At 31.4% G+C, this 144,179-nt stretch overlaps 2 protein-coding genes across 2 annotated transcripts; both read left to right on the top strand.

Moving 5' to 3' along the window:
* Positions 1-6,229: 6,229 nt before the first annotated feature.
* On the top strand, positions 6,230-18,886 carry LOC143067980 (transcription initiation factor IIA subunit 1-like). The gene is made up of 9 exons (XM_076241681.1): positions 6,230-6,381; positions 7,625-7,726; positions 8,586-8,724; positions 9,219-9,268; positions 11,015-11,114; positions 13,092-13,231; positions 16,120-16,260; positions 17,851-17,940; positions 18,345-18,886. Exons 1-9 carry the CDS (start codon positions 6,361-6,363, stop codon positions 18,450-18,452), a joined length of 891 nt encoding a protein of 296 aa, XP_076097796.1. The 5' UTR covers positions 6,230-6,360; the 3' UTR covers positions 18,453-18,886.
* Positions 18,887-49,619: 30,733 nt separating this feature from the next.
* On the top strand, positions 49,620-125,095 carry LOC143067979 (follicle-stimulating hormone receptor-like). The gene is made up of 9 exons (XM_076241679.1): positions 49,620-49,978; positions 102,706-102,777; positions 105,051-105,137; positions 114,297-114,371; positions 115,119-115,208; positions 116,076-116,144; positions 117,865-117,933; positions 120,208-120,282; positions 122,544-125,095. Exons 1-9 carry the CDS (start codon positions 49,803-49,805, stop codon positions 124,852-124,854), a joined length of 3,024 nt encoding a protein of 1,007 aa, XP_076097794.1. The 5' UTR covers positions 49,620-49,802; the 3' UTR covers positions 124,855-125,095.
* Positions 125,096-144,179: the final 19,084 nt, after the last annotated feature.

The raw sequence follows: 144,179 nt of genomic DNA, 5'->3' as shown, positions 1-144,179 counted from the left end.
CTGATTGGACTCATTGAAATATCATTGAAATATCATTCAATTGGTGGTCTGACACCTTATAGTATTATTTTATTCGTCTTTATGTCTTTTTTTTTTGTGCTAAAAGCTTTGTCTATATGCCTTTTTGTGTTTCTTTGTTACATATGACGTGGTTCTGTACACATAAATCCCGTCATTGTTTTATTGTGTTCGTTTTTTTTTTGTATTCTAGTCTTTCGTTATTGGTAATGTGCTTTGGCTATATGCCTTTTGTGTTTCTGTGCTACATATATCAAGGCTCTGTACTTATACATCCCGTTATTGTGTAATGGTAAATTTGTGTATTCTTGTCTTTCATTTTTACTAATGTGCTTTGGCTATATGACTCTTTGTGTTTCTTTGCTTCCCATTTTTTAAAATTTTTTATAATGATTAAGATTAGAACACAATGTTGACTGCTGTACCCGTTTTCACCATTTGAACCTATTATGTCTGTTTGTTTTGTTCACATATCATTGATAATATAATGGAATTGTATGAAACTGTCATACAAGTAAGAGGTTAAGCTAGCTATAAAACCAGTTTTATTCTACCATTTCCAACATAAGAAAATGTCTGTACCAAAGCAGGAATATGACAGTTGTCATCCATTCGTTTGACGGCGCTATAAATAAAAGATCATGATCTTGTGTCCCTTGTAACCTTTATATATATGTGAAGGAAAGACTCATATTGAATGCTGCGTCAAACTACATTTTTCTAAACTGGTGCCCTTTAAATCTTAAAGTACGCGTTTCCTAAATCTCAAAGTAAGCGTTTCCTAAATCTTAAAGTAAGCATTACACATTGATTTTCAGAAAAACGGGGAATACACCTGATAAAATTATTTGTTGTCTTACATTTTGTATGAAAATGATATATATATATATATATATATATATATATATATATATATATACGTTCTAAATTGGAGGGAGTAATTGGTGGTCTGACACCTTATAGTATTATTTTATTCGTCTTTATGTCTTCTTTTTTTTGCTAAAAGCTTTGTCTATATGCCTTTTTGTGTTTCTTTGTTACATATGACGTGGTTCTGTACACATAAATCCCGTCATTGTTTTATTGTGTTCGGTTTTTTTTTTTTGTATTCTAGTCTTTCGTTATTGGTAATGTGCTTTGGCTATGTGCCTTTTGTGTTTCTGTGCTACAAATATCAAGGCTCTGTACTTATACATCCCGTTATTGTGTAATGGTAAATTTGTGTATTCTTGTCTTTCATTTTTACTAATGTGCTTTGGCTATATGACTTTTTGTGTTTCTTTGCTTCCCATTTTTTAAAATTTTTTATAATGATTAAGATTAGAACACAATGTTGACTGCTGTACCCGTTTTCACCATTTGAACCTATTATGTCTGTTTGTTTTGTTCACATATCATTGATAATATAATGGAATTGTATGAAACTGTCATACAAGTAAGAGGTTAAGCTAGCTATAAAACCAGTTTTATTCTACCATTTCCAACATAAGAAAATGTCTGTACCAAAGCAGGAATATGACAGTTGTCATCCATTCGTTTGATGTGTTTAAGCTTATGATTTTTCTATGTGATTACAGACTTTCCGTTTTGAATTTTCCTCGGAGTTCGGTATTTTTGTTGTTTTACTTTTTAATGGTTATGAACATAAGGCAATTTAGAATAAGTCAGATTTTAATCACAAATGTTTTGGGATCTGGTTTAGGCAACATCTAATCAATCGTGGAGATGACATCCAAAGACTACCGACGGTCCTCTAATCCGATATAAACATAAATATATAAATGTATATATATAGCGACTACGTGCACTTGAGTTTTCCTAGGTCTATGATTTTTCCGAATCAATTCAGTCAACCAGACGGTTCATTCTTGTTTCACTTTCAATCAAGACATTATTTTCCTTTACTTGTTGAATACGCATAGTACATGCGTAACCCATTTTCAGTTAAGGTTAATGAAGTACGGATTCACATGAGGTCGAATAAATCATTTGCAAGTCAATATTACATCAGCGAGTTTCTTTTGACAAATTAATGCCAAATGTACTTCTTATAACGAAATGTTATTTTAAAATTCCGCGTTCATTAATAGTTGAAACATAACTATAATCGTATGTTAAGTTTTGGTCTAAATCCTAGGTAAATCATAACAGGAAAAAATTAAAAAGGTTTTGAATTGCTTGTTTAAAGAGCGGTCGTCTTATTCAAATCATATATTGGTCTTATATAGATGTTACTGGCATATTTTACTCGAAACTGTCAAACAATATAGTAAAATTGTTAAGCATAACCAAGATATATAACATGAAATTCAGATAAAAGGGTTCGCGTAAAACGACTTTAGTGACATAGAACTCTGTTTCATGTAGTCATATGCAGTCCATATTCTGATGATATTGCCGATGAAACATAGATTCTGGTCCATTAAAAATGATACGGGGAAAAGGGGTAACGACAAAAGTTTCACCATTATAACACTTCACTTAATACCGCAGTCCCACTAGGACATGATCGCACTACGATCTATGAAAAAAATGCAAATTTTGATGATCATAGTACAATCGTGTATATCGCAGTTAGGTCGTATCACGGTCGTGGTGAGGTCTTCAAGATCGTGATGAGCGTGGCCAAAATGTTCAAAACAATTGCGGTGTGGTCGTGGCAAAATCAGGTCGTAGTAGAAGCGTAGTGAGAGCGCACTAAGGTCGTAGTAAGATCGCAAAGATCGCTGTACCATCTTAGCGAGAGCGTAGCGAAAGCGTGATTCTAATCGGAGAGACTGCACTACGATTTCACAGCGACGTTATTACGACCTCACTACGGCCATCACGTTTTCACCTCGACCAAACTACGCTTCCACGACTACGATAATACCACGTTAACACCACGCTGTTCAAGACCATAGTACGATTCTAGCACGCTCTTGCCGTCCTCATCACGCTCTTACGATCTGATTACGTTCATATCACGACCATCATTCTCATTGTCATTTTCACATAAAATATATTATATATCTCCAGCTTTTGTGTGCCTGTATGCGGTAGTTCTTGTCCATTTTCTCTAACGACCCAACCATGCATGCTTCTCGTTTATATAGATTAGACCGTTGATTTCCCCCTTTTGAATGGTTTTACACTAGCTATTTGGGTGCCCTTTATAGCTTGATGTTCATTGTGAGCCAAGGCTCCGTGTTGGAGGTCGTATCTTGGCCGATAATGGTTTACTAATATAAATTGTTACTTGGATGGAGAGTTGTCTCATTGGCACTCATACCACATCTTCCTATATCTATGACACACCTGTGTCATTTCTGCTATCGTTCACTAAAATATCGTCATTTGAGCCTTATGGACCAGCAAAAGGTTGTAATTTAGGTTGGATTGTTCAGTCCGAAATCTCTGCTTGATCAGGATTCGTTACTATCAGAGCTCCCTCTGCCTCTAGATCTACATCAACCCCGACCACTACGCCGACGTGTTGTAGAAGATTTTGGTGGCATGACTATCTTGTTTCTGAAAAATCTATGTTTTAATCAAAAATAGAAGGAATGGAATTGTATTGATATGGAACACGATGTTGACGTTATTTCTGATAACCTAGTAAGATCGTGGTTAGAACGTACTATAATCGCAGTAAAAGCGTGGTAAGAACGGGTTGCTATCGGATAACTCGTGGTATGGTCGTAGTGAGAACGTGATGAGCGTGGAAAAATCTTGATAAGCGTAGTGAGGTCGCAGAATAAGCGCTGTGAGAACGTGGTATAATCGTAGCGGGATCGTTGTAGAAGCGTAATGAGGACGTAGCAGCATCGTGAAAGCAGCGAAAATTTACATTTTCATGCCGCTCATACCGCGACCTCACCACGATCTGAATTTATTTTAGATCGCGGTGAGCGCACTTGCGATCGTTGTCTAGTGGGACTGGGGCTTAACATAACATGTCAGTGTTATGGTATTTTGATTGAAAACTTAGATATCGATGTGACTGTGTACAAAGCCGAATAACTCCTTTTTAACTAACATCATGGACACGATGTGCTTTTTTTTATATATATAAATAATATTTTTTTTTCCTTATATCAGTGACTTCTTAGTAAAGAAAGTCCCTGCTTATATTCAACAAAATTTATTCAAACCAAAATAAAATAAAATGGCAAGTATTGCAAACTAAATTTTCATTTTTTTGTTATTTTATTTTGAGGATAAAATGTTTTGTTCAAATTATGCAGGATTTGCTATTATGCCATGTTATGTGTGCGAATCGTTGTTATAGAAAGTGGAGTACACATATTTCTTTAAAAGTATTCGGAACATTATTATATAAATGTGTTCAATCAAACAAAGAAATGATTTGAAAATGTTGACTATCGAATATTTTTGTATTCACGTTTAACAACTGACCGACTTGTTTTTTGTACTAATACAATGTATCCTCATATCTCACAGATGGACGACTTCAAAAATGAATTGGGATTATTTCAACTTTGTAATTGTCAACTACCCCTTCCTCAGCAGTTGTATACCTTCTTCTCCATCGGATGGCAATTTTCATATCTTAGTTTAAACGTTACTCTCTTTATTTTTTTACACAATACAGACTAAGCTGAGCTCTTTACAAAAAACTCTGCTCCAACAGAGTTACAAGAATGAACGATTAAAACCAAAACTACATTAAAGTTTACACTCACTATCAATATTTGGTTGACAGATACAATGTGTCAGAGTCTCAACTCAACAGTGACATGTTTTCGCGGCCTTTGTTGTTTTATATCTTGTCAGCGGCAGTAGAGTCCTCTTATCTTCTGAAATAACCAATTGTGACATTTTGACTTAGTGAATACGCATACATGCATGGCGGTGACGACTAAAAGGCAGGAAAGGCTTGTCCTGTCGGCACACCAGACACGCTCATCAAGTTTTGAGGTTATTCAATTTAACCCCCCCCCCCCCCGTCTTTGTTTGTTACATTGACGATTATTTGAAAAGCAAAATAAATTACTATAAGAAATTTTCAATTTTTGTGATGATGTTTTAAGAAAAATGGTATAATGGCAAATAAGATAATAATTCAACTCTCACAAGTCGAAATGAAGCGGATTTAAGACGAATTAAGGTAATATCATATAACGTGAAATCAATATTTATATGTCTTATTACTGAAATTGTTCAGTTTCGAAGATGACGATCCGAAATAGATAGTTCTTAAATAAAAAAAAAATGAATTTCAGTCTTATTTGTATATTTAAATCATGATTTTAAACCAATTATAAATTTTGCTAGATATAACCTATTGTCACCTACTTTTTTCAATTAAATAACATTTTCACTTTTAAAAAAAAACAACTAAAATTGAAACTTTTCTATTGATGCATTAAGAAATGAGTCAGAAAGCAGGGTTTCAATTCCCTGGGGTAAAGCTGATCTAGCCAAAGTACATTTCTTTGGGTGTTATTTCTTGGTCCTTTAATTTTTGGACATATCTGATCTTTTATACACAGCTACTTTTGCATAGGTACTATTTCTGTACTAAAAATATGTAGTATTGGAAATTTACTTTTAAAATTTAGTACTATTTCTTTATTTTAAAATTATTGTAATATTAAGGTACTTGTATTTGACAGTACTGGATTTGTACTAAATATTTTGGTACAGAAATAATACAATATTCCATGTTTGAAAATCATAATTTTAAGAGATTTGAAATAGAGAAACTTTCAAAATGCTGAAAATGTAACGGTAGTAACCAAACATCTGTAGTACCTAAATTTCAAGTACAAATTAAGTACTGTAAAAAACAGGTACCTAAATATTACAATAATTTTAAAGTAACAAAATAGTACTGAATATTAAAAGTAAATTTCCAGTACTAGACTTTTAGTACAGAAATAGTACCTATGAAAAAGTAGCTGTGTATCCTTGACCGTAGTATACTATCCAAACAATCGGGTTGCTTCTGAATTTAATCACAGATATATAAACAGACAAACAGGCATTAGGCCTATGTAACACTTATAAATAAATATATATATAAAAATGCTAGACGACATATCGATTTCAAATGGGACAGTAATTTTGTGCATTTCGATATTTTAATTTAACATATGCAATCTTTTCTTGTAATCATTTCGTATTTCCCGCGTCAAGTTATCCTCGAAATATATCGCGAGACAATCAATCAGCTGGCAGGTGCTTGTGACGTCAACAGTAGCAGCGCCCTCTAGACATACGGGATTTAATACCAGCTATATAAGCGCAGCAGTGGCAGTCGACTTCGGCTTTCTTACAGCCCACAAGTCAGAGGAATATATGACTCGTTTTCCTCGGACATAAACAAACCATTAAATAATGGCTACACCTAACCAGGTGGTGAGTTTTCAAAAGAAAATTATTGTTGTGTTGAAATATATGTTGTCTAAAATGTCAATATCGTTCATAAAAAAATCGTAAATCGAAAACAATGGAATCCATCTTGATTTGTAAACTGATACAATCAACCACCGAACAACAGGTAGACCTGAATGAAAATTTGAATGTACTTGTGGAAAACCACAAAGCATCCAACATTATAATTGCAATATCAGAAATACATCTAAAATGCTCATTACAAGTTGTATTTCATGTATTGTACACAATATTTTGCATCTTTTAACCCCCCCTTTTTCATGTTAGTTTAATAGAAGTGTCATACATGGATATAAATGAATATTAAAACAATTGTATATATGTCATAAATGTGTTTGTCAAAACTTTGTGTTTGCCTTTATATTTAGTGAGCTTGGTCTGCTTTATTTAGTCATTACGTAAAAAATGCTTTTTTTTTACAATATGAAATCTGAGGGTAGTAATGCCCTTTATCATTGGTTAAATTTCTACCTTGATTTGTTAAAAAAAATCCTTATCATGACTTGCAGAGTTCTCAAATAATTATCTTTTTTAGGAAAAAATTAACGTGATTCATTAAACAATTTTAAATATTGTCTAGATCTGAAAGAAGAACATTTTATGGCAATAATTTTTGCGTTATTCTAACGTCATATGGCAAAAATTTTAGCTGTTACTCGTCCATTATGAGCCTCATATCTTGGTGTTCATTTCCTAATCTGGTAATACTTTAGTTTCTTTAATGTCCTGTATCAATATTTGGTTTTCATATTTCTTCGAGTAAACAGGTATTTGATAAAAATGACTAAGTAGATATATTATGCTGCCCTGTGAATTCTGTATGAGGCAGCTGCAATTGACTCTTATCTTAGTTGACTATTATTGTCAGTTTTCCAAAGGTTGGGGGTTCTCTCTGGGCGCTTCTGCTTCCTCCACCAATAAAAACTGACTGGAACAAAAAAGCATAGTAGTGTTAAAGGTGGAGCTAAACACAAATCAATAAATCTCTATAAACTAAAAGTGATATTTACATCATACATACAGGGGGTTTATACTTAATCGTAAAAATCATTTTATGTGATTGCCATATGTAAGTTGTAACTGTAGATGTTTTGTTAAAGAAAAGCAGAAATTGTGCTATAAATTTGTACTAGAAACAATACCAATCAAAACAATGTTGAAAAAGTTGAAATGATAGATGTTAAATGTTGATGTTTTCTAATTGTAGCCGAGATTATACAAGTCAGTTGTTGACGATGTGATAGCTAATGTTAGAGAAGCCTTTCTAGATGAAGGAGTTGATGAGCAAGTCCTACAAGAACTGAAACAGGTGACATTATTAGTCATAATAGAACTTAATTATCATTAAAAAAAAAATTATGAAAGCAAAACTTTTAAGAGTTGTCTAAACTCACAGTAGAGGTTTTCATGTAATAATTTTGAGTTAAAGTTGAATGTATTATACATTGTGTAAATACTAAGAAAAGAATAGTTCCAGTATATCAAGGAAAATGACTTAATAATTTGTAACTTTCCTCGGTGACATACATTTACATGTTAGTTCACCATGTTGACCAATTGAAAACAATGATCCATTAACAGGAACCAGTTTTATTTGGGTTGTTTTAACATTTTTTAAAAACATGTGTTGGCTTACACTGAAAATTATATCCCACAATTGATTATTATTTATACATGTATATAACCCAAATAATTGTTTTCCAAAGGACAATACAAGCTGGAATTTTGGAAATGGGTAAAAGACAGATTTTGTTACTGAAAAATCACTTAAATTCATCTCAAACTACTGTGAGCAGATTCCAAAGATACATATATGCATACACTCATTAATCAAAAATTTATTTTAGAGTTTCAAAGCATGCAGTTTACAACAAAAATAGATACTATACTTTACAAATTGGGGAAATTTTATAAAAGTTGTTCTGTTAGCTCCATCATACACCTTATCGCTATTTGTCCTCCATTACTGGATATCACACAGGTTCCCGTAAAATTTTGACGTCATAAAACAAACTATCTGATGCCACAATGGAAAAGTGATTGTTGTTGACGTCAAGTTCAAGCGGCCGGGTCAGCTGGGATTAGTGATAAGGTGTATTATGTACAGTAAGACGGTAATGTGTATCAGTATATTTTTCCATTAAATGATGTGTTATGCTTTATTTCAGTCTTGGGAAAATAAACTTCAACAGTCAAAAGCATTAGATCCAGTATTAGAAACACAAGAAACAGGAATACAACTACCCACCACTATACAGTATACATCACAGGTTATGCATCAACAACAAGCCCCACCACGAACACAAGGTTAGTAGATATATATGTATGGTTCAAATACAAATCAAATTTGAGTATACATTGCTGGTGTTGCTGTCATAAAGTGATAGTGAGGACCTTAACATGGAGAAAAATGCTCACCTCACTACATCAACACTGAAGTTGAAAAGTTATCTATATATAAACTGGGAAACTGCAGTAACATGCAAAAGTCTTATATATTTTAGTTTTGTCTACCACAATGCGTCAATGAATTACTTATTTAGAATGTGATTTGACACATTGTGCACAATTGATCCCATCAGTGATTTCGAGGACTTCAAATTGTTCTGGTACTAAAATGTGCTGTAATGTACAACTTATGGTGAATCTTGACTCATATAACATGTTCTTAATGGACTTACATTTAACTGAATAAATTGCTGAAAAGAAAAAATCTAGGGATGTGAAAGATCAATTCAATGTTTATGTATGAGAACAATACTTATCATGTAAAATAATATATGTACTTTGTTTTTGTACAGCCCAAATACCTGTTCCTGTACATATAGCCACACATCAAGGAGGTGAAATAGTGAGTGTTATCATACATGTTTAACTGCATACGTTCAACATTTTTTATTAGAGATACCTTCTCCTACTTTTTAAAAAAATAAATCTTTGATTCAAATTCTAATGTAACTTGAAAACTTATTGATTTAAAAGTGTTTTCATAAGAAATGTTAGAGGTCTCTAAACAGACTGGAAATTGATTTTAAGATTTTTATTCTATATATATCGAGTTAAGATACTGAAACTAAATTTTGTATTAGGATAAATGACCGCGGATATGAAACATGTGAAAACAACAGCTATCAACAGCACAAATAAACCATAAAAAAACATCTAGTTGTCAACTAGTTGTCAACATATGGTCTTAAAGAATAGATTAGTTTTTATGTAAAGACTAGTAGTTTTTATATAAAGACCAGTGATTTTGCTAGCGCTCGTCACTTTCATATTTTACGACAGGGTTTTTTCATTGACGAAAGTATTTCAAATCAATTTCGTCACTTTAATTTTGAAAGTGTAAAAAAAATTTCGCAATAAAAACTATAAATCTACCTGTCTTCATGTTTTTGACAAGTTTATGACCTCCAGGTAATTAACATTTTCAACAGGTGTTACAAGTTGTGATTACAACTATTCCGCTTATCGCCATCGGATGGGTCACTAATCCATTAATTATTAATAAACCCCATAATTGAATGACCATCATAATTATTTCCCCAGGAAAATCAGTCTGTTGGCATTTCAACAACCAGGAGTATAGTTTCGTCATTTAATCAAAAATGTAACAACCCGGACAGTTCCGCATTTGAATTTCAATATTTCTCAAAGGATCATGTTTGTCGTAGATTCCTCATTCGAAGGCATTTTCGTCATATTTGATTTAAATTTTTATCAAAAACTTTAGGCAATTTCCATTTAAAATAAAGAACTTTAATGTGTTTATTCAAAACTTTCACGAGTTAAACAGGTGCTTCCTGTATTGTGTTCTACACATGCGTGAAAGTATTCTTTTGACTCTTTATAGACATTTAAAAATGTAAAATACGAAATCATTTAATATCAATTAAACGAGAGAGACAAATATATATCTCTTACTAAAGGAATTTAAATCGAATAATGATTATTTTTTTATGAATCGGGACTCGTATTGAATTTATTATCCACTTGTCACTTCCCGTTTTCATTTCATCTTAAAACCGAAAGTAGAAAACGTGATCTATTGTTGATTTGTTTACAACCTCCTTTCAGTCATTAATATTTCCAAAAAGGATTTTACACAATTCCAACTTGATAGAAATGATTTCCAAATATCGATTTAGATCTTTTATAAGGATACTGATTATGCAGTGAAATAATCTTTGCAAGTTAATTTCTGCGGTGATTACTTGTTTAAAAAAAAATAGAATCCAACTTTTGTTGATCAGGAATGACCCCTGGAACAAACTGAAGAGAAATTGTGAACTAAATTTCTGGATTCCATGTCAGTATCTTTTATAATAATGGCCAATACAGTCAAATCATACAATAACTGCCAATCATGCTGGTGCCTCAATCCCTTAAAATCTGATAAAGTCAAAAGATGAAGCTAGTAATATACATCATTGGTCCCTTGCTTTTACACAAAATAAAGTGGATTTTAATAGCGCGCAAAAGTGACTAAAGACCTCAAAACCCTGTAAAGACTAGTAGTTTTTATGTAAAGACTAGAAAAGTTAATGAATTGATATCAAATATGTTTACTACAACCTAAAAATGTATGTATTTATAGAGCCAACCAGCAGCAGTAGCAGCAATGGCATTACCACAGGGTGTGTTCCAACAACAACTACAGGCCCTAGCAGCCCAAGGGTATACATTATTACCCACCAGTAAGTTTGGTAACAATACAAATCATAAGCACTGCTTCATTCATATATCAATATTATCTTTTATGCCTCCACTGTAGGCAACAGGGGGCATAAAGTGTTATTCTTGACGGTCCGTCTACCCTATTTTCATTTCCGCATCCTTTATCTTAAGCTTGCCTCGTGCATATTTTATGAAACTAATACACAATGCTAAGATCTTCAACTGCAGACATAGATTGAAATTTGGGTTGGGAGTCATTTACCATTCTTGAGCGATGCCCCTTTTTAACTTGGAAAATTGTAAAGCTTGAGTAGGGTCATTTGTGTCCTCAGAAACATTCTTCTTTTATTTTAAGAAAGTTAAAACTGTACTCAGGACTGTTCATGACTCATATGCATACCTGCCAACTTTTGAAAGTGCCCATTGGGTGTTTAGTGCGCAACAACAATTTCAAAGGTTACAATTCTTTACGACATATTTTTTAGTCAAGAAACAGTGATATATTTATATGATGAGCTTACAAGCCTTTTTCTTAAGTTTATTTGCATGATTCTAGTTATTAAAACAGTAGAAAAGATGAAGATGTAGCTATAAGACTAGGATTTATTTTCATGTGCAAGGACAAGAAGGATATTAAATGATTGTTAACTTTTCCAATTTAAAATTATGCACAAAGAAGGACCTTTATCAGGTTGGGAATAACACCTAGGGGTAACCCCTCAATGTAAGGACATTAAAACCCACTTTTAAAGTACAAATGATCACATATTATTTAAAGAAACTTTTCCCAAAGGACTATACATCTATTTGGTTTTACATGTATATGATCAAAACATGTTCAAGAATTTTGAAATGTTCCAGGACTTATGTGTTATTATTATTGAAAATAATTGGACCCTTCATTTAGAAAAGTTGGTCCAAATATAATGACTTTTCCCATTTTGGTGTTAAAAATCTAAATTTTTCTATTTTCTTATTTACACTAGTAAAATTGGCCATTGTCTTAGGGACAGTCCCTCATTAAAGGGATACTCCTAATGTCGGGGGTTGTTCCAAACCGGTTTGTTTGGTCCTTGTGAAAAAAAAAGAATCGTACATTGTACTTTATTTCAAATGATTTGGTAAGTTAATTGAATTCATAAGTAACATATTATTTATTATCTCTATGTTAGTACTGCATCATTAAATTTTATTAATTAGCCATGCATTTATTCTTATTCTGTGTAAGAACCTCCTTGTAGATGAAAATTCACCTGCCATGTTCATTGTTTTACAATTTTGACAACACAGAGTAATACAACACAAGTTCAAAATCTAGCATGTTAGAATAATCTTGAGAGAAAACTTTTTTGAATGGTTCATTAATTTGATCATGAGAAACACAAATTGAATTGGCTGAACACGATTGTCTGCCCTTGGACACAGTTCAAAATCGGGAACAATCATATTTTTTGTGTAGATTTTTACAAAATCGTGTTTAAGAGGTGACAAAGAGTTAAAATCGTGTAGTACATGCCTAAATCGTGAATGTTGGCAGGTATGCATATGTTGTTTTGTTGTTTTCTTTTTTTTTTTTGGGGGGGGGGGGGGGGTGTCTGAAGGAACACAGTTTGATCAAAGAGAGTTAAAAGAAGACCTCCTTCAATATTGTGTATTTTCACTTTATGTAATGTATCAGAAATTACTGACAAATTGAAACTTCTTTAGATTTTGTAGGATTACTAGATTTTAAGCTATTACCCATGCATATGCTTTCATTACATGATATTAGGATTGATAAAAATGAGACGCCTTGAGGTAAAAGGTTTGTTCTCCCTTGGTAAAACGATCTTAAGAAAATAGTATTATACATGTTATACACTGTAAGACTTCAGTAAAGTTCTAATGTTGGTTTGCCTAGGTATGAAAAAATCATGATCACCAAATTTCAAAATTATACAACTGAAAAGTAGGATGCAATCATAATATTATAATATATAATAATCTTTTGCTTTAAGGTAATGGCCAGTTTATTATACAAGCAGCAATGCCTCAACAACAGCAAGCAGCTCAGGCCCAGATTGTAACAACTATACCACAGCAAGCTACTCTAGTCCAGCAGAATAGACAAGTCCCAACTGTTGTACAAAATAATCAGGTAATTTATCCAACAGTGGTTTAATACTGTTGCCTTTATTAACTCAGATTAGGAATACTAAGTGTATCAGGTGTTTTTGTTAAATAAGATGGCTTTTCAAATGTGAAAATTTCAACCTAAGAAAGAAGCTGATGTAAGATCCAGAAAACATATATATGTTATAAATATTTGGCTACACTGCAATCTAGCCTTTTTATACGACCGCAAAATTTGAAAAATTTTTCGTCGTATATTGCTATCACGTTGGCGTCGTCGTCGTCGTCGTCATCCGAATACTTTTAGTTTTCGCACTCTAACTTTAGTAAAAGTGAATAGAAATCAATGAAATTTTAACACAAGGTTTATGACCACAAAAGGAAGGTTGGGATTGATTTTGGGAGTTTTGGTTCCAACATTTTAGGAATTAGGGGCCAAAAAGGGCCCAAATAAGCATTTTCTTGGTTTTCGCACTATAACTTTAGTTTAAGTGAATAGAAATCTATAAAATTTTGATACAAGGTTTATGACCACAAAAGGAAGGTTGGGATTGATTTTGGGAGTTTTGGTTCCAACAGTTTAGGAATTAAGGGCCAAAAAAGGGCCCAAATAAGCATTATTCTTGGTTTTCGCACAATAACTTTAGTATAAGTAAATAGAAATCAATGAAATTTTAACACAAGGTTTATGACCACAAAAGGAAGGTTGGGATTGATTTTTGGAGTTGAGGTCACAACAGTTTATGAATTAGGGGCCAAAAAGGGGCCCAAATAAGCATTATTTTTGTTTTTTGCACCATAACTTTAGTATGAGTAAATAGAAATCTATGAAATTTAAACACAAGGTTTATGACCATAAAAGGAAGGTTGGGTTTGATTTTGGGAGTTTTGGTCCTAACAGTTTAGGATTAAGGGGCCCAAAGGGTCAAAAATTGAACTTTGTGTAATTTCATCAAAAATTGAATAATTGGGGTTCTTTGATATGCCGAATCTAACTATGTATGTAGATTCTTAATTTTTGGTCCCGTTTTCAAATTGGTCTACATTAAGGTCCAAAGGGTCCAAAATTAAACTTAGTTTGATTTTAACAAAAATTGAATCCTTGGGGTTCTTTGATATGCTGAATTTAAAAATGTACTTAGATTTTTAATTTTTGGCCTAGTTTTCAAGTTGGTCCAAATGGGGGTCCAAAATTAAACTTTGTTTGATTTCATCAAAAATTGAATAAATGGGTTCTTTGATATGCCAAATCTAACTGTGTATGTAGATTCTTAATTTTTGGTCCAGATTTCAAATTGGTCTACATTAAGGTCCAAAGGGTCCAAAATTAAACTAAGTTTGATTTTAACAAAAATTAAATTCTTGGGCTTATTTGATATGCTTTATCTAAATATGTACTTTGATTTTTGATTATGGGCCCAGTTTTCAAGTTGGTCAAAATCAGGATTCCATATCAAGTATTGTGCGATAGCAAGAAATTTTCAATTTGCACAGTATTGCACAATAGCAAGAAATATCTAATTGCACAATATTGTGCAATAGCAATTAATTTTCAATTGGAGTTATCTTTCTTTGTATAGAATAGTAGTTTATAATATATGTTGGAAATTTGCCAGACATGACTATGATGTCATTTTCTATTTTTATTTGCCAATAACTTTATGTAAATAACTTCATTGGAAATTTGCCAATATAAAATGTTGCTGATGAAGCTTTTTTTCCTTATCTTATCTAAAATGTTTTTAGATAATGTATGTTGGACATTTGCCAGACATGACTATGATGTCATTTTCTATTTTTATTTGCCAATAACTTTATGTAAATAACTTCAATTTGCCAATATAAAATGTTGCTGATGAAGTTTTTTTTTATTGTTTTATACAATAAACAATGTATTTTCACTTTTACTACCAACCAATCTTTACCATTCAGTGATAACAAGCACTTTATTTTACATTTTAATATTTTATGATGTATTTAAAAGAGTAGTTATTGTTGCAAACTCCATTAGAAATTTGAATTGATATCAGTTTTGGAAAAAGGGAAACGGGGATGTGAAAAAAAGGGGGGGGTTTAAATTTTTCTCATTTCAGATTTCATAAATAAAAAGAAAATTTCTTCAAACATTTTTTTGAGAGGATTAATATTCAACAGCATAGTGAATTGCTCAAAGGCAAAAAAAAACTTCTAAGTTCATTAGACCACATTCATTCTGTGTCAGAAACCTATGCTGTGTCAACTATTTAATTTTAGATTTAAAAAGTTTGAAGAAATCTTTAATTGATTTGTGAAATCTTGACATTTGTTTTGTGTAAAAAAAAACCATGTAATGTCAAAAATTTGATCACAATCCAAATTCAGAGCTGTATCACGCTTGAATGTTTTGTCCATACTTGCCCCAACTGTTCAGGGTTCGACCTCTGCGGTCGTATAAAGCTGCGCCCTGCGGAGCACCTGGTTCCTTAAGCAATTGCATTACACAATAAAATTTATCATTCATGATGACACCAGGTCCCACAATAAAGTGCATAGGTAAATTAAATAAAAACTTGATAAAAATCGTGTTTTCATGATCCTAGCTAAAAATTATAATTATAAGTATTGAATGCTTCTTTTTGTAACTTCATAGACCATGTACACATGTATAAAATGAAGCGCGGAACAAAATTTACTTCGGTCAATGCTTTTACCCCCCAATGTCCTCAAAAGAAATGTTTACCCTTTTAAATTAACTTTCTTAACACAAGCAATCGCTTTTAATTCTGAAATGCAATATCAACATTATGTACAGCGTTGCAACTGCTCTTAGTATATATATATATATATATATATATATATATCACAAATTTTATCATGATGTTGTTTTCAAAGTGAAAGAAGCATGTCATATTAGAATTAAGATTTTGTTTTTAGAATACCCAAGGAGTACTACAGTTTGATGGTGCTGATGATTCTAGTTCAGAAGACGATGATGATGACGACAATGATGATGACGATGATGATGAAAATGACGAGAACAAAGATGGCGAAGATGAATTCCAGGGAGAAGAAGAGGTTCAGTGTTGATTTTTTTCTTTTAAAGAGTTTTAAATCAGTTTAATGCTAGTTGCTTTTAATAATATTTGGTAGTGTTATAGTTTAAAAGCTTGCATAATGTAAACTTCTACTGGTGAGTTCAATTTGAATTTTACCTAGAGCTTTAAAGACAATGGAATAGGTATTGAAATCAATATGGCTCAGGTGAAACAGTTAACATCAGATGGCTTTACCTAAAATTACCTGAATAGTTCTGCCTGATCAATTTTGGCTTTGGAAAAATGTCTTCATGAAACTTATATAATTGCAAGATAATCGGATAAACTTGACCATGTTGAGTAAATATGCAGAAAAAGCAATTTCACCATATTTAGGTAAAAAAAAATCAACTGATCATGAATGAAAAAAGATATGTTTCAACGCTTGTTTTCTCAGTTATACTTTATTGATGTAAATACTCTTGATTCTCTAATATTTGTTGGATACAAATTTTCATGGGTAAATGGGAACCAAAAATGTTCCTTGAAATTGCAAATTTTCTAAAGGAATGTATGCAGACTTTGCCCAAACCACAAAATTAAAAATCCACAAACATGCAGGTTTTCCTTAAACCAGGAAAACTGGTACCAATGAAAATAAATGAATCCACAGAACAAGGTAGATGATCAATGTAGGAGAAATACTGTGAAAGTACTTTAAATTGTGGGTATTAATTTTCGTGGTTTGAGCAATATTTACATGTTCATGGGTTTTTAAATTCATGTATTTTAGTTTTCTAGAAAACAAATAGAAAACATTTAAGACATTAGAATCGAAGGTTACAAATTGTCTGGATTGAAGGAAACTGCTAAATAAACATTAACCTGTGTAAATCATAGTGATCACACTAATTAACCTAAATAGAGTAATCAACAGATTAAAGACCATTAAAGGTGTTAATTAGGATATAAACATGTCACCTGAAGAAAATAGTTACATAAACAAATCCTATAAACATATCTTGAATGGTAAAATAATTCTTATAAAAAGCAACCCCAGCATGAAAATAAAATTTCATTATTATTATTTCCCATAAGTAAGAGATTTATGAGGTCATAAAATGAACAGTTTATCATAGCATATCAATACCGCAAATCTGACTATCATCAATCACAAATATTTTTTATAAGATCAAAAATTGTACAGTTTAGGTTTTTAAAGATTAAATGAATATAATCCTGCTGCAGTTTTAGTTCATGGTGCGTTTGCCCTTTGACTTCTATTATAGTATTCACAGATTTTGCAATATTCAATCAGTAGTCAAACCTACATGGGCATCTTTCCATGTCTTGATTAGGACAACGGTTGTTTTATTTCGTTCAACACTTAAATTCGTGGATAAAGTCATCCACGAAAACCACAAAAATTGGTTCCCCACGAATAAAAGTACTTTAACAGTAGCCTTTTATGCTGATGTAATGTACATCAAACATCAATCATTATTTACAATAACATTTATGTTGTTTTTACAGTGAATGAGTATTACTTGTACTTAGTCTGTTATAAAAATGTACTTTCTGTTCTCAGCAATATGTTTTGTTTTAATCTTTTTGATAAATTGTTTTATAGGAGCCTTTAAACTCAGAAGACGATGTTAGTGATGAAGACCCCACAGATTTGTTTGACACAGATAATGTTGTTGTATGTCAGTATGATAAGGTGAGAAATAGATTTGTTCATACATATTTTTTCAATGGGTCAGATCTGATTTATTGAGAGTTAAATCTAAATGTAGAACCCCAAATTGATCATGTGGGACAATGCTAAACCTAAGGTTGAGTATCCTAAACCAAATTAATATATATCGGACTATAAATTTCAATACTTGGAATGGAATTGACGAGTAACATGCAACTGTGTTACTGTAACATAGACATTTTTATACTCTATATATGATCCTAAAAATTCTTTCCCTATAATGTTTGACTATAGTAAGCATGGTCACAGAAGCATATAATGCCATTTGGTCTGAGAAGTTAAAACTGTATGTAAATTTTGTCTAAAACGGAAAATAATTTTGTCTTGAAACTCTGAAACCTAATGTGAAATATTTTACTTTGCAGATTAACAGAAATAAAAATAAATGGAAATTTTATTTAAAAGACGGTATCATGAATCTCAACGGTAGAGACTTTGTTTTCCAGAAAGCTAATGGAGATGCAGAGTGGTAAATGTGTTGTCTATTTTAAACCTTCCAAGGGTATGATGGTGCAATGTATCTTGAGTTGTGGACAAATATTTTAAGCTAGTTTTAATAGTTGTATGATGAACTCCACCTATTGTTGATGAATATTTGACAGTGCTACTGTTATATTACTTTCATTTGATGTTATGATGTGTTTGTATTTTCTAACTGTTTTGCCAAAATCCCTTATAAATACACCAAATATTGGACATGGTCAAAACTTATTATTTTGTCGTATCTTGAAAAAGGTTACCAGATGCAATTATGCTGTAAGCATTCAATTGTAAAAGTTGGTAAAAAGGGTTTGCATTTATTGTTAATTTTTGTAGAAAGAAGAACTGACCATTCCATGTATATTTTGCTTGTGATACCACAGCTTCTGTGAAGGGTACAGAAATGGTCCTCCATAACTTTTTTTTTTTAAATAAATCACTTTTGAATTTTATAATCTCTCTTTTGCAATTGGGAAGAAATCTGTTACTTTTTTACCTTTTGTACATTTAGACGTAGCATGTTGTGTATACTAAAATTCATAAAAGTTTCTTTACTTTGGGACCAGAAAGGCCAGTAAATTGTTATTTGCTTTATCTGTATAACTTTTTATACGACCGCAAATTTTGAAAAAATTTTCGTCGTATATTGCTATCACGTTGGCGTCGGCGTCGGCGTCGTCGGCTTCGTCGTCGTCGTCGTCGTCGTCGTCCGGCGTCCGAATACTTTTAGTTTTCGCACTCTAACTTTAGTAAAAGTGAATGGAAATCTATGAAATTTTAACACAAGGTTTATGACCACAAAAGGAAGGTTGGTATTGATTTTGGGAGTTTTGGTCCCAACATTTTAGGAATTAGGGGCCAAAAAGGGCCCAAATAAGCATTTTCTTGGTTTTCGCACTATAACTTTAGTTTAAGTTAATAGAAATCTATGAAATTTTGACACAAGGTTTATGACCACAAAAGAACGGTTGGGATTGATTTTGGGAGTTTTGGTCTCAACAGTTTAGGAATTAGGGGCCAAAAAAGGGCCCAAATAAGCATTATTCTTGGTTTTCGCACAATAACATTAGTTTAAGTAAATAGAAATCAATGAAATTTAAACACAATGTTAATGACTACAAAAGGAAGGTTGGTATTGATTTTGGGAGTTTAGGTCCCAACAGTTTAGGAATTAGGGGCCAAAAAGGGACCCAAATAAGCATTTTTCTTGGTTTTCGCACCATAACGTTAGTATAAGTAAATAGAAATCTATGAAATTTAAACACAAGGTTTATGACCATAAAAGAAAGGTTGGGTTTGATTTTGGGAGTTTTGGTCCCAACATAATAAGGGGCCCAAAGGGTCCAAAATTAAACTTTTGTTTGATTTCATCAAAATTGAATAATTGGGGTTCTTTGATATGCTGAATCTAACTGTCATGACTGTGTATGTAGATTCTTCATTTTTGGTCCTGTTTTCAAATTGATCTACACTAAAGTCCAAAGGGTCCAAAATTAAACTTAGTCTGATTTTAACAAAAATTGAAATCTTGAAGTTCTTTGATATGCTGAATCCAAAAATGTACTTAGATTTTTTATTATGGGCCCAGTTTTCAAGTTGGTCCAAATCAGGATCTAAAATTATTATATTAAGTATTGTGCAATAGCAAGTCTTTTCAATTGCACAGTATTGCGCAATGGCAAGAAATATCTAATTGCACAATATTGTGAAATATCAAATTTTTTTTTAATTAGAGTTATCTTTCTTTGTCCAGAATAGTAAGCAAGAAATATCTAATTGCAAAATATTGTGCAATAGCAAGATTTTTTTTTAATTGGAGTTATCTTTCTTTGTCCAGAATCAACTTAAATCTTTGTTATATACAATATACAATGTATATTCACTTTTTACTACCAACTGATAAATTAAAATAATCTTTACCATTCAGTGATAACAAGCAGTTTTTTTACATCTTAATATTTTATGATGTATTTAAATGAGTAGTTATTGTTGCAAACTCCATTAGAAATTTTAATTGAGATTAGTTTTGGAGTAAGGGAAAGGGGGATGTGATTAAAAAAATTGGGTTCAATTTTTCTCATTTGAAATTTCATAAATAAAAAAGAAAATTTCTTCAAACATTTTTTTGAGAGGATTAATATTCAACAGCATAGTGAATTGCTCTAAGAGAAACAAAAATTTTAAGTTCATTAGAACACATTCATTCTGTGTCAGAAACCTATGCTGTGTCAACTATTTAATCACAATCCAAATTTAGAGCTGAATCCAGCTTGAATGTTGTGTCCATACTTGCCCTAACCGTTCAGCGTTCAACCTCTGCGGTCGTATAAAGCTACGCCCTGCGGAGCATCTGGTTGTAATTGAAATGATTAACTAATTGTCATCATTGTACAATTTTAAAATGTAGCTTGATTTGTGATGCATTTTTTGGTTAAAAAAAAACATGCAACAAACATCATAGTATTATCACACCCATCTGTAAATGAGACATCTGTAATTCAATGCTATATATTTAATGCCTATAATAGATATTCTATTAAGGGTTCAACACATTGCAGATCTAGGTTAATGGATGTGTTTAAAGTGACCTTGCACAGAACTTTGAAACATTAACTAAGCTTACAAAAGTGAAGGTAGTATATTTTTTTTTAACTATGCAAATATATATAGCTGAAGAACACAGAAGACCTGCATCATTCAAATAGGATAGTCTTTATTATTATCTAAAATAAGTCTCTGTCCTTCTAAAAACACAAACTTATTTATATTAACAGGTACTGTCACAATTTTCTATCCCTACTAACGCTGAAAATTAGTTCGAATTTTTTTTACACAAGTTCCAATACCAGTGTTATTGAATATAAAAGGTTAAACTTGTTTGCCAAAGACATAGAAGAAAAGCTTGAATATATGAATGTAAAATTCAAAGTTTGAAACTGCCATAAACAAACAAAGAGAAAAATAGTCTTTTTGATTGGGTTTTTTCGTGGTTTGGTGGTAGCAATCAATCAAGAAATTTATTGAAATTGTCAGCAAATACTGATACATTTGCAGGTTATTTTCTCTATATAGTGACGTATGAGCTAAAGATAAATTCATGTATTGTATTTTTGTAATTGCAAATTGATACTTTTCATAACAGAAAACTTTTTAATACAATTGTTATATTTCTTGTTTGCTGATTACTTATGATAATATGAATGTTATTGACAATATATTCAATTACCGATATCAGTGTAGGAATGTTACAATGTCTTAATGAATGATACTGAATGTATAATAGCATATTTTGGAAAAGGTTGTACAAGAGTTAGAATTTTACTGTTCATAATTGTAAATCGTAAATTTCTTTGTGAAATATACACTTTATTTTCACTATCAAAATCATAAAAATTGCAGAAAAACTGGACTATTTGCTGTTTGTTTTTTTGTTTATTTTAAAGATCTTGCATTTAACTTTCATTTTTGTTAAATGTGTAATATAAATCATTGTAAATTTGTTTTTTTGTGTGTATAGTTAATGATCAACGATTGAGTACTGTAAAACTGTCATATCAATTGAGATTAAATCGTGTACACTTTATCATGTCCAAATTATATAATTATTTTTTAAGTATGAGATACTTTATCAACTTGAAAGGGGTGTATAATGTTATTCTCTAATCCATATGAGTATATGTCTTTTGGTCTTATCATTCCATTATAAAATAGTTTTCCAGCTAGAACATTGATATTTTGCAGAAAATCATACATGTGCATAGAAAGCACAATGTAAGATTTTTCTTCAATTGTTAAACCTAAATCCATGTTTGTAAACTTTGAAATATTTAGGACATGGTTTGTAAGGTAGGTGGGCCTGTAATAGTTTACCACTGTCTAACTCCCTGTAACATAAATCTAATGTAAACCAACTAATTTTCGCAAGTGCTTTTGCGAGTAGAAAAATATCATGAATATGTAAAACTTGGATATTTCCTTACTTAACTTTACATCCAGTAAATTTGAGAACTGTATAATTAAAGCGCTGTGATATATGCTTGAAAGAGCTAAATGGGGGAAAAAGTAGGATTACAGTATTCAATTTTTCTCCATTGCAAATAAAAGGGTCGTCATAAAAAGTATCAAGGTTCCTATAAATAAAGTGAATGGTTGATTTAAAAAAAAAATATGATCTACAAAGTTTGAGAAGACAGATTTTTATGGGAAGGGGCATGAACTATGTATTAAGAATACCCTTTTAAGTAAGACTTAAATTTATCTGTATTACAAAACAGTAGGCATACTTTCCATATTTTAGTTCATGGCTGAGTGGGGAAAAGAATTTTGTTTTACTTATACATTATTTACAGATAGATTTGATGTATCCTAGCATTAAAGACATGTATAAATAATATCAACGGGTTTCCTGTTTCTTAAAGGCTAAAAGAGGCATAATCAAAAGCAAGAAATGCAAAGTTTTGTTTTTACTTGTCCACTTATTCTCCTGACTACATCTCCAACAGTTTTGTTAATTTTGTACTGTAATACCAAATCAGGACTTTAGGTCTCAATATTTGCTAAGAATTTAATTACCTGTAGCTATTGAATTTATACCCATTAAAATTAAGAATTGAAATGCAGCAACATTTTTTATTTGTCAGTATAAAAATTCCCTCTAAAATGTCAGTTTTATACTAAATGTTTTGTTTGGATGGTGTCTTATATCCCATCATTGTGAATAAAATTATCTAATTAAAGTTTGATTTATATAAGTTGAAAGACAATTTCTTAGTTCTAACTGAAAAAGTTATTTTCTTAACCTGGCAAAATTTTACTGTTTCATATGTTTCTATTTCTACTTTTTATACGACCGCAAAAATGGAAAATTTTTTGGTCGTATATTGGTATGACGTTGGTGTCGTAGTCCTCCGAAGACATTTGGTTTTTCGCACTTTTACTTTAGTATAAGTAAATAGAAATCTATGAAATTTAAACACAAGGTTTATGACCATAAAAGGAAGGTTGGGATTGATTTTGTGAGTTTTGGTCCCAACAGTTTAGGAATTAGTGGCCAAAAGGGTCCAAAATTAAACTTTGTTTGATTTCATCAAAAACTGAATTATTGGGGTTCCTTGATATGCCAAATCTAACTGTGTATTTAGATTCTTAATTTTTGGTCCTGTTTTCAAATTGGTTTACATTAAAGTCCAAAGGGTCCAAAATTAAACTTAGTTTGATTTTAACAAATAATTGAATTCTTGGGGTTCTTTGATATGCTGAATCAAAACATGTACTTAGATTTTTGATTATAGGCCATGTTTTCAAGTTGGTCCAAATCGGGGTCCAAAATTTAACTTTGTTTGATTTCAACAAAAATTGAATATATGGGGTTCTTCAATATGCTGAATCTAACCATGCATTTAGATTTTTAATATTTGGGCCCGGTTATCAAATTGGTCCACATTGATGTCTAAAGGGTCTAAATTGAACATTATTTGATTTCATCAAAAATTGAATTCTTTGGGTTCTATGATATGCTGAATCTAACCATGTATTTAGATTTTGGATATTGGACCATAACAGGTAAATGTCCAATTTAAAATTTTTAAGTTTAAGTGCTTAGACCACATTCATTGTGTCAGAAACCTATGTTGTGTCAACTATTTAATCACAATTCAAATTCAGAGCTGTATCAAGCTTAAATGTTGTGTCCATACTTGCCCCAACTGTTGAGTGTGCGACCTCTACAGTCAAATAAAGCTGCTCCCTGCGGAGCATCTGGTTATTACTTCTGTGGAATGGTTTAGTTGTAAATGTTTAAAATGAATATGAGATATGTTGAATATTCTCATGCATTCTTTCTGCTTTGAAAGAGAGGTCCATAATGTAGAGTGCTTTTTGTCAATTTTCAAAAAAGTCAAAAAATGTCTTTTACTAATTTTAATTTTGTTAAGAAACATTTTTATATGTTTGTTTGATAAACAAATTATAGATAAAGATGTGGTTAACATATTCATGATAACATGTCTTTTCTCATATTTTTTTTATAAAAAAGAAACAGAAAAAAAATTATAAAATTTGATCTTCAGTGTTTTAAAGGTTAATGGTATTTTAGTCTTTTTTTTTTTCCCACTTTTTTCTTCTTTTTTTTTTTTTTTAACTCAGACTCATTTGCTACTATTTAGAATAAATAAATATCTGGAAATACTTTGAATATTTCCTTGAACATGACTAAGTTTTAAATTGTTGGCATTATGTTTGTAATGATAATGATTTTCCTCAAGTAATTTGAATTTATTTATTGATATATTTTTTCAAAGAAAATTGCATTGTTGTAATTTTTCAAGAAAATAAATAAAAATACTGATTGTGTTGCGTATTTGTTTACATGTTGCCATGGAACCCATGTTCATAATCTTTTTGTTATCTTTCTTTCTATAGTTTGTTGAACTGGAATAAGTAAGGTGGTCTTTAAATGAATTCTCATGTAAAACTGACAAATTTAAAACAAATCTTTGATGAGTTTTGTAATCACTAAACATTATTTTCTGGTAATATTTATAAATTGTTTATAGACAAATCAAAATTGTGACAAAAAAGATGGTTTTGAATTGTTAACCTTCCTTCAAAAGACTATCATAGTTGGTATTGGCACTCATACCACATCTTCTTATACATGTATCTGTTTCATACTTTGTTGGCTATACTATTCTTAAAAGCATAATAGTATCTCCAATTACATTCACATTATTTACAAATGATTTAAAAATGAAACTGCAAGAAAAAGACTTTTAATTGCTGTAAGTAATCATGTTCCCATTTGTGAAATACATTTTATATTACAACTGTTATCCTCAACCAGCAGCTGCTGTTATAAAAGGAAGTACATGTATAACCTTGTTTTATACAGTTTTGTGGATTTAATATATAAAGTTTTATTTTTGTAGGCAGGAATAATTTAAGATGGAATTTCTAACTAACAATCTGCAGAACTTTGAAGAACTAAAATGTTTGTTCTAATATGAATATGAAGACTTCTTGCACCTAATCCACTATCTGCTATGGTTTGTCATACTTTTGTATGTGCAGAATATATGTTCATCTTTCAGTAAATTAATCAGATTTTGACCATGTTTTATCCATTAACATTTCTATTTCATTTTATTTCACTCTGAACACATTTGATGGTATCTTACTCCAGTACTCGCCGCGATATAGCCTATTTGTGCTAATGCAGCGTAAAGCAACCAACAATCAATCAATAAATCTTATACCAGTTATAACATTGCTAAATGAGATTCAAACTCATCTATGTAGAGTGACATGATCAAATGTGCTGATAAATGAAGATTGTACATCAATCATTCAAATATATTCCCAAAGAAAAGATTAAAACCTACTACTGATACAATGAAGTTTAATTATCAAATGGAAAATAAAAACCAGATGCATTTAGATAATCATAGCTCGAATAGTATACGCCTCATACAAGTGGGAGGTTTAGCTAGAGGTAAAACCAGGTTCAATCCACCATTTTGTGTATCAGAAAATGCCTTTATCAAGTCAGAATATGACAGTTGTCCATTCGTTTGATGTCTTTGAGCTTTCAATTTTTATACGACCGCAAAAATTGAAAATTTTTTGGTCGTATATTGGTATGATGTTGGCGTCGTCGTCTGCGTCGTCGTCGTCGTCCGAATACTTTTAGTTTTCGCACTCCAACTTTAGTAAAAGTGAATAGAAATCTATGAAATTTTAACACAAGGTTTATGATCACAAAAGGAAGGTTGGGATTGATTTTTGGAGTTTTGGTCCCAATATTTTAGGAATTAGGGGCCAAAAAAAGGGCCCAAATAAGCATTATTCTTGGTTTTCGCACAATAACTTTAGTATAAGTAAATAGAAATCAATGAAATATAAACACAAGGTTTATGACCACAAAAGGAAGGTTGGGATTGATTTTGGGAGTTGAGGTCCCAACAGTTTAGGAATAAGGGGCCCAAAGGGTCCAAAATTGAACTTTGTTTGATTTCATCAAAAATTAAATAATTGGGGTTCTTTGATATGCCGAATCTAACTGTGTATGTAGATTCTTAAGTTTTGGTCCCGTTTTCAAATTGGTCTACATTAAGGTCCAAAGGGTCCAAAATTAAACTTAGTTTGATTTTAACAAAAATTGAATCCTTGGGGTTCTTTGATATGCTGAATATAAAAATGTACTTAGATTTTTGATTATTGGTCCAGTTTTCAAGTTGGTCCGAATCGGGGTCCAAAATTAAACTTTGTTTGATTTCATCAAAAATTGAATAATTGGGGTTCTTTGATATTCCAAATCTAACTGTGTATGTAGATTCTTAATTTTTGGTCCCGTTTTCAAATTGGTCTACATTAAAGTCCAAAGGGTCCAAAATTAAACTAAGTTTGATTTTAACAAAAAATGAATTCTTGGGCTTTTTTGATATGCTGAATCTACACATGTACTTAGATTTTTGATTATGGACCCAGTTTTCAAGTTGGTTCAAATCAGGATCCAAAATTATTATATTAAGTATTGTGCAATAGCAAGAAATTTTCAGTTGCACAGTATTCAGCAATAGCAAGAAATCTTCAATTGCACAGTATTGTGCAATAGGAAAAAAATTTCAATTGCACAGTATTGCGCAATAGCAAGAAATCTTCAATTGCACAGTATTGAGCAATAGCAAATATTTTCAATTGCACAGTATTGCGCAATAGCAAGAAATATCGAATTGCACAATATTGTGCAATAGCAAGAAATTTTCAATTGGAGTTATCTTTCTTTGTTCAGAATAGTAGTTGAATCAACTTAAATCATTGTTTTATACAATATACAATGTATATTCACTTTTACTACCAACCAATCTTTACCATTCAGTGATAACAAGCACTTTATTTTACATTTTAATATTTTATGATGTATTAAAGAGTAGTTATTGTTGCAAACTCCATTAGAAATTTGAATTGATATCAGTTTTGGAAAAAGGGAAAGGGGGATGTGAAAAAAAATGGGGGGGGGTGTTAAATTTTTCTCATTTCAGATTTCATAAATAAAAAGAAAATTTCTTCAAACATTTTTTTGAGAGGATTAATATTCAACAGCATAGTGAATTACTCAAAGGGAAAAAAATTTTTTTAAGTTCATTAGACCACATTCATTCTGTGTCAGAAACCTATGCTGTGTCAACTATTTAATTTTAGATTTAAATAAGTTTGAAGAAGAAATCTTTAATTGATTTGTAAAATCTTGACATTTGTTTTGTGTAAAAAAACCATATAATGTCAAAAATTTGATCACAATCCAAATTCAGAGCTGTATCACGCTTGAATGTTTTGTCCATACTTGCCCCAAATGTTCAGGGTTCGACCTCTGCGGTCGTATAAAGCTGCGCCCTGCGGAGCACCTGGTTCTATTTGGTTAGGGACTTTCCGTAAAGAGTTTCCTCAGAGTTCTAGTTTGTTATGCGTAGAGGACTTTGTGAGACATAATGCATTACTAAGTGACAGGACAACATCAATATGTCAGGAAGGGAAATGAAAGAACCTTGCAATATTTTTTTATTTTTATGAAGTTTCTGTATGAAATCTGTTTTACTAAACAAGTCTGCAAATACGAGCGCCATATACGCATCCATAGGAATACCACCTATTGCACTGACAATCTATTATTGGTCCTCAGTGCTCTTCAACTGCGTACTTTATTTGAATTTTTACTCTTTTTTATTGGAGCGTCACTGATGATTCTTTTGTAGACAACACGTGCGTCTGGTGCAAATATAAAATTTCAATCCTGGTATCTATGATGAGTTTATTTATAACCACTGCGTTGATGCCTCTGCTGGTGGAGTTTTTAATTTCCCGAGGGTATCCTCAGCCCAGTAGTCAGCACTTCTGCGTTGACTTGAGTTATTGATGTGTTCATAATGGTAAATTAACTGTTTACCAAACTTTGAAATATTGAATTATTCTGAGGCTTTTCTACCTCAGGAATAGTTTACCTTAGCTGTATTTGGCAAAACTTAAAAAATATTTGGTCCTCAGTGCTCTTTAACTTCGTACTTTTTTGGCCTTTTTATCCTTACTTATTCAAGCATCACTGATGAATCTTTTGAAGACGACACGTGTGTCTGGCGCAAATATAAAATGTCAATCCTGGTATTTGTGATGAGTTTATTTACAACCACTGGGTCGATGCCTCTGCTGGTGGAGTTTTAATTTCCCGAGGGTATCACCAGCCCAGTAGTTAGCACTTCTGTGTTGACTTGAGTTATCATTGATATGTTCATAATTGTAAATTAACTGTTTACACAAATTTGCATTTTTGAAAAATCCTTAGGCTTTTTTTATCTCAGGAATAGTTCACCTAAACTGTATTTTGGGAATTTTTGGTCCTGAGTGCTCTTCAACTTCATACTTTATTTGGCCTTTTTAAACTGTTTTATTTGAGCGTCACTGGTGAGTTTATTTTGTAGAGGAAACGCAAATATGTAACAATTCAATCCTGGTATCTATGATGAGTTTGTTTATCTTAAGTATGTTGTCAATAAAAAGTCCAATAATTTGACGAACTTAGTGTCCGAATATGTAGAAAAAGTTAATTTTAACGGTGTAGTTCATTACTCCATTGAACATGGGTAATTTTAATGTAAAACTAAGAAATTCTTAAGTGTTGATATGTCTGCTTATTGTAAAGATGTTGACAAGATCGTTTAGAATTATTAGAATCCACAATTAATTGACACAACAAGTTGCATCACAATACTTCTGATGGCCTTCTTTAAATGTAGAAAGAAAAGTGGTAAGAACTTGAATTAATGTTCAGTATTCAGATTTGGTATGATCAAGGAATCAACAATTGTTTTCAGAACAGGCTTTTTGTGGAAATAATGCTGCTTTTGATAGCATCCACAACCTAAATATGAATTTTACTTTAAAAAAAAGCCATGTTTTCATAATCTTTAGAAGTAGTGGTAAAATTAAAATTTGCATGTGATAAGCAATGCAATTGTTATGAAACTTTGGTATGGAATATGGAACAGCGCCAAACATCCGACCTGTTTGTGTTATTTTTTTTATATATATATTTTAACACAATTGGTTAAACATTCATGCATATACGCCATTTAGAACATCTATTATTCTAAAATATATATTTTTAAACTATATAATACGTTTATATACTGTAAGTCTACATAGATATTCTTTATAGCTCGGAACCATGCTGATAACTATACAATTTTGTTTAGACATTTCTAGTATCTCCTTCAACATTTAGATAAAAATGAAAAAATAAATGAACAGCTGGCATAGTACGGAACAACCGAACTGACTGAAACATTATTTCTGATGACGTTAAACTAAGGATAAAAGTTATATGGAATAATACCATTTGTAACGCATAACAACAATGATTATGTCTATTTATATAAAATTAATCTTTTCTGATGTATACCATAATGTCTGCTTTGCTTCTCCTGTGTATTGATAAAAAATCATTCTCGTGTCAGTTTTTTATAGTCTAAACAACCGTTCTAACATGAAATTGAAAGTTTCCTCGCCTTATTCAGATGGACATCCCTCTTCATATAACTAGTCAAAATAAATAAATAATTCAAACAAGAATGTGTCCATAGTACACGGATGCACCACTCGCACTATCATTTTCTATGTTCAGTGGACCGTGAAATTGGGGTCAAAACTTTAATTTGGAATTAAAATTAGAATGATCATATCATAGGAAACATGTGTACTAAGTTTCAAGTTGATGTAACTTTAACTTCATCAAAAACTACCTTGACCAAAAACTTTAACCTGAAGCGAACGGACGGACGGAGGCACAGACCAGAAAACATAATGCCCCTCTACTATCGTAGGTCGGGCATAAAAATACTATGTAAATTTTGGCGCGTCGGGAGGTCTTGTATGAATTAACCTTAATCAAGAACTCTTAAATTCCAAACTTTGAAAGGCTTAAATGTATAAGTACTCATTCAGGAGTAATATGAAACAGACAGATCTTATAATTCCCCTCAGGTAAATTATCACGAGGGGCTCAAACATTATTACAGAAAATAAAAGTATAGATTTGCGGGCTTTCTGCAGAATGATATCGTTAAATGTCATTCTTGTGGGCCTTTTTGGGGAGTATTAAAGATAAGCAAAAACGAGCTGAAAAGTTTCACCTTGCGTTGGAAGGCAAACTATATGTAGCTCATACTGCTTTACGCGTCTGCTGGATCATTGCTTATATTTGTTAGAATCATGGTGATCAGATTAAATTATCTTCTTTGGTACGCCAATCAAATACGAACCCCTCACCACGCAATGATAATCGGATATTGTCCGTACAGGTTTGTTGGTGTAACAATTATTTGCTCCTCTTTTCCGTTTAAAGCTGATTTTTTATGTATAGATTATATAGGTAAGGAAATAATTTGTTCCTTTATGGTCACTATCTCCTTGTATGTACAGTATTTGACCTTTACACAGTGGTTTATTATGAACAATATTTTGTGAAATAATTTGTCTCATGGCTTTATGGCTTTATCAACAAGATCAACATTTGTTATTCACTGATAAAAGTTCTGATTGAGAAATTGTTATTTCTATTAATTGCTAATAAGAGGTCTCTAGTGAAATTAAATTGCAAATCGACTTTGCATCTAATTATGATAAAACTCTGTTAAGGAAGACATGTTCAAAAAAGTTCCCAATAATTGACAAGTCGGACATTCCTCTTTAATTATCTATTATTTCACAATTCATTTTTTTCTTATATACAGCACTTAAGATTATTTTTTTCGTCAGACAATAATTATATCATATATAGGTGAATCAGGTTTTGGAACAATAACAATCTCCAGCATGACAAGCATAGGGTCCATATTCTCCACATGCTTTTTCATTATTCAGATAGGTTAGGAAAATTCCAGGCTTCATAAACATGATAATGCGTACACAATGTCTGCAGGTTGAAATGCTCTTATTTTAGATGGACATGTCACATATGTCTTTCGATAATTTGACAGGAATTTTATATCAAGGTTTGGATCTTCATTAGGTATGGATAAAAGTTTTGAATAGTTTGCCCCTGACTTCCTTTATTATGACATGTAATTTCATTGTCTTCGTGATGGTATTTGTATTTTTACGAATAACCCGATAGAAATTCTTTGCTTGATTTTCTATATAGTTGTACTCTGGAATTAATTATTTTTTAAACTGTCTTTTATTACAATCTCTGATTTCTGAAGTTATTCCACATACATCCAATGACTTGTTTTTGTTTAGTTTTTACTAACTTATCTGGTTTCATTCCATTGTTATTACTGTAGTTTATTTTTTCAAGAATCAACTGAACGTTGAAATTACTTTACCATCTAACTTTTAACCTTTTTATTACAAACTTCTTATCGCTCTGAAACGAAATTTAATTCAAGGTTTGTACTTGCGCGTATTTTCTTCAATAATAACAATACTCTGCAGTCTTTGCAGGATACAACTCTATCTGCTGAAATAAAAGAGGGACGAAAGATACCAAAGGGACAGTCAAACTCATAAAATATACGATAACTGAGAAACTTTAAGCGCTTTATTGATAATTCGTGTCAACAAATTGCGTTGCTGACTCATTAAACATTTTTTTCATATATCTAATATGTATATGATGATTAGCAACTTTACCTGACCATATAGGAAAATAGGTATTTAGTCGGATCTTAACACGTACTTGTGATTTGGTTAAACCGGTTTTGTTCAAAATATACGAAGAAATGTCGAAATGTTCAGTACTTAATTAAATCCGTATTTCGGTAGGATGGTGTAAGTATACGATTTTTATTGCGTCTTACACTTTGAGAAGCGAATAATCTTCAACTACTTTATTCAAATATTGTGTAAAAACGTTAATTTTGAGCTATGAAAGTCAAGTGGCTCGAGTATTTTTCTGAGGAAGTTTTAAAAAATTGCAAAGAAATATTTTTACATTGGGTTAGCTTTCATTAGTCTTAACTATCTATAGATTAACAACTTTTGGTTATATTTATAATTTAGAATCATCATTGAAGGTGGGGGACGATTTCGCAGATAATTAATTATATTGATGTGCCATTTGTATGCAAGAGTGACATTTCGTTGTATTATGTGCCAATTCAAAAAAGTTATGCGAGTATTCTCTCCCCTTAACAGGTTCATTATTTTATAATTAAGTTTAGGTTTCTGATATAATTTTGAATAATTACAAAATGTAACAATTCAATATATTTCAGTTTTTGTTATTGGTGTATCAAAACATTGATGTACGAATATAATTTCATAAATTTGAAACGTTTAAAATAATTACATACCAATATAAAGAACCGTTCATCATTTTTGAAAAAGTCTATGAACGAAAATCGAATTATTTATCTTCCCTTGGTGACAGATTGATTGGGAAATGAACCAGCATAATATAATGGTAATCACAGAGAGGGACCAGCAAGCAATTTTTAATTTTAGCTTAATCAACGTTAAAACAATTTTCCACTATAAACGAATGTTACTTTATACAAATATAAGGACTTTGTTAGCTAAATCTACAAATTTTATTAGATATTATGATTTTTTATTGCAATAGATCAATATGCTACACTTTTTGTCGCGTATCAACATCAACTGCTAACCTTCATTAAATCCTCATTACTGAACCGATTTTAAAAACTAAGGTACCATTACAATCGTAACAGCTAGCAGAACACAGAAAATATACTAAACATTGAGGTAGGAGGGTAAAAATTGCACCTTAAGGTAGCACTCCACAGCTAGGTGTGTAGTTTCGCATTTTGGTCCCTACCATACGTTGGTCCGGCAATTATTGTAATGTTTTTTATCTAACTTTTTGTCGCACGAACTTTGTGATTAGATTTTATAATAAAATGAGGCGAAAGACACCTATATTTTATTTGATCATTAGGAAGATTAATGTCAACAGCCTCTAAAAAGGTATCACTCAAAGGCATTGAAATTCTAGTTTGATCCAAATTTTGGGGGGATATGTGACATGTTCACCCCCCTTTTTGCAATATTTTAAATATATTTGCAATAAATAAATGCAGAAGATTGCCATGGATACACATGAAAGGAATTATTTTTCACCCTTTTAACTTTTGAAAATCAAATCTATGGAAGATATATATATACTGATTACATACATATGCACATGTACAACACAAACAGTTAGGTTAATGTATTAGAAATCCAGGAATAGGAGATTATAAAATATTTCTTGGCTCATTTTTTATTTTATTTTCTAACTGTGGAGTGCTACCTCGAATTTTACCATGCGAAAGATACAAATCAAATTAGAAGCGGATTGACAACGGTATTATTTGGACAAATTCGCTTGGAAACGGTTGAATATCGACGCTTCCTGAACAATATCTGGTTTTTGTCGTGATTAAATGTTTTTTTTTTTACAAATTTTGATTAAAAGTTTGAATTTACACCAACGATTCACAGGATCTTGATCAGAATTTTGACAAATGTTAATCGGGAATGGTCCTGTCAAGGACGTAGTAAAAATCGTGAATGTGTGACCCTAGCTAAAAATATTAACCCGTAACATTTTTTGTTTTATCTTTCATTACGAACTTCCATTAGCTTACAGTTATTGAAGCCTTGGTCGAATAAAAGGGAAATTAACACAATGACATTAACAAATTAATCTTTTTCATTTTCACTTTTAAAGGAAAGGAAGCTTTTAATAAAGCTTATACTCATCTAAATTCTGGTCAACATTATTCTTTTAAATCAAGCTGTCTGTTTATACTTTTGATTGTTTAAGACATAATTATAGCTTGATCTTTAGTAGCATGTTATACGGTATTGGTGTTCATCAATGTCGAAGGCCTTATAGTGACCTGTAGTTTTTATATACTTTTCCTTTGATATTTTGTTTCGTATTGTTTACAATGAGTATAAATGTGTTCTATGATAGTATATGAATCTACACTTCCATCTGGTATGTTAAATAATGAATTGATTATTAATCAATCATTCAGTAAATACTTACTTCTTATGTGCTCACAGACATGTTTAGTCCCCATCTAAGCTGCAGTCACAAAAATACCTTTTATACAACTCCGACAATAAAATGAACATGAGGCTTTAGAGCATACAATTTACATTATCAAGTGACAAAGTTCTGGTACAAAATTTAGATTGAGTATAATTTTCAAACTCTCCAGAAAATTGTTGATACTGCGGTGATCAACAGTTATACACCAATAATTTAGATACCGTAAGAGAAGTAAATGTATACACCCAAGTGACCAACAGGTTGAGTATAAACACTCATGTTATTTACAAAAGTAGTAAAAGGTAACACGATAAGTTTAGATAAATATATAATTTTATAGGTATGCATATGAGACTCAAAGCCTATCTACAAATGTAGCTATTGTAATATTGTGTAAAGCCAAAATTCCGATACTATGTTCTGACACAACACCAACTTTGTTATGCAGTGTTTTGAAGACTATTGTATGTCTTTTCGTCGTTTTTGGATTTTTGCCATGGTTGAGTCAGCCTTTCTTCGGCTTATGAGTTTTGATTTTCCATTTTTCCAGTTGTTTTTTTTTAATTTTAGACAAAGGGTTTCGTTCAGATATATACATACTTGCTTTGACAGATTTACGACAAAGGAATATATATATATATCTTCATTGTAGCTTTGAAGAGGAGGGAATCTGTTATTCTGTAATAAATGAAAATGAATAATTCATTATTACGATTAATCAGGTGAAAGTACAATTTTCCTGTACGTCCAATGTAAAACTGACAATATGACCAATATCCTCTAAATAACCTAAGGAAAGGATTAAACTACAGGTCACTGTTCGTTCTTCAACCAAGGACAACCCCAATACTGTACAGTAAGCTTTCAAGGGACAAGCGGTACGAACATTTAAAACAATTCAAAATAGAAACTGACAGACTGATACTTATTTTTTTTTAAACACTAGCAAACGACAACTGTTGGACTGGAGCTAGGGACATGCATATGACTGATGTAACAGGGTTTATATAATTTGTTTTGTAGGCGCATAACCGCCCACGATACTGGAACTTTTATAGATCCTCATCTAGATACGATATTGTTAATAACTTTGCTCATCGTCTCACATTATAGAATTTACCCATGTGCTACAATACAATATTACATCAAACTGTGAAAGTTGAAAAGGGCTTTAGACAATGTCTTCCCAGACTCAAATTACATCAAACGGATGAAGTGAAAGGCGTTATAAGCAGCCTAAGAAAAGAAAGACCTTGTACAATGCCAAAAACATAATTACCGGTATAAGACAGCATCAAACGTGTTAAGTGCTGGAAAGGCAATACATGTTATTTATATACCTATTGTACATAAAATGATTTTTTTTTTCAATGATTAAAAATAAGTTAACATGGGTATTGTTTTATTTCCACCATGTAAATTTTATTGAATTTTAACTTTTATTAGTTATGGAAAATATTTTTCCTGCCAAAGATTGGTTGACGATTCGCTCGTGGAACATATGATTCATAGCACCAATAAAAATTGGCCACCATAATACAGCCAGTAGTAATGGAAATTACGTAAAATACCAACATGCAATCACTGAATTAAAGGATGCTTTGTTGCAAAGTTCAAAATTCAGTATGCAGTATAGAAATATCATTTGGTACGTAAAAATGAACATTTTTCAATGCTGCATCTTCTCTTTTTGTAAGATCGTTTTCATTGAAGAAAAAGTCAAAGGTATATTGAAACATTTATCTTAAAATGTCTCCTTAATAAAAATAAAGAATGAATGTTTTGAACCAGGAAAAACAAGCTTTCATTAAGAATAAGCTTAAGTTGCAAATCAAATGTCAAGATTTATTGTCGACATTGTACATAAATCTCTTTAAATATCAAATAATCATGCTGTTAAAGTTTTATGATGGGAAGGATTGTGTTCAGTTTTATATAGTGACTATTATACTCAATTTATTAGATACCTAGACATTCTAATTCAAAATAGCATTTTTACAAAAATATAGGACATATAAGTATAAAAATACATTTTTAAATACAGGATAAGTCATTACTCGGATTGTGACATTTCCCAAATTGTGACATTTATAGGTATGGATTTGCAGGGTGGAGATGCACGAGTAGCAATGGACGTTTACCCTGTCGGTGAATTCGGTATCGGCCTTTTTGGAGTTCATGCTATTCCATCTGCATTTTTTGCTACCTGGATAAAATCTGCTTATTTTATTTATGACGTTTGAACATCTGTATGTTACTGTTGCCTAAACTCAAAATCCTACTTAGTGAAATACAACATAAAAAAAAAGAAAAATAAGAAAGCACGATTCTATGAAAACGCTGGACATTTTGATCGACAACGTATTTGTGAAAGTTGGTAGATTGATATTTCAACAGACTGTTGTTGGTGTTTAAATAGGTACTAATTGTTCACCCCTACTAGCCCACTAGCTTAATCGCAAATGTAAGGCGGATTTCGTCAGAACATTTTTTGTGAGATCTGCAAAATTCTATTATTTTACTTTAAAATCATTGATGATATATAGTCATTGATGACTTTCGAATTCAAAATCGTGCTCTTTCCTGTAAATTTCTTTTTCACAATGCTTATATTATAACTTTATGGTAAGAAAATATTGTTCAATGACATTGTTTACACCGATTGCTCCCAAGTCCAATTAATGTGACTCATTCATAAAAACAACTCAAGATTGGTGTGTTGCATTGGTTGTTTTGCATTCATATATTCTAGTGAGCTTGAGAAAGAGAATGTGGTCGAAAATAGAAGGTCTTCTTTACTTCTTGATAATTTCTTCCATTTTAACGCAAATGACCGACTACAAAAGAAATCCTATGAAAAATCGAAAAATTCTATTCTTCAATTGCCACTTCTCCTTCTTCCCAAACTCTCAACAGTAACAAATCCTTTGCATATTGTATAGCATGCACATACTTTTTCAATAAACACGTTTCGCTAGGGAACGTTTATACTTCACGGCTTAACTAGCAGCGACGATCGCATTTCTGTTAACACAGAGTTACAAGGTAAAAATAATGAAACCAACCTTACATAATTTTTACTATCATCATCCCGAATTTGTTCACCAATACGATTTCCTTCGAGATCAAAATTGTAGATAAATGAAAAGTCGTCTGAATTAACCGATTTTGTTGTATTCCCGATTGTATTATTTCGACTAAATGGCAATTAGCATCGCAGGTGATGATGTATCCATATATAAGGATAATAATCCAAATCGTAACACCACAATATGGCTTTTAATCATTAACGAATGACTGGCTGTATTTTTTCATTTTTTTTCTATTTGGGTATATTTCTTACCCGTGTGTATAAATAAAAATTCTGAGAAAAACAATACAGATGTCAATTCTGCTTTTAAAAGTAAATTTTTTTATCTTACATCTTATCTTATTTTATTGAAGTAGTTATTTCTGATTTGCTGCAAAAAAAAAGTGGCTGATAAACCAAACGCTACCAATACATGTATCACAAATTAAGATTTTATGGTTTTCATTGGAGAAGTAAAATACTTATAGTGTCACTATAACCCAAATGGTTTTAATCAACAATTTTCTACATAAAAACAATCAGGAATTTGACAGTTGTAGTACATTTGTTTGATGTGTTTGAGCCTTTGATTTTGTAGTTTGATTAGATACTTTCCGTTTTGAATTTCCTTCGGAGTTCGGTATTTCTGTCATTTTACTGAAGGGTGTATTTAAGATGATTTTAAGGCTGTCATTACAGATGTGAAAACTGTGATAAAAAAAAATACAAGGATTGAAATTTTGTATTTACAAAAGACTCATCAATGACGCTCGAATCGAGAAATTTAAAGAGCATTGAGGACCAAAAATTCCTAAAAGTTTCACCAAATACAACATATTTCTGAGGTAGAAAAGAATTAGCAGATCAAAATTTCAAAGTGTATATAAACAGTTAATTTATAATTATCACCATACCAATGATATTTCAGAATACAGTTGTTCACAAATTCCTTTTATGAGTATAAAGAAATTAAAACAAATTGAAGAGAGTCCATCCAATCTATCTAATATTTATGACAAAATTAAAGATTATAAGGCTGTGATAAATCTGGTTATTGACACCTCAATTTTTTTTTCTTTCTGAAAACACTGTAGTAAACTTTTTACTATTTGAAGAAAATAAAGGCATACTTATTAAGGAATCAAGTTTTCATTAACCGACATATAAACGAATGAACGCATGATTATAAAGCTGCTAACTTAGATGTACAATATGAATTATACTATAAACTATTTTCCCCATAACGCATTGAATTGATTTATTTATGACGAAATTAGAAGGATGGTCGTTTGGGATATCAATGCTGTCAATAGCACAGATTGACTTGCCGAAATTGTTGATTTGAATGCTGCCCCTGTATTGCGGAAAAACATCCATGCAATTGACACTATAGAAGTATTAGGCAGGGGTATATTAGCATGCACCAGCATGTTCGGTATGTAGTTCTGGAGATAAAGCAAGAACTTATTTGTCTAGAGTTTCTAGGACAATAGATAAAAAGAAGAAGCAGACAGTTCTAACGAAAGGAAGAAAAAATTCAATTTTGTAATGAGGCCATGCGGACATCTACGATAAGACATTCTCAAATATGGAGGTGGATAAAAGAATGTGTGATTCCTGCTCCAATTTTACACCTGTGAAGCAACATGCAAGTACGGTTTGGTAGCTGGGTGTAAATTGAGAGAGACAATGGACAGACGGATACAACGAACGGAACGCCCCTTGAACTTAGAAAACATTAACAGATTTAACTGTCTGCTTTCTTCCTACATCTTTTGCAGTCATGTTTCTGTAATAAGTGTATCCGAAACATGCAATAAGTATCAGAGTCAAATGCAAATAAAAAAATGTGAATGCACCACTTTTTTGAAAATGATTGATTATAATTAATATTTGCCATCAGAAGGGAAACATATCCATGTGTTTATAATAAAAATGTAAAAGTTAAATGTAAGGATTTTAAAATAGGAAACCTGTAAAAATTGCCATATATGTTTAGAATGCATATTCCAATATTGGTCCTCCTCTTCGTAGGAATATTCATTGGTTGGAAATAATTAATTGGTCAAAATGGGAATTGAGTCATGTGCTGCGTTTATGTAGGCAACCAGTGTATAGACTCAATTATGTCCTTCTTTACTACTTTATTTGTGTTTATCAAAGTTGGTAAATAAATGAATGAATGGTTAACATCTATTTAAAGAATGTCTTACGATGTTTAACCTCATCTTAACTGTCAACATAAAGACGACTTCTCATTAACCGCACATTACTGCTGACAAAAGGATGATTAGATTCCTGTCACTAATCACGTGTTTATGATCATTATGGGGTACCAAGGGATTTCATATATCCTTTAAAGTATAAAAACTGCAAAAGGTCTACAGACTTATTTCATATATAGCATCATATGAAAATCATATAGATATAAATGATTAAACGCCTTCCGTATTAAACATTTCCTAAGCTTCTTTAAAATTCGTACGAGTAAAGATTTACACTTGGTGAATATCTTAAAACACAGTACATATTATTTTTCCACTTTCTATACCATGTAGAAATTTTCATTTACTTGGAAAGTGTGTAACAAATATTTTTTTCAAAATAAGGATGAACAGATTTCGTCTCGTAAGCAACAAAATATTCAAAACGCAAGAGGTCAATCACGTCAAAATTTAGTTATAAAAAATTATTTGCAAATTAAAAGAATACAATAAACAAAATATAAAATTTGCTCTTACATGACTTGAGTAAAAGAGATTCAGTTAATAAAAACAGATGTAACAATTGACGAGTGAACAGGGCAACAACTCATGATGTTTTGTAAAATTTCTTGATATTCCTTGTCTCTTATCACACTACTTATGATTATATAATGATTGAATCAGTATAAGCGCAACAAAATAAAAGCTAATTGTTGGTGGCAGGTTTCTATTTTGTTTTTATGCACTTTTCATTACGTGATAATGATTGTTTAAAGAGAGGCAAACATAACAAAGATATATTCAACTCAGCTGTGGAAAACAAACTGATAACGCCTTAGCTAAAAAAAACCAATAAAATAACAATGATAGACTCACAACGGTATACAAAACACAACATATAAAGACAAAGCAACACGAATACCACCGGGGTTAATCTTTGGTAATCTAGAAGGGTATGCATTTCTTGTTCCTCAAAACATTGTAACTCTTTTGTATTCTATATTTATTTCCTTATCTGAAATATGCATTTTGCGGTATTATGTACAAATTTTAAGTAACTCTAAAACTTTTTCTTTGGCAAATAAACATACCTGACTATTATTATTTTCTTGCATTCTTCAGATTTTTAAAACACATTAAGAAGAAAAAATAAAGATATTTAGCTGTATTTGGCAAAACTTTTAGGAATTTTGGTCCTCAATGCTCTTCAACTTCGTACTTTATTTGGCCTTTTTAACTTTTTTGAATTCGAGCGTCACTAATGAGTCTTTTGTAGACGAAACGTGCGTCTGGCGTATATACTAAATTTAGTCCTGGTATCTATGATGAGTTTATTTCAAACATTGCCACCTATTTCTACGAATGTAACGGGGATCACATGAACTTCAAATGGAGCTAAACTTGTTGCGTCGACATATTATGCATTCATCAAGCAACATAAGAATTTCAAACAATAATTCACCCCGCTTCTTCAGGAGATTATAAGTAATGCTTTTGTGTTCCCTGCTTCGAAATGCGGGTAAATATTTTGATGTTTTTATTTCACTTTTTGTAACTTGCAGAAAGCACAAATCAATACAATAGAATACCACATTGTGTACAGTTCTTCAGAGATATTCATTAGATTTTAAATGCACTTCGTATTAATTGCACACTTAATTAATCCATATGATTCATATCACGTTAAGAGTAATTAATCAAATTTCCAATTCCTCCAACAATCTTCATAAAGATAATGAAATAGAAACAGACATGTCGATAGTGATGTTTTGTATTTCAATGAACGAATCCATGTATTACAGCTAAATTCTTAAGTCATGGATCTTGTTACAACAAATTACTAAAATCCTTTACTGATACAAAATTTGGTTTGGAGGTTTGGAAGAGCCTGTTTAAAACTTTTTCTAAAGGAGGATAGCAAATCCTAATTTTTACAGTGATGTTGTTTATCGACCCCGTAAACTAAGAAACGATATGTGTAAACTTATCGATCTTTTGAATATAAGTGATCTAATATGTAATCAATTAAACATGACTTGAACTTGCAGTTATTTCGAGTACTTTCAGATCTGTACTTTGTGTTTTCGATGATTTTGCTAGTTGTTGTTATGTTTATATTGTATTGTTTTAAGGAATTCTATTATTGTATTGGTTGTCTTCTTGAAAAAAATGTCAACCTCATCAAATTATGTTAGTCCAGTCCTTAGTCAGGAGCCTACAATTCAGTGTTTTGGTGCATTAATCAGGCTATTAGTTTTCATCGTTGAAATTGTTTCATTCACTTTTCCGGGTGGGGGGGTCATGCTTTTAATGCTTTCAATGCGATATGTGTGTTTCACATTGTCGAAGGCTGTACATTGAGCTATCGTTGCTAGCTTATACGTTATTCGATTCTTGTTGAGAGTTTCCTCATTGGCAATCATTCATACCGCATCCTCTTATCTATATATGCGCAATATCATCATTACGTTGGTGTCTCTTAATGCCAAAACTTTGATTTAATGCATCATCCCACATAAAACGTTTTCTATGATTTTGAAATATTGCTTCTTAAAACTGCCAATAAATGTTTCGTCATAACAGAACATCAGGTGTTTTCAGTTTCATATATTTTTTATTCCGCATTTAATTGATCAGCATGAGAATTTGAAAGGGCAAAATTGTAAATGTAAAAGATACAACAGATAACGGTTAGAAAATTGCAATGGCTACTAGTATTAAGAGTTTGATATAACCAACATTCGTTTAAGAACTGAAAAAAGAAAAAAAAACATATATCCAAATTCATCATACGCTTAATAAACTGTACAAATTAAATCTAAGATAACTTAACATTACAATGCTTTCATCATCTCACAAAAAGAGAACTACCATTCGTTTTTTGTTTGTTTGTCTGTTTTTTGTTTTGCTTATTATTTTATAATTTTAAATACAAAACCAGATTTTTGAATGAAAATTTTGATTTCATTAACTACGCTGAATAATGTTGCTATTGACCTTCCCATTTTTAAAAAGTTATATGTAAAAAATTCTTTGAAATCTTTTCAATATACCTAATTATGGATGGGGAAATTCGACCCTTATCGGGCAAATGAGGCGACACATATGTGAAATTTCACTGCGGTACATTCAATGTAATATTTTGATCTTAATTTCCGACTTTTCGATCTATAAGTAAACTTCTGTTGTCAAAATAAGCTTTGAACCATAGCATATTATCACCAGATCAGAGGAGATGTTCTATATTTGATATTAGGTCCAAAAACATTTGACCTTGCGAGAAAATATTCTGATTATTACTGGTTCTGATTATTTAAGACTTCACATAATTTATGCCTTCATGACTCTTAAATGTATGACACGGGTTATGTTCTTCTCATATATGTTATGATGGTATGATACTAAACCCCTAACGGGAAGGTTTGTGCCTGATGTTCATATGATGAAATCATAATCTTTCAGTCAGTTTAATTGAAGTCTGGAGCTGGCGTGTCAGTTAACTGCTAGCAGTCTGTTGTTATTTATGTATTATTGTCATTTTGCTTATTTTCTTTGGTTACATCTTCTGACATCAGACTCGGACTTCTCTTGGACTAAATTTTAATGTGCGTATTGTTATGCGTTTACTTTTCTACATTGGCTAGAGGTATAGGGGGAGGGTTGAGATCTCACAAACATGTTTAACCCCGCCGCATTTTTGCGCCTGTCCAAAGTCAGGAGCCTCTGGTCTTTGTTAGTCTTGTATTATTTTAATTTTAGTTTCTTGTGTACAATTTGGAAATTAGTATGGCGTTCATTATCACTGCACTAGTATATATTTGTTTAGGGGCCAGCTGAAGGACGCCTCCGGGTGCGGGAATTTCTCGCTACATTGAAGACCTGTTGGTGACCTTCTGCTGTTGTTTTTTTCTATGGTCGGGTTGTTGTTTCTTTGGCACATTCCCCATTTCCATTCTCAATTTTATCAAGTATATTTCACATAGCAATTTGACATTCTAACGTTTGATACGATAAAACATTTAAAATAAAAAACATTGCTATCATTAAATTTTCTTATGTTAGTGCATTGCCAAAACAATACGCTGAAATTGCAAACTTTATGTCAATTCGATTAAAAAGGTCGTGCATATACTTTATTGTAAATAGTTATCAAAGGTACCAGGATTATAATTTAGTACGCCAGACGCGTGTTTCGTCTACATAAGACTCATCAGTGACGCTCATATCAAAATATTTATTAAGCCATACTAGTACAAAGTTGAAGAGCATTGAGGATGAAAAATTCCAAAAAGTTGTGCCAAATACGGCTAAGGTAATCTATACCTGGGATAAGAAAATCCTTAGCTTTTCGAAAAATTGAAAGTTTTGTAATTAGGAAATTTATAAAAATGACCACATTATTGATATTCATGTCAGCACCGAAGTGTTGACTACTGGGCTGGTGATAACCCCGGGGACAAAACGTCCATCAGCAGTGGCATTGACACTCACTCCAGAGTAGTTGAGATCTTTTCATAGCTTTTTCAATGTTCCTGTTTTTGATAGGAAGTAGCTCTTTCGTTCCATTTGAAATACCAACCTCTGCGTGTCTGCAAATGGTCTGTAAGGATCAAGGCTGAGATCAATTTTGGTTTAGACCTTAAGGCTTAAAGTATTTACCAAATCACCATCGTCTTGTAACAAAATGTGATCTTTGTTTAAATCGGGTAAATCCTCATCAGTACAAAACAGGCATCGTAATTTGTTTTTATAAAGTTCATAAACGAATGTATTTTGTAAAGATTATCTTAGATACAAGTTATCGCATGTAAGAATACCCAGTTGCATTAGAGTATAAACAGTAGACAAAACTGTAATCTTATTTTGAAAAATATTTTATCGCTATCGTCAAGATTAACGCTTTTGGAAATATGAATAATGTTTTATTTATTCAGCTATTCAATAATTTTAACGCAAAATTCCAGTAACAAGTGGATGACATCATGTTGTATAGGTATCGTTCGCTAGTTAGAAAAACTCATAAAAGATATGTGACTTTGGTATTCAAGACACTTGGGATACAAAATGAAAAATCAATGAAAAAATATGCTACCAAAAATATTCCAAATATGATTATTTGTATGGATTGGAAAAAAAGCTAAATATTTAAATTTGTTCTAAAACCAACATATCTACAACACCTACCTACGCCTACCTAGACTATATGTCGTAAAAGTGAATCACAGAATAAGAAACCTGCAAGGCACAACTATCATTAAGACGACGTCTTACTTAATCAAGAAATTTAAAGATGATGAATTGTTTGGAAAAAACGGTAAATATATAAGTTAAAAAAAAAATAAGAAAAATACCGATCCCTGAGGAAAATTCTAAACGGGAATTCCCTAATCAAATGGGAAAATCAAAAGCAAAAACTCAAATACATCAACCGAATGGATAACAACTGTCATATTTTTGACTTGGAACAGGCTCCCCCCCCCCCAGATCAAACCAGGTTTTATAGCTAGCTACACCTCTTAATTGTATGAAAATCGTGAACATTTCTACTTAATCATACATCGCTGGTTTTCAAATCTTCGGATTCGATCATTCCTGGTAAAGGTAAATCCAGATAAGTTCCTCAAACGACACTTATGTGTAATTTTTATGTACGTGTAATTCTAAAGAGGCATTACTAATTAACAATAAATAGTTATGCAGATACAGAAAAAAAAGATAATACACCAATTCCTTGAAAGAAAAAAAGATATACAAACAACTACATAGAACAAAGAACAACGTATGATCCACAAAGCCTGACTTGAACAGACACATAATGGGATGTGTTAAAAAAAAACTATTTATGTGCGCACACACCACGAATTACTCACAGGTTCAAAATTGTGGAAACTTATCGGACGTTTTGATAATTATACTATACTAAGCACAACATTAACTTATAAATTTATCCATAAAAGTAAATTCTTTTCGCCGTTACCTTTCTGTTAAAGAACATTTGCCTGAAACAGTATTGCAAATTCAATGTTTTTTGTAACTATATGGTCGGGTAAAATGCCCCAATATGAAAAATGCCGATTACATTGATATGAAGCTGAGGTTATTTAAATTAAAGTACAGATTGAGACTTTGTGAAAATGACAATTGTGTGAAATAAATTCTATGACAAATGGCACTACCACTAACACGATAATTACTTAATATATATTGCTATAAATCAATATAGGAATGCCGATTCATGTTCGCGATACAACTATGCATAGAAATAGGAAATAATTGATGCGAACTCTCTGAATAGTTGCAAATGTTTCTTTTTGTTATTTTTTAGTTGTCATCTTCAAGAATGCTAGAGAATGATAAGCGTTACTTCTATTGTTCATTTGAAGCTTGTTCAGATTTCTCCTTTTTACTTATAAACCAAAAATCACTCGACACCAGCTGTATTTCTTATATTACATTTAGGCTTTGAATTAGTTTTTTGATTGCATAAATATCGTAGCCAAATATTCCGTATTGTTTATTGTTCGATTTGATTTTAATTCTTGTCAAAAATTCTAAGACACCTGGCAAAATTATTCAATTTTTAAATTTCAGTATTCAATTTTGATTTTAGGAAATAATTATCTATTTTAAAGTAAACAGCTGTTTGGCAGCGTTCAAGGGTAGACATTTTCCAGCGAAAGTTTCACATGATTTATCAATGAAAATGATATTTTAGACGAACTTCATACAGAGGTTTCCCAAAAGAGTAAATAGATATATCATTATCAATTGACTTTACTATATAGATGAAGTCATCTCACTGAAGTGTGGTACTATTTTTTTTTTGCAACCATACTACATTAAACTACCTATTACTAATGATGGTAGGATGAGACTTAAATTTTAAGAAAAAAGAATTGACTGCAATTTACCCATTGTGAAATTTGAAATATTCTCTACGAAATTTTGTTGGCGTTTTTGTTGGATTTAAATGTATATGCATTTTTTTAAAAAGTTTTTAGTCAGTTATGTTGTTTGTCTGTGGTGTTTGTTTACAGTAATGGCAACAGTAGTATACTGCTGAGTTTTTGCTGCTAGATCTGAATACACTACAAAAATTATACAAAAAAAACGTGGGTAAATTCTTGGTAGTGTAGTCGTCACTTTAGCGTATTATATCTGTTTTGGTTGCTCTTTCAATTTTGTCAATGTACTTTCATACGAGTTGAAGATTAAGCTAGCTATAAAAGCAGGTTTAGCCCATCATTTTTGTCGGGAACTGCACTGATCAGGAATTTGATAGTTGTTTTTCACTCGTTCCGTTCGTCGATCACGTTTGATTGTGTCAGTTTTCATGGACTCCCCCTATTTTTTTTAACCTAAGTTCAGTATTTTTCTATACTTATTTAGTGTACCTGGTGAAATAACCATTTAATTGGCCTTTTTAAATTGTTGCAACTGCATATGAAGCACAATTCAAAGTTTAAATAATGTTCCAAGGCTTGTGTTTTTTTATTATGACTTCCTTTTTTGGCTGAACTAAATATTCTTGATGATAAAATTAAAGCCATAGCATTTATTCACCGCAAGATTATGGCTTTATTATTCGTTATGAAATATCTATGTCTGTCTTGTTAGACCCCTGCTCCAGCTGAGTTAGAAGAATGAGAGCTCTAAAACATGTTTTTTTTTTATCTTTTTATTCTTTATATACTGGTTCAAAGTTTCAAAGTCAGGAACAAGTAATCGCAGTCTTAAATTTTTGGTTCAATGTATTAGTAGAAAACCGGTCGTTATTTTTCATTTGGATTTCTCACAGTTTGCCATACTGTGGCTCTTATAGCTTACGATACGATATCATTGTTCTTTATTGTTGAAAGCCATACAGTTACCTGTAATTGTTCATATATAAGTTCTTTTTGGACTTTATGTATAGTTGTTTCATTTGCGATCGTACCACGTCTGGTTATTCTAATGCAGAAATAGACAACTTTTAGTCAAAATTCCGCCCTCTTTAACGAATGCCATTTTACAAATATTGTCCTTGCCATTAGAAAATGGCATATATTACTTATGGAGGAAGAACTAATTACCCTTCTGGAACACCCGGGTTGCCACATATTTTTTAATGATTTTTGTGTTGCTCAATGTTTAATTATTTGTTGTATGGACAGTTGATTGTCTGTCGTCTTTTAGCAGTGACAAAGTCTTTTTTCTTTGACGTATGTGTATTGGTGGTTTTTGATATCTGCCTTCCATTATTATATCTTCACAGTAACATAAAAACATACATTATCATAATACATATCAAATTTCCCCTAATCGTCATTCAAGTGTATTAAAGTGATAACTTTTAGCGCCAGTCAATTTATTGTTTATATCATCTACATTTATCATTAACATTTCTGAAGAACAATCTTTTGCTGATAATTTTGGCTGTTTGAGTTTCCTGTTCATCTATTATAGTTTTTAAAATAATAAGTATGAACTATTAAATTGATCAGAAATTGTCATTTAATTAACAGAAACTCCCACAAGAGACTAAAGACATATGTTTTTAGGCTTATCATCATCTTTGTTGTTGATCTTGTATCATTGATCAATTTTGTATCTATAACAGATTTTAAGATAAAATACCCATAAACGTTTACAGAAGAGGTATGATAAGATAATATTTGGCAAAAATAGTAAAAGCTTTGAAGCATTCAAAATTTTGTCAATTTTTATTTATATTGAACAGGTTTGTATCACATGTACACCTAAGAGCAAATATGCCACTTGTGATGTGACTATGATGTTATAAAAATATGGAAATTAACATAGTTGAACTTAAAAAGCAATTGTACACATAGCTTTTTTTAACGAAATGGAAATGGTTACGATTTTTTTTTTTTTTGGCGCAGATTAACACCGCCATTTTTGGATAATGCATTAGCTTAATTTAGAATACGAAATTACAACTTTATGTATCCACCTAGAAATTCAACAGAAAGTAATTGCCCTTCCCTCATTGAATATGCAATCGTAACATTAAGAGAACAACTTTCAATCATATGAAAACAATTTTCATTGGTTGAAAAGACGTGGTAAAAAAAATAATCTGACTACTTTTAAAAGTTTTTAATTAATATAAGCATGTCTCGAAAAGTAGCTATAAAACATAATAAAATAATCCGTTTAAATTTGTAGCATTTCCTCTTCGAGCTCTGCTTCCCACTCCAACGGTCTGTATTTAAAAGAAATTGGTAGAGTAAGAAATAAAATTCAATGTAAATCTAAGACAAATTGCCTGAGAATCAATCTGTTATTGCCTCAAATGGCTTTATATACAAATATCAAACGGTACATTTTCCCTATTAAGACCAATAATTGACTTCTGTTTTTGTCTGTCTAAACGATAATCTTATAATACTAAATTTAAAAGCAATATAACCCCGGATAAATCGTATATAATCTCTTCTCTATGTTTCCTGCTTGATTTTATTTTGATTCGTTTTATCATCACAAAGATATACAATTCATTTAACTTAGGAACAAATACGATACTGATAAATCACAATTTTTGATGTCACTCACTATTAAACTTTCTAATTGGTCAACATGATTTCTACGTTGTCAAGGAATAAACACCTTCTAACCTCCACAGCAGTTTGCCTTTGTTGGATGTTGTTTGGCTCAAATAGAAATGATATGTTACATCAAACGCACAGTAGTCTTCAGACATAGTGAGTGTTATCGCTTTACATAGTGTAAAGAGTACGTCTGCTTATATAGAAGTATAGAAATTAAGTATAATGTGATATTTGCTTTGTGATAAAGTCAAAAACACCGACAAGACCTTTTCATTTGTAAAATAAAGTTTTATTCGATTCAAAACAATGTATGGTTGTTATTGATTAATATTTTGCGATTTCTGAATAAAGATGCATTGAACATTATATGAATACCAAATAGTTGATAACAGTTGGAATGAGCAGTGTTTACCATTTTATCTCATAGTGAATCTAACAATAGTAGAAGATACGAATACATATTTAGAATGAAAGTCTTATTAGTTCTATGTACTATACTTGTTTCTACCGTATCAGAAGAAACTTTATACGATTGTGGGAGACTTTGTAAATGTGAGTTTTACCCTAGAGATACAATAGTTAAGTGCATGGGAGCGCATATCCACGAAATTCCGAAACATCTGCCAAGAAACACAACAAAACTGTAAGTTAAAGTTTATTTACTTTCTTTCATTATGATAACGGGTATGTTTAAATTAAAAGCATTGAAAAATCAATATTTATGTCATCTGATGGAGAAAAGGAATGTTTCAAACATAGTTTAGTTTCTTTTTATACAACTTTAAAAGAATAAAGGAAATGGTATATTTATCAATTAATAATATTTCCAAGCGAAATGACCAGATCCATAAAATTCAAAGAATTGTTTTATTTTTTCTTATTTCTTGCATATTGGCATGCATCTCAATACTCATTCGGTATCAAAAGATAGCAGATGTTTCTTAGATTTTTTTAAGTGTTCCAATTTAGAAGAAACGCACATCTGGCTTACAAAATTTTAATCCTGGTATCTATGCTGAGATTATTATGATTAATAGTTTTCTTATAGAACATTGCCATTCTGGAAAATCAGCGCAATCTTGAGTAGACATTCAGTGTCACTATTATAAATGATGTATATGCTTTCTGAATATTAGAATGTTGTAGCATATATTTTTTAAAGTTTGTATGGATGTTAATATTATAAATTGGAGACTAATTCGTTTTTATTCATTTTATATTTCACCCTTGATCATTTATTATTGATGTATTGATATATGCAGGTTTTATAAATATGTTCATACTTTTGTGTGAATATTGTTCAATTAAAAACGTGTAGTTTTTTTTTTCATTTTAGTTATAAGTGTTTTCCGAAAAGCAATCTAGAGCTTTGAAAGTCTTATTTTTTACCATTGCAGGTCTGATGGTAGTCTATTATTTGTCTTGAATATATATTTCCGTTTTGGTGTCGTTCATCTAAATTAATCTTCTTTGCCAGTTTAACATAATATATATGATGAGTTTATTGACATCATTACTTGCGCTTCAATTTAACATTTACCGTTTTATTTCTTTTAACATAGTTTTTATATCAAGCTTGTTTTTAAAAATCTTAGTATTTGCTCTTGATGAAAAATATCTAACCCCTCCATGTTTTTATACTAACTATAGTATCTGCTTTTGGCAGTAGCTAACTTTTTTTAAGTTGAAAAACCAAGTATACTATATAAATTAAAAAAAAATTATATCATCGAAAAGAAGGAACGACAAATGTGCATGACGTCGTAAACCTACGTCATCGACGTTACCTTGGAAAATATTTATTTAGGAACATGTTAGATGTTCCATATCTTATTTAAACCTCTCACGATTATTCCTGCGTTTAAGTGAGAGGTTTAGCGCTATAAAACCAGGATCAATCCATCATTTTCTACATTTAAAAATGCCTGTGTTGTTGTCTGCTTTGTCATTTGATTTTGCCATTTGATTAGGGACTTGCCGTTTTGAATTTTCCTCGGAGTTCAGTATTTTTGTGATTTTATTTTCTAATACAATGTTTATTCAAAGAAGATTCTATGTACTTCTAGCCGATGAGGAAAGGGAACTTCTTATAGTCATATGATAAAAAATCTGTATTCCATATAAAATCACAAAGAAAATCTTTATAGTCATATAATAATTCGTATAATAACTTAATGTGGTAAGCGAAATCTGATTGGATAATATTGTACTAGTATTGAGTATTTCTGATAAATAGTATTCAGTATTATTAAAAAAAAAGATGAAATATATTCTATGATTCAATCAAAAAAGTTTTCATTATGAAGATGTTTGATTTTTATGAAGTTGTCGGTGCCATATAGTTTTTCCCTTGTCCGAAATTCCGAAATTCCGAAATTCCGAAATTCCGTCATTCCGCAAAAACCATTATACGAAGTTTTTTCTAAACGCCATCAGATATTGGGCTGAATTTTGGTTTGTGAGTTAACCATGATGTGTTACAGATAAAGTTAAAGTTTCGTTCCGCTCCGCTTATTTTTGTCGAAATTATGGGCTTTGGACTTTGATAAATTGTTGAAAATTACAGTTATATGGACTTTTTTTCTAAATACCTTCAGATATTGGGCTGATTTTTAATATGTGAGTTAACCATGATGAGTTATAGATCAACTTAAAGTTTTGTGCCGCTCCAATAATTTTTGCCGAAATTATAGGCTTTGGACTTTGATAAATTGTTGAAAATTACAGTTATACGAACTTTTTTTTCTAAATAACTTCAGATATTTGGCTGATTTTTTGGTATGTGTGTTAACCATGATGAGTTACAGATCAAGTTAAAGTTTTGTTTCACTCCAATAATTATTGCCGAAATTATGGGCTTTGGACTTTGATAAATTTTTGAAAATTACAGTTATACGAACTTCTTTCCTAAATACCTTCAGATATTGGGCTGATTTTTGGTATGTGTGTTAACCATGATGAGTTACAGATCAAGTTAAAGTTTTGTTTCGCGCCAATAATTGTTGCCGAAATTATGGGCTTTGGACTTTGATAAAGTTTTGAAAATCACAGTTATACAACCTTTTTTCTATACGCCTCCAGATTTTGGGCTGATTTTTGTGAGACTATCATCATGTTTGTGTCCACATGTGTTATTCAAATTGCAGATTTTTCAACTTTTTGGGACGGGGCCATTCGTGTCGCTTTGACACATCTATTTTTTTATTTTCAACAAACAGCCGTCATTCCTATGGGAATCATTTGAGCTCTTTTTGGCTGACTTGTTGATTCATTAATACGAATATCATCATACAAGGACTTTTAGTAATATCATTTAATTACTTTTCTGTATAAAGATGATACCCTCTCAATTGATATTTCAAAGTTTAGTGACCGGGGTGATCGCATTTATCCATTAAACTTTCAAAATTAATGGATAAGTATGCTTGCTATTTTCACTAAGATCTCGAAATTGACAGTAAGTGAACACTTCTGGTGATAAAACTTCACGACAAAATTAATGACTCAAATTTTTCCACTGTTTAATTGGATAGGTAAATGTTGACATGTTTGTGCAGAAAAAAAAACTTTTTCAATTTTTATATTCAGTCATGAACAAGGGTAGGATAATTAACATGTACCGATAGTTGAAAAATATGGGAATGTCCTAGAGATAGATAATAGACATATACCAATCAATAATTATGGGATGCATTATCACCGCTTTTGACTCCTTTACTGATTATAATAGTAGTAAAACTATAAGTTTCACTACATAAATAGCTAACCTGGTTTTGTATTGCTCCACCTTTATTGGTTTCAGTGTCTTTTTTTGAAGACGGATTTTTTTCTTTTTTCTGTGTTTTTTCTAATCATGTATTTTGATGGAAAAACATTTACTCCCTTCAAATGTCTGGTTTTAAATATGGTGCATGCATACAGAGATCCGGATCGTAAATTGCACAGTATTTATCACTATTTCATATCGTGAGTCTTTTTTACACCATTTTATCTGAAAATGCATATATCAAAGTACTAGATTGATAAACTGCATTGAAAAAGTAGAAGGCTTTGTTTTGTCATGTTTTAAGGACTTCCCCTTTTGTAACTAACTTTGAGAATAGGTAGTTTTTATTATATATTTTTAAATCACTTTTTGCATTTCGATTTAGTAAATGACTTCAATTTCTGTCTCATCTTGTAAATAAAGGTAACAGTAGTATACTACTGTTTAAAAGTCATAAATCGATTCAGAGAAAACAAATCCGGTAGAAACATATCAACTATAGAGAAAAACAACGGAGCAACAGCGGCACTGAAGTTCTAAAAAATAAACGCCAACAAACACAGAAACGGACTATAAACATATATGACGTATATTGGACTGGCCAGCATAAATTTTCGCATGCATAAATATGAATAAGAAAGATTTACTTTTCAATAGGAATATGAAAAAAAAGTATGGGTCGCACTGTAATTGTTTCAAGTAATAACAACACATTGGCATCTTGCTGTGTTTGCTAGCATCATATTAAGTGAATATCGGGAGAAAAGTCAACAGGCAGTGTATATCCATTAGAAATAACAATGATAGTACGAGTAGTAAGAATAGTTTATTTTATAACAAGTCTGCAGTGACCTACAGGAATCCAATTAATTGCAAAATCAGATGATGATATACTAAGAGCAAACGAATTTACATGATGATTAACTTTATATTTGCTTCAGTTACTTAGCACAATATAAGTCGACAATTCAGTTAAGAAATTCTGTGCTTTCCTATCTCATAAATTGTATCAGTTGTCATCATTTGCATGTTCGTGGAAAGAAGCAATCTTAGATATGTATATATATCCTAATCTTCGATCGCCTAAATAAGGTTGACATTTGCATGTCTATAGGCACTTCCTTCTGAACATATATATGTCGTCTAACGGAAATTCTATTCGTCCGGCAAGTCCGTTCATTTTACTTGTCAACGAAATGCACGGTATTACTGGAGGAACATTAGGATAGAGAATACAAAACGAACATAATGAAATTAACATACTTGATTGTACTTAAATATTATTGCTAAATCTCAATTAAGAAATTATCATAACCAGGATATATCTAACAGACAAAAATGTTGACCAATCTGGTGTTTGTTTGATAATAGAAAGTGCACATAGTTGATTTTAGAATGCAATATTGCAAGCATATTTATTAAATTGCAAGACGCATGAAAAGAAGAAGTTCATAGCACGACCTGTTAACGAAAAGTTTTGCCTTGTGTACAAACGAATTAATCTTTAATACATTCTGCAGATATTTTTTGAAAAGTAAGATGGAATGTTGTACCATTTCAATTTTTAAAAACACTGAATTTATGCTATAATTTTTTTAAATTCTGAAAATCCTAATGTTAATTCAGAACAGTAACTCGCACACTCGTTTAACATCCGGCTGAAGGCTGCATTAAGTAAAAAAGACCCAACAATATCGATCATACGTATTTAATTATGAGGTATATTCTGCAAGACAATGCCAATGTATACAAGTTAGTTTTGAGAAAATCCCCTCAAGCAATCATTATAAAAAAAATCAAAGAAAGTGACAACCGTAATTGTTGTGGCCTCATGGATGACATGATATTGAATGTGTGTGCTTTTTTAAATAATAAAATCTATCAAATTATTGATTGATGCTTTATTTTTCAATGCAGAGGCTCTGGTATGTACCGGATTGTAATTGTTAAAATACATCTACTTCAGCTGGTTTTAGTAAGACATTAAAATCTTGTAACGAAGCGTTGGTATATAAGGGTTAGCGCTATAAAACCAGGTTTAATCCACCATTTTCTACATTTAAAAATGCCTGTACCAAGTCAGGCATATGACAGTTCTTGTACATTCGTTTTTGATGCGTTTTGTTATTTGATTTTGCCATGTGATTATGGACTTTCCGAATTGATTTTCCTCTAAGTTCAGTATTTTTGTGATCTGACTTTTTATATCGAACTAATGAGTGAAGGTTGGAGTTTTAAAATTCAATTGAAAAAACAACAAAAATTCTTCATAATTCTAGAAACTATGGCTGAGGAAATTTATATGTCCATTTGGTATCTTTGGCATCAAGCATAAGTATAAAAATATAGACAAAGCAGGTAAATTATACATTGATAAACATTCAATTTAATTTCCGATTGTGATTTCAGTTATTTCAAATTTCATTCATCATCCTTATATGAGATAATGGTTGTTTCAAACTAAATATGAGCAAAAAAAAAATGGGCATCATAATTTAAAAAAAGGAAGATCTCTACTTATTTACATTAAATTGACTAGTACAGAATATGTTCTCACATGCTAAACGAACATTGTGTTGGAGTAGGAAGGAAATTTATGGAAAGCTGAATCCTTTTGTGGACTCAATTTTGTGTCGTTGAATGAGTGCAACATATATTTTCTTTATATTTTGATAATAATGTCTGAGAGTCAAGCTGATAGCCGTCTATCGTTTTTCTGTGTCAACTATTGAGATAGTATGTATGTCCGGTTTCTTCATCAGAAAACCGATAGGACGTCTTTAGTTATAAAATGATTTATCAACTGTTTGTAAAATAATGTTATTAGCTTACCATTTGAATCGCAATTATATCAGTAATAATCCTTGGGAGGTTATTATTAACAAATATCTTTGGTATATAAGTTTTGATTAAACAGTTTGTTTTGTTACAGTTTTATTCTGTATTATTTCTATATAAGACACTTCTTGATCTATAACTACAATGATATCTCTATTTAAATCAAAAGATAGAGAGGGCTAGTGTGTGCCCTGTGATCATTACAACGCAAGTGATTCATAACCCGAATAGGTCATTTTCTAGCATTGCCCGAACTCGTTTGCATTTTATTGAATCACAGTGAGTACATAAGCCCTCCCTGGTTTTCTTAAGCTTATAAAGTCTTTGTATGTGTTAAACTACAATTTCTGTTATTCAGTGCAACAAGGAATAGCTTGTTATAAAATTAACGGTACCAATTTTCTTGCACCAGATGCGCATTTCGACAATACATGTCTCTTCAGTGATGCTCGTGGCCAAAATATTTGAAATCCAAAGCTTATATAAAAATCCAAAAGGTCCAATGTTATGTTAAGCATTTTAGTGTCTAAGTTAATCCTCAATTTTCCTGGTGCTTTTTTTTCAAACTGGTTATAATGCTTCTTTTGACAAAAAAATACTACAAAATATATAATTACATAAAAGGAAATAAATCACAATAACATTTGTTATAACTTTCAAAGTTGCTGCTAAAATCTCATAAATCATATCCGGTATTATATGTTACATAATGAGTGAAAGTTCGATACCTCTTGATTTCAAATCGAGTTATTCAATTTTAATATAATAGTAAACGAGCGTTAAACTGGTTGTATCCGCAATTTTCTTCATTAGGAAATGCCTGTATCAAGTCCTGAATATGACAGTTGTTATCCATTCGTTTGATGTGCTAGAGTTTTTGATTTTGTCATTTGATAAGACTCCGCGTTTAGAATTTTCGTTGGAGTTTTTTTATATTTTACTTTTCATCTACATAAGTATTATTAATGTTGATTCAGAAAACAAGAGTGACATCAAGCGATATGCAGTTCTCATGAGTTATCATTGACCTCTATTTTGTTGTTGATAAAATTAAGTTCTTGTGAAATAATTTTGATTTCTCGAATAGCCAAGTCACCTCTTTAAAGCACATTGCAGGATAGGCTAACCAAAACGTGTTCTTTTTTAAAGATTATACGATTTTAAATGTACCGAAAATATATAAAGGGACACAACCATAGGAGAAAATCGAACGAAAAATTAAACTTTTGTCAATTACTACATGCCGAATAAAATTGTCTTTCACTGACAATGAAAATAGTGAACAGAAGGGGATATCTGAATATAAATGCCATTAATAATTGGAACCAATAAAACTTAATTGAAGAAGTATTTGTCTTGCTTTTTTTTTAAAATAATATCTTATCATAATCTTGAACCAATCTCAATTTAAAAGGAGATGTGTTTATGATTGTCAATGAGACAACTCACCACAAGATATCGAAATAAAATAGAATTTAAAACTATAGATCAATGTTTGTATTACAAAAATAGTACTAGCGATATCAGAATTTTCATTGAAGTCATTGGAAACTTTACTTGAGGAAATTGAGTAATCATCTTCTAAAATTTAAGAAGAAAATAAATAGGACGATGTTCAAACAACATGTTTGGAATCTTTTATACTTCAAACAAACAGCATAAGAATGCTCACCAAAATGTTAGTATGATAGAGGTTACATTAGTTTACCGATGTTAACAACTGATAAAATGTAGGTGCTCTGAAAGAAAAATCAATGCATGTTCCACCAATGATACATTTTGTTTTCTGTTGTTGGTGTCATAAAGTCGGAAATATGACTACGTCAAATGAAACGTAGCCGTGATCGTCTTTAAACCAATTTGTGATCTAAAGATCTCGAACAAAATTTTGCTGAGAACAGAAGTGTCGTACGTTTCTTTGTATTAAAGTTACTAGCTTCACTTGTCGAAAGACTTCGAGTCATTTAATACTAACCTGAATAAGTCAAATCCAGATGTTCAAGCTATGGTGCTCGCGGCCAACTAATAATTATATTGAATACATAACGTTCGTCGAGAAGTGTTTCGAAAGCCTTTAATAGGACAATGTCATCATTGTCAAAAGTTTTAAACGACACAATATAATTTACCAATATTATTCCTGTTGAATAATTCATAAATCCGTTACATCCAATCATAACATACAGCTTTTCTCGAATGCGTTATTTAGAACGTAGCTTAAAACAAATCGTTTCAAAAATTATAACGTGAAATACCACTCTTTTATCTATGGGGGTAAATATCTATCAAAACATTCATAGAAAGTTTTAGAAATGAAGCTATTATATCTCTTATTAAAAGGTTAATTGTTTCATGAGTAAAAACAAATTTCCAGTTTTAATGTTCAGATAATTCTACTAATAACACTGTAAATAATATATAAGAATAAATGTTAAGCGGTATGTCAATTGAAAGAAAACCCACAAAACAAAAAAAAAAACAAAAAAAAAATATACAATGAAAAGAAGAAAACCCAACATTTAGACTTACATACAGAAATTGACATTAAGGGTCGGTTGAAAACAAAACTTTACGACAAAAGAGATGATTTCAGCTTTCCAATTATGAACTTTCCATTTTTAAGTAACAGCATTCCAGAAGCACCTGCATACGGGTATATATCTCCCAATTGATACGATATTCCCGTGCTTGTATTTCCTATCATGATTTTTTTATAGAGGGTTGCTGCTCACAAGGCAGCCATTTAACCAAGAGTTCCAAATGGTGCAGTTGAAATCATTCCTTCGTAAATTTTAAGGAAGCCATAACGACATGGTTGACCGTTATGGAATAGCCGTTTCACAGATGATATCGGACATGTTCCTTACGTCGTAACTACAATCCCCTTCCCTTTCATGAATTTGACCTACCGAATTAGACTATTTACCGGATTTGTTTTAACATGAGGAACACGACGGGTGCCACATGTGGAGCATGAACTGCTTACCCTTCCGGAGCACCTGATATCACCCCTAGTTTTTGATGGGGTTCGTGTTACTTATTCTTTAGTTTTCTATATTGTGTCATGTGTACTGTTTGTCTGTTTGTCTTTTTCATTTTTAGCCATGGTGTTGTCAGTTTAGTTTCGATTTATGAGTTTGTCCCTCTGGTATCTTTCGTCCCTATTTTAGCATATTTCAGTATAAAAAAGAAAAACAAATTGAAGAAGCCCTGAATGAAAGGACAATTCTCGTTACCGAAACAGTCACTTATTTCGTTTCAAAGTTTTGACAAAATTTTAATATTAATTAATGAATATAATTTAACATTAAACTAAAATTATCAATACTGCATTTAAGTAGTTGGCCATGAGTAAAGGGTTCGTGTATTAGGCTATAACTTTTACATTTTATATTTATAAATCACTTGGATATTGTCACATAACTATATAATGACATCTGCAGTAGTTAAAGCTTCGAAATACTGTGTTTGCGTCACAAGAATTATAACAAATTAGCATGATCAGTCGGAACGTCGATAAATCTACAACTTACGTAAGCATTGTAACAAAGAACATACGGCCATACAAATATTAATGAATACAAATGTCAGCTGATGTCATTCAAATGACAGTCTTGTCAAGGGAAAGATATCAATAGGGCAATCAGGAGCTGTAATCAGAAAAAAAAGTGAAAATCTTGTCACTGTCTGATAAAAAATCCCATTTAAAAAAACATCAGTTGAATAATAAATGTTGATTAGTAAAAATCACATGGAGTTAGTGTTTATATATCTCCGGTATTATTGTAATGTTTTGTGAATAATTAGTTAGTATATTTTTGCTTTGGTCCAGCTGTTTGTCCTGCGATTTGTTTTTTTTTTTTTTTTTTTTTTTTTTATAATTGACCATTTTGAAATTATGGTTTTCCATGTATCAAGAATTATTGCGATTAAAACATTAGAATATGACATCGATATTTTTTTAATACTTGTTTTGTTGTGTTCCAACTGCGTTGTTGCAAGTAACATGTAACATAGAAAAATATAGCTATTGGATGAGAATACACAAATTGTATGCCTATTATATCTTAAATATATAGATTTTCGGGTACGGTTGACAACATTTCCGTAAAAATGAGTATGTGCTATCCCGTTTGAAATAAGTTTCCTACGGGTACAACCAAACTTCAAAACCAAATCTTTATATCTATTGAAAAATTTAGGAATGGTTTTAAGTAAATTATGGTAACGATATCCCTGGTTTAAAAATTTACCAGTTATACATAGATTACGTTCGTTAAAATCAAAAACGTCACAACAGACGCGGGCATAGCGAATGAAAGGTGAAATATAAACACCGTAAGATGTTAAACACTAGGGAACAAAAAATCGTCCCCTTTTCGTAAATTTTAGTTTGGACTTTTCCGTTTTAAACCGAAATATCTAAATCTAGAAAAGGACAGTTATTACCATTTAAATTTGATTTTTTTTAAAGTAAGTTCCTTGGGGTAAATTTCAGTAGTATATTGAGAAAATTCGTGATTATTTAACGAAAATATATCATCAAGATAACGGTTTAGTGTTGTTGAATTTATCAATTAAATGCAATTTCGACGGGTCTTTACTGAGTTTAGTCATAAACTGTGATTCGTTACAGTACAAAAACAAGTCTGTTATTAATAAGTGACCATAGGGATACCTACAACCTGTCGATAAATTTGTTGCCGAAAAGTACATCAATATTATCAAGGAGAAAATTAACAGCTTCAATCATCTCATCACAACTCTAGTAAGTATATCTAGCATATTTTCCTTTCTCATTAGAGAAGAAGGCTTTAAATGAGTTTCAGCAAACATATTTGCATTCAGATTAACCAAACGACCATTTAATTAAATAGGAAAACTTTTGTTTGATAAGATAGTGTGGAAGTGTAGTGTAAAGAGTAGAAAAATCAAAACTGTCAACAGAATCAAAAGGACCATCAAAAGCTAGTATTTCATCTAAAACATCGAAATAATATTTTACACTCCAAAAATAGTTTATTCCACAATGTTCATATATTTTATTACAATAGTTTATGATAAGCTCTTTAATAGAAGTTAATGAGCTTGTTAAAAGCATTGAAAGATTAGTTGTAGAATACTCACTAGAGGCCGCGATGAAACGATATTTAAATGTTTTTTGTGTAGTTTAGGTAGTTATGATATGTTTGTTTACTATATGACTCTATGTGGAGCGTATGAACTTGAATGCAGATGAATTTAAAACTTCATTCTTAAGAACGTTCTTGAAGTATTTGCGGCATACCCCCGCCACATTGTTGGCTGCTGTGTCGGCCGGTACAAACACAATCCGCTTTGAAAGTTCTTGAAGTTTATTTCTTATTCTGCAAATAGGTGTATTATGTACTCTATTATTTACTTCTAAATTATTTTCAAATGTGTGATATTCTAGGGAAAACGGTACTATTTATTCTGCCATAGGCGACAATACTAACAATTCCTAAATTTACCACTTTTTATAATAAAAACCTGGATAAAACAGTTATGTACGGAAACGTATTAGCGCCACACATTTTTTTTTTTTTAATTTTTCTTCCTATGTAACGCAAACATTTGTTTTATCTTATTTCTTATTTAAGATTCAAAGGAAACAGTAGTTATTAATGGAGGAGGCTGGATATAATAAAATTTATCACCTTTGTAGTAATTGCAAAGTAAACTGCTTGAATAATTAGATCATATCAATGACTAATAATGAGCAGAATAATATAAAAAGATGTGGTATGAGTGCCAATAAGAAAACTCTCCATCTAAGTCACTATTCGTAAAAGTAAACCATCATAGGCCGAATTACGGTCTTCAACACGGAGCATTGGATCACACTAAACAACAAACTATAAAGGTCCCCAAAAACGATATCCAAGTTACTACTAGTATATATATTACAAAGAAAATTGAGTAAATTGAGGTTATACCTAAGAAAAAAATCAACCCTGCTAATATAGCTATAACCGAATATAAATATACTTCCAAAGTAAGCTCTCGTTTGAGAACTGTGTAAAGTAGGTTACATTCAAACAAGCTACCCTTTGGCAATAAATGTATAGAATGAAGATGTTTTATTAATAAAATTATGTTCTCTCTATTCAAATTGCTACCCAAGCATCTTAAAAATACTTCATTATATTGAAATGAAAATTCAATGACTTTCTATCAAAGAATCTTGATCATATTCTGAGATTTAAAAAAAATGTTTCCTTATTAATAACTCATTTTAAAGCAGAAAGATCATTTTGTCTATTTGATTTGGAGGTTTCACAATTGTATGACATTATTTTTGATCTTTCAATTTTAATATGACTATATACTATATCTATTTTCTTGTTAAATTATATACTTTTCTGATGCACAAATCAGTCTTAATTTATGTATAATTGCACTTCAATTATTCCATTATTCCTATGCATATTTATTATAATGATTTGGCCTTGTATGTATGTTTCTTTTTTTATCTACTAGTAAATCACATCCGAAATGAATGACAGACGGACATATATACAAAACTTAATGAATAATTGAAATAAAGATGTTTGCGTTATAACGCAAAGGTTTGCGTTATATCGCAAAGGTTTGCGTTATAACGCAAAGGTTTGCGTTATAACGCAATCGCAAAGGTTTGCGTTATAACGCAAACACAAGAAGAAACATAAAAAAAATAAATGTGTGGCGCTAATACGCTTCCGTAGTTATGTGTGGTGTTAGTACTTTATTATTCTGTTTTAAAAATTAAAGCCAAATAGTATCATGACCAATTTCCAACGGAGCTTGTTAATGTTATCCATGCCCACCGTCATTTTACAACAAATTTTTGAAATTTTAGAAGCCTTTTCGAATAATTCTCTAGAAAATATTTCAATAGGTTTTAAAATTTATATTGTAAATTTACACACTGCAGTTATTCATAGATAATTAAAAAAAAATATATTGTACCCTTACATCCAATCACAGCGCTCCTAAGTTGACTTCCTTCACCTGCCTTGGGTACACAAAAGGCCAACCTAATGCTGGGAAAATGTAATACTACCGTTTTCCCTCTATTATCTACCACATTCATACATTTATTTAAATAAGAATCAAGAAATTTTTTATCAGTTTTTTCCGGTTTACACCACATGACTGTTTTCTTTTGAAAAGCCAAAATATATGGACTAGTTAGTAGTAGAAAGAAACATTCCTTCAAGCAATAAACAATACAAGTTGGAAGAATTATTAGTTGCGGGCAGTTTACTTTGTTATTGTCTTCGGAGTATGTTGAGATTTCATCAATAATAATTAATTCAAGATGTTTTTCCGAAATGATTTTGCACTAAACAGAGATAATGGTTTTTTTAACTCAACATTGACAACAATTCAACAAATAATTTTCTAGTCGGATAAACTATGTACCTACCCAGGAGTATAACAGTTGTTTTTCTCGTTTATCTTTGTTTGGAATCGTCTACTTGTTTAGTTTATAGAAAACAATTCAGATATTAACCAGACCATCGAGTTTTAATAGTGTTCTTAATGGTATGTCCAATGCAATAAAAGACATGCAAGTCTTTGATTTAAACAATATTTAATAATGAATTATACAAGTACATTTTATAAACACATACACAATTAGGATTCAGAAATAAGCAACAAGTGCTTATATCAGTCTGTTTCCTTAATGCAAGCGCTTAATGTCAGCAACGTTGTTGATATCTCTTTTTCGAGCGATTGCATCACATATTTCCCAGTATAACTCACGATGAGTGATAGTATTTGTGGTCGTATGTTCGTATGAAACAGATATTACGTAAGGTTTACACAAAAGAGATTTGAGAAAATCAAAAATCCATTCGTTTCTTCTTTGTATTAACATCAGACAGACGATGACAATCTCCCATCTCTCTACTGGATTGCTTAACTTCATACAAATGTTTTGTCACTCAATAACCTATACGTCAATGCGTGCTAACATCTTATATATGAACTTTACACTATAAGCAATTTTCACAAATGAGATATAATCCAAAGTAAGTGTCGCTAAAACACATACATACATGAAAAATAATGACTAGACGAATCTTATTCAAAAATGAAATCTATTAAATCAAAATACAAAAACTCAATAAATTAGGAAGAAAGGTACTAAATTCGAAGATGATACAATAGTTTACATAATCAATTAAACCAGCCAACGACACGCAGATTAACACAATAAGGAAGTTATAGTTCACAAACCAATTCTGAACGATTCGTAATTGAAATGTTTACATAAAACCAGTAGTTCATGTGAGCTTCATGTATTACTATTGAGTGAAGTCTTAGTACGATATTTCAGTGAATAAATTACAAAAGTTACGAAACATTTTTTTTTTTATAGTTATTATCATTTTCTTGTGACTGAAATGATAAATGACTAGCTTTGAAGTGTTGACAATTAAAGTGAATAAAAATATAACAGAAGAAATGCTTATTTTGTGAGTATAATGATCAACTTGGTGATTGATAGCGGTATAGATGTTTTAACTTGTGTTGTGGAAACATTATTAAGATACAAATCACGACACAAAAATATATTACAGTTCATTAAAAATCGGAAGACAAAGCTAAAGATGTGATTTTCCATGTCCTTATTTGCTTATAACTTAATGTTTTAAGAAGATTGGTACCCGTCACATTTATAAAATTAACCTTTTAATTAGAGATTTCTTTTGATCGATTAAAACAGTCATACGGGTTCAATATTACATATCAACGAATGATAGTTACTAGTACTCAAAAGTACACTATAACACAATTAGTAAAAAAAAATCGAGTAAAATTATTTTTCGTACTGTTCTATGGTGATGAAATGTTTTAATTAACTCCTTACTTTATATTCTGACACTTTCTGTCAAAATACAATAAGATAGAGAATAAATTTCAATGTCAATTTATTGATTCGAAGGCCTAATTTCCATGGCGTTGTCAGTTTGTTTTCGATTTGTGAGTTTGACTGCACCTCTGGTATCTTTCGTCCCTCTTTCAAATAATAAGTACATGTTATCTTCTTACGACCATAGCTCTAAAATGATATTGCAAAAAGAAACCGTCTAGGCGTGTTTCATGAAATAATAAAGCATCACCAAACTTTCAAAAAAATAAAACAAAAATTTATAAATTCTATCCGTCTGAATTGCTTTTTTGGATTTGACTTCCTCGGGAATGCTTAAAGGCTGAATATTTGAAAGGAATTGAAACATTTGAAGAGCTATTTACCCACAAAGAACCTGTCAATTGATAGCCAAATTTATCTTAGGACAAATTTACCACAGAGATTTGAAAAGAGAGTGAAAAGGGAAAAATAACAGTGAAGGGTTGCGTGTTTCTCTTCATCACAGTTGAACAACAAAAATAATGCAATTGTATATTTTTATGTATAAATAATGACACACTTATTGCATGTATGTAAAATTAGAATTGGACATCTAAAGGTTTAGACAATATCTGATTATTAAAACTTTTGAATAACAAGAAGACCGTGTCGATGAGATTTTTGTATTTGGCTTCCTAAATTTCTGATTTCGATTGAATTGAAAAGAAAACCTTAGAACTGGAACAGATGCCCTTCGAAGCAAATTAGAAAAAGACTGTTTAAAAGCGGAAAGAAGCCAAATCAAAACTCCCTTCTCTTCAGTCGTCATTCTTGACGTAATTGAAAAGGATATCACTTAAATGTATACTAACTTTTGTGGTGTTTTTAGACGTAATCATGTAAATTAAATTCGTTTGTTCAATATATTTTTATGACTTAACTCCATAGTGGCAACTTTTAGTTTGTAATATGGTTCTCTATTTTAAAGTTTTTGATAGATAACGCATTCTTTACGTTAGAAAACTAGTCACTTATTGCTTACATGTTTTCACAACCTCAATACAGGTTTCTAATCTATAATGGTAAAAAATAAACTTTTACTTTTTTTCTATAAAGTTGTTTAAATTTGCCGTTGCAACCTGGATTTCAAGACCAAAAGTTATGGAAGCCAAAAAGGTACTTGCCTAGAGTGTATATATGATAAATCATTATTTACTGCAACTAATAGTACAGTACTCAATGATACAATTTCAAAAATCATCTTATTAATTTGTAGATACTTTTAGGGAATTGTATCATGGGACAAATGATAATATAAAATCATTCGATCAGTTGACTTACAAAAGGTTCATAAAAGATCGAACAATAATAATTTGTACAGGAAAGACACTAAAAAACTATCAAAATATCAAAAAATATATAACTGATTATCTTCTAGTGCATTATCAATTGCGAGTGGTATAAGCCATCTCAAAGTATACAACTTGCCAATATGAATTATGCCTACTTAAACTGTATTATCGGTTGCTGTACCTTATAAAACTGTCATACAATTAGAAAACACAATCTTGTACAATTCCAGGAGCAAAATATATAATGTTTTAATGCAAAATTATCCAACGTTTAGTTAGGCTCAAACTATGAAATATCGAGTTTTTTGTCTTTGCAAATTTTCAATGATTTTATTTTGAAATGAATCCGTCAACAAAAATTTATTCTTACATCCCGTTGTTTCATAATGATATTAAAACATGTAAAAATATGTTGGAAGCAAGGAATAAAGGAGGACTGATACTATACTCTACTTAAGATACTAAAAAGAGTTATCATATACTTAGACTAAATAACATATGATTTTTACCGTATGATAATAGCATTAAATTAAAGTATTTTCCATATTTTTCGATTTGGTGCTTAGCGGGCTGATATGAAAAGTTTATCACATGCTTCGATTGTTATCACATGCCTTTCCGTAACGTTATCACATGGCATTCCGGTGATACTCGGCAAATTCCGGAAAATACACCTCAATGCTACGTTTTCTGTGAAAAACATTACAAAGTAGTGTACAAAACAATTATTTGAATACTGGAAAGTATATTGTGTAAAATAATTAAATTAAATTAAAAAAAAAAAAAAAAAAATTAAATAAATGCATTTTTTAAGTTTTTTCTGAAACATAATTTAGAAAGTTACTTTAAAATAGTTGACTTTTCCAAACAATGTTCATTATGTATATTGTTGAATTATTTTTTTGTCGATTCGTGCATATTAAAATGTGGGTTTTTTTTTTTCTCTGTTGAGGCATATGATAGAAAGATTTCATATTGAATGTATCAAATTTTGGGTCCGACGTCCGTGAACTTTTTACTCTTTCAACTTCTTTTCGGGAATCACGTAAAAGGATCAATATATGAATCTGTTATTTTTCTCTACTGTTGAAGCATATGATAAAAAGATCATAACATGTCATTTTTCATATCGCATGTATTATCAGCCCTCGGTCAATATCAGCCCTCGAGCCATGCGGCTCTTGGGCTGATATTGAACCTTGGGCTGATAATACATGCGATATGAAAAATGCCATGTAATAATCTGATATTATTGCATTGCAACAACAAAGTTATAGCTCTGGTAATGAGGTAATGATATTGACAAGAATAAATTTAATGATATGATAATAAAATGTGCACTTAACATTTGCAATGCGATGATATGCTGCTTTGTAAACCATGTATTTAATATAGAATATTTAATTCTTAAAAATCTTAAAATTAAGCACTGTATATTTCACGTATACCTAAAGTTATAGAAGCGAATAATACATTTGTAGAAGATTTATCGGAGTAACAAAATCCGATTAACAAAAGTAAAATTGCACGGTCGGGATACATCCTGAGCATTATTTTAATGTTATTTCATCGTTATCATCTGTTCACACATGCACAAGAAAGATGCATTTTCCTAAATTAAATATATTGAAATGTCAAATAGAACAGTTCGTTATCTGTTGAGATTTCGATTTTGTTTGATTATCAGTATTGAAAAACATCCGTTGATCAAGGAACTGTGCACTACAGAGACTTTGTGTTGATCATGTCTATTCATATCCAATTTTCAGCCTAATACAAAGGATTTATTTTTAGGTGTTTCTTTTAAACGAATCCCTATCGAGGGAAAAATATAATATTAAAAAAAACACACTCCGGTAAGATGAAGCTTTGAATCATCAACCATTGAATTGTAGTACAATATATTAAGTTTTACGTTTGTTGACTTGTAAAACTGATTGAAACAATATTTTTTACTTTGCCTAATATTCTTTATTAAACCAACTATTTCAATATCAAAGGTCTTACTTTAAAACAAAAGTTTCGAATTTTGTGCTGTAAATTTCAGCATAGTATTCTTGTATGTTATCATTCAGTGATAAATGTAAAATCTGACCGATTAAAGAAAATATTAAAGCAGACCTTTGTTTTGAAACTAACTGCAAAACATTTGAATAAATAAATTAAGAGAAACGTCATTTTTTCAGTTATAAAATCCAAAAATAACTTCTAATGTGAAATTTGTTGTTTTGGACCAATTACTCCAACACTCCTCCTATCAAAGATTGAAACAATTATTATAAATGTCCTTCCGATTTGTTGTTATTGAAAACATATGCAACAATAACACTGTTCGGAAAACATAACCACGATATAATTCATTTATATTGTCATTTTTCAAAACTGACATTTTATTTTGTGTAATGTTAATTCCGTCTGTTTACTGCTATCTTCTCGGAAACAAATTCACATTGGGATCAGCGTCAGAGGTTATACTCAATTTATCAGTTGACAAGCGAGAATAAAGAGAGTTTTTACATAGATATTGTATTAAATAACACATAGCTGAGAGGCTTATAAAGCAGATTGTTATCCAGGGGAAATCATTGCTAACCGAGAGTAATGGGGAGATAGAGCAGGTTGTTGTCCAGGGGAAATCATTGCCAACCGAGAGTAACAGTTGGATAGAGCAGATTGTTATCCAGGGGAAACAATTGTCAAACGGAATCAAAAAGGATTACAGAGATGATTGCTATTAAAACATGTTCACAAGCCAGTAACTGTCATGCAACAGACAACATACATAGACCTTGTTATAAGTTTGGTACGTGTTCTACGAATTTTATCTTTTCTGTGCAGAAGTTTTTGGAATTATCTATTTTTTATTCTGTTACTTTTTGTTGTTGATTGGCCTTCATGGTATCGTCATACTTTTTTCTCAATTAGTCCTAGTACTGAAAAGTATAGAAAAACTGGAATGAACTCATGTTTGTTGGTTCCTTTGACGCACCAACCTTCCATTAGATAAATCTGGAAAGGAAACACAAGTCATATAGTTCTGAGAGACGTATACTTCGCTAGTAGGTGTTGTCAGAATGTATCTTCAAAAAAACCGAAATTTCACCATTCGAAATTTTATTCATGAGTTCCTCAATATATATGTGGTATAATTTTAATTCACTTTAAGATTAATTCTTTTAAATTCACCCAACATAGTAACCAGACTTTTATTTGTTCAGAACGGGTATTATATATTAAGCCGAACTTGAGGTTAAGGAAAACGCTGGCGTCGTTAAATCCCTCTCAAGAAGCCGCTGCATACAGTCTTCATTATGCGGATAAATGAAGAAAAAAAGTCGACGAATAAAGGAGCATCGATCCCGAAGGATTTTCGCTGTTTGAAAACCACATCTATCAAATATAACAAACATGCTGTCACTAACTGAATAAAACATCTTGACGATGTCAGTTAAATATAACTTTTTAATTGAATCAGAGTTTTTTTTTTATTTTCCTATATACAAACTGTTACGATTATTTGTGTAAACGTTGGAGAAGTTAAATGTTGAGAATTGACATGGACTTACAGTGCATAGACTCTTTACAGTGCTTATGTTATCATTTTAGTGATCACGTTTTATTTACATTGCTTCCAGAGTAAGCAGTTACACCACAAACTCGATTGTGATTTGTTGGTGAAATAAATTTCACGTAAAATAGGAAGACCGAGTTTTTTATTTTTTTGTATATTTTTTAATCTGCAAAGAAGGCAACATGCAGTATCAACAAGGCATGTATCTGAACAATATGATATGCTCTCAATTGGCAATTGTCTTCAAAAGTTGTGAATCATTAAGGAGAAACATCTGAAGATCTGCCTTAATGTTTTATGTTATTCTCACAAATAATCATTCTTTAAATAAAGGAAACAGTAGTATACCGCTGTTCAAAACTCATAAATATGTGGACAAAAAACAAAATCGTGGTAACAAACTAAAACTGAGGGAAATGCATTAAATATTAGAGGAGAACAACGACACAACATTAAAATGTAACACACACAGCAACGGACTAAGCATTAGACAAAATCCGATGAGAATAACCAATATAACATCAAAACCAAATACATGAATTTGGGATAGAAAAGTACCGTGCCACAAAGTAATATATCGAAAACTAATTCTATGATTTATGACAGGAGCCCCTTTTGAATCACTTATTATGACTTATTTCACCACTTATTTATATGACTGTGCTTGATAGTAAAGGTTCACGGTTATTTTTTTTAATTAATTAAGATTGCAACATAACACAGTATACGAACATTTTGAAGCACACATAATTCCATTCTGTGAATAGTCATGGATAAGGCAAATTTCATTCATTTTATGCATCGTTTTATTGTTTTGTTGTATTGATGTCTTACTGATGCATACTCTGTTTTTTACATTTTTATACAAAAGCTTTAATTTTATTGTTTTATTCTGGATTCTTTATAGCTTATTTTAGGTTATTTTTTAGCCTACTTTATGATATGAAAATGCTCATTGTTGAATGTCGTACGTTGAACTGTTGTTGCTAACAGCCGTGTTATATTGTCTTTCGTTGAAGGTTGTCTCATCGGCAATTATTATAATGTTTGTATTGTAAAAAGCTTAAGTCTAGCCAAAATAGCCTCAAAGATTTTTTTCTTATAATTGAATAAGTACAAAGAATGAAATAGAACTTAGTCTAGTCTATGATTTTTTATTGTTTTGGATAACAAGATTTTCATTATATATCGCTTTATGTAAGAACCAATTATAAATATATCAATTTGATACTGTCGTCCATATCAAAAAGCCATTTTTGGGGTTCAAGATATGTTACATAACTTCTAAATAATTGGAGTATCTTAATGCTAATATGCTCATCAATCAAAATTATAAAAGAAAATCACATGTAACATTTAATGTATTGAGTGCTAACTGAATGTATGTAAAACAAAAGGGAGCCGGAACACTCATAAGTCTAGACTGACTGACAGCATCATGGCCGAAAAAAATTAATACGACGAAAAGACAACCAAGTTCACAATGCAATGCGAAGAAAATTAAAAACTTAAGTAACTCTTCAGAAAAATGTCCAAGACATGACCTGATCGCAGGTCGGTAGTATATTTTCTTCGAAGAAAGATGTGAGATAATCAAAAATCGTTTAAATGCTGTGCACATGATAAACAATCTGTGATACTTTTGCCCTGTACTGTTAAATATGATAAAATGTAAAGAAAGAAAACAAATTCTGTTTTAACATTTTTTCTGTATTCTTTTTCAACTGTATGATAGAAATTGATATTACTATAGCTTATATTGGTATATATATAGTACAAAAACTAAATATTGCCGTGACCATAAGAGGAAGAATCGGAATTATAATATTTTCTTTTTGCACCATCAGATAAAATATCCACTCTTTCTGATTATTTTTCAAAATGAATTAATGATTGTATACGTGAACAATTTGTGAGATAGTTACTGTTATGTGAGGTCATCAACGAAAAATTGTAATTATTAAATAAACTCATCATAGATACCCGGTGAAAATTGTCTACAAAAGACACATGAGTGACGCTCGAAACAAAAAAAGTTAAAAGTGCAAAATATAGTACAAAGTTAGAGTATTAAGGAACTAAAAATACGAAAGATTTTGCCAATGATCTATTCCTGGGGTAGAAAATCTTAGCGTTTAGAATAACTTGAAAGTTGGTAAACAGCTAATTAATTACCATGACTATAATTAACTTCCAATGTATATTAAACATCAGATCTGTAATATAAACGGTATCTTCCCATTTATCCAACTTTTTAAAATAAGGTATTCTCATTTAGCCAACTTTTTATTTTTGTTAATTATTGGGTTGTTTGTTTAGTAATAATAAGGCGTCTTTCTAAAATTTGACAGTAAATTTGTTCCTGTATGTCACGGAATATAAGTTCCGTCATAATATAAGTTCCAAATGGAACATATCATGGAATATTATTTCCACTGGAACAAATATTACAGTAATTGTTCCTAACGGAATAAAGGTTATGGAATATTTGTTCCATTTGGAACAGGTATTATGGCATTGTTTATAACAAAGATACCAGTTGAACTTGTGTTAGGTGGAACAAATATACGTTGACACTTCTACCACTAAGTGACCACTGTCATTAGGTTGACTATCCTGTTACTGTTTAGTGTGCACTTGCAAACTAAACAAGTCCAAAAATGATTTAAACAAAAATGAAAAATGTTGTGCTGTATATAACATTTATACATGGTACAAATAAAAACATGGGACTTGAAATATAATGTGCATGCAGTAGGCTCTTGAATGAGTCAAGACTCTTTCCTAGTGCTGGTCTTGCATGATGGTATTTGGAAAGAGTGAGCATTCACATATCTTAATAATCTGTCTGGTGGTATTAGTTTGTCCCCAGCATCAACATTTACTTCCTCATTTGAGATTTTATATATCTTTGAAGCCAGAGTATGAGTGTCGGAACAGTGACCCCATTTTTTTATTTTCTTTTTCTTTTAAGTATATGATATAGTTCATTTATCGAAAAAAAGATGGAATTATACCCTTGAGCCACCTTTAAACTAATTAACTGGATTCAACTTACAATTAACATTACTTGTTAGAGAGTAGGAACATAGGAAGTACAAATCTGTACAATGTACTTTCTTTAAACTCTCATGACAGTTTTACACTTAAACAAGAGGCAGACGAATACATGTGATACAAAACATATATTCGAATGGTGAAAATAATAGAATAGAAAAAAAAATAGAAGAACCAGTCAATTGGTAACGTAACAGTACAAAAAAGAAATGAATGTGTTTTCTTAAAAAAAATAATGTGTTTATTTATCTTTTTAATTTGATTTGTTTGCCAATATTACTTTTTGTATGACAAATTAGAAATGATTTTTTATTTCATTTGATTTTTGTATGCCAATAAAAGTTCTATATAATGTTTTGTAAAAGAAAAGAAATGAAATACTATTAAGCCTTTTTTATGAAATCCTATTTGAACTCTTCAAAAAGAAAAAATATATTGAAAGATTTCCCAATATAAGTTTTATTTAAGTTAAAAAAAAATTAAATACTGTAAAACATTTAAATGAAATCCTATGAAAAAAACTTAATAAAAAAGGGTGAGTCTAGCATTCTTTCTGCTCTCCTCTAGTGTTGGTCATTTTAGTTTGTGAAATATGGATTCATCTGATGATGTGTTGTAGTACCTGTTTGTTACATACCTTGCTGATCTACACTGTACCATGTCTAGTTTATGCTTGTATTTTTGTAGGTGAGGATCCCAAACTGAACTCGCATATTCAACTGTTGATCTTACTAAAGCTGTAAATGCCTTTTCCTTGATCTCACTGTTAGCTATGTTTAGATTTAGTTTTAGGAATCCTATTTGGCAGAACAACACATTTGTCAGGATGGAAATGCATCATCCATTTTTCTTCCCACATGGCTAGCTTATTTAGGTCTTCTTATAGGATGTTGCTTTCTGATGATACAGTGAGGTACGCAATGGTGTCATCTGCAAATAGCTTCACTGTTGATGAAACGTCTTCCGGCATGTCATTCATGTAAAAGAGGAAGAGGCTTGGTCCTAGTACAGATCCCCTTCTATGACAACGCATTGTGTTCTAGCAGTCTATCCAAGCTTTTGTTTTTCCTCTAATTCCATTTTATAACCATTGTGTTTGAATTGCTTTTGCTTTTGTTTATATATATATATATATTGTGTGAATTTTGTTCAGTTCAGTCTTTGTGTAGTAATACGTAATTGACTTATATTTTGTCCCATTTGGATCATTTGGTCAGAAGAACAGAAAAGAAAATGAACGAAAAGGATCTATTGCACAAAACAAGCTCCATCTCATTGACAAATCTCTTCATGAATAAAAGTGCAACTCATAGTATTCTGTCCAATTAACATTTTTATTAACGGTTAAAAAACTTTCAAATGATTTACATTACATTAACTAAATGTCAGTTGCACATTTTAACATGCTATGCTAAATAATACTACAGAAAATTTAATCCTGGTATAATTTTCAGTCTTATTTTTTACCTGTCATTCAACCCAAACTCTATTTGAAAAACCCTTTGTTCTTAATTACCTTTGATCTCATCTATTCAACTTTTTTTTTTAACCTGTACTACCTATAATTTTGGATAAATGAGAATGAACCATATAAACATGTCCAATAGTAATTTGACTTTACTATAAATACTTCAATCTGACCATCAACAAAATATTAAATTTACGTTAGCCTGCCTGCAATGCGTTCAATATCACTTTTGCCATCAATGAAAAAGATAGCATATGCAACTATTCCAGTCATAATTACGTTCAATAACTCTGCATGTTACTGGTTTAATTATGATTATGTAAAAGTTACTGGTTACCCGATGAATGATTTAAAGAAAATTGAACAATATATTTATTTCACCTCGGTTAATTAATATCCATTCGAGGTCTTCTTTTATAAATATAAAATAGTATCGTAATGAATTTCATTGAGAATCGGACAACACTGATCTACATTGGTATTATTATTATTTAGAATGAAATTCAAAACAGTGTGGCTGTGGCCATTGACTGACACATTAAATTCATCCATTGACTGGGACAATTTACGTGAACGTTTGTCTGTAACGACCACTGTTCACAACATACCTACGATAGACATTTAAACTTTGGGGTCACCAAAGGTTTCTTAACGCCTTTAATTATAAAATAATTCGAAAAATTAATCAGGAATAACCTTTAGGTTTTGATTTATATAGTTGATATAAATCAAAACATCGTGTTATTTCTGATTAATTTTTCGAATTACTTTATTAAGGTGTTGAGAACCTTTGGTGACCCCATAGTTTAAGTGTCTTTAAAAAGTACATAGTGAGCAGTGGTCGTTACATACAAACGTTCACCTAAATTGTCCCAGTCAATGGATGAATTTAATGTGTCAATCAATGGCCACAGCCACACTGTTTTGAATTTCATTCTATTATAAAGGTATTGTCAAAACTTACATTGTGATTGTGATTAGGTGCCATGTTTGTTTTCTTTGATCACGTTGATGTTATGACTTAATTAGTATCTCCTTAATCTATCTATGCCCTTGGCTATCATTAAAGTAACATTTCATATTTAATTGCAATGTAAACAGTGAAATTAAATTGAATAATGTGCATGTACAAAATAAGTGTCGAACATCGTCCACGTTTGAAAATTATTTGGTCGCCATTTTTTTCAAAATTTTGTAAAACAAACAGCATGTAACAGCTTTATCAAAAGGAACCAACGTTCGATTCTATGCTGCTTTAAGGTAATGACTGAAAACGCGAGCATCCAACGGTTATTTGATTTTCATTGTAACAATCTTACAAAATATATTTTTACCAAGTCGCACCACGCTGTCAATGTGGTCGCCATCTTGAAAAATAATACAAGATTTTCTGAAAATTTTCAAATCAATTTGGAAGGGACATAATAAAAAATCAAACTATTGCATATACAATATTTCGAATATTTATGAATAAGGTAATTAGTACATATTTCCACAATTATTCCTTCTTAAATCGGAATTTTAGGTTTAACACGACAGAAAATCCAATATTTATCGGAGTTGGATGATTAACAGTGTGAACTTATCGAAGCAACAAGACAAATTTTCAAAAGCATTTGGAAGGGAGAAGATCAAAACTTAAAAACTTTTTCAAAAGGCATTAATGTATTTCTAAATATATGAGGAATTACTATATGTTTCCACACTTTTTGTATCATGAACTTAAAGTACTTTGTTTTATCGAATCTTGAAAGCCCCTGTACATTTTTATACATTTTACTTGGGTTTAATACGGGTGATGTGTGACGTCGTCAAAGTCACGTGATGACTGCTATAGTTGGATAGGAATTATTTCATCCATATTCAAAATTCACAAGCGCAGAACATGACTTGGACAGTTTAAATTGCAAAGTCAGATGATTCAATATTCAAAATATGAAAAGGTAAATAATTGATATGCAACTTAATTCAACCTGATACAAAAAGTCTTCAGAAATACTTACAAGTATCCATAAATTGAAGGCTAGATTATGACACTTTCCAGATTATATTGATCTTGGCGACTTTTGTGTTCTGAAGCTCGCAAATATAGTTTAGTTTAGTTTTCATCATTTAGCTTGGATTAGCCTTGGAATTATTGTGAATAGCAAGTTCTTTTTATCAATGATGATTTTTATGTTATCCAATTAGGATAAGATTCAGATTAATGTTAATAATTCTGTTTCCCATTTAAGCAAAAAGAAAGACACTTATTGACTGGAAACTTACACACTCATATTCAAAGAATAGCTTGCCTCGCCGTATCTTAAAAAGACAATTGGTCAGAAAACCGTCTAATAATTTAAAAACAAGAATGTGTCCCAAGTACACGTATGCCCTATCCGCACTATCATTTTCTATGTTAAGTATGACCGTGAAAATGGGGTAAAATCTCTAATTTGCCCTTAAAATAGGAAAGATCATATCATAGGGAATATGTTTACCATGTTTTAAGTTGATTGGACTTCAACTTCATCAAAAACAACCTTGACCAAAACCTTTAACCTGAAACGGGACAGACGAAAGAACGAACAGACGGACGAACGGACGAACGAACGAACGGACGCACAGACCAGGAAAGATAATGCCCATAAATTGAGCATAAAAAGCGCATCAGTTAAAACTCCTTTTCACATCGTTGTCAATATAATTGAATTTAATGCGCCTGTCTTTCAAGTGAGAGGTTTAGCTAGCAACAAAACCCGGTTCGACCCTCCATTTTCTGCATAAGAAAATGCCTGTACCAAGTCTAGAATATGAACTTGTAATTTTGCAATTTGATTACGGACTTTCCCTTTTGAATTTTTCTGGGAGTTAGATATTTTTGTTATTTTACCTTTAAACCTAAAATATAATTGATCTTTGACAAGCAAAATTGAGTTCATCACATGCTGAAAAACTCATCCTCTATACCTGCCGAAAATAATTACTTCTTTAAACGTTTTTGTACTTTTCAATTGAAATCTGTTATAAGATATCATTATCTAAATTAGCCATAGCTGTGGAACCTATGGTCTTATGTGCTTATGATTTTTTTTAGACATCTGGTCCTCAAATTGTTAAAATAAAAAGCAACCGGCCCTAAGAGCTATAGTTCAATAGCTACCACAGCCCATGATCATGATTTTTCTTGTTTCTTCTTGTTGCTCTCTTAAAAAATCGAACACGAGATATTTCCCGTCAAGGCAAGATTTCGTTGCTTACAACAATGACTGTAGATAAAAAGTTATAAAAATCAAATGCATAATTTATTTGTCAACACACAAGACTTGTTAACCTTTTAATAAAAGGGATACAGAATAATTGTGCTGGGCTAAATGACCTTTATATATCATTTTTTTTTTTAACAAAACTAAATGTCAACTTCCCAAGTAAATGCTTTAAGCTAATTGTTGGTCCATTGGGGTTTATAGTTCCGCCTGTCTTACTATATTTGGCACAACTTTTTGGAATTTTGGATCCTCAATGCTCTTCAACTTTGTACTTGTTTGGCTTTATAAATATTTTGATATGAGCGTCACTGATGAGTCTTATGTAGACGAAACGCGCGTCCGGCGTACTAAATTATAATCCTGGTACCTTTTATTTACACCACTGCTGGTTGACGTTTCGTCCCCGAGGGTATCACCAGCCCAGTAGTCAACACTTCGGTGTTGACATGAATATCAATAATGTGGTCATTTTTATAAATTTCCTGTTTACAAAACTTTGAATTTTTCGAAAAACTAAGGATTTTCTTATCCCAGACATAGATTACCTTAGCCGTATTTGGCAAAACTTTTTGGAATTTTGGATCCTCAATGCTCTTAAACTTTGTACTTGTTTGGCTTTATAAATATTTTGATATGAGCGTCACTGATGAGTCTTATGTAGACGAAACGCGCGTCTGGTGTACTAAATTATAATCCTGGTACCTTTGATAACTATTACTAATCTTTTGTATTTTTCAGCTTAAGACGAACTAGATGAAATTTCAATATTTTAAAAAATTCATTATGGTCATAATTATGAATTAACTGTTTACAAAACTTTAAATTCTTCTAAACACTAAGAGTTACTTTCCCAGGAATAGATTACCTAAACCGTATTTGGCAAAACGTTTCGTCATTTTGGTTCCTCGGTGCTCTTCAACTTCGTATTCTAATTTGGCCTATTCAACTTTTTTATTAGAGCGCCACTGATGACGACATGTGCGTCTGGCGTACATAATTTATAAACCTGGTATCCATGATGAGTTTATTTACAGTGTAAAAATTTACAGCTAGAAATGCTAAAATAACATTTAGTAAGTGTTCATACTATATGTGCAATTGTTTTTTTTAAACATATCAATTTCTATATTACAATTTTGTATTAATATCTATCCTTCAATAAATTTCGCACAGATGAAAATCGATATTTGGAAAGAGAAAGGTTCTTACCACCCTCCTCTTTCCTAAACAAAACAATCACACTGATATTGTCTTCAGTCAGTTTAGTGCTATCATCCAATCCCCTTGTTTAATAATAAACCCACTAGTTCCATCGACGATATAGAACTTACTTGAACATTTGTCAAATCAGTTCATTCTGTCATCACTTAAAACGTTTCGTCATCTAACTAAACAAATCAATTAATCAGATTTATGTGTTCCTTTGACTCAGTATCCATTGGTCAGACCAGTTTACCAAATGACCTGATTATTTATATTTCGCCAATCTGTATGTACATGATAATTATTTTAGAGTAAATAACAGGTATGAAATGTTCGATTAGTTTTCAATGGAATCAAAAGGTGTGTAATGTTCGATAGGTATTTAAATGTAGCATTGGAAGAATTCCTCTGTCGCATTAAGTTAAAATTATGTACGTTACATAAGACTACGACATAAACATCTTCTAGCAAACCTTGGTCAAGATTGATTTTAAAGCGCAAAAGATTTTGTGTGGATGCATACCTCTCTATCCCCCTAAAATATTTAAGACTACTTATAGGCACTGTGTTCTCTATCATTTTACTTACAGTCATGTCTTTTATTTGGTTATCTTAAGATCTTAAATCAAATACTTTCTTGAGTTTCAAATTTCATTACATAGATAATTCATTGAAATATTAAAAATGTTCAGGATACTCATCCGGCAAAGGGCATCATCAATAAAAGTACATCAATTTAACCAATTACATGTCAGTGACAATCCTTGGTATTTTCACACATAATCTGGAAGCAAATGGGTAAACATGTACTATTATTTTGCGGATTGTTAATAAAAATTACGTTTTAGAGATTCAGTACTGATTACACTTTTAAGCTTTTTCTATGTATATGCATATATTTTGTCAACACCATCCCTTGACCTATCGAATGACTAAGCTATATATGCTACAGCTATAGTTAGTCGAAAAATGCGGCTTTGTCTAACTGATATATAGTGGCAAGTAGATGGTGTAACTAGCAGATCAACTCTCTGTCGCAAAAGATAATTTAACTTACCATGCACATTAATATAAACTATATTATATACATCTTAAAAGGAATGTGTCGCATATGTAACAACTTTACGACAGACTTTCTCCGCTGAAAAAATCTTATATAGGACTGACACCAAAATGTACACATTCATCGTCTGAAGTTTACCAAGTCAGAAAAATGACACTTGTTTTCCGTTCTTTTGATGTTTTTTTTTTAGCTTTTGATATTGCCATTTGATAAGGGACTTTATGTGTTGAAGTTTAGTGTTTTTGTTATTTTTCTCTTAAGCCCAACGCGATGTTAGATTTGTTGTGTTCTTCTTTTCAGCGGGATTTGAACCCCTCTTTCTGAGACAAAATGGATACACAACATGCACTGCCTTTAGCGACCTAGGAACGAACATCACGAATTATACTTCGATATACGATGATCGATAAACATTAATAAAGTACAGGGAAATTCAAAACTAAAACCAAATGTTAAAGATCGGCAAGGTCTTTTAATATTCATATGAATTGGATAACTTAACCACTTCCAGGCCCGTAGCCAGGAATTTCCAAAGGGGGGTTCGTTGGACTCATGATTTCGACTTTAACAGTCACAATTTGAACAAAACGTTGACTTTAACAGTGCTTATTTGATTTCAAGGGCTACGGGTATGACTTCCCATTTGTTTGCAAGACTTTCCATAATGTCGCTCTATCACCAAAGTTAAAGATAACAAAGCAGAATAATTTAAAATTATTAATATAAACTATATTATATACATCTTAAAAGGAATGTGTCGCATATGTAACAACTTTACGACAGACTTTCTCCGCTCAAAAAATCTTATATAGGACTGACACCAAAATGTACACATTCATCGTCTGAAGTTTACCAAGTTGACAACTTTGTAAAGTGCAGGACTAGTAAATGATAAGTTTTATAATATGCTGTAGATGTATGCTGTAGTTCTGAAGTGCTCTTTTTACTTTCTTTCTTATTTCAATGTTTTAATGTCTTTTAAAATGCTGAAAACGAGATTAAAGAATGTTCAGGTTTTAAGTCCAAGAAATGCTTAATGCCGACGTGTCTGTTAATGTTATCATGTGTTTCTTTGTCTAACACGTTCTCCTATTTATTTGTATTGTAGTCCTGTAATATTATGTTGTCATTTCAATGTTATATCTAACATTGCCATTAAAGTGCGAGGTTTGGTATGCCACAAAACCAGGTTCAACCCACCATTTTTTCCTTTAAAAATGTCCTGTACCAAGTCAGGAATATGGCCATTGTTATATTATTGTTCGTTTCTGTGTGTGTTACATTTTAACGTTGCGTCGTTTGTTTTCTCTTATTTTTTAGTGTAATTTCACATTGCGATAAGACGTGTCACGCTACTTGTCTATCCCAAATTCATGTATTTTGTTTTGATGTTATATTTGTTATTCTCGTGGGATTTTGTCTGATGCTTTGTCCGTTTCTGTGTGTATTACATTTTAGTGTTGTGTCGTTGTTCTCCTCTTATATTTAATGCGTTTCCCTCGGTTTTAGTTTGTTATCCCGATTTTGTTTTTTGTCCATGGATTTATGAGTTTTGAACAGCGGTATACTACTGTTGCCTTTATTTATCAGCATTGTAACGTTTGCAGTTGAAAATTAATTGGTAACTGCTACTTGTATCATGTTCATTGTATATGTATGAATATATTTGTTTATTAAAGTGTCCACTTCCAGTTGGAATAACAAAGGAGACCTTATTCTTTATCAGATATATTTGATCTTACAGACGATGACTGTTATAGGAAATATGTACATCGTAAATTTTCAAGAATTTTCCTATTCAATACTTTTCTAACCCCTAACGTAAAAATCATCCCTTTTTAGAAAAGATATCTATATAGCAATATTTGCATATTATCATCTTTACCGAATAGAATCTGATATGCAATTTGAATATTGTCTGTAAAACCCAGTGCATTATAAAAGTATAAGTAAATAGGTTATTCTAGAATATCAACACTTGCATTCAAGAAAATATCAGACTCCAGTCGAGAATAACAACATTCAACACCATTTTTGTATTATGACCAAAATTACAGCTTCCATAAACCAGTGGATGAAGTATAATAAGTGGAAATATCAGTTCTGATGTCAAGGAAATGCTAACCCGCTGGAGTACGTTAAAAAAAGAAACCTTTATAGGTTCTGTGTTGGGGTTTTTCTTCTTTCTCGTGTGCTTAAAATCAAAACGATTGGTTTTGTATGTCTAACTTCGACTTACGAGTTTCAATTGTCCCTTGTGTATCTTCTGTCTAGTTGTTAACGTTCTCTCTGCCAGATTTAAAAATAAAACTTTATAAGTATGGATTGAAAAAATAGTCATTCACAAAAGGATAAAGAAACCAAAATGAGGGGGAAATAACAGAAACCAAAAAATCTTAGACACTATTCACTTTTGTTAATTATTCAAGATAAAAAATGTTTAAGTTCTGGTAAATAACGTTGAACATCTTTACATTTTATATTTGTTTTCAAACCTTTTAAAATATCTCTTGTGCCACTGCAATTATTTTTCTGTCGTTCTGGTCTTGTTTAATTTCATTGATTCTATTATTTTGTGTTTTGCTTGTGACACAGTCTACTGAACATTTAACCCATAAAATTTTGAAATAAATAGATATAACTTTAACCTTATATTGCATACCTTCCGTCTCAGTAGCAATTAAAATTAAGTTAAAGCGTACTGTATTATCAAGATAATATACATTTGGTATGCAATTGCTGTTGGGTAATAAGGAATGCTGTAGAAAACATTTTAGTGGATCTTAATTAGATTGAAAAGAGCAATAAATGCCTACTCGATTCTAGAGATATTCATTAATAACGGAGGCAATAGACATTGAAATGACTTTACAATCTGCATCAATCGGAAAACACAATTTAGAAAGCAACTGTACATGGTTAGCCATATAAGCATTTGGGCTTAAATTTTCCAGGTTACGGTATCATGATAATAGTTCAATATCATATGATTTAATGTTATCTTGGATCATTATTACTTCAATTAAATTTGAAAGAGTATCAAATGAGGAGAGGCAATAAAGTTAGATGTTCATGGAGTATATTAAATCTCAAATAAAAGGTATTCTGAAACATATAATGAAGAAAACGACAGAATATTACTGTAAATGTCGAAAATAGTTTTGTATATATCTAGTTTATAGGTTTCCTTTTGTGATTCAAGTAAGACTTGTCTACTATAGTATAGATATGAAGAAGCACCTGCTTCACCTGTTAGCTCAGTTGTATATTAGTTGCGATTCATATGTGTTATAGGAGAAACTTTTTCAGGGCTGGTTTGTTTACCTGGGGTTTTCGTGTATGTGTGTTTGTGTCTGGTGCTTATTTGTATATTTTGGACATGTAAAGTTTACCAACATATGTATAGCTGATGTCACAGACATTCAGCAAATTGTTCTTTTCATGAAAAAAAATACTATTCATTGAAATATATCTATGATCACAAAACTTACACTATTTTTTTTAACTCTTTCCAAGGATCACTAATCATAATAACATTATAATCACTGTGGAGTTATTTATTTTCTCAAATGTTATCATTATTATGATTGATTGTTTGGTTGAAAATATATCATTGAAATGTAAAACATGCCTGGACTGCAGATTTCCAAAAACTATTTTGACCTTTACCTCTCATCCACTGACCTCAAACTCATAAGTGAATATCGGCATCAGTATGTGCATTATACATCAAAGATTCGTCAAATTCTGATTTGTAGACCAAAAGATATTGGCCGGAAATGAAAAACGTTAAATTCCCAAATTTAACTCTATTTCAAAGGCAATACGACTCTAATCATTGACCCACATTGTCATCCGGAAATCAAAATTTTAGTCACCAATTGCTGCTATGAGCTTGTTTTTTTTACTCAGTGACCGCATAATATAAAGATGTCCTTTTCATCCCATAGTTCATCATTATAGAAAGTTTATAAAAATTTGGAACATATAACCAAACAGCTACCATTCGAAAAAAATACAGCGTCTATTGATAGCTGACCTTCACTTTGACCTATCAAAAGCCATATTGATCTTTGTAAACCAGTGTATGTAATGTATGCCTCAAACGATATTGTCCAAATACCGTATTGTTTAAGTTCAGACGACCGTACAACAATCATCATATGTACAAGCCGAGCCCAACTATGTTGTAAAATAAACCGATTAAATAATATTTTATTTAGGTTTGTTACCAAAAAGGATGCACATTGTATGTTTAACTTGGGTTGTCTTATGTTGTGCGTTCAAAATATGACTATGAATTTCTCTTGGTTGTTTATTCGTTCATTTTGAAATTGTGCTTCATATATTTTCATATTGGTCTTGGTATATCCATATATGCATATTAATAAATTTAAATAAAGTTTTAGGGTTACAAAGTTATTGCATTGCAAGCAATATTGTTTAATTATTGAATTTGCTTAGTTCATTAAAAACGTTTTGATAGAATTTAATATAAAAAAGGATTGTTATTCTTGAACTGAATATGAATACATCTTATATGAAGAAACAATTTTTTGATTACATTTATATTCCATGCAAGAACATCTGAATTATCTGCTAAGCAATTTTGTCAAATACATACGCAAAAAGTCACGTAACTACAAAGAGTAAAAAAAATACACATAAAGAATAGTGAATGATTGGAAGGAAATAAAAATCACAATTTCTATTTTTTTTTTTTTTTTTGTTTGTTTTGTTTGATAGAAATTAAATAAATGACATCTTTGGTGTTCGATGATAAATGTTCATTTATCATTATATGTTATTTACTTCTAGATTATAATATGTTCAAAATGTTCAATTCAAAATGAAGATGAATCAGGAAAAGTAAAACGTATTGAAATGTCAAGCAACACAACTTGTATATTCGTGACAATTTCAATTTGAACTGATCGTCATTTATTGAAATATATCTTTTAGGTTTTAGCAAGCGTGCCATTCTTTGATGTGTTTTGCGCAGTAAGATTGATTCTTTTGAAAATTCTTTTTGATCAAAGAGTCTGTTTTATTATTAGCAACTATACTGTCTCGTAGTAGACTCAGCTTTATAGAAGAATAAACATAACGACGTCATTATAATGCGGTTGATGGTATTTCCTTTTTTTTGACAGCCGATCTTATTGTGTTACAGTTACTTTGTGTACTTATTTGAGTGCAAATATGTCACAAGAAAATTGCCGGATAAAAGTTTTGGTCAGACAATTGGACGAAGTTTTAAGTGAATTTCTATTTAAAAATAAAGATAAACACTCAACAAAATAAGTCTTGCATATTACTATACCTTTCAACCATTTTTCTCATACTTGTTCAAAACTACTCAGTGTAATCTTAGAAATGAGTATAACTCCTTTCAATGTTTTCTGGGTTATTTTCCGATATGACGGTTGAACTTTACAACATCACCGTCATAATCAAGTAGACTTCGGAAATCGGTGTGGTTTTCTCTGCTAATATCGAGTAACTGAAATGCAAAGAATTTCACAATATTAGGGGAAAAAACAAGAAAGACGCATTGGCTAGAGACATCAAGGTCAGGGTATATAATTTGTTTATTTTGAAATTGTGCTTTATACATTTTCATATGGTCGTTACATAACTTTATATTCATATTAAACAAAAATCGTCAGAAGTGTTATTATAAGCGCAAAATAAGCGTCAGAAGTGTTATTATAAGCGCAAAATAACAAGCATGAATCAAACTATGGTGTTCATGACTTTATCTTATATATAGTACAAAATACAGCAATTTTGTATATCTAATAAACTTTAAGGTTCTTTTTTCCAGTCTGTATCACCTACCCTGTATCGCATACCCCGTATCGCATACCCGGTATCGCATAGAAAAATCCGTATCGCATACTTGGCGTGACGTCATAATTAGAATGACGTCAACGTTTGACCTATGCCGTCCAGTTGCTGCATTTTCAGGCTTAGGGAAAAAAATTATTTCTTAAAAAAAAAGTCCTATCATTTCAACTAAAATCGATTTTTCCTAATAATTATTACCCAGTAACTTGACGAGCGATTTTTATATAAAATAGTACAATAAGATGTAGAAATATCTGAAGTTTTATTGTTTATTTGGTCATAATTTTTGTGAAGTTTGTTTCTGCACAAATGCATTTTTTTACAATTTTAATTTGTTTTTTTAAAAAATATCTGATAAACAGAATAATGCATGACAAAATCCATATCACACGCCGTATCACCCTCGACCAATATCATCCCTCGGGCCTAAAGGCCCTCTGGCTGATATTGGTATCTCGGGATGATACGGCATCTGATACGGATTTTGCCATGTATTATTCTCTATATATCATTATCGATTTCCAAACAATACCAGATACGAAAAGAAAACAACTAAAATATTATGCTGTAAAAATATGATTTATATGTACAGAGGTTTAAAATAAATGTGAAGCCTGTTCAGATTTGTCAGTATCATTTCCATGAAATAAATGTAATAGAGTTATAGTTTACAATGAGTCTATTTGTTTCTCTAGTACAATTGTCGTTACCGATTTTACTACACCAGACGCGGATTTCAATAATCAATGTCTCTTTGTCTCTTTAGTGCGCTCGAGAATTTGAAATCCAAAATCTCTGAAAAAAAAAAAAGCTTCACAATTTGGAACAAAAGGAATCCTTGGTATTTTGCTTGAATTGTTCCGGCTTTTCTGTATCAGGAAAATATAAAAATAAGGAAATATAGCTATAAATGGCCGCGGCTGGACACAATAGTTTACATTAAGTTTGCCTTTTATGCTAAATAACTGTATTTAGAATTCTATTGTCAAGTTATACTAATGTCGGTGTCAATGAGCTATATAGTTATAACAGGATGATGTTCTTTGGGATAAGTAGCTTTGTAGATGTGGTATCCCAATAAAGCATTTAAAAATTATTTGTTTCCAGACAAAACGAGAATTTTATCAACTGAGTGCCATATGAACTATTACCATGTTCAATCATAATTATTGATTAAAGAACATGTCAAAGACAGCAGAATTTATCAATGAAAGGACAAAAAAGGAACAGATAAGACAAATATCCGCAAAATATTACTATGAAAACTAAAAATTAAAATCACAGAATACTGAACTCCGAGGAAAATTCAAAACGGAAAATCCCTACACCACACCCCATTTACACTCTGTGCGGGGAAGGCACATGTACCTAGGTCTTCATCCATGTAATATGCCGGACTTAGGTTATGAATCATCTGTTATTAAATATAAAATAGATACGATGATTTGGTGGTTTCCGCTAAAATAAAAGGACAGAGTACTTTTCTATCCCAAATTCATGTATTTAGTTTTGATGTTATATTTGTTATTCTCATCGGATTTTGTCTAATGCTTAGTTATTTTCTGTGTGTGTTACATTTTAATGTTGTGTCGTTGTACTCCTCTTATATTTAATGCTTTTTCCTCAGTTTTAGTTTGTAACCCGGATATGTTTTTTTCTTTCGATTTATGAGTTTCAAACAGCGGTATACTACTGTTGCCTTTATTTACTTTCATTTAATTAAGAACTAATTTCCTACGACAATAGCTATGGAGCACTGTATGGCCTTCAACAATGAACAAGGACAAAATATTTTACATTATGTTTGCCTTTTATACTGTATATGTTTGAAGAATTTGTTTGTATTTTTTTCAAATTCATGAAAAAACTATATTTAGAATTCTGTTGTCAAGTTAACTTATGTCATTGTGAAAGATCTATAGGTATAAGAGGATGATGTTCTTTGGAATAAGTAGCTCACCAGATGTGGTGTCCCAATAAAACATGAAAAAATAATTGATTTCCAAACAAAACGTGACTTTGATCAACGGAGAGTACATAAGTCAGTACTAAGTAAAAAAACTAGGTGACACGTGAAATATTACCACGTTCAATCATAGTTATTGATTGAAGAACAGTCAAAGACGGCAGAAGTTATCAATTAAAGGACAGAAAATGCCACAGATTAAACAATTTTCCACAAAGTATTAAAATGCAAACTAACAGTTGAGCAAAACAAACCCTACTCACACTTAGTGCGAGGAAGGCTATGATAAGCGTTCGTTCTCCACTCTACACGTGTTCCACATTTGAAACAATGAAGCAAATAAGAATAGAGCCTCGATGCTAGAATATATCTGTTGAATGGAAATCGTGCTATAATAAATTTTTGACTAGCTGGTCATTAACTACTCAAAGTGTTGGGTTGTGTATAATTTATTTTCAAGATTTTACCCCTTAGGTTACACTAAAGTTTGCTCCAAAATATTTCTTTTTGGAAAATAACGCAAGGATTAGATAACAAGTTTATCCATTTAACTTATTTTCAAATTGTGTCTCTCTGATCCTTCTGATGTTGAAAGTTGCTGTCTATCCATTATAGATTTCATCAAAATTACAACAAATAGTAAACATCTATCAAATATTTCAAACAAAAATAAGACAAAACAAAAATAACTGACAATTTTACAGAGCAGATAAAATCTTCTGATACTAAATATAAAATTTATACGATTATTATTTTCTTTACGCTAAGATAATCAAAACGACGGGTTACTATTATTTAATGAATAATTATTTTCCAACTCCGACTTTACTACAAAAGGGAGGAAATTAGCTCTTTGTGCCACCAAATGGTAAGAATAGACCTGAGCCTGTTTCCCCTCCCCATCAAGCTAAGGAGGAAAACTATGACTTGCCAATTGTTCTGCGAGGCAACAGGATCGATCCAGTGTTCCCCCGGAAAGATTAGAAAGTGGGGAATGGCTACAGGACAACGGGCTGGCATAGCTGCATATTTATTCATCCTATACACCCAGACGAACCCCAATTTTGGCCAGAAATTCTTTCGGACGGGAGAAGTTCAGGGATTAGGATATTTTAATATCCGAGTCAGCCCTTTGTGATATGTAGTGAGCACTCTCACAAGACGTAAATTGAAACAATGTTAACATATCTACAGAAACATAACCTATCGTATCATGTACAAAGAATAAAAAGTTATGAACTTTGGAGCAAAAACTGTTGCGGTGCCAGACAATGACATTTATTTTGATATCTAATAGAAATCTGCCATTTATGACAGGTTTCTTCGTCATATGGACTTATATGTAAATAAACATTATGTAACTTTAATAAGCTAAGCGATATTTACAATTTCAGGAGTACAATCAATTAATAATTGGGAAATAGGACTATAAATGAAAATCTACAGAAAATAAATAACGGCTTGAAATATTTTCTTTTTTCTATAAATTGTGTTTTCATTAAAACGGATATATGAAAAATGTATGACATCGTCGTAAATATTTTCCGATTTGATGATAAAATAATACGGGGTCAACGGAATCATTGTATCGTGCAATAAAACAATCGTATCGTCATGACGGGGTCTTGGTGTCGAAAGGTTTCCATCACCTCTAGTATTCAAATGGTACCGTTTGCAAAAAAAAAAAACAAAAAAAAACCGATGACCCATACATTTTTTTCCTATCGTTAAAGTCGACACTTCCACAACATGGTGGCGATTAAACTTTTGGCAGTTTCCGATCTTTTTTGAATTTTCAATACACACAATGAGCATACGATTTCGAATATGTGTATATTTGATTACCAGAAATATTGATGATATCAAAGAGAAAGACACTTAACAGTTATCCTGTTTTTTCTTTCTCTCTCATGAAATTAACCGTAAAATAAATTGAGGCAACATTTTTTTATTAAAATTTACATTGAAGGAAGGATTTATAAAAAAAATCCGCATCAGACAATGTTTTGAAATTCATCCTGATATCAATTAACTGTTTATTCCTACTAAATATATTTTGATAGAGCTGTGCATGCATTATTGGTGTGATTTTTTTTTAGATACATTGGCCTAAAAAAATAACATAATTTGACAACTTTAAAACATCGTTCGTAATTGTATATTTGAATATATTTCTTGAAGAAATGGTATTTTTGTGAATTGAATGACAAGATCACAACAGTAATGATTATACAACAACAGCGCAAACAAAACTTCTGATGTTATATAATTTATCAAGTCAGAAATGTGGCAGTCAACTTCAAATTGTTCCATCAGTTCAAGAGTATTCCCAGTTCGACATTCAAAGTAAAGTGCAGCTGTTAATCTATTGTTACGGCAAATGTACTTTTGAACACAATAAGAACGATTACAATATTAAGAAAAATATTTAACTATCGATTATTTCCTATTTAGAAATTTCTCATCAATTACAGTTTGTTTTGGTTTTTTTTTGTAACAAATGTATTTGAAATCATTACGAACTTTGAGGAAGGTTGGTTGGGCCAAAACTGTTACATACAAAAGCACTGATAGTGTTTGGGAGTATGAAAGCACAACGACAAACTGCATTTATAATCCCTAGATACGACAAACTGCATCTATAATCCCTAGATACGACAAAGTGCATCTGTAATCCCTGAATATGACAAACTGCATGAATAATCCGTAAATACGAAAAACTGCATCTGTAATCCCTAAATATGATAAACTGCATGTGTAGTTGCAGGATACGAATCACTGTATGTACCATCCCTATTAATACGACAAACTGCTTGCGAAATCCCTGGATACTATAAACTGCTTCTTTAATCCCCAGATACGACAAAATGCATGTGTAATTCCAAAATACGACAAATGAATGTGTGACCCCCTATATAAGACACAATACAAGAATACGACACAATACATATATCATATTTAAAACACCGAAATGTTTTGATTGGGTAATATGATCCCCATGTGTCACGTAAAATTTAATGTTTTTCTTGCCACGTATGTTTGCTTACTTAGAATATCGTCATAATAGATTTAAAATGAAATTCAGTTTCTTAGATATGTTTGTCTTAAGGGTTAAAAATATTTTTAAAATCTTTTTTACAAAACATGAAACTATCTCGTAAAATTATTGTCATAATTTACACATAAAGATTCTCTTTAAATTAACCCACCATAGATACAAGGATTAGCATTGCGCGTTCGTCTTTAAAAGACGCATAAGTGACGCACGAATAAAAATTCTAAAAAAAGGCAAAACAAAATACGATGTTGAAACGCATTGATGGCCAAAAATTTGGAAAATAAACCATTCTATGTTCTTCATCTCTGTTATATGTACGTCTGTATCCAGTATGACGTATCATCTTTTCTTAGCCTAGGAAACCTTAAGTGATTTGTTACGATAATCTTACAACTGTCATTTCATTAACTTGATTAAACAATATTTTATTTCGGTTTGTTTTATTCTAACATTTACATTAATTGCCATTTATCATGTGACTGTCCATTTCATTAAATTGTTACAAATTGAAACTGAGAATATTTGCTTTTCACAAGTAGCTATAAATTAAATAATAACATTTTCTCCAATTAACCATGACAAGAAACCGTATTTGACTTGATATTGAATAAGCAATTTACAATCTGTAAATCTTGTATATTTGAAAAAGATAAATGAGATATGGGATAGGACCCTTGTCAATTAAGAAAATACCAAAATCATCTTAAAAAAGATAGAAAATATAAGAGAACACATTAGCGTTAAACAGTCCAAACTAACTACAAGTTATTCAGTTGTTGTAAGACTACAGTAACTCACAACAAGTTCATGATGGCTTCTTTCAAATAGGATCTATTTAGACACAATCGTTAGTAAGTCACTGCCATCTGGTCCTTATGGTAGGGGAGGGTTGGCGCCTTCAAACATTTTTAACTCACAACATTGTGTGTGTGCCTGTCCAAAGTCAGGAGTCGTAGTTTAGTGATTGTCGTTGGGACATGTATGTCATATTTGTTGTTGGTAAATTATTTTGTTATAAATTAGGCCGTTAACAAACAAAGATACGCGAACAAATTGATACGCGTTCATTGGTGATTCTGTTTGTCCCTTCTTTAATGTAATCATAGCGTATCAGATATGCAAAATTCCTATCTATATGCAGTGTTAACTGCAATTTGACTAATAAAAGTTTGATCAAAGATACTTTCGTTTTTTTTTAGTCAAGAGCAATTATGTCCAATGCATACATATTCAAATAAACATTATATGTAACCCGGGCTTTACTCATGGTATATAAAGTGACATTCACGGTTTATGGTTTAGATATGTTATACTTTTTTTCTTAAATAACAATTCTTATCAGACTAGGCTTAATATGCAAGTTTTAAACAATAAGAATTCTCAAAATTCATAATAATTGGCGTACATTGCGACATGCATTTGTTTGAATAAAACTAATTGCAGAAATCTCCATCAAAATGTCTATGAAGCCTAAATCAACATTTAAATAATATAAGCCATTACTGACAATTTACTTAGCACTAAAACGCGTCGAGATGAATATCAAACCATTAACAGCATCTATTATAATTAGACAAACATACTATGGCATAAGTGTTTTTTCAGTTGCATAATTCAAGGACGAAATGTTTGTCAAATCATTTACTGCAAAAAACCCAGGCTTCTCTAGAATTTATTTTAATATCGACAATAGATATGCTTTTGTCAAACTAGGACGTTCTAGTATCAAACCAACAGTACATTTTTAAATTAGAGAATCGTCCGTTTGGTTGTTGGATATGTATAATACGATAGGCTGAGTAAGAAGAAACGTTTACACTGAAAATGGAGTTTTTCATTCAACGCTTTCAGCAAGTTAATCAATCCTAAGGATTTTAAAAAGTCCAATAGTTTTATTACTTAAAAATGTATCATCTCTAAAGTAAGACACAAACAAAGAAAAATGAACACTGTAACAACTAAAATGTTTCAAATAAAGAAGTGAAAGAATGAAACAAACTATTAACAAGAATATGTCCCCAGTACACGGATGCCCCACTCGCACTATCATTTTCTATGTTCAATGGACCGTGAAATTGGGGTCAAAACTCTTATTTGGCATTAAAATTAGAAAGATCTTATCATAAAGAACATGTGTACTATTTTTCAAGTTGATTGGACTTCAACTTCATCAAAAACTACCTTGACCAAAAATTTTAACCTGAAGCGGGACGAACGGACGTACGGACGAAAGAACGAACGAACAGACGGACGGACGAAAAGACGTACAGACCAGAAAACATAATGCCCCTCTACTATCGTAGGTGGGGCATAAAAACGCCGACAGTCGATTAGAGTATAGAACTATAATCATCTGCACTTCTCAAATTAGACATTAAACTGTCAGTCTGTTTTTGTCATGGAATCTTTGGTAAATAATCATCCACTTACGTTAGGAATGAAGCTATCAAATCTTAGGTCTTGTATTTGGAAAGTCCCATCCCCAGATCAAGATGAAGAATCGTTGTAACAAATCTTTGAGCGGTTCATGTTTGAACTCTTGCAATGCTTCTGTCAATATCTGCCTTTTTGTCATATGGCATTTTTAATTAAACGCCATATTCAATCTACTTTCAAAATACTACACCAAATACCTATATATACCTATTGGATTTATTTATTTGTTCTTGTCCTGAATATGCATGAACTGGTGTTTAGGTAACATCATGCCTTCCAGTTTCAATTATTCTATGATATCAAATGCAATACAAAAAACAAAACGCATTTAAAACTGCAAGAGTTACAACCTCCACAATACTGTATATTCAAGAACATACTTAAATTTAAATATCGGAGTTAATGTAAAACCATGATAAATTAATTTTGCACATCTTCAGCCTTGCAATGGGAACGAAATAACCGTTTTCAAAAATATTTCCCACGGATTATTTTTTAGTGCGGAAGGCTAAACTATTTTCTAAAAACGACTCTGTATTCAACGTTCGTAAATCACCCGAACTCTTCTTTGTATTTTAATACCCAAACATCTAGACAATCGCTTTACTTAACATAGTGGATGTGCAGAAAAAAATCCTTTTCTGCCAGTATGTGCTTAACACTTTATGTCAAGTAAACCTGGACTTGATTTGCTGTCATAAGTGGGATACAAAAATGTGCATGTATATCGCCTTCTTGTTTGTTATTTATAAAAGAGTCGAAAAGACAAACACCCTTGCAATCCGTTCAATTACGTTAAGGATAAAATACTTACCGTTTCAAATGTTAAGGGTAAAATACTTACCGTTTCAATTGTTAAGGGTAAAATACTTACCGTTTCAAATATTATGGGCAAAATACTTTTCGTTTCAAATGTTGAAGGTGAAATATTTATGTAGTATGTGAACAAACGTTTCTGTTGGCATTTTTCGTGGTTGTGTGACAGTTGTCCTTCCAGAAACACCTTTGCATGTTTATAATTAAGATGTTGAGACGATTATACTTGCAAATATTTTGATATTTTCTTGCTTATTAAAGCCAGTATGGTATATACATTAAAAAAAGCTATAATAAAAATATGTAATTTAAAAGAAAATTTGTATTTATGGGACCTTTCTATACATTAAAATGCTGAATTTTTTTTTATTATTCAAATTTTGAAAAATATTGAATTAATCAAATTTATTTTTATATTTCTTAACAGATCAATCATGCATTCAAGCAAAAAAAAATAATTAGCACAAACACAAATCACCCACACAAGATACAATTTCGATCTCTGGATATGTTGATTTCGTATGATCATACTTGTCAAGCCTAGATGTGAATGCATTGCAATAAACACTTTTCATTACATTTCTATTTTATTCAATTTTGTTGAGATATGTTATCGTAGGTGTGAAATTTGATGAAAATATGATTTGCACTTGTCAACGTTATTGTCCATATATTATTTAAACCATAGTGAACTAGTTTTTCCAGACAAAAATCACATTATATTTGTATAAATCAAGTGTAAGAGGATCAAGTAGGATTTTGATATGCTGTACTTAGAATATCACCGTGGAGAATTTCTTAACCAGCAATAGAAATTTCCATACCAAGTTTATCTTAAAATTATACAAGCTTTTTATTTCATGTTTACAACCGTTCAGAAACAACCAGGAGAATCGCACAAGCAATTTAAAAAATCATGCGAAGTTCGCGAATTGTTTTGTATAAAAAGACTTCAAACAGCTTATACTCTCGGTCTAAATGATAAAATATTAGGGCAAGGGAACATATCTTAAACTTCTATCGATGTCATTAATGTTGTTGATAAACGACTTAGAAATAATAGGTCTCATGGTAAACGCGAAAACCGTAATCAACGCTTTAAACATCGTATCATACATTATCACTTGCTGATCTGTTATCTATATATAATAAAAAATAATGGCAGACATCAAGTATTATGCAAACTGGGTCAGATACCTTTAAGTAAATTATATGCTATTTTTCTGGAGTGTGATAAAATTTCTTGTTTTAGCCCGTTTTATGAATACACCCGTATTATTACAGCCTTTTGTCATCACAGGCTATGTCCTAGTATTGATAAACCTGAAAATCATAAACGACATGTTCTTAAATTAAAATATATAAATAGAGGTATTGATTTTATTAATTTGTCTAGCATATTCAACGACTCTTCTGTCTGTAGCTTAATACCTCCATATTTTGATAATACAGAACAACCAATTATTTCGTATTCTTACAAAAAACCGAGCAGAAATTTTATTTTTATTTATACTTCAATTACAACAGACGTCAATATAGAAAATAATGTTCCTTCCACTTGAGATTGCGAAACATCTAGTTTTAAATATGTTCCCTATGGTCATGTTGTTACAGGAGACCTCAACATCGTCGAAGACCGTGAGGTCATAACTTTTCTAAAGAAAGGACCGAAATACCGTTCTCCATCTACAATAGATTGGAAACAGTGTCGTCAGGTCATTAAAGACGCTCTGTCTGCCTACTGTAAAAATTGGTGCAAACGTGAAAAATCTGATGAAAAAGCTTTAGACAGTTATTTGAATAAAATTATGAATACTATTCGAATATCTCATTTAGAAAACAATTCTGAAATTAATAATAGGAACCATGATATTCCCATTTCTAGAATAAAAAACAAACTCAAGGTACTCGAAGAGCGGTTTAAGTTCGTACCGGCAGACAAGGCAGCCAATAATGTAGTGGTGGTGTGACACATATACTGCATGGAAGTTCTTCAAAACGAAATGATCAATTCCTCTACATTCAGGTCAGTGCGCCCACAGAGATTCAAATCTTTAACAAGCATACCACTGCCACTACCCAGCTGAAAGTATGTTCGGAACATTTGAAAGTCCCTACTATGTGCTGGTTACCGAAATTACACCCAAAAAAAACATTTAAATTCCGTTTCATCTCCGCTTCGAGTAAGTGTTCTACTAATAATCTATCAGTGCTTCTAACTACCTCCCTTACTACTATCAAAGAACTGGTTATTAACTTTTGTAATAAAGCTTATGAAAATAATGGTATTAATTATATTTGGAGTGTTAAAAATTCTTTAGAGGTTTTAGATAAAATACATGCTTTCAATGGTCCTTACAATTCTGTTGACAGTTATGATTTTTCTACTCTATACACTACACGTTTAAAGCCTTTTTCTGTAACGAAAAAAGAAAGTATGTTAGATACACTTACTGAAAATGTGAGGATATGATTGAAGCTTTAAATTTTCTGCTAGATAATATTTATGTACGTTTCGGCGATAAAGTGTATTGTCAGGTAGTAGGTATTCCTATGGGCACCAACTGTGCCCCTTTAATAGCAGATTTATTTCTATATTGCTATGAATCCCAGTTTATGACCAAACTCAGTAAAGACCCATCATTGTTATATTTGGTTGATACATTCAAAAATACCTACCGTTATCTGGATGATATTTTTTCGTTGAATAATCCAGAGTTCTCTAAATATACTTCAGAAATTTACCCAAAAGAACTTACTTTAACTAAATCTAATATAAACAGCAGCAGTTGTCCTTTTCTAGGTTTAGACATTTCAATTTCAAACGGGAAACTTCATATTAAATTTTACGACAAAAGTGACGATTTTTCATTTCCTATTGTTAATTTTCCTTTTTTAGACGGCGATGTGCCTTTGGCTCCATCATACGGTGTTTATATATCCCAACGCGTTCGGTTTGCCCGTGTGTGTTCGGATGTCATAGATTTTAACGAACGTAATCAATGCATCACTGGGAAATTGCTGTGTCAGCGATTTCGATACCATAAATTACTTAAAACTTTTACTAAATTCTTTCATATATTCAAAGATTTGATTAGTAAATTTGGCTATACCTGTAGAAAACTTATTAAAAATGGTATTTCACATCCTAATTTTTTTTGGTAATATTGTACTTAAAGCGAGGAAATCACTATGTGATCCGTGTAAACTCATCGAACCTTTAAACAAACTTATAAGTAAAGGTTATCGTACCAACATTGTAATTATATCTCTGAATATAGTTTACATTGGCACTAATATCGATTTTGTACATAACTAAATTGTATCTTCTTTTGAGGCGGGATGTATAGAGACACAGACACGTTAATTTGTATCTCTATAAAGTCGCTCCTCACTATCCTACTACCTGTCGATACATTTATTTTTGGCATTGCACAAGTCATGCCTTCTCTGACTGTTCATGACGTTAAAATACTAAATCCCTGGGATGTGTTTTAGTTGATTTTAGTCTCTGATGCATGTTTTTTTTTTTATTATTAATTGTTTATGGCTTTTAACTAGCTATCAGTAACTGCGAGTACTCTCAAATCGTATTTTCTTGTTAATTCGACCTGTTAATACTGTTTATAATGCTTTTTTGTTATTTTATATTTATATGGATCTTGTCTATATACCAGCTTTGATTATTTGGAATATATTCTAAGTTTCACTTCGTCTTACTACATTTGAATAAACTTCAAGATTTACCTGTATTTTTTTAAACCGTTTTTTTTTTTCTAAAGTGAATATTTTCGAAAGGTTAAATGTTTTGCAGTGGTGACTTGCCATGGCTTTCTTTGGACTCGTTTGTTTGCTTTTTTGGCCTTGAATGTTTGTTCCTAATATTGTATTAACACGTGCATTTGCATTCAGATATCGCAGATCAAATTTATTCGTTTATTGTGTATTAATGTACGTTTTTTGATTGAGTTAAGCCTGCCAATTGATATTTTACCGTGTGTTTTTCTATGTTGTGATGTTATGCTATTGTTTCAGAAAAAAGGGAGAAGGGTGGATCCATTAAAACGTTCAATCCCGCTGCAAATGTTTGAACCTGTCCTAAGTCAGGAATCTGATGTACAGTAGTTGTCGTTTGTTTATGTAATTTATACGTGTTTCTCGTTTCTCGTTTTTTTTTCAATTCTATATAGATTAGACCGTTGGTTTTCCCGTTTGAATGGTTTTACACTAGTAATTTTGGGGCCTTTTATAGCTTGTTGTTCGGTGTGAGCCAAGGCCGTACATTGACCTATAATGGTTTACTTTTTTAAAATTGTTATTTGGATGGAGAGTTGTCTCATTGGCACTCACACCACATCTTCCTATATCTATTTACAACGTGAAACAAATTGCAATATAAAGATATGTTTGAAATAATTACTAGTACCTTAAACATGCTATTTATTAAATGATGTTGTCAAAAGGTGTTATAGAAGTCTGATAGCAGATCAAAACTTAGACGGTGTCCAAATACCCAATGTTCGACGCGAATCAAGCTATCTTGACGTTTAGGAATCCTTGCAAACATTTTGCTTCGGGGTGCAACTTTTGAATTCTATTCGGAAAACAATTTTTTCATATGACCTTTCATTGTACCTTATTTATTGTTTTAGTCCTCGATTTCCATGATTTTTTTCACTGGTTGTGGAACAAGGATATTACAATCAATCAGCCAATTAGCCTACGCATTAAAAAGAATAACCAATTTGAAATAAAGGGATTTTTCAGGTTAATTTTTGTGACAAATCATAAGCCGTAGTTTTATAGAAAATACCACAACTGTTATTTTTATATCCGAAGGGATGGAAGAAAGTAACGTACATTTCTTACACAATATAGTGTTTGTAATCACTATTGTGGCTTCTAACAATTGATATTACAATGCGACAAGGCTTAAGTCTAATCAATATATGATAGTACTTAACATAATATGTATCAAAATCCTAAACAAAATCAGTATTTTCATTCATAGAATTCCATAAACCATATATACTATTTGTGTCAAACAAGATGAAAAAATAATTTAGTTCAAATGTGTCACTGGATTCATTATTTGCGCTGGAAAATAATAATGACTTTCTTTTATAATGCGCTAGCCTTGCATCAAAGATTTTTAGATTGAAGGGCGTTAATAACGCGACTTGTTGGTCCCTTGAATCCATAACTCTAAAAAGTATGACAGTTGCGTTAGATGAAATTCTAGGAATTTGTTACATATCAGTATTTCTAATTTGAATTTTATCTTAATGTTCTTTAAGTCTTTGAGTCGGATGTCGTGCTAGTTTACAACGTAAGAGTTAAAATAGTAAGTATCATCCTACTCAAACACATTATCCCGAGCTGACCAGCAACGGTTATTCCTCCTACAAGCATGGATGCTTAGTTAAAGAGCAGAACATACCAGTTTGTAAGGTCTCTTGTTTGACCAAGGCGGGAATCGAACTCAAAGTCTCCCGGAACTTAAAGCGAGCACGTTATCACGGTACCAACTTAGTGTGGAATCGTGTCAATAGTATTTAGAAATAAGCAGTAGTAATTAACTTCGGAAAAAATATGTTGGTACAAAGTCTTCTTCAAAGATATTAATGTGGAAAATTTTGAAAATTGCAGAATTTTACTATTTCTGCAATTTCAGAGCGTCAAACAATGGCTAATATCAAATCTCTTCCTTGCACTGACAGAAATGAGTTGTTGTGAAACTTCTTTGTTTTTAAATTTATATTATTGAAGATTGTCCGCTTGATTGATCGGTTGCTGGTTTTACTAAACACCGGTGGTCAAATTATTACATATATATTTTCCGTACGAGAACAAATTTTGAATTACACATTTATCAATTTTGTAAAGAGGATTGACCGGTTTGACGAGCAGGAAACTTACTTACAATTGGAAAAAAAGTATGTCAGATAGTAATTTTTGATTTGCCAAAGGGGTCCCTTGGATCCTCGAACAAATGTTGTATAGATTCGTAATAACGTAATAACGCCATCATTCTGATCGGATGCTGCTGCCTTTTCCCCACTTTTCACCTAACTTGCATGTCAAGATGTTTCCCTGAATAAAACAACGTTGACAAATGCATTTGAAGTTATAGTCAATGTGGATGACAAAAAATTTTGGCAGATTCTTGGAAATTTCTCAGTTGTTTTAATTACTTGTTTCATTTTATGTTTCAATCTTGTGCAGTACACAAAAATCTTTCCTTTTGTTTCTCATTTTAGTAATTCAAATAATTAAACTTTTTGTGTAATGCTTCATGAAAGGCATGGCTGTATAACATGTTAAGAAAATACCATTAATTTCAGTGGAATTAAAAGCATCTTTATTGTAATCTACTGAAAATACAATAACTATATCATTTTGTCATTGTTTATGGCTTTTGTGATTTAAGAAAGAATTTTACCAATTTAAATATATTGGTATCTGGAAAATATCAATGCTATAACTGCATATTATAAACTATAAATAACGAAAATGGTCCGATGAAAGAGTAACAGAAATACGATGATACTGATTTATGGAGAAAAAACGATAGTCAAAATAGGAAATATTTATAAATTATCGTTGATCATCTCAACGAGATTTATTTTCTCGCTTGAGTCGGTACGTCGAAAATGAGAAAAGCAATCGAGTTGAGATGACCATTGATAATCTTTTTATCGGTATTTTACCTAAGACAATGTCAATTTCATTAGCAACGCCACGTGCCCCTTAAGTTTCTAGCGATAGTTTTCATATCACTCGACTCCGCTGAGAAGGGAAATAATCAGTTAGCAAGATCAAAGGAAAATTTCGTAAAATAGCGATAAACCTAGTTACATTTAAACAACGCGAAATTGTATATTTTAACATATATCAAAATAGACATGTAGATTTGTTTTTGTTTTATTCTTTTGTTGTTTTTTTATGCTGGTATTCTGTATTATTGCTATTTTACAAAATTTTTCTTTGATCTTGCTGACTGATAATTTTCTTTCTCAGCGGAGTGGAGTGATATGAAAACGGAGTAAAGCGATATAAAAATTGTCGCTAAAGTCTAAGGGAATACGTGCTGTTGTCAAGGAAATTAACAACGTCTTCCTTCATAGGTAAAATAACATAGCGATAAACAGATTATCATTGGTCAACTCAACTCAATTGCTTTTCTCACTTTTGCCGTTCCGGCTCAAGCGAGAAAACCAATCGAGTTGAGATAACCAACGATAATCTATAAATACCGAATCATTTAATCAACTTGACTGAACAAGATACCTGTTTAGTTTTTAAGACTTATGTATCCGCTAATATGTCTGTAGGTGATTTTTATCGTGGGGTTCCTGTGTAATTGACGTAAATAGCATATTTAGATTTATTATCATTTGTAATTAGTATTCTGTTACCCTTTTAGTCTTCATTTAAAGTCATATGAAACGAGCGAGTGGTGAAAAATAATGTTTATCTAATTCTTGAACCAATGCGTGTATATATCTTAAACTTAGTCCTCTGAGCATGATTTTATCATTTTTTACGGAAAGATGTCGTATAATCGTCAATTTTGTTTCTGTCTGTCTGTTATCATTTAACAAATATGGCTGCTCATTAAATGCAGTGTTTTGAAGCCGAAGTTTACCGATTGTCACCTTATAGTAAACAAATAACAAAAAGCATGGGTATTGAGCACGTGTTTAACATGTACAATCAGATCCATGCGTATTGCGACCCCCGGATTTTTACGAGGAGGGTCACGCTCAGGTCACTATGCATACGGAAAATATGTCGGCGAATTGCTTCCTGGAAGCAAGCAATTAAAAATAAACAAACTTCTTCTAAATGTGGACAAATTAAAAAATTTCCTCAGAAAAAAAGTATATGTACATAAGTTGTATAATGAAAACTATCCATTTAGTTATAAAAAAAAAAACATATGCATGATTTTTTTTTTAATTTGAGGTTACATATGACTTTAATTGTGTCCATTCATCTTCAACTGATCGCCGTTTCAAGACAGGGACAGTTTTTACAAAATACCATCTATTTTAAGTTTTGTCTACGGTCTTGTCCAAAATCCGGAACCTCGTCAATATAAATTTTCACTCTGTTTTACCTGACAAGCGTCATTACTAATTTGAAGTATCTGGCATAAGTATAATGGATTTATTATAGGATAGAATACTGTTTTAAGAATTAAAGTTATCTCATTGGTAATCATACTATATATTCTTATGTCTATATGAAGGAATGGATTATGTTTGAACGCCTCTCGAGAAACATCAGAACCTAAATATAAATATAAGAAAATGCGGTATAATTGCCATTGAGACATATCACCATAAGAGACCAAATGCCATGCATGCCATGGAAGTCTGTGTAAGTTATTTAATGGAAACTGCTTTGAATTAAAACACCAGTTATATCAACTTTCGGCAATGCAAGAGTTGTGCACCGTAACTTTTTTTTTTTGTGTGTTTTTTTTTTTTTTTTTTTATTATTTTCTAGAGTTGATTGTTCTTGTAATTGCCTTCTGCAGTTTTCCTTTGATATTTTTTTTTTATTGCGAGTACTTGTCCATATCACAGGTCGAACGATACCTGTAGTTGACTATTTTGCCTAGACTTCTGACAATATGGATTGCCAACTGATTCATTGAAGGTGATATAAAAAAAAATGTTTAAAATCTATGATGGTCAGATGCTTGTAATCAAGAAATAGTTTACAAGCCATTTGAAAGGCGAGTCTCCGACCTCTGTTATGGTGACATTTCTCATTTATTAATTTTTGCTTAATTTTACAGATACTTCAGTGGAACATTGATTAGAGTAGTTCCCGAAAAAGCATTTGAAGCCTTTCCTCTGGTTTCGAGAATGTAAGTATGTGAAGACAAGTATACAGTTCTTAAGGGCATACGATACAGTTACAGGGAGATAATGACGTTGCTAACGTAAAATGTTATTTTCGCGATGTCAAAATGTGACATATCGGGAAAAGATGCATTTTTCGATTGATTTTTATCATTCAAACTGGTTTAATTTGAAAACGAGTGCATGGACCCCTATTTTTTAAACGACATTTTGTGTCATTTTGCAGGGAGATTATGTGGGCCAAATTTTATAAAACTGTAAATAGTGCATTTTTTTTTTAATTTTGATAAATATACAGCAAATCTCAATTCATGACCATTTGATGAATATGAGTTATTTCTGAATTAAAAATGCATAAATTAGGATACTTATTAAATACAGACATTACAAATTATTTAACAAAAAACAGTTTGTGTTTATCTTTTAAAACAAAAAAGTTATGTCTTTCTGTCGGAAGGGAAAATACAGCAACAAATCCGAATGTTTAGCAAATATACAAAATTTCGACCTCATTTAACTCAAAAAGTAGCACATGAAAGTACATTTTTTATTACATATTTGATTTAATCAGGCAAAAAATAGCATACATGCAAATTTTCATCAAACTTTAAATACGGGATCAAAACTGTATCGTATGCCCATAAATGTGACCTACCGAATTAGACTATTTACCAGATTTGTAATATCATAAGCAACACAACGGGTGCCACATGTGAAGCAGGATCTATTACCCTTCCGGAGCACCTGAGATCACCCCCAGTTTTTGGTGGTGTTTGTGTTGCTTAGTAACTAGTTTTCTATGTTGTGTCTTCTGTACTATATTTGTCTGTTTGTCTTTTTATTTTTAGCCATGGCGTTGTCAGTTTTTTTTCGATCTAAGAGTTTGACTGCCCCTCTGGTATCTTTCGTCCCTCTTTTGTATCAGATATGCATTTTTTTAAAAGGAAACTTGTTAAATACACAGTTTTTACTAAAAGTAAAATACCTTAATTGTTCTTATCATGTCCCAATAATATGAAACAATTTTATTTTACCGTCTATTTTTGTTAAGCATTTAAAATATATCTTTATCTCAAAATCCTGACGTAGCATTGTTACTGTAATGTCGCTTATATTTTCAACCGAAAAGAACTGATAATGACACTTCTTACTTGTAATCGAATATCAAAAACAAACTTACTCGACAATTATACAATCTTTTCCAATTTTGTCTTTTTCAAAAATTTATTTTATAAAAAGTTATTTTGATATTTGCGGTGTCAAGGTTGATTCTCTTGGTCTGTTTAACAAAACTGGGATGAAATAACAGTTCTCACAATTTTCTATTATCTAATAAAATTGAGAATGGAAACGGGGAATCTGTCAAGGAGACAACAACCCCACCATAGAGCAGCGCAATGTAACCAATGGGTCTTCAGCACAGTGAAAAAATCACGCAACCGTTTGATAGCTTCAACTGGATCCTAATCAAAAATGTCTACTAGTTCAGAGAAATGACCTCGGATATGTCGGATATGTTCCTTATGTCGTAACTACACTCCCGTTTATAGTTAGTCCGTCGGAAGGGGACGATAAATGGCTAACACGTGTTAAGAGAGAGAGAGCCATATCTGTTGCACGTAAAAGACACCCTTGTAGATTTCGAAAAAGAGCATGCTAATGCCGCTACAAGGCAGCACTCGCACCCACAAAGTGGAAAGGTATAAATATAAGTTGCAAAACTTGTTTCCGAATCTACTATACATAATTATCTTTAAACTAAACTAATTAAACTACACTCCTGTTCACTTTTTCACAAATGTAACCCCTACAGAATTAGACAATTGACTGGCTTTGTAATAACATGAGTAACACGACAGGAGGACCTGATATCACCCCCAGTTATAGTGGGATTCGTGTTGCTGTTGTACCCCTGATTGTGACACTTTAACCTATTGTGTTTGTTTTGTTCACACATCATTGTCAATATAACTGATTTTGTTGTGACTGTCATACAAGTGAGAGGTTTAGCTGGCTTTAAACCCAGGTTTAAACCATATTTTTTACATAAGAAAGTGCCTGTACCAAGTCAGGAATATGACAGTAGTTATTAATTTGTTTGATGTTTTTGAGCTTTTTATTTTACTATTTGATAAGGGACTTTCCTTTTTGAATTTTCCTCGGAGTTCAGTATTTTTGTGATTTTACGGATATTACAACTTATTTCAATTTGTAATGTTAATAGTTTAAATTGTTTTAATATCGTTATACTTTTATAATTATATTTGACTATTTTCAGATTTTTTAGATATTTGGACGAGAGTCCGTGTGTGCTTGAGAAGCTAACACCTTCGTGTTTTGATGATTTAGATTCCCTAAAAGTGATGTAAGTATACCTAAAATATGCACGAAACTTAAGATTTAAAACGTTTTTTTTTTTAATTTTTTCTCTTCATGTAAAATATGGAATTTGTAAAAATAATGTTCCATTGAAGTAAAAACAATGTTATTTTTTTTGTCGACGATAGCTGCTAACGTTGTTAATTTTAGCAACAGTATTCCATATATCTAATGTTATATAGATGTATACCAGTTTTTCGTTAAAACATAATACATACCAATACTTTTAACCTTCTCTCTGTAGTCATATTTTACTTCATTAAAAAATATAGGGAACATTTGGAATATGCAAAATTTCACTCCAACTTCTAATAATTCATTGGGATTTTGATTTACCATGGAAATATGTGTTCCATTTAATAATTCCATATGAGGAGAAAAAATTGCCATCGAAAATGTGTTTTAAACAGATAAGGAAATCTTCAAATTGTACTGATAGGCATAGTTTTTAAAGAAATTATGTGTATATGCCTGTCTATAGTTGAGCACCGAAAGTTGCCCTCTTATTGATTTATGAAATTATTTTGTGGCGTTTGGAAAAAAAAGTAGAAATTACAAAAATACTGAACTTCGAGGAAAATTTAAAAGTCTGTAATCAAATTGCAAAATCAAAAGCTCATACACATCATTTGAATGGATAACAACTGTCATATTCCTGAATTGGTTTATACTCTCGATTTATATCCAGATTTCTCTTTGTTTATCTAAATATGCCGTATTACCAAAAATGTTGACTTGGATATAGAAATATATCGTCAGTAAACCATGCTTAAGAGTTCGTCCGTTAACCTTTGCCTTTGCGGGATACATAAATATGCATGCACCACAAGTCATTACTGGAATTTTAAATTCGGTGCCTCATGATGTGGAACGAATCGCTCTTTTCTTGTTGAAGATCTTTTAGTGTGCCGTTGATTACCTGTTGTAAGCAAAAGTGTTATCCCAATCCGTAATAATTTACCATCAGTGTCTGTCTAAATGTCAAACCTTCAACAGTTTGCAGAACAAAACGTATTATGTTTTTTTTTCACAGTGTGTTAAGAAAACAGAAATCAATCGTTATTATGTGCACTTTTTAAGACACATTGCCATTCAACTTGGAATATTTCGTACCCATTGGAATATCCCTTTCCTTTGATAATTAAATATTTAAGATTGTAGAACTTATGGTTTCCCTAATCTTGTTGCATACAGTCTATTTCGATTTGGATTTTTGATCAGGTAGGAAAGAAGGATAGACCAATTTTCAATATTTTGGCACACTGTATAAATCATTTTGAACAAAACGTAGAGCATTTTTATGTTTGATTTCATTTATTTCTAAGTGTTGATTGATTGATGGTTTAACGCTGCCACTAACAACACTTTGTGCTATTTATGCAGGAGTCCGTCTAGAATGCACAGAGAGAACCACTGACCTTCGGTAGGAAAACTTACAAATATAGTCATAAGATTTGAGTCTAGCGCACCTACCACGTGCGGGATTCGAACACACAACTTTAATGTTGTCAGGCTAGCGAATAGTAAAATAAGAAAATACTCCGAGGAAAATTTAAAACGAAAGTCCCTAATAAAATGATAAATCAAAAGCTGGAAAACATTAAACGAAGGGATTGTGAAGCAGTTGTTCGACTACTTAGACCACTCGGCCACCTCTAAGTGAGGAGTTGGAGTCAACCCTTTGACTTGAAGTTTTACACATGGAATAACTGTGTTGCAGTTGTAGTTTGTAGTCACACCGATTGTGACATCAGCTGGTTTGATTTTGCATGTGCAAAACGACGATTGACACATGTGGAGCAGGACATTCTAAGTTCACCACCAGTTTTTGATGCTGACATTCTATGTTCACCACCAGTTTTTGATGTTGTTAGTGTCGCTCAATCGGAAATTTCTTTGTAGAGTTTTGAGAAAATATAAGTCATTGTTTCGTCGTATTTCGTTTTTGCCAAGACGTTGTTAGTTTGTCTTCGATTCATTTAATTTGGGTGTCCACTTGGTATACACCGCCATTTATACTGACCATGTAGCTCGCTGGTTATTTAAAAATCTTGGTATTTTGGGAAAAGAGGTGTTTAATAAGCTAGTTAAAGTTATTGTACATAGTACATACACGTTAACACGCAACTGTAAGTTTTTCGTGTACTTGAATTTTTCATTAAAGCTAATTAGTATTAAGGTAGGTCTAAATCACAACAAAAAGCGATAAACAGTATGGTTCTTTTTTTTCATATCTAAATCAAACTTTGTTTGCACCTGGTTCTTATGGATAACACTATCAAATATAATTGTTGTTGCATGTCACAGCAAATGGGCTATCTTTATTTTTAATGACAAATGCAGGCGTTCATTAGAGTGATCATTAATATGTGACATTTTCAAATAAGGTTTGACATATAAATTTGTTATGAAATATCACCAAATTACAAACGTTCTAAAATAACTCGTATTTTGAAAATACGTGCATTTGTTAAAATCTAGAAATAGATTTAGCTTAATCGTGATTTATGGAATATCTGTCGTTCATAGAATAAATTTAGAGATAATGCATGACTATAATAGTTACCATGACATGTCCTTGAATCTAATGGCAGATAACATGTTACTGTTCAGACGTCATACCACCAACGCTAATTTATTATCATGATAGACATTTTCTGGGGGGTTTGCGCTGCCAAACTAAGCTCAATAAATGCTCGGATCAGATCTCAATTAAACTATTAAGGAAAAGTATCATTTTCTTTTTCAGAGCATTAGGTTGCTCTTACGTAGATGAGAGATGTCAACTTTGGAGAATTATGATTCAATGTATGAGTGTAATGTCTTTCACAGATTCATTAACAATAAAAGTAGGAATATTATTGGGAGTATTTAGAAAAATTCTTCTGACATTTTATTAAAATGATTTAAAATGACTGTAGCTATGAATGAAAAAAAAGCTAAATTTCTTATTATTATGCATTTAGTAGACTTCGAATTTCTAAAACTGAATAATAAATTGCTTTCTATCACATGTGACTAGTTTATTCTGATGTTTTATTTCTTAAATGGTAAGACATAACATTCAGCTATTCAGTCTATGGAGGCTAAAAAGTAAAATCACAAAAATACTGCTCCGAGGAAAATTCAAAAATTGAAATCCCTAATCTAATGTCAAAATAAAAAGCTCTAACACATTAAACAAATGGATAACCACTGTCATATTTCTGACTTGGTACAGGCATTTTCCTATTTTAGAAAATGGTGGAATAAACTTGGTTTTATAGCTAGCTTAATCTTTTACTTGTATGACAGTTGTATGAAATAGTGTTGCTATACTACAGAGCATATAAGAAATTAATATCTTTCCGATTTTAGACTTATGCAGGGATGACAATAGTGTCGAGTCATCATGTTGAGGCAAACTGCATGAGTATTGAGACATTACTTAATTACAGAAATCCAATAATAGTTATTTGAATTTACATAAAAACAATACATTTCTGAGCTAAAATCTTAATCTTGAATAATTTCTGGTTAGTTTGTTCTGCTCATGAAGAATGTGACGTTTTGGTAAAATTAATGCATTTGAATTGTTGAGGAGTCACTTTTGAATAAAAAAGAAGCACAATTTCAGCTTGATTAAGATTTAATTTGTACTTTTCTATGTGTAGGAGTTGCTCGACTAAGTGGCAGTTCATGCAGAGAACATTACACTCATGTTTCATTTTATTTTTAATTTTTTGTTTGTAACAAAGATCATAAAACTATCCATTTGTCGATTCTTTGATAGACTGTTTTGGAAATGAGGTTTCCCAGGGGACATAATCCAACTCATATTGCAACAAACACACCTTACAGCTGTGGTTTTCGCATATCAAATGTCTGAATTGTAAAATATAACTTCATCTGGAGACAGAACCAATGATTTTAGGTAAAACTTTTGGAAATTTGGAGCAAGATTGGAATATACCTATATATCGAATGGAGATTTTTTTTTAATAGTCAGAAGGAGTTGCTTTGTGTTGATGATTTTGGGCAGAATGGATACTGTATAATGATTATGATAACGTATCACTGTGTTAATAATGTTTCTTGAAATGGTATAAAATAAAATAAAAAAAAATACCGAACTCCAAAAAACATTCAAAACAGAAAGTCCTTAATTAAATGACAAAATCAAAAGCTCAAACACATCAAACGAATGAACAACAACTGTCATATTCCCGACTTGGTACAGGCATTTTCTTATGTCTAATGGTTAATTGAACCTGATTTATAGCTAGCTACATCTCTCACTTGTAGAATATTCGCATCAAATTCCATTATAATGACAACGATTCGTGAGTAAAACAAACAGAAATAATAGGTAAAAATGTCCAAAATAGGCATGACTAAGACCTTATTTTAATTATGATGATTAACAGTTTGACTAAGTTAGTTACAACTGTGAATAAAATGAATATAAAATGTTCACGTCGATCTTTTTGTGGTAGGGATGAACAGCTGAGAGACTATGTATCCCACTCTTTTCATATATTTTTAATACACTTTCATATATTTTTACATTTATATACCTATATCTATTATGCTCATGCTATTTCATGGTATAGATTTGACAAACATCAGATGCATTTACGACTATAGTTTAAATCGCATCTAAGTATAAATCGACATCTGATTAGATTTCATTACTAGTACTTTTATTCGATCAGTAACCATGTCATTTTTATTTCTCTGCCTTATCCTTTATCATGAAGCTTTAAATGTGACATGTTTTAGCGGCTCATCCCTATCCCTAATTACATAGTAAGTGGTCCAGCGGGATATAATTCCGGTCAAACATATGATAAAGGGGAGATGATTTTCGTTCATTCACGGTACTGATTTTAATGAACATCCGAAAGTTTAAAATAATTGCATTCATAATTTCTTATAGTTACTCAGTAATATAAACCTTTCCTTATAATATTGTTAAAATTCAATTTGCACAAGAACAATACGATTTTCTTTATTATTGTAAAGCACGGTTATTACTCAAAGGTAACTTCTTCTAAATATTCTTGGTCCAAGTCATCTGTTGTCACATTAAACGTTTTTATGATCAAAGTTTTTGTCCAGGTAAACTTGATCCGACTCCAAAACATTTGTTGTCACTATAAAAGTTGAGCATTAAAAAATCTTCACTGTGATTGCATGATTGTCGTCCAAGTCCATCCATGTTTCAAGAAAAATAGGACGAAATTCTACCCCATTAAAGTCTTTTTACTGTTGTTACTTTAAAAACATCCATCAAAACATTGACCAAAAAAGCATGGACAAGGAAACTTTGATAGTGACAACAGGCGGGCCTTAATTGATTTAATTTTCGTGGTCAGGCCGGTTTATCAAATATTATAAGCAAGTGGTTATCTTTATGTGGTGCATGGCCTGATTGTAAAATGCAAATATTCGTCTAGCTAGATATTCGGACCTTGACATGGTCATAATCAGTTTAGGTTTCATGCTTTTTTGATTGTTTTATTCAAACATTTGTTCATTCATTTGTATATCTTAAAACAACTTTTGTTTTAAAAACTTGAATTTAACTGACGTACAAACTACAATTAATTAGATACTCAAGATACATACCTGAATATTAACTCTTAAACACATCATTTTAAAATTAATTTCGTGCGATGAATTTTAATACAAGTTGGAGCCGTTGAAAACAACCGTAAAATCTCATTTGATTGATCACCTTAATTTTATTAAGTACAAACACACCCGCATACGTTTAAGTTAAAGTAGAACGATCTCGAAGCGTATACAACGTGCCCTAAACGTGTCTCAAACTTATCTGTAGCGCGTTAATGGCACTTGTAGCGTATCTATAACGCGCGTGCGTGTAGCGTACAGGTATACGCTAGACACACGCTGGAGCTAGATGAAAATTTTTATGCTTAATAAAAGTTTCCTCGAGTTGTAGCGTTCACCAAGCGTATACCTTTGTATTTCGACGTACTTCAAACTTATGCAACGTGCTTTTAACGATTGCATAGCGTTCCTCTGGCGTGCAACTAACGTAAACCGACTTTGTCAATTTTCTCTGTACGTTTGGTGCACGCCGGTCTATACGCCAATGTGTGACGCCGGCATTACGAATTTATTGTGAATGCAGATTATGTTTGATTGTAAAAGATACCAGAGGAACAGTCAAACTCTTAGATCGAAAATAAACAGACAAATAATAGAACACATGACACAACATGAACTCCACCAAAAATGGGGGTGATTGCAGGTGCTCTGGAAGGGTAAACAGATCTCCCAAAGAATATACAATAATCAATCTTTTTATCATGATGAATATAGCAATTTATAAATGTTTTGTGTCCGATGTGCTTTTCATGTTTTGTCTTCGTTACGAATGTGTTAACTCAAACACTTGAAAGCCAAGGAAACATATATCAGTACCTGAACACGCGAAGAGCTAATAATGTTCATATATATATGCAAGGAGATATATATATTCATAAATGTCTAGGAATGTAACTTTAACACGCTAATTAGTGTTATAAAAATAGTTGTTATAATTTATATATTCACGCAATATTTAGCTCAACAATTATCCTCATCAGGCGGGTGCACTCAACCCGGTAAAATCAGATGCTGTTCATTTATATTAACTAACTGCAATTTATTTTTAAATTTATCCACGCCTAGATAAATTGAATGTTGATTTTTCGCTATTGTCAGGAAAAATATTAGAATATGAATCCCAATGCTAATCTGTTTGACAGCGCAATTACATGTATTCAAATTTATTTCACAATAACTCTTGTTGGCGAATGATATTATAGTCTATTTATTTCTATTTCTGCATAACCGTATTAAATCATGTTATATTATGAATGGGACATCATATACGTCAATTTACATTGCTTTTGGAGAACATCCGTGAGAATAATTGATGTCACTGACAGTAGAAATATAGTAATTAACATGTAAATTTATTTTTCAGTCCTTGTAAATTTTACAGAATCCATATCTATTAGAACATTCGTTCTAATTTCTGTATCTTTGCGTTTCACTTATTTTTTACATCTAAACTTTGTGGCAAAGATATATTTTCTAGACTACATAAAATGTTATTAAGGAGAAGAGTTCATTCAGGCAAGTGACATGTTCAACAGAACATACAATCAAGCACTTAAGGCTTTTTCTTTAATGAAATCAAATGTTCATGCCAAATTGTTTAATTTTAAAGCACACACATCCGATATATTCTTCTAATTGCAATGAAAAATACCGAGAACATTTTTCAACTCATTACCTGCATATGTAATATACATTTCCCAACTCATTGGGTATTCAAGAGCTTGCATCTGCTATTCATACTTTATGAAACGTCACCAGTGTCTGTGAAGAAGGCTGATGAACCAATGTTATTTCAAAGATCGTCTCTACCTTTTTCTAAAACGAAAATTCATCGGAAGATACCAAGATCTTGCGGATAAATAATCCGTAGCAACTTCACAAATATTACATCATGGTCATGAAATATAGATTCTAGGAACTGACGTCGTTTATTATGTGAATAACGTGTGAGAAGGTACTCTAATTCTTCTTTGTAAATTATTAAGCTTTACTCCTGCAACTTCTCATAACGTGTTAGAAGGTACTTTAATTCTTCTTTGTAATTTATTAAGCTTTACTCCTGCAACTGTCATACAAGTGAGAGGTTTAGGTAGCTATAAAACAGTTTTATTCCACCATTTTCAACATAAGGAAATGCCTGTACCAATTCATGAATTTGATAGTTGTTTCCATTCGTTTTATGTTTGAAGTTTTCGATTTTGTCATTTGTTATGAGACTTTCCGTATGAAATGTTCCTTGTATATCGGATTTGTTTTTGTTATTTTACTCTTTGATACGATGATTTCTAGTCAAATCTCGATGACTATTGTATTTTTATTAGCCATGAAATTAAAAGCGACATATGCATAAACAGCTCTTTTGAAAAAATGATTATGTCTCTTACCCGATCTATGTATCCTGTGTACAGATTTTAAGTTCATTATTTCAGCTTAGTAACTATTGAAAAAAGGACGTATTGTCACAATTAATCAAATTGACATGCCTTCGAAGGACTCTATTTATACGAACCGTATTGTAAAACTCTCCGTATTTCTTTTTTCACATTAATCGAGTTGTTTCCTGTACACTGCCAGATATCATAAAGAATAAAGTATAGCTGTTCCTGTATAAGAAAGTTTACTAATGTTTTTTGATGTACTGATCATCTAGGCATATTTCATGCCAGTATTTATAAAAAGAAAATCACAAAAATACTGAACTCCGAGGAAAAATCAAAACGGAAATCCCTAATGAAATGGCAGAATCAAAAGCTAAAACACATCAAACGAATGGATAACAACTTTCATATTTATAATATCTTACTATCCTTTTCTATTTTCCCTTTGATTTTGGGTGTTTCAAAATGTCTGTCAACCGGTTCCATCTTGTTCTTGGCCAAGGCTTCATGTGCTATATTTATAAATATATTGCTTTTTCCATTTTCCATTGCCACTTGATGTTCTAGGATTTGAAATTCGAATTGTTGTTTCTTATCATGTCCATCAACAAAGATAGCATATCGTGGTTCCCCCACCATAAGGATGGGTACTATCCAAATTAAAAAAGTAAAATCACAAAAATACTGAGGAAAATTCAATCGGAAAGTCCCTAATCACATGGCAAACTCAAATGACAAAACACATCAAACGAAGGGACTACAACTGTCATATTCCTGACTCGGTACAGGCATTTTCAAATGTAGAAATGGTGGATGGAACCTGGTTTTAAAGCGCTAAACCTCTCACCTTTACAACAGTCTCATCAAACTCCGTTATCCTAACAACGATGTGTAAACAAAACAGACATAATAAATAAAATAGTCAAAATATGGGTAGAGAAGTCACCACTGTGTTACAATAAACTGCTGTGTTGGCTACCTGATTGGGAAGGCTATGTAGAGTGTGTAACATTCATGACTCCTTTTTAGGACAAAGACAGGTTTTTTGAAGAATTTAAACTGGTGTTGGTAGATTAGAATTTCTGTCATTATCGTCGAAAAAATACTGACTATTACAGTAGATTTAATGAATGTTTTTTTTCATGTTTCAGAGGAATAACTGGTTGCCATCGTCTGCATACAATTGAACCCGGTGTGTTTGGCAGATTCCGTGTTCTTAACAGAATGTAAGAAGTTTAAGTATTAAAAAAAAAAAATCGTTATTTTACAATTACAATTTTATTCATTTTTGTTTTCTCAGGCAGTGAGTACAATATCGTAAAACCTCATGCCTTGACTTCATCGACTGCACAGTTATTACATTCACCATCACCAAATAACACCACCGGCATACCCAACATATTCATAGAGAATACAACATCTGTGCCCTAATATATATATGGTATATTTATTTACAGTCAGACTTCCCAATATATATGTCCATTTCTCTCTTTGAATACACATGTTGTAGAAACATATTGTATACGTTAAGTATACGCATGAAACATGAAAATCACGGAAAACTAGTATATGAGTTTACTGTAATATCACAGACATTCATTATTTCATGTCGTTACCTAATAAATAAAAATATACACCATTTCCTTTCACTTAGCAAAAACACAAAATGACATTGGCAGATGGATTGAGTTCCGGTTTGAGAGATTCATTTATTAAGAACACTGCACGATTATTACAATACCTACTGTTCATATTACGTAATTTTCCTTTAAAAAAAAACTGACAGTTACAGATGTTTTTTAACTTATTAAACTCCTTTTTTTTTCAAATCATGAAGACTTTTGTAAAATCTTGAACAGTCAGGTTCTTACTAGATTGAAGAAAACATATACACTCACAGAATAAAAGATGACATTTAATAATATCAAAACTAAGACAAATAATTATAGATATAATTATCCACTTTTATTTAGACACATACTTCACAGTGGTTTGACAAGTGTGCCAAATTTTGAGAATTTTGTTACTGTCAATAAAGACCAGAATGGTTTAATAGATGAAATGTAAGTTAATAAAGGTATAAGGTAAATTGGAAAAAAAAAAGAAACGAACTCCGAGGAAAATATTATACCGATAAGTCCTTAAGCAAATGGCAAAATCAAAAGTTCAAACACATCAAACACGTCAAACGAGTGGATAACAACTGTCATATTCCTGACTTGGTACATGCATTTTTTTCTTTTCTCGATGTAACAATTACCTTTTTGCTGAAGTGTTCTCCTGGTATGAACTCCATTAGTAATATTAAGAGCAAGATTTTGGACACCAAAAGATAAGTGAACCATTGGAGCTGTATTACCTATACTTGGTTAGCATACTGAAGAAAATTATCAGTAGTAATAAGATCGCTTATTAGACCAACCACTCATAAACACCCTAGGATGATAAAGGAAATTCTTACACAGTGATATTTCACATAATATGTCAATCAATAGACAACACCGGTACTTTTAGGTAAGGTATACGGGCTTTTTATATGAGACATATCGAAAATAACCATATTTTTAAGTGACGAAAAAGTCTTTCACAATGATAATATTTTAAACACGTTTTATCTACTTTTTATGACCTTCAATATAAAAACAAAAAGTTAAACTTTCATTCAAATTAATTAGCATGGATATTTCTGTCCTGATAATTCCATTTGTTCGTACTTACAGTAAAATTAAGTAACCAGTTCAATTCTTAATTGTCAGTTGTGTTTTAAGTTGACAAACTGTTGTGGTAAGCTGATCAATTGGTGACATTTTCTTAACTTCGATGATACTCGTTGCAAAATGTATGCGTCTGAGAGAATTGGATGTTACAATTTTTTCTTTTGTTTTAATGGATGAACGTGAGAAAAATAAAACAATTTCTTATCTTTTAAGTGACTTGTCTAATAATCGAATAGAAGAAATAAAAGAACATGCATTCCTAAGTGTGAAGGTGAATATACTGTAAGTATTTTTTCTTCCTTTTTTGAATCCTTGGATAATTTCGTATTTCAATAATTCGCACTGATGGTACTTTATAAAGTGTCCACTATAATTATGAATCACACTCTACTTAAATCGTAATCAAGTCCTTTAAACAGAAAACAAACAAATCATCTAAAACCTATACCATATAAACATCATTTGATATTATCAAATAATGTTTCTATGGTGAAAAAAAATCTCCAAATAGGTTCATCTAATGCATATTGATGGTCAAATATATACAAAAGAAATTATGTACATCATATAGACTGGATATTAACGTCACACTTTGGCCAAAAATAGATGTAAAGTTGTTTGATCTGATTTATATAAATGTATCTTATAATTTGAAAATGTCCCTTGGGGACTCAATTCGTGTGAATTGACGACCTTAGTTATGTCTCTTCTATTTTTTTCACATTGGATTTGTTATTCAAAACTTATATACTAATAATCTGTTTATTAGTTGCCCTTCTTGGACGTACTTGAAAATTTAATATAAGAACCAGAGTCGATTCAATTAAATAATAAATGTAAAACTCACCTACACAAAGAAGATGTGGTATGATTGCAAAAGAGACAATTCTCCACCAAAAGACATAGAACAAACTACTATAGGTCATTATTTGACATCCTATTAAAAAGGAGATGCAGTTTGATTGCTAGTGAGACAAATATCCACAACATACCAAATAACATAGAAATTAACCGTACAGCCTTCAACAATGAGCAAAGCCCATACTACTGCATAGTCCGCATTAAAAGGGCCTGAAATGACAAATGTAAAACAATTCAAACAAGAAAACTAACGACTTAATGTATGTTCAAAATGATTATTGGAAAACAAATATGTATCACTGCAACAAACAACAACCACTGAGTTACAGCATAAGGAGCGTTTGTTTATGTGTTATATATTTGTTTTTCGTTCATTTTTTTGTACATAATTAGGCCGTTAGTTTTCTCGTTTGAATTGGTTTACATTGTTATTTCGGGGCCTTTTATAGCTGCTTATGTGGTATGGGCTATGCTCATTGTCGAAGGCCGTACGATTTCCTATAATTGTTTATCTTTGTGTAATTTAGTCTCTTGGGGAGTGTTGTCTCATTGGCAATCATACCATATCTTTTTTTAATGGATGAAGTAGTGTTTGATTTTGAAATTGTATCTTCTTATTGTGAAATCTGTTCTATAGTATCCTATTTTCTGAGATATGTTAACACAATTTGCTGCAGCAGATTTAAAGTTGCTAATCGAAAATGGGAAATTGACATAGACAAACAAACATTTATCCCGCTCGTCTTAAACTCTGGTGTTAAGCTAGAGATCTGCTCTGTTACAAATTGTAATTGCCGAAAACGTGAACGCCATTATTTAACACGAATTTCAATTCCAAGAAAATTATCTATGTATAAATTTCAGTTTGAAAGGGGAAAAGAACACATCTTATTATCTAAAAGTGTTTTTTTTTTTTGTTTTTTTGTTTGTTTTCAAGAAGGTCTTATGTAAATTCTACTTTGTCATGATCAAATGCTAGCAAGATCAAACAATTAGAACACACTTTTAAAAAAAATACCTCATCTCATTCATTGCTACGCAGCTGGTACCTATTAATTACATACAGTCTTTTTCTAATTCGTAGTGATGTCATTATGTTTTAATATTTCATGACAAAATCATTATTCTTCCTAAATTACAGGACACTAGATAACAACAAGTTAAGAAAGATCTACGACGGCGCATTTTTTAAATCGCAGGTAAAAACCCTGTAAGTAAGATACATATTTAAAAAAAAATATTCTTTAATGCATTTAAGAAACAGAACGGAAAATATATTGTTGAATTTCTTGCAAACAACTGTGTAAATTTCAAAAATGAAAAGAGTAAGCTATTTAATTTGGGCTGTATCTGACTAAATATCAGACACATTATCAAACTGATCATACATTATACTCTTTGACATATTCCCCATTTCCATTCTCATTTTTATTGATTGATATACCTATTGCAAACAAATATAAAACTCAAAAAAGATACCCAAGCATATAATTTGATTCAACAGACGCGCGTGTTGTCTACATAAAACTCATTAATGTCGCTTGATACAAAACAAAAGCAAATTCATTTACGATTTTAAATAGAACCACAAATTTCCGATATTGTTGTACAAAATACGACTTAAATAAAGGCAACGGTTTTAAAATGTATTCCTGGTGACATACCAATCTAAGTGCTTCGAATTTAACATCATTTTATAAAACGGTTAATTGAGAAAATTCACATATACATGATTTTTCATGTCAACACAAAATTGATCACCACTGAAACACATAAGGACGAAACATCCACCAACAGAGACATCTACCAAGTAACTATAAATTGCATCAAAGATACTAGCCAGCACAGGCTTATTATTTGATACGCAACTTGTTCGTTCGGTCTACGTAAGACTCATCGATGGCAACCAAATAAAATAATGAAATGGCAAAAAAAGCATAAAACAGCCAAAGAGACATTAGAACAAAAGAACAGGCAATGAATATTCCAGTGCATTGGGAACACGATAAAATATAAAATGATTTTTTTTTTACATCAAAACACCACTACTCTTGGAACAAATAAAAAATGTACGCGTATTTACTTATCAAATACCTGCATCCATAATTAGATACTCGACTCATTCTCCTAAAAACATGACTAAGAAAAATCTGTATGCTACTGGAAGTACGAAAAGTCAAATATATACAAACTCAAAATCAATACTTTCCCCGGAGTCCCAGTATACCGAATCTTCTTTCAACACATTGGATAAAAATGGGGGACATTAAAAATAAACTCACATTTCATGTAAATAAGCTTTTCCTAAAATTAACAATTGATAATAAGAGAGACATCCAACTTTGTTATATTAAATCAGAATATATGTGCGTCCATCACTTTCCTATGATTTTCATCTGTATAACTGTTCTTCCAATCAAAAAAGGCAAATCGAAGGACCATTTTCTCCAAACGTTTCTCTTGTTATGCCATATTGACGTCAAAATCAACTGTTCTCTCTCTGTCATATATTGTTTTCATTTATATAAGTTCATCCAGTCAACGGAAATTAAAATCCATCTGAAAACTATATTTCTAGCACAACAAACTTATTTTTGTAGCAGAAAACAAATCCTTGAACTGCACTCATTCTTTATGTTTTCGGTTTATGGAGGTTTTTTCTATAAGTGATCTGTACCAGGTCTTGAATATAATAGTTGTTACCCATTCGTTTGATCTGTTTGAGCTTTTGATTTCGACTTTCCGTTTTGAATTTTCCTCTAGGTTCAGTATTTTTGTGATTTTAAGTTTGACTATGTGGTCTTTAGTAAGCATTATCTGTTCAGTGTGCAGACAAGTACCTTATTGTTATATGATTATATGGAATTATATCAGTGTGTGATGCATACCTAGGGTAATACGTTTACTTCAAAATCAACTAATATCAACCCCGTGGTTACTGTTGAGTTGTATAGATATTTGGGATTAAGATGAAGTTTCATTACACAATCTTATTTATTGAGTACCAAATCGAATAATAATTATACAATTCATCAAGTTTGAGATTGTTCAGATTTGATTATTGATTCTTTACAGCTACCAAGACTGCTACTAATAATTTTAAGCACTATAACATGTACGGCAAACTGTATTTCCAATATGCAAATTGTATTTTTGCCTCTTTTGATTTGATACTCTGGAAGGCGTATCGTGTTCACTTGGCGTCGCTGCTTAATATTTGTTATATTGTAACCATTAAATTTCAGTTTTGAATTTTATGGTTAATTTTCTTAATCTGATATTATGGACCCATTTTTAGGTTCATTTGAATCAATTTGTGTTTTGATTGACTCATGTCTGCTTAATTTTACTGAATATATCTATTTTGATTGCAGGTAACTACATCTGATATTATGGACCCATTTTTAGGTTCATTTGAATCAATTTGTGTTTTGATTGACTCATGTCTGCTTAATTTTACTGAATATATCTATTTTGATTGCAGGCAACTACAAAATAATCCCACATTAACTGAAATTGGAGAAAATGCTTTCGATTCAATAGAGATCCTGGAAAATCTGCAAGTATTTCCAAATGAAGGACATACTATGAATTCTTCCTAAAATTTGATATAATATTCGTTGTCCAAACAACATTTCGTGAAACACACTTCATTAATTATGTCTATCTGATGCGCTGTTCTTACGTTACCTTCATCGGAATGGCTCGTAACATAAAAAAAATCAGAAGCTATAACGACATGTAAATACTTTAAAAAGTGAATATCTACATAACTAAAGGGACTAGAAGCTGAATCGAAAGTTATTTTTTCCTGACGGAGATGGTCACTTTGTTACAAAATTTATAAAAGTAGAGTTGATGTACTAGTACCTTTTTAATCACGTCAATGACGAAACATTACCGGCAGTATCTTTCCAGTGCTAGCAAATGACAAACCTTAACAATCGAGCACAATATGTGCCTTAAATGTCTTTTATAAATTAATACTATCTGATAGAGTCAAATCTAAGAATAAGCCACGTGAAGTTAATGAAGTCCCATTGTCACAGTATTTCATCTTTAATCCCAAATGATACAGTAGTTCTAAACGAAATTCACAGAAATTTTTATAACATACTTAAAAAAGAAAGTTTCTTGGGAAATATATTTCATCAACAAAGTATAATTAAGAGTTCTAGATATCCGTTATAATTCTTTATTATATATTTAAACATCTTATATAACCAAAGAATAATTTATGCATTTTGTAAAGCAAGAAGAAGATAAGAAAATGTGTCAAACTGAATTAATTTAACACGATTCTGTCAGATAAGTTAATTTGGAAGTTATTCTCTCATTTCTATGTATGACTTTAGGAAGATTATGTTACTTTAAATTATCAGTATTCACTGATGTATAAAACGAATAATGTTTAAATTGGATTGGGAATTTATTGAACAAAAAATATATGAATAAATGGAGACGTTGGTGTTGCGTCCCAACAACGTGTAAGATTGAGGTAAAAATAAAGACGTCAACTTACCGAGGTTATTTCATTATTGTTATTTTAATTAAAAAAAACTTAGATATTGCTAAATATTGCTTAGTATGGAACGTCTCGTTTTGGAAATTAAAATGTACCCATTAATCACTAAAGTCACATCACAAGCACCTTCATATGATTATTTCAACAAAACGACGATAGAAAACGACGCAATACGTAGCATTTACATAAGAACAAAAGTTAAACAGTAAGAAAATCGTTTTTGTCAGAAGTGACCGTTCCTTATTTATGGTAAAAGCAAATAGCAGGCAGTAACTGGCCATAAATCAGCAATAACGTTTATTGATTGATTGATTGATTGATTGATTTATTGGTGTTTTTCGCCACTTTCAACACTATTGCGCTATTTCGTAGCGTTCAGTTTTTATCCGTAGATAAAGCCGGAATGACCGGAGAGAACTTCCGAACTCGGTAGGAAAATTGACAATTCTAGTCAACTATAATTGGAGTCGAATGCACCTGTCCCGTGCGGAATTCGAATTCACAACCTCATCTAGGCCCCATAATAACGTAGGAAATTATATGTGAAGGATAAATCATATCATCGGAGAAGAGTAGGACAATAATCGGTACAAAGTGTAAATGCGCTCTTAACATGAACGTTTATATATATATAAAAAAAAAAAAAGATGTGATATGATATGATTGCCAATGAAACACCTGTCCACAAGAGACCAAAATGACATAGAAATTAACAACTATAGGTCACCGTATGGTTTTCAACAATGAGCAAAGCCCATACCGCATAGTCAGCTTTAAAAAGGCCCCGAAACGACAATGTAAAACAATTCAAACGAGAAAACTAACGGCATTATTTATATAAAAAAAGAATGAACGAAAAACAAATTTCTAATACATAAACAAATGACAACCACTGAATTACAGGCTCCTGACTTGGGACAGGCACATATGTTGGTTATTCGTATTTTTTGTTTTATTTTTTTCTATTGATAAATTATTTTAATAAAACTGCCATATATTCTCATATAAACTAAGATTCTGTTGCATGTTAAATGCATATATTATTTCCTTCAGAAATTTCTTTACAAAATTATTTCGCTTTGTTCAGTCTTTAACTATTGTGTGAATGGCATGCATTGATTGTGGGTCTACTTGTAAAGTCAATATCAAATGTAGATATACGAATGAAAATATTTCCTGATGACTACCACATATATAGTAAATATAATTTATAAATTTTGGTTACGTAATACCTATTTGAGAGTTGAACGACCTTTTCATGATGACTAATCTTGTTTCTTTTCTTTAATTTACAGAGATCTGTCAAGGACCTCTATTGAAAGCTTACCAAGGAAAGGATTAGCGAGTATAGTTAAGCTACGCTTGATAGGTACTAAATCGTTGAGGCAGTTTCCTCCTGTTATACATTTTAGCAGAATTCAAACAGCACAACTCTATTATCCTCACCATTGCTGCTTCTTCAAAAATCCAGAAAAGCAAAATCCTACTGAATGGAGAGCTTACATAGAGTTTCAAAGACGTATCCAACAAGAATGCTCAATCCCGTCGGTCAGTTCCACAGAGACACCCATTAAGTATGACCAAAGTGTTGTAGAGTCATCTACGTATGAATCTTTGCACAACAAAAGATTTAAAAGAAATATGTTTTCTAGTCAGTTTATATATAATGATACTTATGACGAGGTATGGAATGATAATCTTGGTTTTGGAAATCCTGCTTTTGTCAATAAATCAAAATACCATGCGTCGCATTTTGAAACGGAAGGAAACATCGGATATTTTGATGATATACCGTCTAATGTATCCCATCCTCATGCTTTCTGTGGGCAAGTTGTCAAGGATTATCGTCAAGTCATCTGTACACCAGAACCAGATGCATTTAACCCTTGTGAAGATTTAATGGGTTATGATTGGTTACGTATATTTGTGTGGATTATAGTTCTTGCTTCTTTATTTGGAAATTCTGTTGTTTTAATTGTCTTGATCAAAAGTAGGAGCAAATTCAATGTAACGAAATTTCTAATGTGTAATTTAGCGTTTGCAGATTTAATGATGGGCGTCTATTTGTTACTTCTTGCATCAATCGATGCACATACTCTAAATGAGTACTTTAATTATGCTGTTATTTGGCAAAACGAAGGAGGGTGCCAAGCAGCTGGTTTTCTAACCGTATTTTCATGTGAACTGTCAATATTTACACTGACCATAATTACTCTTGAAAGATGGTATGCCATCAGTCACGCTATTCATCTTACTAAACGTTTGCGTATTAGACAGGCAATGATGTTTATGACATTTGGTTGGCTCTATGCTTTATTTATGGCGCACTTACCTTTAGTAGGCATAAGCAGTTACGGTCATGTAAGCATTTGTCTTCCAATGAAAGTTGAGGACGCTATTGACATTGCTTATGTCGTTTCCCTCCTTGTAGTAAATGGAGTGGCTTTCTTATGTATCGCTGGTTGCTACATTAACATGTATTGCAAGGTGAGAGGAAGCCATGCAAATGTTCGTAACAACGATGCTTCTATTGCCAAACGTATGGCAATGCTCGTCTTTACAAACTTTGCTTGTTGGGCTCCCATTGCTTTTTTCGGTCTTACTGCGTCTGCAGGACTCCCGTTGATTGACATAACCAATTCCAAAATTTTATTAGTGTTTTTCTATCCACTTAATTCTTTTGCAAATCCTTATTTGTATGTCATTATAACGAAGCAATTTCGAAAAGATTTATACATATTGCTTGGAAAATACGGTATTTGCACAGAAAGAGCTAACCGATACAGAGTAACGTTCACAAGCAATTCAAGGAACAGCTTAGCAAACAGAAATGGAATAAAAACTAAATGTACTTCATCTACAGGTAAACCTTTATTCTCAAGGTCGCCATCGAATAGTGAGTCAAATTGTTCTACGTCGACTTTCCTCCACAATACTGTCAAACAACCATCTATACGAATAAGCCTACCGGATTGCAAAGCAGTTGACAAAGTACTAAATGAATCTTCCGATGGACAAACAGAAAGGCGTTTACGTTCTCCTCCTCCTTATGTTCGGAGCGCTAGTGAGTATGTTGTGTTTTTTCCTCCGCCTAGAAGAGACAGCTATCCAAAATACAAATACCAGAGCGCTAGGCACATAACTGTAGATACGAGCTTAAATAGTAATTTCACAGACACTGCAAACGGTTCTATGAGCGACGGTAATCCAAGGGTTTTTCAGAAGCGTATCTTTTTGGAAGATTCTGAACAGCAATATGCTATAAACCCTATAGACGAAGAAATATTAGAAGAATACGAGACAACAAAGTTGGCAGATGTTCTAATATTGACTGATGTAACTGGAAATGACAATATTAAAAATACATCTAGAGGTGACACAACAGACAATGAATGTGACGAAGATAGTATTCAACAGACATTATTGAAACATTGTACTCTAAGAGAATCTCCTGTTCCGGGAATGGATAGAAAATGTCCCAGTGATTCTATATTATCTGATATTGCTAGAGATTATAATTTTGAACTCAACAACATGGTGACTAGTCCGTCGAAAAGTAGTCCGGTTTTGGATGAACTTGATGACAGACGCGTTATATTTGAATGAACTGATCATGAAATATTATTGTGATACGAAAACGAAACCGAATCTATACCTAACATTAAGTAAAGCATCTTTAAAAGCTCGTCTTTTTAAAATCATTGCATCATTGCCCATATACTTTTTTTTGAATGCAGTATATTCGATTTAAGAATTAAAAATAAAACAATTATAAAAATACATTTTCCTTAAAATCAAAGTTAATAATTGTTTTATTCTCTTTCGTCTTCATATATTGTGGTGCTTGGAATGTTGTGTTAATTGTTTAATAAATGTTATAATGTTATTTTGTTTTTTAATTTGTGAACAAATGATATTTTATTGAAAGTAAGTGTATTTCATCTATTTTATTCTCAAGGTCGCCATTTAATAGTGAATCAAATTGCTCTACATCAACTTTTCCTCACAAACATGAGAAACATGACTGGTGCCACATGTGATGCAGGATCTGCATATCCGTCCGCGGCACCTGAGATCACTTACACTATTCAGTTTGGTTTGCATTTTACTAAGCTGTGTTTTCTGGATTGTTTGTCTGTTCTTTCTTTTATTTTTAGCCATGGCGTTGTCAGTTTATTTTCGACTTATGAGTTTGAATGTTTCTTTACGCATATGTCACCTCTCTTTCAAAAGGCCTATATTCAACTTTACTCGAATATTGATATAACAATGAGCACATTCAACCCAATATCGTCGGTCATTGAAAAAAGGAATAAAACATTTATGAGTCAATTTTGAAGGGCATGGTAGATGTCTCTCGGTGTAACATATTTATTACTCATAATAGCAAAAATAATGGTGTATGAAATCTTCTACTGCAATTGCTGGTAGCATTCATAATATAATGTAATGGTGTTGTTTTAACATGTTTACACATGTTATAAAAGGTTAAATATGAATTTCCTTTGCACGTTCATTGCCTACAAGCTGATCTGGTTACTATCCAGTTGTCCAAAAGATCAAAAGTAAACAATTATAAAAAGCGGAACTCCGACCTACATTTGGCAACATAATTCAACAAGATATTGCATATATTTTTTTCTAATTTAAATTTCAAATTAAGAAAAATATCTAGTTAAATGAGTTATAAAGTTGGTTAATGAAGATTTATGCACACAAACTGTCCTTAAATGCAGTCAAATTTTATAAAAGTACTCTTGTACTTAATTAGAGATGATAATCATAGAAGCAAATCAATTTATGTTCTATGTATAGCTTTAAATTTAAAAAAAATAATTTACATTTCGTGTCTATTACGTTACTAGTATCGTTAATATTATTTAGAATTGAGATCTTTTCTTCGTGAACTTTTTTATTTTCGCTACGGTTTCATTAGATTTGAACTATATCAAAATGCTTGAAAATATGATCTTTCTAAAAAGAGAATTAAAGTACTGTCAATTCAATTTGAAGGTAAAGTGATAATAAACTGAAATACTTTATAATGTCTACAATTTTAAATTGCTATAAAATTATTGATGGTTAAGATAAGTCTTACTATGTTTACGAGTAGCCCAATGGTTGTCAAATGTTGTTCATGGTCAATACAACTTCCCGAAATCCTGACTTCACTTTGATTACTTGAGTTATGAAACTCCAATAATTCCAATCTCTAACAAAATATAAACTTTATGAAGAATGAAAACAACACTTTTACATTTACATTTAATGCGCTCGAATCACTTTTCAAAACTTACCTTCATCAGGAACGCTCAAATCCGAATATTTGAAAGTCAAGGATGTATAAACCGAAACAGTTGAATAAAAAATTTCATAAAATAATAGCTAAATCCGTCTACGGCCAACTATACTAGAGGGAGTTGGAACCTTTTTTTCATTATAATCTTATATATATGCGTTCGATGTGTTTTTCTGATTTCACCTTAATAAGGAACGCTCAAAGTCACAAATTTAAAACCCAAGTACTTATATAAGTTCTTGAATACTCGGAAAAGCTATATGACGAAAAGGGAAATTTAAGAAAAGTATATTAAATATTATAGATTGTGTTGTTCAATAAACATTGAAAATTGAGCTAATAATTCGTTAAGGGCCTAGTAGTCCACCGGCAGCATTCTCTACCCAATACTAGAAATTCTAACATGACGTCCTTCAAACGCTTTGAGTACACACCCGTGGTAAAATATGAATATATTGTTTGGGCTGTTCCGATCGTACTCCCACGTCATATGTTTTTTATGAATGAGCTACCCAACGTCATAGAACGATGACGTCAGAACATATAATCATTTTACTGGAAAATACACGCTTTTTAAACCGAAAATCATCACAACAAGGAAACGTAAATGATGCAAATGATGCTATTTAAAACGTGTTATAAAAGCCATTTTTTTTGTATACATATAAGACATAAAAGTACAATTATCATTTAGATTTATCTAAACCTATCTAAATATGTTTTTGTAAATAGTTTAGACATGTCACTTCTTCAGTTAGTTCCGTTCTGTTACGTCAATTTAATAGTGCGTTTATTTATGGGAACGACAAATAATGCCTTCACCTAGAGCGCTTCGCGATACTATCGCTCAGGGTAAAATATTTGTCATAAAGGGCCAACCGTGGTAAAATCACGATATATGCAAGCCCCCCTGAATTATTTCTTATATAGAAATAATATTTTATAGATTTGGTACGCCCGAACCATGTAAAGTATCATAAAGACTAGTCACTTTTGTTCATTATTTTCAGATCAAAGTCACTATAGAGTAACAAAACTTTAAAGAAAGGAACACGACATCAGTTTCTATAAATATGTTGATGAAATATTCTAAGCAGCATTATATTTCTTAAGAATGGAAAAAAAATATGTTTGATAGATTCATCACTTATATGACATAATCTGGAATTTGTATGGCAGAAATACAATTGTGCTGTTACAATTTTGTCAAAAACATGGTAAATTTGCACATTCATCCAAAGATGCCCATTTTACACAGTCTTTGTTTAAATTAAATTGATGAGTAAATTCCGACCCCAGACTTGCAGTTTATTGCAGTTTTGCCTTAAATGCGACTTGTTTTAAAGACTTAAGACTGATATCATTGATACATATGAAAATACATGTGATAATATTTGAATTGTCAAGAATCTTACTTATCCAAGGTAAACGCAACATTTGTCATATAAACATGATAATAAAAATAAAATAGACCGAAACCCTTTTTATCTTTTCAATTTCATTTCTAATTTTTGCGGATTTTGATTTAAAAAAAAAGCTCCATTAATGTTTTACACGTAAAAGAGGGACGAAAGATACCAAAGGGACAGTCAAACTCATAAATCTAAAATAAACTGACAACGCCATTACTATGACATTGATATTGATTTAGTAGCTTTTTCTGACATCAAATTGTCGGCATTCCTATATATGGGAACGAAATGTGGGCCTCATCTTTACGACCTCTACTTATTTTCATGAGTCGAAGTTCCTTCAGACACTTATCACAATCAACAAGAGCAAAGAAACCAGGTCATTCAATTTCACATTAAGATATATTGATGGTGTTCTTTTCATTAACAATTCAAACTTTTCTGATTGGTTTCTATTAATATATTCCCTAGAGCTGGCAATTATACAACAGACACGGCTCCCTCCACCTCATTTTAAGACTTATACTGCAAATTTGACAAACACTGTCATCTAAGTAACAGAATCTATGACACAGGAAACGATTTTAATTTTGAAATTAACAATTTCCCATGCCTAAGTAGCAATATATCAACTTCACCTGCATATGAAATATATATTTAGCAAATTATTAAGTATTCATGAGCTTGCAGCTGCTACTCAGACTTTGTGAAATATCACCAGTGTCTGAGCATAGAGTATATAGAGGTATGTTAATGAACGTCGCGTCCCTCTTCTAAACAAAAATAATTGGAAGGTTCCAAAACCTTGTTGATAAATAATTCGTATCAACTTCACAAATAATACATAAAAAGTATAGATCCCGAGAACTGACGTTGTTTATCATCTTAATATTGACTGATAGTATTCTTTTATTTGTCTTTTTGATTTAAACTTTTACTGCTTAGTCTATTTTTTTTTTCTTTGTTACAGATTTGTTTGTTTTTGTAATGTTTAAGTTTGTAACACAATGTTGACTTTGTATCTCTATTTTGACATTTTTACCTATTATGTCTGTTTTTTTTTTTTTTTAACATTGGTTTCAATATCATGGAATGTTATGCGACTTTCATACAAGTGAGAGGTTTGGCAAGCTATAAAACCAGGTTAAATCCAACATTTTCTAATTTATTTATTTTTTTCCATTTGATTTGAGACTTCCTTCGAGAATTTTCTTCGGAGTTCGGTATTTTGTGATTTTACTTTTTAGTATAAAAATTAGAAGATGAGGTATGGTGAGACCGTTCTCCACCAGAGACTAAATGGAAAAGGTTTGCAACTATAGGTCAGCATACAACCTATAACAACGAGAAACCCCATACCGCATTGCAATAAGCTATTATAACGCACTATCCCACACCCAAAATAACAAATGTAAAACAACTCATTTTTCGTTAGTTTTCTTGTTTGAATTGTTTTATATTGTCATTCCGGGGCCTTTTATAGCTTACTATGTGGTATGGGCTTTGCTTATTGTTAAAACCCATACAGTGACCCATAGTTGTTAATTTCTGTGTTATTTGGTATCTTGAGGAGAGTTGTCTCATTGGCAATCATACCACATTTTCTTTTGTATATCAAGCGAGAAAACTAGTGGCCTGATTTGTGTACAAAACAACAAATGAAAAACAAATTAAGTTCATTCTTCATCCAGTGTGCTTGTGTGACTAACCGATATAGCTTTATTTTAAGTTTCAAAGGCTGGAAATGGCGTCTTACATTCATTTTGTTAACATCGTGTTAAACAGAATACGTTCTTATTTTATTTTGTACGATTTCTTGTTTGCTGAAATGTTGTATTGTAATTGAATAATAACTAATTCAGACTTGTGATAACTTACAAAACAGGAGCTATCAATTCTCACGAAACCATACAAAAAGATAGAATTGATGCTAGAGTATCTGTTAATCTTTGTAGGAATTCTTCTGATTTATATAAATCTTATTTCTGTTATTTATATCTTTAGTCATATTTCTATGGCGTTGTGTTTCAGTGATGATTTTATACATAGAAAGGCAGAGAGTATCTTTTATCTGGTACATTGTCTTGCTTGTATCTTATTTCCATGATAGAAAAAAAGTTATAACTTAAGGCATACATGACCTTTGATGAACTTACTTTATTAAAGATGTTGTTGACAATGTAGCGATTATACTTTATAATGTGACTAGCAAGGTTAGATATTCAATCAGATACATTTTGGTAAAAATTGTACTTTTAAAGGTTATGTCTGAAAAGTATTTACATTAAGATACTGTAAACTGAATCATTCTGTCATAATAAGACTCATACATATATAATTACTTTTAGCACTGATAAAAACAGTTGAGATAAAATCGTACGCGTCACTGCATTTTTTCATCTATCAAACTACCTGAAAAATTACTCCATAAGAACTAGCCAATAAAACGTAACTACAAGTAACTACTAAAACGTCCGAAATAAAGACAACAATAGTAAACCGCTGTTCAAAAGTCATAAATAGTTGTTAATTTCTGTGTCATTTGGTCTCTTGTGGAGAGTTGTTTCATTTGCAATCATACCACATCTTCTTTTTCTATATGAGAGAGAAAACAATCCGGGTTATAACCTAATACTGAGGGAAACACATCAACTATAGGATGAAAACAAAGAAACAACAGGAACACTGAAGTGCAACAAAAACAAACGCCAACATACACAGAAACGAACTTTTTGATCACAGCTGCCATATCCTTGACTTGGTACAGGGCATTTTAAAAAAAAATGGTGTGTAAAACCCGGTTTTATGGCTAGCCAAACCTCCTGCTTATTTAAAAAAATTACAAAGACAATGTATATCATATTTTCATATTATAGTACTCTTTTTATAGGAATTAATGTAGATGATCAAATTTCTCAAACTATTAATTTCATTCCGTGCAAGATGTTAAATTTTCGAACTATATTCGAACTATATTGATTTTTTTCAAATCTCTCATTTTATTATTTGTATGAAGAGGCTATTTGAATAAAATTGATCAGTTATGGTCACTATGAAAAATATCTTTGATAATCTTGATTTGTCATTCAAAACTTCTAAAGTATGAAAAATTTATAGTTACGCAGTTGAGTTTCATTTAAATAGAGAGTCGGGTTAGGGGGTTACAAAATTTTAACCGGATGATCCATAAATGAAATAACATTTTTGTACAAAGCAAACAAACACCGTTCGTATGAAAATGATTATTTTAACTAATTGGTTATTAAAGTCATATGAAACGAGTGAGTGGTGAAAAATAATGTTTATTCAATTCTTGAACCAATGCATGCATATATCATAAACTTAGTCCTCTGTGCACGAATTTATCATTTATTACGCAAATATATCGTTTAATCGTCAATTTTTTTTTCTCTCTGTCTATTATGATTTAACAAATATGGCTGCTCATTAAATGCCGTGTTTTGAAGCCGAAGTTTACCGATTGTCATCTTATAGTAAACAAATAACAAAAAGCATGGGTATTGAGCACGTGTTTAAAATGTACAATCAGATAATGGTTTTTTTTAATGACAGATCCATGCGTATTGCGATCACCGGATTTTTACGACGAGGGTTACGCTCAGGTCACTATGCATACGGAAATTATGTCGGTGAATTGCTTCCTGTAAGGAAGCAATTAAAAATAAGTAAACTTCTTCTAAATGTGGACAAATTAAAGAATTTTCCTCAGAGAAAAGTATATGTACATAAGCTGTATAATGAAAACTATCTATTTAGTTATAAAAAACATATGCATTTTTCTTTTTCTTTTTTGATTTGAGGTTTCTTATGACTTTAACGAGGTTGAAGAGCATTACATACTGGAATTACCATCGCCAAAAAAATGGGCCAAATAAACTTCAGGCAATCTAGACCTTGAGGGCGAAAAATTTGAGTGTTTCCTTTAATTTAACATTTATAGACAGTAAATTTGAAGAAAAGTTAACATATCAACGATATTTCATGTGAACACAGAAGTAATGGCTACTAGGCTGGTGATACTCTAAATATAACAGGAAAACAACGGAACTACAACAAAAGCTAATGCCAACAAACATAGATAGGGGACTGTAGATAACAACTACAAAATTCTGACTTTGTACAGGACATTAAAAACAAATAGTGTGTTGAGCCTGGTTTAACAGTTAGCCAAACCTAACTCTTATATAGTAATGTTAAATAATAACCGCTAAATACAACACTACGTGTCAGGAATATAGTCACAAAAAGGCAAGAAAATTCAGTACAAAGAAATACATAAATAAAAAGATAAAAGTACATCACAACATGTTAACCACAAAATAACAACATACACCTATGAATTAACGACAACTAAGACACCAGGACACTACAAACAAATTTTAAATTGCACATTACATGAATAGATCAAAGCAACAAAAAGTGGCGTATTTTTGTGACGTTTATACTATCAGGTAAATTTCTAGAAATGTCTAAATTAACACGCAATAATTCACAACGTCAAAGATACCATGATTAAAAATTTTTGTAAGATAAACGCATGGTTATATCATTTATGGTTTTTAAAAGTAAGTCAAATGTTCAATGCCAACAAGTGAGTTAGGAAGAATGTTCTATATTAAGATTACCGTTGTTATCTTCTTTTATATATATTTGACATTAAATACAAATAGTGTGTTGAGCCTGGTTTAACAGCTAGCCAAACCTAACTCTTATATAGTAATGTTAAATAATAACCGCTAAATACAACACTACGTGTCAGGAATATAGTCACAAAAAGGCAAGAAAATTCAGTACAGAGAAATACATAAATAAAAAGATAAAAGTACATCACAACATGTTAACCACAGAATAACAACATACACCTATGAATTAACGACAGCTAAGACACCAGGACACTACAAACAAATTTTAAATTGCACATTACATGAATAGATCAAAGCAACAAAAAGTGGCGTATTTTTGTGACGTTTATACTTTCAGGTAAATTTCGAGAAATGTCTAAATTAACACGCAATAATTCACAATGTCAAAGATACCATGATTACATTTTTTTGTAAGCTAAACGCATGGTTATATCATTTATGGTTTTTAAAAGTAAGTCAAATGTTCAATGCCAACAAGTGAGTTAGGAAGAATGTTCTATATTAAGATTATCGTTGTTATCTTTTTTTATATATATTTGAAAAGTTCTCTAGCTTGATAAAACTTTCAAATTAGGAAATTGTCAATCTCAATTTTGATCACTGCAAATCAATTTTGAAAGGAATATTTTAACTTATATGTTGATTGTTGATTTGATATCTTGCTTATAAAGATGCTTGTCAAATATGAATTTTGGAGGCTATTTCTAAATTCTGGTAAAAAAATTAAGTCACAGTTTCATTGTATGTATACCTCAAAATAAAATTTGGTAGTACTTTAATGCTTTTGTATGAAAGATCTTAGTACAGGCATGTCATATAATGTTAATGAAGTGAAACCGTAAGAAAATGTGGAAGTTCACAGAGAATAGATACAATTTCTAAACAATATAAATGATAGCGTAAAAGATACGAAATGTGATTTGTTTTTGTAAAAATAAAGCTATACACAGAACATACATCGAATTTGCTTTTATAAACTTAAATGAAATACTTAAGTACTTTAAGGAATATTCCGACGTCATATGAGGACATTTTTTGCACAGATTTCCATTTATCAGTTTTGCACATAACATTTTCTTAATAGCAATATTTTAAAGAATAATTCGTAATTTAGATATAATATCTTTTAAATTAATGTTGTCAAATGTTGTTCGGTATTTCCCTTTGATAATTATTGAGTGTTGACTTTTTTGAAATTATACGAGTTCTTTAATCAACCTTAAGACAATAAACGTGCAAAGAAAATTCATATTCGACGTTTCATAACACTTTACACGTAAACGTAATAGAAAAAACAGCAACAAATTACGAATGCTTCCAGCAATTGCGGCAGAAGTTTCCTTACAATATTCATTTTATTGTTTTGCTTATACTCCATCCTTTACATTACACCCAAGACACATCTGTTATGCTAAAAATCTAATAAATAAGCAAACTGATTGCAAAAGGTATAAAATTAGTATCAAAGTTCAGTTTATCTTCTTTGTTAGTATTAAATGAAATCAAAATAAGGAGATATAACATCATAATATTTGTGTTATAAAACCATGTTTAATCAACCATTTCAAACATTAGACGGACGCATGAACGAATGAACGAACGAACGAACGAACACACAGACCAAATAGTTATCAGGCTTATAATTTAGTACGCCAGACGCGTGTTTCATCTACATAAGACTCATCAGTGACGCTCATATCAAAATATTTATGAATTCAAACAAGTACAAAGTTGAAGAGCACATAATGCCCCTAAGTGGTGCATACAAATAATTATACAAAAATGCACAATGGAACGTTTTAGTCCTAAATGTGTAGCAGTTTAACATAACTGATTGTGTTACCATATATCAATCAGTCTAAAATGCATTTGTGAACATAAATTGCATTGCTAATGGTATTTAATAACTAACCTTTTTTCTGTATTTTTTTAAATTTCTACATTGTTGTTCTGGTGTTTGCATGTTGTGTTGATTATCATATTATGTTTGTGTGCGTTTCTCTGTTGTGAATGTTCTTGCGTCTGTTGCCGTATTTCTATCACGTAGTGTTTTAGCGATTTTTTTAACGTTGTCATAACGCGATAGGTTTGACATGCCATTAAACCAGGTGCAACCCATCATTTTATTCTTAAAATGTCCCGTACCAAGTCAGGAATATGGCAGTTATTATCAAATAGTTCGTTTATATGTGTGTTGGCGTTTGTTTTTGTTTCACTTCTGTGTTCCTGTTGTTCCTTTGGTATTCTCTTATAGTTAATGTGTTTCCCCGGGTTTTGTGCCTTTAATGACTGGTATACTACTGTTGCCATTATTTATTGTTATAACTTCTTATGAAATTCTCTTTAAAATATAATTAAATCAAAGATTGGAAAAGTTACGTTAGAATACAAATATCGTTGAGGACCTGGATGCAATGATTTTCATTCAGGCACAAATGTACAATATTTTTTTCAGAGGAGCTTTGTGCTACATCAATTGCTGTTAATCGTATTTATTAACAAGTCTGTATATCTTTATGAAGTAATTCATAGCATATCATATTAATGTTTTATATCATTCAATAATTTGACACTTTCATGGATATAGTTTTCCAAGAATATCTGATCAAATCAAATATTTCCTGAGTGGAAATTTATTTCTGTAAAATTCCTAAGTGGAAATTGGGTTTGTAAAATTCCTTAAATTTTAAATCGAACATTAAAAACAAAAACAAGAAAAATTTTCACGTTTAGACTAATCACTTCCTGGCATAATCGTCGACTGAATCAATCAGTATTTCAAAGTTGTGTTTCAATCGTTTGATGTGTTTGATCTGTTGATTTTGCCATTTGACTAAGGACTTTCTGTTTTGAATTTTCCTTGGAGTTTTTGTTATTTCACTTTTTCCTCGACGAATTCAACATCATTGGGTTGTAGCTTAAATATTATACAAAATATATTCGCCGCGACCTTAAACTGGTATGGCTTATGAATACAAATAATGTCTTTCATTATGTAATTATTCAAGTCTTACTCCATGAATAATGATTTTAGAACTCCATTGCATTGCGGATAAGGTTAAACCCCAGAAATGTATATACGTTTTAGATAAATCAATACCTTCCCTTGTAGTAGGTTTGAAAGTAGTCAAGACTGAAGGAGGGTTCCGACAATGTTCAAAGATACTTATTAAAAATAATTGTTTGTATGTCAAAGGCTAATTATATTTATGAGGACAAAAATAAAGCATTCATCATATTTCGTGACAATGAGTGTTATGCCATTAAACATCAGGCAGTGACCAACATTGCTCATTAACTATTCTTAAAATTCCACGAAACTATTGACAAATAGTCCTTATATCATAAATGTATAATGAAGGTCAACGAGACAACATCAGGATATCACAACAAACTAAGGAACACAATGTCTAGCTGTAAGTGCCAAGTGGTTAGACACCAAACTGGAACAGGTTATTTGTATTTTATGGATATTCTTTAATAGTAAATTATATTTAGTACAGATCAATTTTAATATTTTTTGTAATACATGCTGTTGATGAAAATAATATTTTAAACAGGTAAAATGTGTTATGAAGAAGTGATGGGACTGGGATCCATGCGGAGTTTTGTTTTGGAAAAATCCAACTTATAGAATTTATAACAATGTATACAATAGTAACGATGTCAAAAATATTGATTGAGCTATATTTCAGCGATTCTACCAAGGATAGCGGTAAAAAGATTGAAACCAAGAAATATTAATTTATAAATTTCAATCAAAATTGCAGATAATCACAACAAACGTTTATGAACTTTCCCATGATATTTTATTTTTATTTGATCCTGGGAAAAGACGTACACTAAATCTGCCTGTGTTGTATGTATTAAAGTCCTTCTAAATTTACTTTCTTTAATAATTATATTTATTTATCGTATACTTAGCATTGATATGATAGCTTTTGCAAATGTGTAATGAGCGGAAGTACACAAGCCATAATTTCCCACCCGGGCTGATAACCCATATCAGGGTTCGTCTCGTGCAAAAACCCATAATAGTGCTTTTCGTGCAAGTTACTTCCGGTGTTTCCGGTATCGATTGTTTTCTTTTCCATTGTGACGTCAGATATTTTTTATGACGACGTCAAAATTTACGGGAACTTTTGTGGGGGTAGTTTAGTACTTGCTAACAAATGCCATTGACAATTAAGAATCATTTTATAGTACAACAAACATGGAGTAATAATGATCATAAAACTCATCCAAATTTCCAATGTTTCAAAATGCCTCTATAGGAAATGTTACCATACATATAAATTTACGGGAACTTTTGTGGGGATAGTTTAGTACTTGCTAACAAATGCCATTGACAATTAAGAATCATTTTATAGTACAACAAACATGAAGTAATAATGATCATAAAACTCATCCAAATTTCCAATGTTTCAAAATGCCTCTATAGGAAATGTTACCATACATATATATGGAGGTAGTGATGCTGTTGTTGGACAAAAGTATATTTGATTCATAATTTAACTTCTTTAAAAAGTTTTTGACTGTTTTAGTTATTGCATTTGTTTATTTGCCTTACATGAAACTATTGTCGGAAGTATATGATAAAGCGATTAATACATGGCCTTTTCCATATCAGCCTGGGTATCATCCCTCGACCCATATCAGCACCTCGACTCCGTCTCGGGCTGATATGAGGGTCTCGGGATGATACCCAGGCTGATATGGAAAAGGCCATGTATTAATCTCTATTTATTTTTTTCCTTTGCTTTTTCTGGACATACATTTTTCCTATGGCACTTTTCAGTTAAATATCCCTTTCTTAAGGTTTGATGGCAATCTTGTTTTCTACTTATACTAAGAAATAAAAAGCACTTTATGGCAGAAGTTCTTCTTCTACTTCAAATCGAACTGCTATCTCCTATTTCAGTATGGAAATTTTAACTTTTAGTCCATTGTTAGACCAATACTTAATAAATCAATACTTTATTTACCCAGCATTGACAATGCCACAAACTTCTGCTCTTTGATGGTTTACTTAGTTTGTACTTTTCCATTCAAATAAACAATCAAAAAAATATTACGAATATAAACCTTACGTAACTAATACGGCATAACAATGGAATATTATTGCAAGTTTATCTGTAATTTGTATCAGTATTTGTCTCAAAAGGGACACCTTAATATCATGTTTACAGATAAATCAAAAAGCTGATAGCTCTAGGGGGTGCTAAGATATATTAACGGTTTATTTGAGTTATAATCAACGCAGACCAGCTCTGTGCCAATGTTGCTTTTATAATGTTTTTTTTCTTCAAATAAAAAAATTACACTTGCACACGAATCAACCAAAACAGATTAAACTGAAAATTATTTTTTTTCAAATTCGTTTGCCTGGTTTCAATTTGAGATAATAACTAAAAATGATACAAATAAATTGATGGAGATGCTTGAAACAAGTAAACATTCCCACGATTTTTATTTATTAAGATTGTACTTGAAGAACTTTAATTCGGCATGGAGACAACTTGGCCACTCTGTAAGTAAGAGTAATATAACTTTCAACGAAAAGAGTGTTTGCAAAATGGCTCTAAATGCAACATAATGATGGCCTCTTTTTACATAGTTGGATCTGTCTAGTTTAACGGTAAAATTTGAATTTCATATAAAGACAAAGGATCGAGTAAAAGTCATTGTTCAGTTGTACTTGAGCTTTAAATTTTAAGCAAGTGATGCGTTTTAGCAAATCTACTTGAAAAATATTCGTTCACAGTTTATAGTACCTTTGATAACTAATTATAGAACATTTTATTCCCCGAGGGTATCATCAGCCCAGTAGTCAGCACTTCTGTGTTGACATGAATTATCATTGATATGGTCATATTGGTTATAACTGTTTACAAAACTTAAAATTTTGAAATTATAAGACTTTTCTACCTCAGGAATAGATTACTTTAGCTGTATTTGGACACAGTTTTTGGTCCGTAAAAGTAACATCACAAAAATACTGAACTCAGATGAAAATTTAATCGGAAAGTCCATAATCACTTGGCAAAATCAAATGACAAAACATATAAAAAACGAATGGACAAAAACTGCCATATTCCTGACTTGGTACAGGCATTTCCAAATGTAGAAAAGGGTGGATTAAACCCGGTTTTATAGCGCTTAACCTCTCACTTTGTTGACAGTCTCATCAAATTCTTTTATTTTTTCAATAATGCGTGATCTAAACAGACATAATAAATAAAATAGTATAAATATGGGTACAGCAGTCATCATCTTGTTACAATTTAAAAAGGGACAATTTAACAGAACACAAAAACATCTATCTACAAACACATTCATTGATTCGCGTGTCTGACGTCAAAAAATTTTGACGTTTGTGGTTCAACGTATTTTCTAATTCATATTAGAAATGTATCATAATGACATATAATAGAACAATATCATACTGACGGGATCTTTTGAAGTACAGACTCACGTTATAAGAACCAAAGAAACACAAAAAGTAGCATATTCTGTTCTGTTCAGAAAATTTCCTCCGTTATATATCGGAGCACTCACACTTGAGGATATATACAAAACACACCAGCAAAAAATGAAAGATAATACAAACACACTGACGGGATGTTTAAGTACAGAGCCACGTTAAATGGATATCACATAAAACAATCTAACAGTAAAAGTAATATTAATAATAGAACAAAGACAAATGAAGAACAATATAACACGTTGTTAAGATGATAAACAACATCCGTACGCAGAATCTATACATCAAGACCATCATGTATCATTTGTGAAGTTGATACGGCATATTTATCAACAAGGTCTTGGTACCTTCCGATGAACTTTTTTAGAAAAAGGACGAGACGTTCTTTGACATACCCCTGGTTCATCAACTTTCTGCTCAGACACTGATGACGTTTTACAAAGTCTGAGTAGGACCTGCAAGCTCTTGAATATCGAATAAGTTGGGAAATATATATCCCATATGCAGGTGAAATTGGTATATTGCTACTAAGGTGGGGGGATTTATAATTTCAAAATTAAAATCGTCTCGTTTGTCATAGATTCTGGTACTGAGATAACTGCGTAAGTTAAAGTCATATGAAACCTGAAATTTAAAAAAAAATCATGCATATGTTTTTTATAACTAAATGGATAGTTTTCATTATACAACTTATGTACATATCCTTTTTTCTGACGAAATTTTTTTTTTAATTTGTCCACATTTAGAAGAAGTTTGTTTATTTTTAATTGCTTGCTTCCAGGAAGCAATTCGCCGACATATTTTCCGTATGCATAGTGACCTGAGCGTGACCCTCATCGTAAAAATCCGGGGATCGCAATACGCATGGATCTGTCATCAAAATAAAACAATTATCTGATTGTACATGTTAAACACGTGCTCAATACCCATGCTTTTTGTTATTTGTTTACTATAAGGTGACAATCGGTAAACTTCGGCTTCAAAACACGGCATTTAATGAGCAGACATATTTGTTAAATCATAACAGACAGACAGAAAAAAAATTGACGATTATACGATATATTTGCGTAAAAAATGATAAAATTCGTAAGGGTTCCACGCTGTTAATCGCAGACTCAACAAAAATGAGGAAAGACATCAATAAAAATTTCCCTCTCGATACTGTCTTTTGATTGAAAGAAGCTTCAAGTTTGGTAAAAAATCCAGGATAGTTTATGAATCTAATAAATGTTTTATAAACTTTAACTGCAGACTGCATGTAATGTTAACTGGAACTAAGTCCATTTATAAGTAAAATACGGAAAAAGTGAATTTTTTTTTACATAATTTACTTCTGAATAATATCTTATGATCAGAAACAAGCTTTTGTCTAAGTTTGGTAGAAATCCAGGATAGTTTAAGAACATTATAAAAATTTTAAAAACTTAAACCACAGAGTGAATGTTTTGTTTCTGGCAAAAAAACTAAGTCAATTTATAAGTAAAATACGGAAAAGTGGAAATTTATTTTTACAAAATTTTCTTCTTGACACTATCTTATGATCATAAACAAGCTTCTGTCCAAGTTTGGTACAAATCAAGGATAGTTTATGAAAGTTATCAAAATTTTAAAAACTTTAACCACAGAGTGAATGTAATGTTTCCTCGCAGAAAAACTAAGTCCATTTATAAGTAAAATACCGAAAAAATGGAATTTTATTTTTACAAAACTTACTTCTGGATACTTTCTTATGATCATAAACAAGCTTCTGTCTAAGTTTGGTAGAAATTCAGTATAGTTTAAGAAAGTTACTAAAATTTCAAAAACTTTAACCACAGAGTGAATATTTGTGGACGCCGCCGCCGCCGACGACGACGACGCCGACGACGGAATGTAGGAACGCTTAGTCTCGCTTTTTCGACTAAAGTCGAAGGCTCGACAAAAATCATGCACAGAGGACTAAGTTTATTCTTTAGTTTTCTATGTTGTGTCATGTGTACTATTGTTTTTCTGTTTGTCTTTTTCATTTTTAGCCTTGACGTCGTCAGTTTGTTTTAGATTTATGAGTTTGACTGTCCCTTTGGTATCTTTCGTCCCTCTTTTATGATATATACACGCATTGGTTCAAGAATTTGATAAACATTATTTTTCACCACTCGCTCGTTTCATATGACTTTAAATACGAGATATAAATCTAAAAATGAGGCAGAGGAAGCCGTGTCTGTTGTTTCTTTAATTTCTAGTTCTGGGGGATAAATTAATGGAACCCAATCAGAAAAATTCGGATTTTTTATGGAAAGAACATCATCAATATATCTGAAAGTGAAATTAAATAATTTGGCTTCTTAATTTGATCCTCTTGTTTTTGACAAGTGTCTGAAGAAACTCCGATTCATATGAAAATAAGAAGAGGCGCACAGTTTGTTCCCATAGGAATGCCGACAATTTGTTGGAAAAGTCTACCTCCAAACTCAACAAATATGTTGTCGATAAGAAACTCCAGCAAAAGAATACTGATCACTTGTTCTTCTGTGTAGCATGTTTTACCTTTTTGTTTGTCACTATTAACAAAATATGCCTTATGATATCCTAAAGTAATAAATGTATAGCGTATGCTACCATCTTTATTTTGAAAGGCATTATGGATTATTTCTTTCAGGCGATTTTTCAATTTCACATGGGGAATGGTGGTATACAGGGTTGTAAAATCAAAAGTTTTGATAGAACTTATTTCAGAAGAAGTCCGAGATTTAAAATTGTCTAGAAGTTCTTTAGAATTTTTAAGAATCCACATATGGTTAATACCACTACGCAAGTAAACAGTTTTACAGTATTTCTGAAGACCCTCTTTCACTGCGGACAGAATTTTAGTAAATCTAATGGACAATTCTTCAGTTGAACATGAAGATGAGCCAGCAATATACGGTTGTTTGTACGGAATTTAATGAAGCTCTTCAACTCCGTACTTTATTTGGCCCTTTTCCATTTTTTTATTCGAGCGTCACTGATGTGTCTGTTGTAGATTAAACGCGCGTCTGCGGTAAATTCAAAATGTCAATACTGGTATCCATGATGAGTTCATTTACAATCACTGGGAGGAAGCCACTGCTGGTGGAGTTTTTAATCCCGATGTTATCACCAGCCCAGTAGTCAGCACTTCTGTTTTGACATGAATTATCATTGATATGTTTACAATTATAAATTAACTACACAAAATAATTTTTTTGATATTATGAGGCTTTTCTACCTCAGGAATAAATTACATTTGCTGTATGCAATTCTCAATGCTCTTCAACTTCTTACTTTATTTGGTCTTTATTATTTTTTTTTAATTTGAGCGTATATATGGAAGTTATACAATTGTAAAGCACAGATAGTGATACGGTAACACTCCTAAAACGTTTCAATGATATATTTTTCTTAAAGCCAGCAGTATAGGATTTCAGAGAATTGAAAGTCTTCCTTTGGGGAGGGTTGAGATCTCACAAACATGTTTAACCCCGCCGCATTTTTGCGCCTGTCCCAAGTCAGAAGCCTCTGGCCTTTGTTAGTCTTGTATTATTTTAATTTTAGTTTCTTGTGTACAATTTGGAAATTAGTATGGCGTTCATTATCACTGAACTAGTATATATTTGTTTAGGGGCCAGTTGAAGGACGCCTCCTGGTGCGGGAATTTCTCGCTACATTGAAGACCTGTTGGTGACCTTCTGCTGTTGTTTTTTTCTATGGTCGGGTTGTTGTCTCTTTGGCACATTCCCCATTTCCAATCTCAATTTTATTCTATCTCTAAATTTAATGACAGAAGCTAAATTGAGTTGTTTGCATTGAAAAGTATCTATTTTGTCTTGGAACATAAATATGCAAAGGGCATGCTGTAAAGGACAGAAGAGGGCATAATATGGAGAGGGTGCACAGAAAGGGCATAGTGGAACATAGAAAAGGGTAATGTGGAACACAGAAAGGGCAGAAGGAAGCATTGTCTTTCTATTCTTGGATAGCAAGGATACTGACATGTATACATTGTAATTAATAAAATTACAAAATTACATAACAAATCAACTAAACTGGCGCAAATATGAAATTCCAATCCTGGTATCTATGATGAGTTTATTGTATAGTTCATTTGAAAGAGTATGTGCGATACAAAATCACAATTCGAAGCAACCTATATGTCCTATATGCATTTCAAAAATGAGTTGTGCATACAGAAACAATATTAAACAGTTAAATTGTGTTACTATAGGAACTCTTCAGCTTCTGGTGAACTATCAGTCTCTAAGGATATAATGCACTCAGTAGCCAGGTATTCAGTATTGACATAATTCATATTCAAAATTTTTTAATATAGGTAAAGTGTATAAATTTACAGTTTTTGTTCTTATTTTCTTTTGAAAAAAATTATTAACAATGAAAATAAGAGTACCATAAATAAGTAGTTAGGAAATGACCTACATATATATATATACGACACATAACAATTCCAGATACTTGTGATTTTCTACCCAACGAATATAATACATTAGCTGTATCTGGCAAAACATTTCGGAATGTAAGGTCCTAAATGCTCAACTTCACACTTCGTTTGCCATTTTTAGCATTTTTAATTGAGCATCAGTGATAATGATTTTGAAAGGGAAAAGTGCCTCTGATGTTCTAATTTTTATCCTGGTATCTATAAAAAATAGTTTATATACTGCTAAAATTATTGTGCAGAACTTGATAAAATGCTTCATCCAACCATCCCCACTTTCAATTTATTTCACTTCTAAACAAGAATGTGTCCCCAGTACACGAATGCCCCACTCGCACTATCATTTTTTATGTTCAGTGGACCGTGAAATTGGGGTAAACCCTCTAATTTGGCATTAAAATTAAAAAGATCATATCATAGGGAACATGTATACTAAGTTTGAAGTCGATTGGACTTCAACTTCATCAAAAACTACCTTGACCAAAAACTTTAACCTGAAGCGGGACAGACCGACGAACGAACGGACGAACGAACGGACGGACGGACGCACAGACCAGAAAACATAATGCCCCTCTACTATCGTAGGTGGGGCATAAAAAAATGGAATTCAACTTAAAGTAAG

The sequence above is a fragment of the Mytilus galloprovincialis genome, chromosome 3 (genome assembly GCF_965363235.1).
Source record: "Mytilus galloprovincialis chromosome 3, xbMytGall1.hap1.1, whole genome shotgun sequence".
NCBI classification, from domain to species: domain Eukaryota; kingdom Metazoa; phylum Mollusca; class Bivalvia; order Mytilida; family Mytilidae; genus Mytilus; species Mytilus galloprovincialis.
This window is presented reverse-complemented; position numbering and strand designations above follow the sequence as displayed.

Coding starts and splice junctions, on each gene's coding strand:
- LOC143067979 (XM_076241679.1), top strand. CDS start 49,803: ATGAAAGTCTTATTAGTTCTATGTACTATACTTGTTTCTACCGTATCA. Junction 115,209..116,075: donor AATGGTTTAATAGATGAAAT/GTAAGTTAATAA, acceptor TTATCTTTTAAG/TGACTTGTCTAATAATCGAA. Junction 116,145..117,864: donor AGTGTGAAGGTGAATATACT/GTAAGTATTTTT, acceptor CCTAAATTACAG/GACACTAGATAACAACAAGT.
- LOC143067980 (XM_076241681.1), top strand. CDS start 6,361: ATGGCTACACCTAACCAGGTG. Junction 11,115..13,091: donor GTATACATTATTACCCACCA/GTAAGTTTGGTA, acceptor TTTTGCTTTAAG/GTAATGGCCAGTTTATTATA. Junction 13,232..16,119: donor CTGTTGTACAAAATAATCAG/GTAATTTATCCA, acceptor TTTTGTTTTTAG/AATACCCAAGGAGTACTACA.